This window comes from Abramis brama, assembly GCF_963993115.1.
Source record: "Abramis brama genome assembly, chromosome: 10".
NCBI lineage: Eukaryota > Metazoa > Chordata > Actinopteri > Cypriniformes > Leuciscidae > Abramis > Abramis brama.
In genome coordinates this window covers 14,155,088-14,299,266 of record NC_139972.1, presented here as the reverse complement: position 1 = coordinate 14,299,266, position 144,179 = coordinate 14,155,088, and the positions used below count along the sequence as shown (strand labels likewise).

General features: G+C 37.9%; 7 protein-coding genes, 3 long non-coding RNA genes and 1 pseudogene across 22 annotated transcripts; 5 read left to right on the top strand and 6 right to left on the bottom strand.

Annotated features, from left to right (window-relative positions):
* Nucleotides 1-83: 83 nt before the first annotated feature.
* On the bottom strand, nt 84-11,030 carry LOC311091561 (zinc finger FYVE domain-containing protein 1). The gene is made up of 11 exons (XM_084127528.1): nt 10,814-11,030; nt 8,365-8,869; nt 6,438-6,655; nt 5,202-5,308; nt 4,399-4,507; nt 3,816-3,913; nt 3,608-3,725; nt 3,356-3,526; nt 3,046-3,235; nt 1,850-1,948; nt 84-1,723 (listed from the first exon to the last, which is right to left on the bottom strand). Exons 1-11 carry the CDS (start codon nt 10,928-10,930, stop codon nt 1,491-1,493), a joined length of 1,965 nt encoding a protein of 654 aa, XP_083983654.1. The 5' UTR covers nt 10,931-11,030; the 3' UTR covers nt 84-1,490.
* Nucleotides 11,031-12,461: 1,431 nt separating this feature from the next.
* On the top strand, nt 12,462-67,216 carry dpf1 (double PHD fingers 1). Of its 3 annotated transcripts, none has more exons than XM_084127529.1 (12): nt 12,462-12,617; nt 29,833-29,862; nt 36,296-36,456; nt 36,558-36,665; nt 37,264-37,391; nt 39,788-39,877; nt 42,802-42,880; nt 43,647-43,778; nt 61,172-61,291; nt 61,375-61,487; nt 61,622-61,703; nt 62,990-67,216. In XM_084127529.1, exons 1-12 carry the CDS (start codon nt 12,508-12,510, stop codon nt 63,058-63,060), a joined length of 1,224 nt encoding a protein of 407 aa, XP_083983655.1. In that variant the 5' UTR covers nt 12,462-12,507; the 3' UTR covers nt 63,061-67,216. The 3 variants fall into 3 exon arrangements, with proteins under 3 accessions (XP_083983655.1, XP_083983656.1, XP_083983657.1); XM_084127530.1 differs by having other exon boundaries at nt 61,628-61,703; nt 62,990-63,209; XM_084127531.1 differs by lacking the exon at nt 12,462-12,617 and adding an exon at nt 13,786-13,899.
* LOC311091533 lies at nt 24,778-29,195 on the top strand. The gene is made up of 4 exons (XR_014608113.1): nt 24,778-25,250; nt 26,235-26,309; nt 26,410-26,559; nt 28,228-29,195. It is a non-coding gene; the product is annotated as an uncharacterized lncRNA (long non-coding RNA).
* A 6,763-nt stretch (nt 67,217-73,979) lies between the features above and the next one.
* Nucleotides 73,980-76,282, top strand: LOC311091152 (endonuclease domain-containing 1 protein). Its single transcript, XM_084126945.1, has 3 exons — nt 73,980-74,366; nt 75,159-75,315; nt 75,516-76,282. The coding sequence occupies exons 1-3, from the start codon at nt 74,034-74,036 to the stop codon at nt 75,905-75,907; spliced, it is 882 nt and encodes a 293-aa protein (XP_083983071.1). The 5' UTR covers nt 73,980-74,033; the 3' UTR covers nt 75,908-76,282.
* LOC311091146 (TRPM8 channel-associated factor homolog) lies at nt 75,936-82,302 on the bottom strand. Of its 2 annotated transcripts, none has more exons than XM_084126934.1 (8): nt 82,172-82,302; nt 79,298-80,037; nt 78,231-79,222; nt 78,045-78,139; nt 77,686-77,899; nt 77,352-77,591; nt 76,902-77,239; nt 75,936-76,521 (listed from the first exon to the last, which is right to left on the bottom strand). In XM_084126934.1, exons 2-8 carry the CDS (start codon nt 79,912-79,914, stop codon nt 76,279-76,281), a joined length of 2,739 nt encoding a protein of 912 aa, XP_083983060.1. In that variant the 5' UTR covers nt 79,915-80,037; nt 82,172-82,302; the 3' UTR covers nt 75,936-76,278. The 2 variants fall into 2 exon arrangements, with proteins under 2 accessions (XP_083983060.1, XP_083983061.1); XM_084126935.1 differs by lacking the exon at nt 82,172-82,302 and adding an exon at nt 80,296-80,979.
* Nucleotides 82,201-89,951, top strand: pnkp (polynucleotide kinase 3'-phosphatase). Its single transcript, XM_084126944.1, has 17 exons — nt 82,201-82,341; nt 82,443-82,489; nt 82,641-82,895; nt 83,593-83,856; nt 83,994-84,073; nt 84,152-84,209; nt 84,323-84,430; nt 85,474-85,545; nt 85,684-85,732; nt 86,381-86,451; nt 86,708-86,800; nt 87,490-87,586; nt 87,684-87,745; nt 87,918-88,027; nt 88,115-88,202; nt 88,691-88,758; nt 88,904-89,951. Exons 1-17 carry the CDS (start codon nt 82,215-82,217, stop codon nt 89,022-89,024), a joined length of 1,770 nt encoding a protein of 589 aa, XP_083983070.1. The 5' UTR covers nt 82,201-82,214; the 3' UTR covers nt 89,025-89,951.
* Nucleotides 84,056-97,666, bottom strand: LOC311091155 (calcium-activated chloride channel regulator family member 3-like). 3 transcript variants are annotated; one of them, XM_084126948.1, is made up of 4 exons: nt 97,279-97,517; nt 97,072-97,177; nt 96,967-96,986; nt 84,056-84,188 (listed from the first exon to the last, which is right to left on the bottom strand). In XM_084126948.1, the coding sequence occupies exons 1-4, from the start codon at nt 97,451-97,453 to the stop codon at nt 84,148-84,150; spliced, it is 342 nt and encodes a 113-aa protein (XP_083983074.1). In that variant the 5' UTR covers nt 97,454-97,517; the 3' UTR covers nt 84,056-84,147. The 3 variants fall into 3 exon arrangements, 1 of the variants encoding a protein (XP_083983074.1); XR_014608005.1 differs by lacking the exons at nt 84,056-84,188; nt 97,279-97,517 and adding an exon at nt 97,614-97,666 and having other exon boundaries at nt 96,894-96,986; XR_014608004.1 differs by lacking the exons at nt 84,056-84,188; nt 97,279-97,517 and adding an exon at nt 97,614-97,666 and having other exon boundaries at nt 96,894-97,177.
* A 4,505-nt stretch (nt 97,667-102,171) lies between these two features.
* On the bottom strand, nt 102,172-117,444 carry LOC311091147 (calcium-activated chloride channel regulator 1-like). Of its 5 annotated transcripts, none has more exons than XM_084126938.1 (15): nt 116,935-117,444; nt 108,503-108,681; nt 108,143-108,280; nt 107,895-108,045; nt 107,692-107,797; nt 107,449-107,605; nt 107,109-107,339; nt 106,756-106,980; nt 106,484-106,664; nt 104,487-104,593; nt 104,183-104,398; nt 103,839-104,103; nt 103,590-103,754; nt 103,270-103,497; nt 102,172-103,117 (listed from the first exon to the last, which is right to left on the bottom strand). In XM_084126938.1, exons 2-15 carry the CDS (start codon nt 108,650-108,652, stop codon nt 102,711-102,713), a joined length of 2,727 nt encoding a protein of 908 aa, XP_083983064.1. In that variant the 5' UTR covers nt 108,653-108,681; nt 116,935-117,444; the 3' UTR covers nt 102,172-102,710. The 5 variants fall into 5 exon arrangements, with proteins under 5 accessions (XP_083983064.1, XP_083983066.1, XP_083983065.1 ...); XM_084126940.1 differs by having other exon boundaries at nt 108,503-108,654; nt 116,935-117,158; XM_084126939.1 differs by lacking the exon at nt 116,935-117,444 and adding an exon at nt 109,226-109,364 and having other exon boundaries at nt 108,503-108,654.
* On the top strand, nt 117,353-123,994 carry LOC311091158. Its single transcript, XR_014608010.1, has 2 exons — nt 117,353-117,439; nt 123,538-123,994. It is a non-coding gene; the product is annotated as an uncharacterized lncRNA (long non-coding RNA).
* On the bottom strand, nt 119,425-123,009 carry LOC311091156. 3 transcript variants are annotated; one of them, XR_014608006.1, is made up of 5 exons: nt 121,340-123,009; nt 120,557-120,690; nt 120,312-120,374; nt 120,051-120,145; nt 119,425-119,682 (listed from the first exon to the last, which is right to left on the bottom strand). It is a non-coding gene; the product is annotated as an uncharacterized lncRNA (long non-coding RNA). The 3 variants fall into 3 exon arrangements; XR_014608007.1 differs by lacking the exon at nt 121,340-123,009 and adding an exon at nt 121,079-121,332; XR_014608008.1 differs by lacking the exon at nt 121,340-123,009 and having other exon boundaries at nt 120,557-121,325.
* Nucleotides 123,995-134,382: 10,388 nt separating the features above from the next.
* On the bottom strand, nt 134,383-139,154 carry LOC311091148 (TRPM8 channel-associated factor homolog; annotated as a pseudogene). Its single transcript, XR_014609629.1, has 8 exons — nt 138,532-139,154; nt 137,467-138,455; nt 137,281-137,375; nt 136,922-137,135; nt 136,246-136,485; nt 135,838-136,124; nt 135,255-135,291; nt 134,383-134,876 (listed from the first exon to the last, which is right to left on the bottom strand). The product of XR_014609629.1 is annotated as a TRPM8 channel-associated factor homolog (transcript).
* Between the last annotated feature and the right edge of the window lie 5,025 nt (nt 139,155-144,179).

The window sequence follows — 144,179 nt, the reverse complement described above, 5'->3', positions numbered from 1 at the left end:
TGACCTCGCATTTGTGCACTTACAGAGCTATAGCCTATTATTTTCCATAGATGTCTGTTATCTTGTGAATCAAGAAGGCAGGCGGTTTTCAAATAGCTTTAATGTTCTGAGTCGAAGCCTGAAAAACAGTACCGGCCAATCAAAACAAAGTTTGCAGGATTGTCAAATGCAGGTGGAGTTATATGCAATTACAACCATTGCTTTGGTTAAACTCCTTCATAGAAGACTACAATGTGCTAATCCAGATAAAAATACAGAGTAGAAGCAGAATCGTAAAACAAAAAAACATCATAATTAAAAAAAAATTCCACGGATTCTCTCAAATCAAATGAGAATAAAGTGCCTTATATAAGCCATTATGAGCTGTACATGTTAGGAAACCACTCAACATTCGGTTTAGTGTAAGTCTGCATTAAATGTCATTCACAGCCACATTGTGAAACCATCCTGTTATATGCCACTAGTACTGTTTATATGCAAGATAGTTGTTGAGATCCATTAGGCACTGCAAACGCTGCTGAATAATTCCACTTTCATTATATATGTACAGTTTGTATCTTCAGTATTAATTATATTGCTCTCAACTAAAGAAATTTGATAGTAAAAATGAGATAAAGTGCAGCTGTTATTTCAGAAAAATTAGTAAAGAACTATATTGATAAAAAATACAATGAGATATGAGCTCACAGGATTCATTGCATTGTCTTGACTGGAATGTGAATTCTAGGCTTACCTTATTCTAGGTCTACTCTTGCTCTGTTCCAGGAATAAAGTATAAAACTCTACCAATAAAAGGCTGCTATATCATATTCAAACGCTTCTTTATTAGTGTAAAACATCTCCTACGCATCTCAAATGATCATTTACTAAACATTAGATATGTTAATATTTACTGCTCTCGCCGTTTAGTCTGTTATCTTATCTTTGGGATAGAAATGATGAGATGTTAAACACAGAAATGCATAAATTTAGAAGGCGATTTGTTTTCAGTGCCAGCACTATAGAATCTATCAAAATCCATTAAAATTTATATTTTCTCTTCTTTATAATTTCTGCAGCAAATCAAAAAAAAAAAAAAAAAAAAATGCATTTCTTTATATTACATATGTGTGTGTGTGTGTGTGTGTCCAGGGTGATTTTCACTGCTGTATTTCAGTATAGAGAACTGTATTTTTTTTTTTTTTGTATTACAGTAATGAGCATTTGTGGATAAAATATGCTTCACTGTCATATCATGAACCTTGAAATTTCTACACATTATGTTCATTATGCAACATTTCTCAGTTAACTCTTTTAATTTGAACCCAGACATCATCACTCTCTATTTCTGGAGCTAATGCTTTACAGAGCCTGAGTGTTTGTCTATGCAGAACTGCAGTGAGTTTCACATTTCCCGCATCCATAAAGGCTTGAAAAACTGCCTACAACCTGGTTCTGAGCACCAAGAGATGCCGGCCGTATTAGAGTAGCGCTACAGAGGCACAGCAAGGTCACAGGGAATCCCTGCGGTCAGCGCAGCCGTCACACACTCGCACTGGGTGGTCCCAGCCACGAGACGGCACTGGCCTGGTCTTCCTGGAGCAGTTCCCGCACACTCCCTGCCCGCATGCCCTGCAGTGGTGCTTGGACATGCTGGGGATGAAGGGTTTAGCACAGCAGTGGCACTGGGTGATCTCATGATCTGGGATCCAGTAGTCTGGTCTCGCAACTCCCTTTACAAAACCTGTATTGAAGGACAAGATGTTCAAAAAAACGCCATTGGTCACCTCACACACACAGACACACAACAGTGCATAAGCAATTTCTCTAGTGTAAATTCAGACACTTAACATGTACTGGTCACACTCACAGAGAGGGTAGTCCACAGCGGTGGAGACCATGTCGAGAGTGGACTGAGCTACTTCCGTCACTCTGCGGGCAACTAGTATCCGGGGTTCCGTACTGGCCACTGTAAGGAGAGAATGTACTGTCAACATCCCACACTGAGGCCATTACAAACTGTTTTGGAAAATGCAACACTCAGTCAACTGAACTTAATAACCCTGGGAGAATATTCTTTTGACACGGCTAAGTATTCTCTGCAGACTGCACTAAATTAGACAAATAAGCACAGAATCAGTCGAGGTGAGGAGATACAAACTCAAACATGCATCATTTTGTACTAAATAAGAGTACCAAATTCCATACTTTAAATGGTTTATTCTGTGTGTACTGTGTAGAATAATACAGCTATTTTATGCCACTGATTTTGCTGGAGTCTTGGATAAATACACTACAATTAAAATTATAAAATTTAGGGCAAGAAATCAATACTTCTATTCAGCAAGGACACGTTAAATTGATCAAAAGTGACAGTAAAGACATTTATAATGTTACAAAAGATTTCTGTTTTGAATAAATGCTGTTCTTTTGAACTTTCTACTTATCTAAGACTCCTGAAAAAAATGTATCACTGTTTCCACAAATATATTAAGCAGTAAGAGCTGTTTTCAACATTGATGATAATAATAATAATAATAATAATAAGTGTTTCTTGAGCATCAAATCAGCATATTAGAATCATTTCTGAAGGATCATGTGACACTGAAAATCTAGCTTTGCATCACAGGAATAGATTACATTTTAAAATAGATAGGAATAGAAAACAGTTCTTGTAAATTTCTAATAATATTTCACAATATTACTGAAAAAAATTTGAGTGTAAACTTTTTAAGTGTCAGAAATACTTGCTGCACATATAACAGGCTTATAATAGGCTAACCATAGTGAATCAAGGTAAGACAAAAACACGTTTTGGGAGAAAGATTAATGATGTATTTTGTTCATTTTTAACACTGCTGTACTTTTAAGACTAGTCCCCTAGAGATGCTCCACTTATATCATTGAGGTTTCAGATTAATCTGTTTGCAAAAACTGTCCAATATGGATTAGATTTCTAAATTTGAAACAAAAAGATGATGGGATAACCATGATAAACCATTTCTGTTACAGAGGTGCTATGAGGGCGGTGGGAAGTGTGCTTTTAAGAGAGAACGATGCCCTCACCCTGTCCGGTGTTCTGAGGTCCTCCCTGCCGGTAACAGGGATCACACACTCGTACAGGGGTGCCGCCCCAGCCTCTCTCGGGAACTGGCATGCTGTGAGTGGAGCAGGCCTGACAGAAACCCTCCCCACATACCCGACAGTGGTGTTTCCTCTCCGCCTCCTCAAACGCTCTCTTACAAGCATGACATTCCTGAACAGACCAACAAGATGTTTAATTGTCTTTACATGATAAAACAATTGATGCGTTTGATATTTTATTTCACATGCTGTAATTCTTTTTCACATATTCCTATAGGGCATTTCAACTTACACTGATTTCAGTGTTGGGTTTCCAGTAGGGCGGAGCCACTTGGTCTGTGAGCCAGGCAGTGACAGCTTTGGTTGGGCCTGAGCTATATTCTGACACTGACTGGATTATGTAATTCATTCCATCCAAAACCCGCTGAGCTGCATTCTGATGGTCTGTCTGGAAGGCATCGGTCTACAAGCATAAAAACAACATTAACCACTGTGAGCATCAATGGAGTCAGCACATGGATGGGAACACAGAGAAACGACTCACCCCCTGCCAGACATGTTTGACCTCTGGCCGCACCACACCGCTCTCTGGATCCTGGTTGCCCATCCAGTACTGCCGACTCCGGTAGATGATGCCACAGCTGGCACACTCTAAAACATAGCTGTAGAACAAGACCAGGGATCAGAGGATGGATGAGGAGCAGCTGTGGAGGTTAGTTTCAGTAGAAAAAAACAGAAAACATCTCACTCACCCTGACCATGCATACTTGGCCAGACCAAGCCATTGGTTATCTGTAGAAGCAGCTGTTTTGGGTACGACAATCACTTCCTTTCCGCCCTCATAGCACCTCTGTAACAGAAATGGTTTATCATGGTTATCCCATCATCTTTTTGTTTTAAATTGAGAACTACACGCTAGAGAGTGAAAGACAGTGTACCTTTAATCAGTTTTAATTTCAATTTAATTTAGTGTGATTTTTTAAATGGGAAAAAAACCTTGCACTTTTGCATTGCCAAAGTGTTTGCAGCATAGCTGTGTGGTGCATACAATGAGACATTCCGCAAAATAAAGTAGTGCAAATGGAGAAAGTAATTCATTTTAATAAATAAAATTTCAATAGTACAACAAAACGAAAAACAAACAATCAATTAAATGATATAATAAAAAACATAACAAAAACATAAAAAATCTAAATAAAAGCAGAAAAATAAAAACAAAACAATAAAAAAGAAATTTAAATAAAAACAAACATGAAACAAATAAAAAAATTAACAAAAAAAAAAAAGCGAAAAAAAAAAAAAAAAAAAAAACTGCGATCTTAACCTCGAGGTTACCTTGCAGATGAGAACTTTATTGTTGTATTGGTGGGCATACTGACATAATCCATCAGCCACGTGTGGGACCGCGTCTTTCTGGTGGTTCATGCCGTTTTTACATCGAACGCTAAAGCCGTGGGATTTTGGAAAGGTTAGATATGATTTGCTAGCTATTAAGTGATCTTGAACACACACACACACGCTAAAACAATAACAATTGATGCAAGATCTAATTACATTCTAATTACAGTGCATTGACAACTTTTTGTGCTTTCAGTGCGAATCAATTCCATACATTAGTTTTGCTTGCTGAATACAGATCCTAGTTATTTCTAACTGTGAATCATCAAATTACAAAGTGGCTCAGTGTCGATGCAATGAAATTAGAGTCTTTTGTGTGACAATGCAGAAATGTCCTTGATTTACTATGCATCAAAGGGCCACACATTAAAGGGATAGTTCACCCAAAAATTTAAATTCTTTCCTCATTTACTCCCCCTCAAGTTTTTATAGTTTTATAGTTTTTAAGAATATGGGTAACCAAACAGCTAATGGGCCCCATTGACTTACACAGTATTTTTATTTTTTTTCAATCAATGGTGCCCATCAACTGTTTGGTTATCCATATTCTTCAAAATATCTTCTTTTGTATTCAGCAGAAGAAAGAAATTCAGGTTTGGAACAACTTGAGGGTGAGTAAAATGATGAAAGAATTTTCATTTTTGGGTGAACTCTCTCTTTAAACACAACCTGCAAAAAAAAAAAAAAAAAAAACATCCACTCAATCTATCGCTCGGAGTAAAAAAAATGTGTGGACTTACTTGCAGCTGAGACAGACTGATGGGCAAGTGAAATATTCATCAGGAAAGAAGGAGCATATGCTGAATTTGTCATCGGAGATCTCGCCACAGAACCTGTCGCTCAAGGCCTGAGAGAGAGCAGAGCAGTGAGGTTCAGTGAAGAGCAGTTTCAGAAACATGCTCAGTGGTCAAAGGTGAGCACATACAGTACATGCGTACCCTGAACCCAAAAAGTACTTTAGGACACTTACGCCACAATTACTGCAAGTACACTACCATTCAAAAGTTTGGAGTCAGCAAAATGTCTTCGAAAGAAGTCTCGTATTCTCCCCAAAGCTGCATTTATTTGATTAAAAATACAGCAATATTGTAAAATATTAATACAACTATTTTCCATTGTAATACATTTTAAATTTCTAATTTATTCCTGTGATGCAAAACTGAATTTTCAGCATCATTACTCCAGTCTTCAGTGTCACATGATCTTTCAGAAATCATTCTAATTTGCCGATTTGATGCTCAAGAAACATTTCTGATAATCAATGCTAAAAAACAATTGTTCTGCTTAATATTTTTGTCGAAACCTTATTATATTTTTTTCTAAGGATTCCTTAATGAATGGAAAGTTCAAAAGAACAGCATTTATTTAAATTTTTTTTTTTTTTACTGTCACTTTTGATCAATTTAACACATTATTGCTTTCAAGAAATTCTTACTAACCCCAAACTTTTGAACATGAGTGTGTGTTTACTTAAAGCGACAGAGTCAAACAGATCACTTTTATGGGGCATTTTTGGAACTTGTCCCTGGTCTGCTCACTTTCACTGTATGGAAAAGAGCATTGTGAACATTCTGCTAAACTTCTCTTTTTGTGTTCCATGGAAGAAATAAAGTCACAGAGGTTTGGAATGACAAGAGTGTGAATAAACAATGATGACATTTTCATTTTTGGGTGAACTATTCCTTTAAATGCATGAATTTATTTGCATTAGATACAAAATATATCATACCAAATATCAAAGCTTAAAGGGATAGCATACCCAAAAATGAAAATTCTGTCATCATTTACTCACCCTCAAGTTGTTCCAAACCTGTATGAATTTCTTTCTTCTGTTGAACACAAAAGAAGATATTTTGAAGAATGTTGGGTGAGTAAATGACGACAGAATTTTCATTTTTGGGTGGACTATCCCTTTAAGTGTCTAAATTCTTTTTGGGGTCACTTTACACACACATACACAAAGAAATGCGAGCTACCTGTAATGCACTGAACACAATGGCAGGCTGGCGTGGGGCTCGCTGGGATGTGTTCTTCACTTGGTGATTGACTATCTGCAGTAACTGTGAGTAGTCTGTAGGGGGAGTGATGGTTTGGGTGCCCACGTACTGAACGGAGCTGAAGGCGTCTGTGCTCATGCTCAAGTCATGGAAGCGCTTTTGCAGCAGCGTGTCTGCTTGCCCCAGGACAGAGACATCTGGATAAGAAAACAAACCCATATTTCTTTAGCCTGACATAGTTCATTGGATGACACTAACTCAATAGTTTCAAAATAAAAAGATGAAAGATGTTTTTCCAGGCATTTACAGCGTTTTTCATGTGGTTTATACAATATATTTCATGAACCATGATTTACAGCATACTGAAAGCATGGGGTTTACCCAAGGGCACAATTGTAATTGAGCAGTATTGTGATCTTTGTAACAGTCCACACCTGAGCCACCCTGCCTTGGGATTTCCCTGCAGTCAGTGTTAGATAACTAGTAGCTTAACCATTAAGTCATTTAAATAACCTTCCTTCCCAATTCTAACGCCCCAGTGTTTTTCTTTTCTTTTGGACAAATGACAACAACAACAAAAAAGGATTTTTATGAATATCTGTCTCCTTTGAAAATGTGGCCTAATGAAATATTTTTATGACGCAATACACACTAATATGCAGTAATCTTTTATAGAAGCAATAAGGCACCTGAAAATGCAACATTGAATTATATTTTATATAATATCGTTATCTCTTTGTATTCATGTTGATTTCATATGACTTTAAAAACATTTATACCATATTCAAGAAGTTAAAATGTAATGACTGTCTAACAATATGTAAAAAAGTAAAAACATTTTCCTTATACTTTGAATAAATGCGCACACATTATTTGTTTAAAGTTTTAAAATTTACTTAAATTTTTTTTTATTATTATTTTTAACTTGACACAGCAATGAAAGTCTGCAGGTTTTTTTTTCCTGTTATGTTGATGGCACCACATGACTTCATTATTTTCAAACTTTTGACTTTTTTCAAATATTAATAAGCAGTGAAATATTTTATAAAATAATTTAATTCTTTTACTTAGGCTTTTAGTCATTATGATATCAGGACAGTTCAAATGAATTTTAATTCATGGTAACATCATGGTATTATGATGGTCCCTTTTGAAAATTCTGTTGACTACAAGTAATTTTGCAACTAGCAGTCATTGGAGTATTGGTAGACTGTCTGCTTATTATATGATAACACTTTATTGTTATGCTTCTCCAACAGACATTCTACTGACTAGAGGTGACTTTGCAACTATATGTCAACTTATTCTAACTCTAACCAGTCTACCAATACTCTACTAACACTCTAATGAGAGTTAGCAGACATGTAGGTTCAACGTTACTTATAGTCAACAGAATGTGTTAAATGGACCATAAAAATAATGTGAAACCTAATTCATAAATTAAAAACATTTTCATCATGCATTTAAGCTTTATCTGTATGGCTTGCATTTTTGGAATGTATTTTTGATTAAAATAGGCTAATAGATAAAAATGAGCAAAAAAAAATAGCACTTTGTTATTGGCCCAGCATATTACAGACTATAAAGATTTAGCATTTGACTACAGAGACAATGAAACAAATTGAAATTCTCATCACTAAGCAGAGAGAAATAAAAGTGGGAGCGATGAAACAATTCGGCTTGACTGACAACTTGTGTTTTTCCAGTGGGACTCTCCACCAGCCTAAAATTCAGGATTTTTTCAAAGAGTTTTTGTTTAGGCCCCATGAGGGTGCGCAGACCCAATCTCTTTGCCCCAGGCTAGTCGTTCAACAGCCTTTGGCAACAACATGTATCAGAAAAATGCTGTATTCATACTTACAAATACAGGTCTTGTAAATGTGAAAGTGTGCTAGTTCTGACTTACCCTGGCCTAGCAGCTGAGTGCGAGAAGTCTCCTGGAAAACTATAACGGCAGGTCCCAGGCTGGAGAGAGGCACGTCCAGCCCGCAGCGGGTAGACAGAGCGCGGAGCTCAGGTGTAAAGTGCTTCAGGTAAGCGGCCGACGCGCTGCCGAGGAACTGAAACATGTCGTTGTGCAGCCTCTCGGCCCGTGTGCGGTAAATGACCACGTCTGATATGGCCAGAACCTTCAGCAGCAGACGCATCCGCCGGTTCTGCTGATTGGCGGCACCAAGCAGGCCCTCTGTATCCAGCACGATCAAGCTCAGGTTTGGATCGTAAGCCGCCCAAACGCCCACCGTGCATGAGGATGGAGAAGGAGACGTGGCAAATACCTCCTCGCCATCGAAAAGCACGTGATTGAGAGTGTGGGACTTGCCGTCGCCCGTGTTGCCAAAGATGGAAAGGACTTTAACTCCTTGAGCAGCACTGCAGCCCAACTTCTTCAAAAAATGGCCTTCGTTCTTCACCTGGGAGAGAGAAAGAGTATGAGAGACATCAAGATTAGAGCATCTATCTATCTATCTATACTCACCAGTTACTTTATTAGGTAGGCTACACTTGTTTAACGCAAAAATCTAGCCTAATCCGCCAATCACATGGCAGCAACTCAATGCATTAAGGCATGTAGATATGGTCAAGACGATCTGCTGAAGTTCAAACTGAGCATCAGCATGGGGAAGAAAGGTGATTTTGAACGTGGCATGGTTGTTGGTGCCAGACGGGCTGGTCTGAGTATTTCAGAAACTGCTGATCTACTGGGATTTTCACTCTCAGCCATCTCTAGGGATTACAGAGAATGGTCTGAAAAAGAGCAAATATCCGGTGAGTGGCAGTTCTGTGGCCGAAAATGTCTTGTTGATGCCAGAGGTCAGAGGAGAATGGCCAGATTCGGGCTGCAGTAACTCAAATATCCACTCGTTACAACCGAGTTCTGCAGAAGAGCATCTCTGAACATGTTGAACCTTGAAGAAGATGCACTACAGCAACAGAAGAACACACCAGGTTCCAATCCTGTCATGACATTCAGATGGTAAGGTCAGAATTTGGCATAAACAACATGAAAGCATGGATCCATCATGCCTTGCAGCAAAGGTTTAGTTTGGTGGTGTTGGTGTAATGGCGTGAGAGATATTTTCTTGGCACACTCATATGGCCTCCACATTCACCAGATCTCAATCCAATACAGCACCTTTGGGATGTGGTGGAATGGGAGATTCGCATCATGGATGTGCAGCTGACAAATCTTCAGCAACTGGGTGATGCTATCATGTCAATATGAACCAAAATCTCTGATCTCTTTTTACAGCACCTTGTTGAATCTATGGTACAAATAATTAAGGCAGTTCAGAAGGCAAAAGGGTTCCAGCCCGGTGCTAGCAAGGTCCACCTAATAAAGAGGCCGGTGAGTGTATATCGTGTCTGTCTATCTGTCTATTTATCAGCCAATCTATATATCTGTCAGTCTCTGTTTCTGTTTCTGTTTCTATCTATCTATCTATCTTAAAGGGACAGTTCACCCTACAATTGTCGTCATTAATGATAAATGAGTCATCCTGCCTTTTGTGTTCCATTGAAGAAAGAAAGTCAGATGTATTTGAAATAACAGAAGATTTGAAACAACAAAAGAATAAGAACATAATTAAGTTTCATTTTGAATCTCTATACAGTAACAATCTCACAGTGAAAGCAATTAACTACTTTCATGCTGGTCACTGGAAAGACTGTAAACTATCTGAAATGGCACTGTCACCTCTTAAGGGATAGCCAACAGATAACCGTAAATGATTATTATATTCTTATACCATGGTATTAACAATGTGCATCAAGAATATAATGGTTGATCATTATGATACATGTCTGAAAACATGATAAACCATGGTACCATATTTACACAAACAAACACACACACACACACACACACACACACACACACACACACACACACACACACACACACAAATGGTAACACCATGGTGATTTCATGTACCTTAACATAGCAGTATACAGCACTGAGATCATTCAATGTTTGTAAATCACATTAGCACACACTGTGTTGACAGATATATCATCTGCTGTGCCACATGTCCCTGCATTATTATGAATGTACGTGACAAAAATACATCAGAATTACACAAACCACAGATATAATCGATGATAATCGATGAGTAAGATTACATGTCAGTGAGATCCTTAAATGTTGACAAAAGACACCTCTTCCTTGTGATTCAGCAATATTGACAATTTGGGGTTAGTTTATCTGTGTATTATTTATATTACACGTATTATACTTAGTAACTATCATGCTCGTGAATTGACAAACACCTGTCAAAGTGTATAAAAACAACAAAGACACTACATGTGCTTTTTACCTAATAGCTTGATGGCTAACGCAGAAGCTAACAAAAACAAACCTGCAAGCTTTCGTTTTCGTCAACCAGGAGAAAACTCCGTCCATTTTCCTTCTCCTCGTCCGTCTTCACAGACTCGAGACTAACCTCATCCATATCTTTCAGTAGCATTTCAGACATAGTGAAAGAATTAAAACCATCCCAACTCCCCGGAAAGCTAGTTAGACTACAACTGTCCCAGCCAGGACTATTTACTTGGATATCTAGCTGACCTCAAGAGGGCGCTGTTGCTGTTCTGTGAAGCGCCTTCATTAAGTATTACTGAGCGCTTTCTGACACCCTCTAGTGGATATTCTGATGAACTGTCTTGTGGCGGTCTTTGTGTGCAGAAAACAGAAGTTCATCCTGTAATACAAACCTGGTCAATAAAAACAAGTCTCCATAAAATAAGCTCTAAAATGAGCTCATTATTCTATAATCATGGCATTTTTTTTTTGGTAAAATTATAGTGGTGCAAACAGAATATCACTGATGTTTAATTTTAGTTATAGGATTTCTTGCATCGCAGTATTATGATGAATTGAAGATTAGCTCAACTCTAAAACCTCCTTTAAAAATGCAAAAATTTGGTGCTCTGCAGAAATCCCTGATGAATCAACAGGACATTTTTTTGTTCAGACAGTCTTTCCATAGAGCTTGCTAAGGTTCATTAAATATTTGTTAGCAGGGATCTATAAATATCACATGTCACAGAATGCCTTCAAAGTGGCGCCATTGCAGTTAACTGGACTGAAGAGCCCTTTATAAGTCACTTCCATTTCCTTTAGAGGTCAGTCAGGCCTCTTGTCACAATATTTGTAAATTTGTATTTCATTAGTAAACCATATATAGGAGAACTCCTTAATGAGTAATAATGTTATTGTCTCTGTAGTTTACACACACACACACACACACACACACACACACACACACACACACACACACACACAATAACATTATTACTCATTAAGGAGTTATTCTCCTATATGGTTTACTAATGAAATACAAATTTACAAATATTGTACACTCATTGTACACTCATATATATATATAACAGTCAAAAATGCAACAGTCATGCAACCAGCATGCAAAATAATAAAAAGAATGTCTTAATAAAAATGCAAAAAAGTTTGTTTTGAGGGTTAGATTTAGGAGATGAAAAATATTATTAGCTCAGTATTTATAGCTACACAGAGGAAGTCAAATGAGTGATAGGAAAATAAATGTGTGTAGGCTACAAGATGTGGCCTATATTAGTGAGATGGATATGTAGCCTACAGCCTATTTATTAAACAAATCTATTTAATAAAGCTATGTGATATTGATCAGTGCCTACCTACATTTTCTGTGATTATTTATAGTAGCCTAATACATGCATTGTAAGAACGGACGATTCTTTTATGCTGTTCTTTCTGCCATCGCTATCTAAAAATATTCCCATTTCTCTACGAATCAAAAAAAGCTACCAACATGAGAGCAAAATACTGACAGACAGTCCAGCAATCCAACCTTGAATTTACAGTAGATGTTTTGGCTTACCCATACAAAATCAAGGCGGGACTAGTATACAGTTAACCGTAGTGCATTGTGCTATTTGTAGTACACGCGCCGCTGACTCTTGAAGACATCAGGGAACTAAAACTACATTTCCCATCACTGGCCATCAGTCAGTCGCGCTCCTATTGGCTAGCTGATCCAGCCGCAGCCCCAGAGAATGAATGAAATTGAAATTGCTGCTATATTACATGTACAATACCGGGGATCTGCAGTCTTACATTGTATCATTCTATATCAAAATGGCCACAGTGGTCCAAAATCCTCTGAAATCGTAAGTACGAATATTTATATTTTAATGCTTTTTTTTAATGCATGTCATGCAACAAACAGCGTTCGTTCAAATTCACAAATATGCAAACATCTTTAAAAAGTATAAAATGCCGGCGAGGTTTAAACTACGAATGCATGTTGAAATGCAATAAATCATAATGCATGCGACGACATTTTGTCATCTGGGCAAATATGGCATGTTATAAAGTGCAGAGTCTCGGGTGTCATTTCTGCATATGCACAGTGCTATGGAGGAATGTTGAGAATGTTGACCCGGCGTCCCTGGTCAGTAGCCTATTGATCACTAGGAACTTACAGTTGTTGGTATTGAGATCGGAGAGTTCCATGGCCATCGAGTCTCAAGATAAACGATGGCACTTGAACATTTTTGCTTTAGCTTTTGTATGGAAAGATGTCAAACAAAACGAACTGGTATGCTGTCTGTAGGCTGTAACAGCGCTGTCTATGTGCAAACTGGAAAATGTTGCAATTTATCACACTAAGCATGTTTCGGTGGTTTTACATTGTACGCGCTGATCACATTAGACTGTAGCTACAAAATCACATGCATCTTGAGTGTGAATTATTAGTGTTATTGTTTTTAAGCCGAATGCATGTTTATGCATGCTATTTTAGTGGCGTGTAACATTTGGTACCTCTTATGCGCCGTTGCATCAATGCACATTCTGTGAAGTTTCCATTAGATTCCTTTGTGCACACTGTCACATTTTTTCGGCGTGCGGCACGCAGACGCCACACGGGCTCAGTGCCAAAAATTGCTTTACATTCGTCTGCTAGAGACTGGGACCTTCGGAATGGGGAGACGTGTTTGTATTTGCCATGCAAATGTGACTGTAGCTTTCATATCTTGAAAAGGGGAAATTGCACTTGTGTCGGTTTTTTAACCCGGGAGGTTGCACCACGATTGCCTACCTTGACCCATTGCAAGCACAAAACGTCTTCACAACGTTGTTTTTGGTTGCAGTTTGCAACGTCACGTTAGTAACATGTTTATATTAGGCTACGTTTGAAAAAACAGCCTACCAAAATACAACCAGGCCACATTATAAAGCTTGTGGAATGTTAAGTCTACTTTTTAAAATGGCACAACGGGCACAGTTACCAAACATATGACTAAAGTAAAATATTAATATTTTTATGGATATCATTTCAACTTTGAATGATCGCACGAGACAGCATTTCCCACTCGCGCAAAAACCCGTTAACTGACTAGAGCGGCGCGCGCAGCATTCATAGTCAGACAGGATGCAAGGTTTTATGAGGTAAGACACTTTTGAGCTATAGCCTACCTTATGACAAATTATAACTCAAAATGGGTCAAAAATAACAAATGAGAGTAATATAAGTGAAATGACATTCGGGTGTTGGATACTATAGCGGTAGGCTACAATACACGAACAGCTTTGGCATATTTTGAATTTAGACAAATAATGTTGTAGAAAATACTTATCCAAACATGCCAAATTAAGTGGGACGGATATAGGCCTAAGTGTAGCAAATATACATGAATATAGTTGTTTTTAAAAATATGGAGAGATATAGGCCTACACACCTGTCACATGACCTTTCTAAAGGCACACGAATGACATTCGCGTAACTGCTAGACGGGCATTAAACGCCAATTTCCTGTCCATACTATACATTAACCAGTGTTGAGTGTAATTAATTGGCCTACTAAGCAATCTATTTACTGTAATTTAATTACTTGTCCCTTGAAAAAGTAAAGTAAGAGATTACTCTTAATATTTCTTTAATATAATTACAGTAAGGCCTACTTGTTCTAGTAGAACCTTATTGTAAAGTGAATCCAATACTTTTTAGATGAAGTAATTAGTAGCTACAGTAAATACACTGTTGAAGATGTAATTAGTAAGCTAGTAATTAATTACTTTTTTAGAGTAACTTACCCTGCACAGACTGTAACTTACCTTAATAGTTTTAATGAAGTGTAGCAATGGGTAGTCTTAAAAAAAAAGAAGTATATTTTGGACATGTATCATCATTCATAATATTCATTGAATTAGGCTACGTAGTTTATCATATAAATAGCCCACTATTTGTAACACTTTACAATAAGGTTCTATTTTGTTAACATTAGTTAAATCATACTAACAATGAAACATAGCCTATAGAACATAGTACTGAAGCATTTACTAGCTGGTAGGCTACTTGATGTTAATTTCAAAATTTACCAATGCATTATTAAAATCAAAAGTTGTTTCTGTTAACATTTAATAGACCTGAGCTAACATGAACTAAGCCTAACCCTAACAGTTAATAACAAAGATTAATAAATGCTGTAAGTATTGCTCATTGTTAGGTAATGCTTTAACTTATGGGAACTTATTGTACAGTGTTGCCAGTACATGAATATTGTAATCATTCAGTACTATGATTAACTTCAGTAGCACTATAATACTTTTCTGTAAAGGAATACAACGTCTGTGGATTTTGTAAATCCACAGTTTTGATTCAGTGACTTGTGAAAGTAACTCATACATGACAAATCCTGCAGTATCTTACCGGGTTTGATCACATTCCCTGAGCGGTGAACTTTGTTGTTGTGTGTGGACGAATGTTTTTCAGCGTGTACAAGGTCAGGTGTGCTTCTTGGCGCATTTGAAATATTTGCATGAGAAGCATGAATGAACAGAAACAGGGGCTGCAATCAGCGTCTGAATGACTGTGATATTACGCTCTTCAATATCCCTCTTCAAAGAAACCAGTTAAAGTGCAGTACTTCTGGAGCCATGAGGAGATATCAGTTGAGGAGCCAATCTAATTTACATTACTGGCTTTTATAAATCACTAATTTTTAAGAGATGGTGATTAAATTATGCCTGCCTTGATTGCTGATTATCTGCTAACTGGCATGCCTTCACCAAAATGATGACATTTCATTGGGAATCTTTGAATCATTGAATTAGTTTCCCACTGTTCTCGTTGTGCTTTTTTTTCCCAGTCTTTCTTCCTCTACTGGTCTTCAAATCTCTCTAGTAATTACTCAGGTTCACTTACTGTCTATATTTTCTCCTCTATCTTCCACTATCTCTCTCTGTCTCCTAAAGTGATGGTGCCCTGTCTCTCCCAGTCATTTCATGGGATGCGGAATGCGGACTTCTTGGATAGTTATTCCGCTTTGCCTCACTGATCTGAGAAAAATGAATTCTAGATAATTCTTCACACTGTCGCTTTTAAGCCGAAGACTGTCACCCCGTTGTAGATCCTTCCTCCCCATCCTTATACTCAGGCCCTTTTTAATGTTTGTTTGCATAAGCAGCCTCAATTCTATAAGGGCTTTTTTTTTTCTTCTGAGACTGGTGTGGGCTGTTCTCCTCATTTCACTCACTCACTTTTTTTTCTTCCGGAGAGACTCTCTTTGTCTTCAAGAGGAGAGAGAGAGACACAGATAGGTATTTTTAGCTCTATGACCTATTTCTCCAAAGCTACCTTACTCACTGTCAGTCATCACACTGTTGCTCAGGGATGTTATAATGTGCAGCTAGCATGTATAGTCTATATGTAGTGTGCTAGTGGTGTTGCAGTTGTTTAGAAGGTTAGAGAGGCACGGGTCTGCTCACTTTCACTCTTTTTTTTGGGAGGTGAGACACCTTGTGGGAAGATCATCAGATGTGGACCGAGGGAGGGTGCCGCTTGCTGATGATTCAGTCTTGTCAGTGTGAACATCTGAGTCAAGTAGTTTTGAGAATAGGAGCTTTGGCTGTGCAAAAATGTCTGGATATTTGTATAGTAGAAGTTTTTATTTTTATTTGTATTAAGTATTTTACCTCATGATACTGTATTGATTATATTCTTTTGAATTTTGAGTAGCTATATGACAAAACACTATTTTACATTTTGGTGAATTGGTGGTTAATTCATGTTAATTTTGTATGATCTCATTTGTATGTTTCCGTACAATTAGCTTACAAACCCACTTACGGTTAGGTTTGGGGTGGACATTCATTCTTTTCTTTTTTTAAATTATAGGCTATGTTTCCGTACCAATCGCATTATACAAATTCATATGATGTCGTCATCTTGTAAAATAGTTAAAGGCCCACTGAAGTATGATGCGTTAACGTAATTTCCACTGAAACAGGAAACTAAGGCGGGACATATTTAATGGCTCCTCCCCCTTTTCAAATAGCCAATAGCGTTTAGTTTACCTCACAGACTGCAAGTCGTACTTGACAGCACCATGGTTTCGAATCCGAGCACTGATGATACGTTAAATTCTAGAGAGCATTTGATTGGACAGAAGACGTGATGAGAAGATGAAGTCAGCGGTGATGTCATATAAATCCGTGATCCATTTTAGAGAAAGTGATAGACTGTAAGTTTTGAATGCTTATATCTCCTAAATGCAAATAACTTAATGCTTAACCTTAAGGTTAACACATTCATACTAAAAGCTAAAAAACGTTAATTTTTATTTCAGGGGGGCTTTAAGTTTTCTCCTCGTGTTGGTAAATGCTGTGTAAAATAATTTCTTTTCATTAAAGCAAGTTTGTGTAGTGTGTACATTGCATTTGCTATCATTGAATGGTGATCGGCCACCCTGCTCCACTAGACTAGACCCAGATATTAATATAATATCACTGATTCCCACCCCAGTTGCTTGCTAGGTTATTTTTGTTGGTTGCTTACAGGCTCAAGTCAGAAATGCACACCCTAGAGTCTCTATAATATTCTTGACATTAGATCTGGTTCGGGTCCTTTCATCAGTGTAAGTTTATGGGATTTTTTTTCATCCATTTTTTCATCTCCCAGGCGAAAATTGTAAGACCTATGACTTCAAAAAGTAATATCACACCTCTCCTCAACAAGCCACATGGTTTGAGCTATCTTTTTCTTACAAAAAGCATTGTTTGATTGAGAATGTCTTCAACTTCAGCCTGTTTTTTCGACGGGATGGATCTCACTGATATTCTGAGCTGGTGGTCTGCAGGGTTTACTGCATAACGCAATCAGAGGCTGGCCTGAGCTGAGATTGCCTATAGGGCAACGCTTTAAACAAATAATGATTGTGCCTACAGCCTCTAGCAGATTATAGTATTATAGTACTCTATATCCAAACGTAAAATGTCCCTCAGTCCCTCAAATATATAGCTTCTACATTGGGAGGTGGACATCTGCATCCATCAGGGTAGACAATAGACATTTTTGTTCACTCTTTGAATATAGAACTTGCATATTCTACATGGGCATATTCAGCCTCATGAGACTGTGTGTACTTTGTGATGTTGAGCACTATAGTGTGTGTGTGTGTGTGTGTGTGTGTGTGTGTGTGTCAGTATGAATCAGAACATGCATTTGAAGCAGAATAGCAGTGTATGGCATAGTCCATTGCTAAACGTGGGTCCATCAGATGAGATTTATAGCTGTTCTTCTTTCGCCGTTATTAGGTGGATAGATCCTCTCCCAAGATTTCAGATATTATTAAAGTGCAGAGGGTCGAAATATTCATCTCTCTACCGGACAAACTGTCCCACTAGCCATTTTCACTGGAGATCTATATGAATACTTATTTCAAGGAAACCATAGATGATCCAAGAGGGAAACATAAAGGCTTAAATACGATCTGCGGAAAGCATCACGCAAGAAGTGCAAGCTGGAAGGCAAGTTCTACAGTGTACGGAGCTCACAAATCAGTTGATGGGTCCCCAAATATGTATTTTATGCAGTGAAAATGTGATATAGTCTTATAATAAGCAATGGGATTCACCCTGCAGTACAAGTGCACCTGTAAGCCTCCCTGTCCATCCTGCAGTCTTTTCAAGCAGTGAAACATGTGGCAGGACATCAGGTCCATGTTATACCACAGGCAACGATTTATGTGAACACATAGCCTGTGCCAGCAAACACAGCAGGGCAATTCAATATAGTAGACAAATGCCTGTGAGGATATATGGTTCTCTTGTCTACAGCAGCGAAGGATCCTGGGTATTCCGTTTGAGCACGGGTGTTTGCTAGCATCACGGTCCACTGTGAACGCAGGTGTCTTTTAGCAGACAATCTCTGAAAATTCATTGAGCATCTTCAGCATTAACACTTTCGGCGAGTACGTTTCAAATAGCTCATTTGGTTCTGCATGCAAATGAGATATTTTGACACTTTTTAAAACTGAAACTCTTCTCTGAGGTGATACTGATGAATATGGAAGTAATTTCATGCTGCTTTGTGCGTCCATGGATTTGTGCTTGGTGAACTAGAATGAATTCTCCACTGATAGTGGTTGAGGGTAAATCCATTGACTTTGTTTAACACATTTTTCATAGACAAATTCATATGAGCTGGAATATTTAATAAACTTATAAATACTAACATTTTGCTGCATTTAGTGACATTTTAATGTGAAGCAAGCAACTGTGCTGTTCTGCATGCAAGCGCTCTATATGTCATGCAACCTGTTTTCAAATAAATGTAATTTTCGCTTCCTAATCATTTCTTCATCACATGGATAAATAATTAACTTGCTCTGATTTAAAGAATTGTCTTTGCCTACTGTGTATGAAGACAGAAAAGATTCAACGCACCCTTGAACACTACAGAGAAATGACGCTTAAAGTCGCGATGAAACAGAAGCAGCGACAGATGTTTTCTTTTGTATTGTGACGTATACCGGAGTATAACAGATTGTCAAAAAAAGGAAAGAAATGTAGGGTGGAGACTTGGTTCTATCCATCAGTTGTTGATTGGATTTTGAGATGAGGGCATTGCACTTAAAAATGAATGCCAGCTTAGAGTTGATTGTGGAGCGCCGGGGATTAAGTGGACAAAATTATTGGAGGACGAAATTATCTGGCATAAGTAAAAAAAAAAGAAAAAAAAAGAAGACTTTTTTAAACATTTTTATATATATATATATATATATATTTTTTACCAGAAAATCAACTAATGACATTTTAATTAAAAATTGCAAAGTAAAAAAAAAAAATTATTTATACAAAAATTATATTAATACATGAATAGTTCAAAATAAGATCTTGTAAATTAATTTCTGGTAAATTTTCATTTCATGTCAACTTTAATGGGATCAAAATACAGACATGAAAGCATGTATGTCACGTGACTGACACCACAGTTATTTGCGTTACAGCCCCTTTTCTCGACAAAAAAGTGTTTCCAAATGAGTTTTTCGATATATAATTATGCGCTAGCTAGAGTTAAACAATTTCTTTTATTGCTAATTAACATTTCCATCAGCTATCTTGTTAAACATGATGCACTAGTGACTAAACTTTTTTGTGCAAAATCAATCCTCACATGGAAACTTGTGACAGAACAGGGTCCAAATCTCACCAAATCAGACACATCAACTTCAGTTTACAATGACTCATTTCGTATTGCTCCGATACCGTTCTTTACTTCAGTGTTTAGTCGTAGTATACTGGCTGTCCACTGTCCGACATAATCAGCATGCATTTTAATTTAAGTCGATAAGACTCATAAATGTTTATGTAACATTTGGCCTCCTCTAATGCAGGGCTGAGTTTTGACTATGCTTCTGTAAATGTGCTGCAGTTCTTCCAGTCCTCAATAAGCTAGTCTTCAGCAGGCTGGAGGAAATGTTGCAGCACTTCTATAGAGGGAGAGAGGCAGATGAAGAAAGAAATGAGATAAATCATTTGACTGGGGTAGTGTAGTGAAAAAGAGGAGGGAGGGGTAGTGGGGCGGATGACGAAAAGGGAGAGGTGCTCGAGGAGGTTGCTATTGCAAAGTGTAATCTACAGTACTGATGGGGGATGGGCATGCCAATATCCTCTTTTAACAATCCTAAGCTCATGGAAATACTGTGGGCCACATCAACATATTAGTCAGCCTCCACCATCAGTGGCACCAGCCACAGAAATTCAGTCCCTCACACCCACATGTGATGCTAAGATCCACTTACAATGAAGCAGCATAGTATTTTGAAGTGCCCTGGACTGCTGGTATTACCATCTGATGTTGTGGTACTGCCGCTGCACTTTTTGGCAAGTAGAGTTTAGGCTTATGTAAAGATTATCTGGCACAGGTCATGAATAAGGCATGCTGTATGACATTTTCAAAAGCATTAAAGGGCCAAATCCCCCAATTTTTTTTTTTTTTTTTTTTTTTTTTTTGGCGGGAGAGCTATTAGATATCTTAGATAAATTATTATCTATATATCATGAACTAACTAGTTTCAATCATATCAAATTGCTCTTCTTTTGATTCTCTTTCTTTTAATATCAACTGTCTTGATCATCTTAACTAAATCCGACAATTAAAATTAAATAAAAAATGTTACAATTGTGACATTATTTTTTAATCGATATATGTATTATTTTTCTTGTTATGAGAAATGTTACACTCTTTAAAATGTAGACCCTTTCTCCAGTAATCGTATTACATTTACACAAATTGTAGAATTTTAATGTTTATTGCGAGAAGATATCTCAATAAACAGGTTTAGGTTCAACGACTCCTTTCACAGACTAACTGTTAAAAATAAATAAAAATAAATACTTTATATAACAACGTAAAATGCTTTAGAAGTTTAAGGCAATATGATGTATCCAATTCATGTAGGTGCAGCTACATTCTTCAAAATATTAAGAAACATAATATTAAGATTTAGTAATGAAAACTGTTTTTTCTGTGACCCTGGAGCATATATAATATTATTACCCAATATTTTTCAATCTATATGATTATTGCATATATGATATCTTTATTATACTGACAGTTACTGGTTACTAAATTACTAAATTAAAATTAGTGTTTTTTTCTTCTTTTTTTCTGAGCATGTGTGTGTGTTTGCATTCAATCACCTGGGAGTCTCTGTACAGTAGTTCAACTGGAGTTTGATATTTTACTGACACAGTGCAGCCTCTAGAGGGAGCTCTCTGTTACTTTTCAAAAGGACAACTGTTAATTGAGACTAATTGGCACTGTAGGGAGTTTTCTGGTAGTGTAGTGAGTATAATGAGGAGTACACCAGTAAGTTTCAAGACAAATTTGGACAACATCTCCCTCTGCCTCCTCGCTGGTTTAAATTAAATAGGCTGCAGAAGAAGAGCTAATTTTGGAGGATGTTCTATTTTTGAGGGTCATAGTTGAGCTTTGCACAGGAGTGACAGTGTGGATGCTCGAAGCGCTCCTCTCCAATCATTTATTTTTTTCCCCTTCTCTTTTGGTTTGGGGAAAAGGCACCATGCTCTTGAGGTTCTTGTTTTCCTTTGTTTAGCAAGTGTGTGTGTGTGTGTGTGTGTGTGTGTGTCAGCCTGGCTTTCTTTGTGTAAATTGTAAGTGGTTATTACATGCATGCACATTCACATTGTATCAAGCATGCGTTATCAATGCTGAACACATTTTATTGCAGGATTTGACATGTTGACAATTCCCTGCAAAGGCTTTAGCTGCAAAGAAAGGACTCTTTAAGTGGGCAGCAGCTACCAAAAATAGCTTTAAGAGAGTAGATTATAATTTGGAGGCTTTCTTTCATTAGCCTTTGCTTTGATATATGCTTCCAATATAGCAACACTGTGCAGCAAACTCAAATGTAATGAAAATTCAAGAGTAATTGCCTCAGATGTATCTGATTAGATCTGTGCTCCATTTGTCACTGATGCTGACAAATTGAAGTCCGGCCTGAAAGGTTTTGTCCAAATTCTCCTTCACAATAACATAGTCTCTCACTTCTATTAACTCTTTCCCCACCAGTTTTTTTTGGTGTGTGTGTTTAAGTTGCCAACCAGCGCCAGTGCGCAAGCATTTTTGATCATTTTCACAAAACTTTCATGGCCCCCGAATATATCGCATTTTTGTCAAAGACTACGTCTGGATTGGATTCAGATGATGATCAAAACATAGAGTAGATTGAGTCCATCAACAGCCCCAAAGCTTCACAGTCCTATAGCTCGTCCTGGGACAACATTTCATTCAGCAACATTAGGCAGTTTTGATTTATATGCTGTTTAATGTTTGATGGTCGCGCTATTTTACATGTGCATAAGCAATGCTTCTATTACTTGTTTCTGCTTCTTCTTCGCCTGTCCGGAAATTCAGTACTCTTTCAGAAGATGCGTAATAGCCCCCCCCCCCCCCCCCTTACCGTATAACAGTGAAAACGTGGATTGCCGGAAAATTCCATCAATGGCGAGGAAAGAGTTAATGAAATCCATAGCCGCTTATTCACAGTCGAACAATGGCCACCAATGATATGAAGAATTGTGATTAAATTACAGAAAGAACTGCAGGGAACAGTGTTGATCGAGCAAATTGGAATTCACAGAGTTCGGCCTACTTTCAGACTGTATTCCATATGGCAGGCTTTCGTTCGTCTTCCAGCGAGACACATTTCACAGCTTTCAAGGCCACTGCCACAGTATAATATAATGAGATTGTGTAAAAAAGCAAACAAACTGAGAGCGGCCATTTTCTACAGCTGTCAACTTATTACTGAAAGCCAGACTTGTTCCACTAGCACACACACACAGGAGTGAGGTGATGGAATGGAGAAGGGGGGCTTGACGGCTCTGTGCTCAGACTAGAAAGAGGCTGAGGGGGGAGGGAGCATTGGCTTGAACCTCAGGGGTGAGTTGCTTTGCATTTGTGTCTTTTTCACTACCCATTTCCTTCTAAGGCTTTCAAGTCTGTGCCTAAGTCTATATCACAGTAACTCACTTTTACTTTAAATTATTGGGAAAAAATTTGCATTCTATCTGTGTGGGTCAGGAAGGATTTGCCAGCATAAGTGTGACATGTCAAGAGTAGCCAAGTAGGACAAGGACTGCCACTTAAAAATAAATAGAAGGAAACAATTATCAATATCAACTCATTGATTATTATATTATATTATATTATATTATATTATATTATATTATATTATATTATATTATATTATATTATTAGTTTGTATATTTAGATTTCAATAATACATTTAGAGTTTTTATATAGTCCATAAAACTATTTAATTCATGAAAATAGTACATTTTTAAATCACTTTTGAAATTGACAAATAAATAAATGTTTAACTGTTTATTTAAATGTCAAAAGCTTATTGGCTGCTCTGTGTGAACTGTCCGATGACAACGTGACTAGCAAGGAAAGGAAAAGCAATAAATGCTTTATAGAGATGCGATTTAATTAAATGTTTCAATTAAAAATGATTTAACATTTTACTGTTAACATTTGTAGTATTTATTGTTACTACATGTTTGCTACATTTTAAAACATTAATTAAATAAATAGTTTAAATATGTCTATTTACAATTTTATTCAATTAGTACATTTATTTGTTTGTTTTTTTAAGTGGCATACTGATCCTTTATTCAAGTAGCTTAATAAACAAATTAAATAATGTCTTAAGAAAAATGATGTATTAATGTAAAAAATATTTTTTTTAAATTATGTTTTTTCTGAAGAGTAGGGGTTGTGTAAGGAATGAAAAAATATTATCATTCATCACCAGTATAAAAACAATAAAAGTCGATGAAAAAGGGTCTTTTTTGTGCAATAAATAAAGTATCTGCACATTTTGAACTCTAGTGTTATTCAAAAAATTGTACTTCCATGGTATATTAATAAATCATGATGTCATGGTATATTATTTATTACTGAATATTATATTATTTTTTTATTATATTGTGCACAAAATATATTGTATGAATCAGAAATGGGCACCAAACTAAAGTTGCCTGCTGTACTTTCTCATTGGTCAGTTAGATCAAAGTGAAATCATAACACTCAGCATCAACTATCTCAAGGCTAAAATCGAACACAGACACACACACACACACACACTGACCTTTCACTCCCTCTCAGCATAGTTTTACTCACAAAGAAGTGAAAGCGCTTCCTCATGGCACACTGGCATACACACTTTTCCCCGTGGATGCCATTCCTGGCCAGCTCTGCCCGCACACAAGCCAAACTCTGGTTGGTTTGCTTTAGGCTTTTGCTTCCTCTTATTGATTTTTCTGATATTAGCTAACCTCACCCATTTCTCCATTCTGTCAGTTTTCCTCCAAGATACCCAATGTTTTTGGAGCTCCCATACAGTGCGAATACAATGACTGCAAATAATGCATCTCTCAGTAATGTAGTTAAAAAGACAATAAGAAATGTTTTCTGTTTGCTGCTATTCCTGTAACTGCACTGTTAGCAATTGATGTAATTTTTACAATAAAATTTACAACAACATATTGTATTCATGTTTTTATTGTAAATACAAATGCATGATGGGAAATTTATGGACAGTCCTGTAATTTTGTTGTAACTACACTGTAGAAGCATTATTTTACAGCCACCGCATAGCATTGTGGGATTGCTGCGATTTGAATTTTGAAATTGCGCGGTACCGCGGCGGCCAACGGCACCAGAATCAAACACTTTTGGAAGGAACACATCTCAGGTATGAAACGTTAACATGCCATCTATTTTTATAAGTCTATGGATATATTAATACCGGTCATATGAGTGGTGATTGTTTCGTTTGGTATATTTCAGTGACATTAGCTTCTGTGACGTTCGCCCCGACTCGACTCGCTCACTCCCGGTAAAACAACACCATGAACTGACCGCGGTGAAGTGGCGTCTTCTTACTCAACCCATACGGAAAAAAGTTACCACATGCAGCTACAAGGTACGAGATATTCACAATTTTTCGCTTGGTATATTTCAGTAACATTAGCTAGAGTAATGTTAGATATAACGTTAGCTCAACTCGCCCCGCTCACTCCCGGGTAACGACGTTATAAACCTGAACTGACTGCGGTGAAGCGGCGTCTTCTTTAAGTTACTCAATCCATAAAGAAAATAGTAACGTTACCACATGCAGATACACGGCACTATTTTCAATGGAAAAACAAACATGGTGAGTAGAATCGAGTAGAGCTGAGCTTGTAACGTAGCCTAACGTTAATGGAAAACCACCACAATGACGATAGCTCAAATAACGTTAGCCCAGACTGTTAAGCATTAACGTTAGCCCGATCAGTTAGCTCAGGTTATTATTGCATTGATTACACGTGCTACTGGACAGGCTGTCGTAACATTATTAGGGCTTTGCTGTCTTGTAATCGGGGGTCTTGAAGCCGTGGTTTGCACACTAGCATACGTTAAACGAAGTTTGTAACGTTAGATTTTACGGCCACTGAATAAACACAAGCACATTTTAGTTGAAATATGGGCTTTAATTAAACGACAATGCTGGTATCTTTAATTATGTGAGTCAGCTATAACTGTGAGATAAGCTGAATATAGCATCTGGTATGCTCATATGTTATAACATTACTTTGTGCTTGGCAAACCAGGTTGGAAGAGCAGTCATGTAACTGTCTGTATCTAAAATAAACTGCGCGTGCGGAACTAAATCCAACCAGCATCGTCATAAAATATATTTTTTTCCGGAGCCTGGGTTCTGTTAAAAAGCTTTCAATGCTCTCTTTGTCTTCAGAAAAGGCAGCAAATTATCAGTAGTATTAAAATTAAGTTAACAATTTTGTTTGTCTCAAATTACATGTGGCTGCCTGGCAGACTATATGGACTAAAATAATAATAGATTTTTAATTTGGCATTTGTGTAATTGGTAATACATTTGGTAATGTTTACGTTTTTTATTCCCTAGCCTAGCCCTCTGCCACAGCTGCTGATATCCAGAGAGAGAGAGACCTATCCAGCACACCTTGCTTAATTGTGCAAGGTAAATTCTTCCCTTATTTTATAGAGTAGTTCACTTTTAAATGAAAATTACCCCATGATTTACTCACCTTTTATTATCATATTGTGTTAATGCATTTCAGGAGAGACACTAATCGCAACAAGTGTTCATAGAAGGAACAGTTGTGATGGGAACCAAAACAGTCTTTTGAATGGAGTGGCTGAAACCTTCGCTGCTTACTATGTGTTCAACATGCAGTATCCTAAAGACGCCTCAGGGACTTTATACAAAGGTATGTTTAAACTGTTTACACACTAATAAAGAAAATGAGGTAACACTTTACAGTATGGGTACATTAATTATCATGAATTCATGCGTAATTCATGCATGAATTTATACATTCATTCATGCATTAATATCTCATGAATCATCAGGAAATAACACAAGTTCAACGTTTTTCATTCATGACTTCATGAGTGAACAACACCTTAATAAAAAAATTAACTAAGATGAGTACATCATCATGAATTATGATTTATTACGCATGATCGTGATGCTTTTCTTTGTTCACATGCGACCATTAGCACATTGTTCATCAGTGTTTCTAAGGACCAGTCACCACTTTAGTTGAGGGGCCACACACATGAAGTCATTGATAGATGATGCTTAGTTAATGATGACTACTGTATTTGAATGTCAACAGAATCTGTGTGCTCTGAGCTGTGATTGGTCTATTTTGGGGTCTGTCCAACTACCACAAGCGTTTGCTTCGTCCACCTCCTTTTCAAACCATGCACTTGTATAATTTGTCTGCTATGTTGCCTGTTATGTTGATTGTGAGAAAATTAGAATGCAGGTTTGAAATAAACATCATCATCATCATCATCATCACCTGCAGGCTTTGAAGAAGACATGAACTGTTGACATTCAAATACAGTAGTCATCATTAACTAAGCATTATCTATCAATGACTTCATGTGTGTGGCCCCTCAACTAAAGTGGTGACTGGTCCTTAGAAACACTGATGAACAGTGGTATAACTGTGAACAAAGAAAACATCATGATCATGCGTAATAAATCATAATTCATGATGATTTACCCATCTTAGTTAATGTTTTAATTAAGGTGTTGTTCACTCATGAAGTCATGAATGAAAAACGTTGAACTCGTGTTAGTTCCTGATGATTCATGAGATATGAATGCATAATTCATGCATGAATTTATACATGAATTCATGATAATTCTTACTGTAAAGTGAATCCATCATTCTCATATGTAACGTCCCATGAATTATTACCTTATTACCAGTATTGTTAGGTTCTATGATATATTCTATGCAATGATGTCAATAGATAGGTTTCCATCCAATTAAAACATAACTTTTAAACGCATTCGTAAAAATTTGGCAAAAAAACCCTCTAATTGGAGAGCATTTCAATCAACTCTGTTATGCGAATTATAAATGGTCACGCACCTAGGAATCGTGAACAGCTGTGGGATCAAAACGTAAGGTTGACAGGGCAACTTGAAACACCTGATATAATTGCAAAAAATGCAAATTTGTCAATCCACATAGAAGTTTTTGTTCACATTAGAATATTTTATGTGAATTTTAACCGTTTCCAGTCAGGATTTCTTTTTCAAATGGTTAAAATGTGCATTAAAAAGTTGGATGGAGACCCAGCTATTGCTGTTAAGTGTCTGTTCTATAGTAGAGTTGGTTTTCCCCTGCAGGACATAATTTGTGTAAACAGAAGAGACTGACGGACAACAATTTAACATTACAACTTTCATTAATTCATTAAATTAAATTGTATGGTTAAAGTTGTTAATGTTAAATAAATACATCAAAGTCATTTTATTTTATGAGCAAGTAGGTTACTTATGTTTTTTATACAGTATTTGTCATTATTTAACAGATATGAAAACTTTAACTTTTTTCCTCTCTCTCGGTTTTCAGAGCTTTTTGTGGAATCCACTCCCAGACGGGCAGTAAAGCCGAGAAGAGACACAGGCTCAACGCACCTGTTTGCACCCTCCTAAGAAAACTGGACTTTGAGTTGATGGGATAGTAACATGAACAACTTCCCCTATGCAGTTCAAGTCTGGCTGGACACCTTTGTTCCATATCATCATGTTCCCCCTGATGATTGGCTGCCTGGATGTCTGGAAGTGAGCTTCTTCATTAAAGGGATACTCCACTTTTTTTGGAAATAGGCTCATTTTACAACTCCCCCAGAGTTAAACAGTTGAGTTTTACCGTTTTCGAATCCATTCAGCCGATCTCCGGGTCTTTAGAAGAATGTCATTAACCAGACAGTTTTTGGTCCCATTGACTTCCATAGTAGGAAAAAATATATACTATGGAAGTCAATGGGACCAAAAACTCTGACATTCTTCTAAAGACCCGGAGATCGGCTGAATGGATTCGAAAACGGTAAAACTCAACTGTTTAACTCTGGGGGAGTTGTAAAATGAGCCTATTTCCAAAAAAAGTGGAGTATCTCTTTAAAAGTAAAATTTTGTTTTATGTGTGATAAAGTGGATACTTTTGTAATATGTATTTTTGCACAGTTTGTTAATTAAAAAAAAAGAAAATATACCATTGTTGTGTTTTTAATTGGCCAATACGGAAAATGACAGCTTTTTACTTGTAATATTTATACTTGTAATGTTTTACAGTATATTGATTTGTCCTGTGAAATTACAGGAAATTCCTGGCTACTGAGTTGCCGTAAATATAACATTTTGCTGTAATATTTACAGTATTCTATCCTGTGAAATTACAGGAAATTCCTGGCAAATACCAGTAAATTTACATGATTATTGTAATTAATTACAGTAGGGATGTTGTATTAAGTATTACAATAACAGTCCTGTATACTGTTTACAGTAAATTTACGGCAACTATTAGCCAGGAATTTCCTGTAAAATTACAAGAACTGTCTAACAGTGTGCTTATCCTGTCAGCTTTAAAACTGCATGCCGCTGCTTCATGCTGCTCATGTGGCAAGTCAAAAAACATGTCAAGGTATCCGATCCTAGTTTCAGAGTCGGATATAAGCCAGGCCTGTTAATCAGCTGCTATGACTCTTTCTTTCTTTCTTTCTTTCTTTCTTTCTTTCTTTCTTTCTTTCTTTCTTTCTTTCTTTCTTTCTTTCTTTCTTTCTTTCTTTCTTTCTAAATCTCAGAGTTTTTTTGTCCATACAATGAAAGAAAATGGGATTCAGGGTTGTTTTGGCAAAAACAGGGGGGTGAACTATCCCTTTAAATTGTATTACATCATTATATTGGTCATATACAGTAGGTCATCCTGTTCTTTAAATATTGGCATTGGAAAAAACCTATATAGGTTGACCATGGTTAAGAGGCTTTGTCTGTATAGTTAATGGTATTGCATTTTGCAATTAATGCTTGGTCATTTTTCTGTTAATTTAACATAGTTCGAATGGAATTCCGTCTTATTTAATGATCTTTTATTGTACATAACTCCCATAGCCTGGAATTAGATATTTTCTGCATCTGCTCATGTCTGTTTCTGTCTTTTTTTTCTCCCTCTTCTTAGGCAATCAAGTGGAACCGTCATAAAAAACAGGTATGGTTGTTAAATCCAATACACTGATCTAATCTTCCTTCTCCTCACTGGTGCATAGTCATACGCAGAACACAGAGTGTTAAATTGCTGTCACATTTACTATTGCCTTGGTGAAATTTCGTTGCCATAGTCCGGTCATTTCAATAGGAATCCACACAATCTGGAATTTCAATTGAGGGCGGAAAAGGTCCCTAAGATTTCGCATTGGGTTCAAGTTGGTAGTGAATTTGCTGCATTGACCAACATAAAGCTGCTTGGTTTAAAAGTTGCTGTGCTTGAGCTGTGCTTCATTCATTCATTGCTACACTATTGACATTTTTTTTTTTGCCCATTACATTTTGCAGAAACTCTGCTAGTGTGGCCACACTTTAAACCACCAGCAGAAGTGGGCTCATTGAGACAACATCGATTGATTTGAGGAACCTATAAACACGTTGACAGTTTAAGTAACTGTGACTTACTTGCTCAACAAGACTAAGATTCTCTTCAAACGGTTGCTCCACAAAAGCTGTTTACCTGAAAGAGAAAATGACTATAGAAGAAGACATTTTATGCTAATCCATGCTATGGCGCCCCTTGTGGCAAAGTGGAGAATGCAGCACGTATTTGCATTTACATTAGCTTGTATATTTCTAAAATATTATTGCATAAATAAGAATTCCATCCCAAGATTTGGTTGTGGTCATGTTGTACTAATTTGTTGCATCATTTTAGTTAAATCGTGGCCATGTTCACTAATTCATTACCTAATTTTGATTTAGTTAAATAGTGGCCATAATGACTGATAGTTGGCCATGATTTAACTAAAACAATGAATCAAATTAGTACAACAAGGCCACGATTTATCTAAAATGAGGGAACAAAATAGGCCTAATAAATGTTGGGATGGAATTCTCGGGACAATGAAGGAACAAATTAGTACAATGTTAATAAGTTGTAAGTAAGAACAAATTTGTGGCCACAATATAATTTTATTTTTTCTCTTCTACATGTCATGTGCGGGGTTCCATATATTTCAGATATAATTGATTGCTTTTTCATTGTGCTCGTGGGATATGAAAACAAACTATGCCATACAGAGAAGCCACCCTATCCCACCGATTCAGGAAGTTCTTGAGGGAACTGCTGTTTTGCACCCAACTCCTTTCAACTGTTGGAGAGGCCCATAATGGAGTATTCTGTTTAAAGGTCCCATATTGTACACCTTTCTGAAGTTTTATTTTAGGTTTTGATGTCCTTGAATATATATTTGCGGTATAAGTACCAAAAACCATCTCAATATATTTTTACAGCTCCTTTCTCAGGAGCTCTGCCAAGAACAGGTCGATTTTGGCCTGTCTACTTAATATTCATGAGCCTCTCTTCTGATTGGCCTGTTGTTTTCTGAGTGACCCACCATTGGTGGGGGTGGTGATTGAAGGCGGTGACTGAGTAGTTCTGACTATGATCACATTTATACGGAAGTCACAACGGCTTGTGAAAAGGCACAGCTACTTTATGCAGGCTGTGTGCATTTGTCTGTGATTGACTGTTTTGAAACTTATATGGTAGTTCCATAGTCCCTAGATCCCATGAAAAAAGCCAGGAAATTTCTGTTTTGATAATATGGGACCTTTAAAACATTCAAACTCCAATCAGAAAGCCTTTCAGAAATTGTTCGAAAACAGTCTTGAATGCTCATTTAAAGGCAGGGTAGGTAGGAATGGTCTAAAAAACTTCTTTTTCAAATTTGTTTAAACTTTATGTACATATCAATACATAATTAAAATGTAAGTACTCTGAAAAAGAAAGTATAAAAATCGAGTGTCTGTAGACCTCTCAGGACTGTTTTAAAGACAGTTCATTATTTCCATTCACTCCACCCCCTCCCTTCTGGGCTCCTTCCAAAGCCACGCCCCCAAAACACATGAACGCGCGACTCCAACCGCTGAGCTGAAGACGCATTATTTACCTGAGAGAAGCAGAGAGGAAGGAGCACAGTGCATGTAGTGACATCATGTCAGAATCACATGTAATAAAAAAATCTAACGCTAATTGCTTATGAATATAAACAAATAAGATGTATTTTAGTACTCACTATCAAGCTAGCATATTGATATTGGTAAATTTAAAATATATATATTTTTTGATTCGTTAACGAGCTAGTTATATAAGCTAAAAACAGGTTGCATTGATACACTTTTTTACATTACCATCAGTTATATTGTGCTGAAGATGAATTTCGTGTAAGATTCATAACATATATGGTGTTCTGCATGTAGGGGTGGGAGATATTGACAAAAATGAATATCTCGATATTTTTTTCCAATATCTAGATATCGATATTCAGGCGATATTTTTGCCATCCTTCAAAGAAATGTGAGCAAACTGGCAAAAAAGGTCCAGTTGGTCTTTTGACTTGCTGCATTTGACCTATATTATTCTAGGCTATAGAAAAAAACAATAAAGGAGCTAACTAAACAGAATCTGTGGCAGCCCCTACTTTTTCCACTTACAAAAAAAAAAAAAAAAAAAAAAAAACTTAACTAGGCACTTCTTGCAACAGTGATTATTAAATCAAACAACAATATTGTTGATGATCAATTCAAAGTAAAAAAAAAATAACATTTTCAAAACAGTATAAATCCATTCATTTTTCCCCCAAAACGCTATAAATCCATCTTTTTTTTTTTCTTCTAAATTTATGGTTTGTCTTTTTAAAAAAGTTTTTGTCTTTTATTTTTCGTGTTTGCATTTATGAGGAAAAAACAATATTACTTGACAGTTCTCCATTATGGACGCGAGCGCTCTGAAAGCTGCACTAAGACTTTCAAACTTTAACAGAGACCTCAAAACAGAAAGCACAAAGCCTTTCTTTAAAACGAATTTCGTTTTGTATTAATTGTATCTTAATTTTAATATTTTTTTTTTTCATTAATTCATTAATATTTTCATTCCTGGATTAAATACATAAAGTAAATATAGGCTATCAATCACAACATAAGGTGCTTGAACTGGAGATTATATCATCGTGAACCGAACCGTAGCCTCGCCTCACAGGCCTAAAAAATGTGGAATATATTTACAGAAATCTGGTTCTAAACAAAACCATCCAAAACAAAATAAAACTATGTAGCCTAAATGTGCATTTCTCCGGTGCATGCGTTCACTAGCCTACTGCGAAGATCGCGAGTCAAATATCGTCAACTTCATCTTTGCAGCCGACACAGAAATTAATAAACAATTAAAATGTCTTATTGCAATATTTTACACATTCATAATCATTACTTTTGCTGGTTCTTTGAGGCAGCTTTTTAGGTTTATGGCGTTTTGGAAAAGAGCTCTTCACGTACGTACAAACACCGTTTCACCAAGGCACAGCAGCCCTTCAGCACATAAGAACAAAAAGAGAAAAAGCACGGACTTACTAATTACGAAACTTTGATGTGGTTGAACAGCTGAAACAGTCACAAATTCCTTTGCAACTCAAACCTTCTCAGTACGAGTTATGATGGAAGAGAACAGCATTACAGTTTTCAGCGCGTCCTCCTTTGATTGCTGTGTTGTGACTGGAAAAGTGCATGCAGGAGCACATGCGCAAAATGTAGGTTTGTAAAATGTCCTTTTGTAAAATAAAAATAATTTTAGGGCGAAGCAGAGGAGGTCGTGCAAGAGGCCGTGGCGTGCAACTAGGGTCCGAGGAAGTAGAGGCTGAGGACGGGGTGGTCGCTGGAAAGCCACGATGATATTGACACGCGTTTTATTTCTTTGTTTATCCAAAGACTTTTTGTTCATTGCCTTTTCTAGAACTGTCTTCTTTTTTTGCCTTGTTTGCCTTCACTAACTGCATGCCGGTAATGTGAATTTTGATTGCTCTTTGTCTGCCATTGTTTTGCTATTCCTAGGTTCCGTGCCTCTCGAATTCCTCAAATCAAACGTGCGCGCGCAAGAGGGCAGATCCCGTGGCAAAAGGGTGGTTGCCATGGTTGCGAGAGAGAGTGACAGTCGCCTAAGCCAATCCTTTGATTCGTCCCGAATCGAAATAATGAGCTGTGTTTAATACAGATTAAACGGTCTAGAGTCACTTGATTTTTATACTCTTTTTTTCAGAGTACTTACATTTTAATTATGTATTGATATATATAGAAAGTTTTAACAAATTTGGATCTTTTATTTTTATATAGTCCTACCTACCCTGCCTTTAATAAGATCTTACCCTGAAAAACTATTTCTCACATATCACAGAGGCTCCGAACTTTGTTTTTTACTCGCTCTCTGACCTTTAGATATTGCTGGTCCATTGTGTGAGATTGACCGCAGAATGAGTATCTGCTGTGTGTAGAGGTGTTTAAATGGAGAACCTCAGCACTTCACCACAGGACTTAATATTTCCTCTCAGGTGGACCTGAGCACATGACATTCGATGCACTGTAATTTACTGCCCCTGCACACTTAGTGACTTTTCAACCCACATGTTGAGGACCGATTCCAGCCCACGCTGAATGACCAAGATGTGGCCACCAAATCAAACATGGTCTAAATTAGATAGAAAATGTGTTTTGCTATGGCCGCCATTTTGTTTGGAGAAATGAGGGTTATTTATTTCAGTCTGACTGAGTTGTTAGTCTTGTGCCACAGGGCTCTTCATCATTCCCCCGCAAGGAGAAATGGATGAGTTCACCAATCACAATGGATTTACACTTACAGCATCAACATCACCTCAAGCCTCTGTCAATTTGTTATCAGGCTTGTTTTAGGGATGCAGTCATTGTTGCATGATGCAATTTTCCTCCATTTCTCACTCCTGTTTGCAGATCAGCGCTTTTGATTTCAATGAAACAAATGATGGCACATCAGCAGAAACCAGTCAGACTGTGTCCCAAAACTCCTGTCCTCACTAATACTTCCATAGGGTTAATTTTTACAATAGCTTATGACGTGGCAGGGAGTCAACTGTCATTTATTCAGCCGGTTTGCACAAAGAAAGAAAGAAGAAAAGGCAACCGCGAGAGAGAAGGGTTAAGAAGACTATTGTCAGGACTTTATAAGCACCCACAATTATTTCTGCACTTTTGATCTTTCCTTGTGTTAACAATGAGAGAGAAAACATTAGAGAATAACCTTCAATGCTGAATAAACTAGCAAAATCAAAGGAATATCTTGACTAAATTCGATGACACTTTGATTTATAACTTTGCCAATCATTATTACATCTCACTTTGAAATATCGGATTTTGATTGGTCATTTGGCATTCTGTGCTAGTTTTATAATTACTTCTAATTGTCCTTGAATTATGGTTAAAGCGTACTGCTGAATGTACTGACAAGCATTTATGGTAAACTAAAATATACTTCAAAGTTCAATGTCATTTCTGTTATAAAATTAACGTTATTACTGTAGAAAGTGCACTTTTTTTAAGTGTGTTAAGAAACATGCAAGTGTACTCTCTTTAAGTACACTTGAGTGGCCTTTTATTTTATTAATACTGTATTATTAGCAATTACAGTTTAAAAAAAATATTATATAATTTATTTATTTTTTTAAAGATTTGAAATAAACTACAAATGCACTATTTTTTCACAAGGGAGCCTCCCATCCACCCACACCAAAATTTAGGAAATCTCATTAAACTTGTTTTCATATATGCAAATTTGAATGTAAATTAACTACTTAGCTGTAACGCAATATATTACTGTTGCTACTGACTTATTCATGAGTTATTATAAAGTGTTTCCCTGATCTTAAAATTGTTTTACAAATACAGCAGTTTGCTAAGCAGGTTTCTCACTGCAGCGTCAGCAATAAAATCACTGCTGGTACTTTTGTCCTGACCAGTTTCAAGCATGCAGACATACTCTTGAGGACAGAACTGTTGACTGCGTGCTTTTCCTCCCCCCTACATGAACCATTAATGCTCACCACAGTTCTCATGGTGCAGTGTTTTTAAACAACCGTTCCTAACACCTGACCCTTTTATCCACGAGTGAGATTCTGTACAGATACTGCACTGCACATGTGATATGTTGCTAACAGAGCTGGAAATGAAATTAATATTTTCCAATAAAACACCAGCCAAGACATTTATTTGCCTCATGCATGTCGGTACAAAGAGTTCTCTGCATAGAAGGATGAAAATTTAAAGACCCCTTGAAGTTACTTGGACAAAAATCTGTTTAGCGCAACATGACTCATCAATATTTTTTACTCTAATTTCCCAGAAGAGAGAGACTGTAAATTTTGAATGCGTATGTGCTTAAATATGAATTTTCTCAATGTTTAAGTGTTCTCTATAGATGGCTTCAAAACTAACACACGTGGAAAGCTCAAATTTCGATTTCATGGGTCTTTAAATAATAAATATTGTTTTTTAATTAGTTGTTTGAGCAGTGAAATCAATCGTTCTTATATTCATGTGTTTGTTGTGACACATTTCCACTTTTTAATTGTTTCCAGCCTTGGTGAGGAGTTTTACCGCGAGGCCATTGAGCACTGCCGCAGTTATAATGCTCGACTTTGTGCTGAGCGCTCCATGCGCCTGCCCTTCCTCGACTCCCAAACAGGCGTTGCACAGAGTAACTGCTACATATGGATGGAGAAGACCCATCGTGGGCCAGGTGTGTGTCTATGTGTACAGTATATCGTACTACATAGGTGATTTTGAGGTTTTGGATGTTTAGGCCATGTTTCTATCCGCCTCTGGTTCTGTTTGACCCAGGTGTGGCTCCAGGGCAGCTCTATACCTATCCAGCACGTTGCTGGAGAAAGAAGAGACGGTTAAACATCTTAGAGGATCCACGTCTTGGACCCATCGAGTTTAAAATTGGTGAGAGCTGGTGTTGACGAGAAGGACACACATAAATCTTTTATCCATTTTTTAGGGGGCTTTTTGTATGTTGTACAATTGTATTTTCTGATTCAACACCCTAAAAACTTTTTTTTTTCAGTCAGTGAAAGAAAAACAGAAACTTAAGGTATCTACTTAGTCTGATTTTACAGAAAAAAGACACAACAACAACAACAAAAAACACACAAATGACCATTCTTCACAAGTTTGGGATTTAAAAGATTTCTCTTATTTAAATTAGTCTCTTATGCTCACCAAGGCTGAATTTATTTAATCAAAAATACAGGAAAAGCAGTAATATTGTGAAATATTATTACAATTTAAAATGATTGTTTTCTATTTTTATATATTTTAAAAGTAATTTATTCCTGTGATGCAAAGCTGAATTTTCAGCATGATTATTCCAGTCTTCAGTGTCACATGATCCTTCAGAAATCATTCCAATATGCTGATTTGATGCTCAAGAAACACTTCTTGTTTCAATTTTCAAAACAGCTGGGCTGCTTAATATGTTTATATGTTTTATGAGCTGAGTAGAAATGCCTTGGCGTAATAATTGTTTCTGGTGTGTGTTCAGACTATGAAACGGCACTAAAGAAGGAAGGGGGTGTTCCTGAGGGTCCTGTGCTGGAGTCACTCCTCAGTGGAGAACTGCTGGACAAGAAAGTTGAAACAAAGGAGGAGGAACCCATGAGTGAATGCCAGGTAAGAAAGATTCCTCCACTATGGAGTTGTTCCCCCTAGAAAGATTTTGTAGCCACACACTCAACAGTCAACTAGATAAGAGTTATTTTACACACTATAGCCTTGAAGTACACACTAAGACACTGTCCCTTTGTGTTGGGAACAAAACAACATATTTTGTTGATGGAACAACATTCGTGTCTGAACATTTAGTCCTAAACCTAACCCAACCCATAACTTATCCCTAAAATCAGAGGGAAATTATAGAATAACACTGATGTAGAAGCACCTAACCCTGATTTTAAGCCTAAACTTGAAATAAACTGTAAACTTGTCCCTCAAATTAATGTTGTTCCAGGATCAACAAAGATGTTGATCCAGGAACATGTTGTACTTGGTGAAATCACGTTCAACACGGTTTCTGTCTGCTCTCTTCTGCCGTCTTCCTCTCTTTCACTCTTTCTCTCCCCTTCTGATTTCTCTGTAGTACTTGTGTCTCTTTTTGGCAGTAACACAAATCCCTGCAGGGCTGACACACCCCCACTTCGTTTTTAACTACAAAGTGTGTATACTTGCGAGTGTATTTTTGTTATTGTGCGTGTGTCCGTGTATGTCAGTAAGTTTGACAAAGTCCAACAAATTCTATTGATTTTGTGGAGAGCGGATGCACATTTTCAACGTCTCTGAGTTTACTGGCACTTACTTTTGACCGTGTTGACGTGCGAATGCTCATAGATCCTAATGAACCAGCCTGCCAGTTGATTGAGCTGCCACTAGTGTCATCACCCTCACTGTTTTGCACACAACATGACATCTATCCCAGGGGTGGACAGTTAACCAATTAGCACTTCAATTAAGAGTCACTCTTTAGAGCGCTCCTTCCCCTGAGAGCGGACCTGTGATCCTGCTGCTTGTATCGCCTCAGGTCCCAGCAGGAGGCAAAAAGCTATGCGCCTGCCTGCTACCTCTGTTCACTTCCCACAGCCACATACTATGAGTACATTTACAGTTGTGCACTTTTAAGGCAATCAACGCAGTTAAGGCTCTGATATACTTCAAGCGAAATTGAAGAATGAACTGGTGTGACATCATTTCGAACTAAATCAGGCCAAATCAAAGTTTGTTTGGAGTTTGTTTCAGGATTTCAAAATGGTCCATGGTAATTATGTAATGGGTGTGGCTCTGAGACTCCGCCTTCTTTGACGTGGAAGTCTTCTCTGGTTCATTTATACTGTTCAGTCTGTCGAGGTCAGTCACGAGTAAAAACATGAACACACTGGAGAGCTGCGTTACTGTAGAAATTTAAGTTGTAATAGAAAGCAACACACACTGTTTTTTCATGTTTAATACTGTAAAGTTGCTTGCTTTAAAGCAATCTAGTGTATAAAGTCAAAGTGCTTTTAAAATAAATGTGACATGACTTGACTGATGTGCCTAATGTACAAACATATCCATGTTGCTATGATGCTTTCTTAACTTAACTGTTTTGTTGTGTTTATTTTACAATTGAGAGGAAAGCACTTAGTACACCATATTCATCTAAACACCACTCTTGCAGTTTGGGTGGCTGTGAGTGTATCAGAGCCTTTAAGGTGCACCACATTAGCAAAAATTTTGTCAAAATTTCCAGAGGTGTGTGCTATTACTTTTTTAAGTGATCAGACCTACGAATTCCACCTGACAGACAGGTGAAGAAAATTAGGGATGCACCAGTAGTCGCTGATATAAATAAGTAGATTTTTTTTCATGTTATAAACCCATACTTTATTAAATCTATATTTAGTCTAAATAAATAAATAAATAAAAACAAAAAAAATCAGTCATTTTGAATTGTGATGTACAGTATGAAAATGGATATGATATTCAGTTTGAGATTTGTTAAAGATTTAACAATTAAAGTGTTTAATGTTTTTTAGGGTCTCATTTAATATTGTTCACCAAATTTCCTTGTGTAAAATCCAGTTATTTCAATAGGAAACCAAGCGACTGGGAATTTGGTGTGAGGTTGAAAGATTTCTCAACTGGTTCAAAGGCGTTATGCATTCGCCGCATTGACCAACAACACAAAGCTGCTTGGTTTGAAACTGACTTCTGTTTGAGCTTCATACGTTACTTCACTATTGACAATAGACAATGGACTTTTTTTGCTTGCGAGATTTCACAGAAATGTTAAAATGTTAAAAATACTGTCAACTAGATAATTAATTTTTGTGTGTTTATTCAAGTGTCCGCTGGGTAAACCTGCGCAAATTGCTTAATGCCATTACAAGCTCATGTTTATTGTGAACCAATATAAAACGTTTTCAATATATATATTTTTTCCTTTTAGTCTGTTATTCTTTCCTGCACCAGATTTCCCAGTGTTGTTCATACAGTACAGCTGATTCATATGTGCTGGTCTTTCCTTGTGGTCACAGAAGCTGCTGGTGGGAGATTTTCCTCACGAGCTGGACATGGAAGAGATGGAGGAGGACGTTCCCAAACGCAAGAATCGCACCAAAGGACGGGTAAAACACATGCAGCTATAACATGTTCTGCTTGGACCTGCATTGACTACTTAATTAGTATGAATCATACTAATATTAGAGTGAATCATCAGGTTTTGCAGGCTGATTACTCACAATGCCCTAAGATTCAACTGCTTTTGCTTCTGCTTTAGAACTCATTATAAGAACTCATTTATTCCGAGCCAAATGTATATGGTATATTGTATTTTCATATACCTTTAGTAGTTTAGATGCTATTAGATGTATTTTCTAGAGTTTGATTAGGCGTACAGCCTCAAAGTGGACCTATTATGCCCCTTTTCACAAGATGTAATATACAGTAAGTCTCTGGTGTCCCCAGAACGTGTCTGGGAGCTTAAAATACCCCACAGATAATTTATTATAGCTTGTCAAATTTGCCCCTATTTGGCCGTGAGCAAAAACACGCCGTTTTTATGCCCCTTTAAATGGAAATGAGCTGCTGCTTCCGGCCCTGTTTCCAGAAGAGGGCGGAGCCTTTACAGCTTGTGCTTTGGATACTCCGGCAACAACAAAACTGGAGAATGTCACGCAGCCAAAATGTCAGAAATTGTCAGAAGCGATGTTCAGCCTTCCATACATGTTCGAAACAGAGTCGGACACTGATGGAGAGACTCAGAAAGAAGTTACAACTTTTATAATGCAACTGTACAATTCTGAATGGATAGTGGATACATTTCAGTAGTTGTTGTGGAGTTAAAGGGATAGTTCACTTTAAAATGAAAATTCTGTCATCATATACTCACCCTCATGTTGTTTCAAACCTCTATGAATTTCTTTCTTCTGCTGAACAGAAAGGAAGATATTTAGAAGAATGTCAGTAACCAGGCAGTTTTTGGGTCCCATTGACTTCCATAGTAGGAAAAAAATATATGTGTCAATGGGACCAAGAAACTGTCTGGTTTTGACAGCTGAAACATACTGGTTTTGATAATTGAAACAACATGAGGGTGAGTATATGTTGACAGAATTTTCATTTTAAAGTGAACTATCCCTTTAAGTTGATTCAACTAATCGACTAGCATGCACCATCATGTTAATCTAATAACAACTTTTGTGCAAATCCAGCGTTGAACTGACCCTAGTTTGTGAAGCAGTCCGGCATAAAATGATTTGCGCAAATATATAACACTTTAACGACTCACTTCGGCACATTTCCTTCATAAATGAAATTCAACCACGTGTGCTCAGTGGCTCGGATGCCGGGATTTTGCATAATAGGTCCCCTTTAAATGTAAACAACAAAAAATACTGAAAGCATTTTTGCCTTCTTTTAGAAGTTAAGCTACTTTGCTATCCTAACTATGTATTATTATTAATTTATTTGTTATTTACATTATACTTCTTGCATTTAATATTGTTTTGTTTCCTTCTGTCTGTGATCCTGTCAGAACAGAACTGTTATACATTGTTGGCTTGCAACTGACCAGTTGAGAACCACTCCTCTAGGTAGCAATTAAACCCACAACCCAAATTGAATGTTTAATATATCGCAGACCTGTAGGTTTGCAGTGAGCCCTGCAGGGTCTTTGTTTAATCTGGGATTCCTGTTTCTTCAAGGCTGCATTCTGAACAAAGCAGGCCATTGTAGTTCATCATCAGCCACTGATCCATTATGGCTGTTTAGTATCTCCAGGTTTGATCCCTGAGTACCTTTCATCATTGCGTTCCACTGGGTTTGCGTTGATTCAAAGCAGCTCCTTCCCAACAGCCATGAAAAACATCCTTTGTATACCACTTTAAAGACAACACCTGATGTCTGATAGAACTCTGAAAACACGGCTAAGTTCATCTGTAATTATAACCCCACATACATGAAAGACTTGAATAGTAAGAAGGTTCTCTGCAAGCTGCAGTAGCCTAGCCATGAAATAACCACAAACTGAAGAAGGAAAACTGTACAGATAGCTATTTTTTGTTGAGGAACAAGGTTCTTGAGTGAAATAAGAAAAAAAAAAAACTGGGCATTTGGTTTTAAATATGGTATATGCTGAATTTTACATGAAACTTGCATGAAAAATGTATACTTTTTTATGCAGAAATTGGTGTGGGACAAACTGATTAGACATATTGACTTCTCTGCCATCAAAACAACAATTGCCACATGGCACCATATAATATGGTAACCATATTATTTTTTCAGATAAATTTATTTGCATTAAAATGTAAATTTATTACATAATATTTGATATTACATAATGTAATATAGTATTCTGGGAAAAGAGGAACGTACCAGAGAACGTATTCCACCTTAGTCAAGAAAAGGAAAATTAATTGATTACATGTATAAATAAATTAAATACATATTTCTAAAGGTTGATTATTATTAACGTGTAATGTTTATGCATAAGATGTGTATGAAAACATTAATTCATACTGAAAAAAATGAAATGTTTTACTTAAAACTACAGTTACGTCAGTTTCTTAGAATTTCATTCTATTTGAATTCTACTTCTAAAATCAAATTTGAATGGCAATTGTTCATTCTGTTTGCTATGTTAATTCAAATTCAGCAAATTTAAATGTCGATGTATGGTGCGCGACCCTGGCAGAAATACATGCGACTTTCAGTATTGTAGTCTAGCAGAAATACATACGAGGTTGTCTCTGATTCACTCCCTGGATTCTGTCACCTTCTGCGCTGTTAATTGGGGCACACTTCTTCTAAGATCTCTCACACCCCACATAGTTAGCTGGCAGTGTGTAGAAGAGATGCTGTGATAATTGTGTGCTAGGTGTAATTAATGCTGTGTAAGAGGATTTGCTTAAAGCTTGATGAAGGAAGTGGGGGGTGCTCCGCGCCGCAAGGCAAAAATAACGATGGTTTTCTAGCTGCACCTGTGTAAAATAGACTGGTCGCCAACTGTAAATTCATTTGTGTGTGTTTACATGTAATTTTTGTCCAGGCATGTGGTGTTGGGGGGATGAGAAAGAGACAGGACCCAGCATCCCTAGAGGATCGAGACAAGCCATATGTGTGTGACAGTGAGTATCATGAACAAAACAACTGAACACAGAATATAACTCTATATTTATTACCAAACCCAGCATTGAGGAAGGAGTGGTAGAACTACAAGTATAGCACCATATGAACGTGTACAATGCATTTCCCCTGATAATGGGATTTTTAATGTCAAGTTTCATTGTGGCGACTTATCTTGCATGGTGTGACAATATTCTCTACTGTTATCTTAAACTGTATCTTTTCTCATGGGCAATAACGGTGGAAATGTTTATATACATGAATGAGGATAGATAAAATGTTTATTTAATAAAAAAATATATATATTTATAATAAACTAAATATAATACATTTTTAAGTTGAAGTTCATTTAATTGTAATTATTAAATTATAACAAATTAATAATAATATAAATAATACAATATTTATATAATAGCTTTTAGTGTACAAAAATAATACTTATTTAATTAAATTAAATTAAAATTAAATTATACAAGTAAACAATATAACAAATTAGTGATGATAATAATGCAATCTAATTATGTATATAATAGCTATTATTATAATAATATAGTTTGAATTAAATTACAATTGAATTTGTATTACTATAATGTATTATTAAAATGATTGACAGTAAATGATGATAACAACAACAATAAAAATTGTATATAAATATAATGATACTCATAATTCATACTTTTTGTTCATAACTACATTAACTAAACTCTTGTACACATTCTTACAGTTTTTTTTGTCTTTTTGTTTCCTTGTGTGTTCCTCTGTGTTCAGTTTGTGGGAAGCGCTACAAGAACCGTCCAGGTCTGAGTTACCATTACACTCACACACACCTGGCAGACGAGGAGGGTGAGGAAGACTCCGAGCGGCACACACTGCCCTTCCAGCGCAAGAACAACCACAAACGTGAGCCCAGCATCAGCCTCAGCCATGGATTACACACTCATACCACAACCCATAGAGTAAAACTATTCTAACACAGTTAACCCACTCTCATACCCCTTTTCCACTGACCCGGTGCTGGTGCTGGAGCCGCTGTTCAATCTGGCCCTGTTCCACGCATTCATTTCCAATGAATTAAAGGTGCTTCTGGCCTGGACGTAATTGACTCTGCTGGTCTTAAACCAGGCACCATTATCGCCAGGGACCAGGGGCGGGATACCACTTAAAGTTTCCAAAACAACAACTCATGACAGAACTAGATCGTTCATTATAACCAACAAAGCTAACTGGAAGTGCCCAATGCAGCAGCTGACATCCTGTTTTGTCCTTTTTTGTTCCTACTTTTGTTGTGCTGCAAAGCTACTCCAGCCACTTTATTTTCCCCATCTGTCTGAAATAAAAAGATTTTATTTACAAATATGTGTGAATTGATTGCTATGATTTTTATTCATTATATATTGAATATTATAATAATATTAATCGTTTTCTTCCTTCTTTGTTTTTAAAGCATTGTGGTGAATTAACATCGTTATTAAGTAATTTGTCATCAGCATCAAAGCCTGGATCCATTTGGCGTTCTATGGGTTTCCATAGAAACAAATATCTGGTTCTGAAGATGTTAACACACTAAAATCTTGTAATTATGGTAATTACGACACGACATGAACAAAGCAAAAGACTTCTAAACAAAGCTTGTGTTCATTCACACTGCACACAAATCCGATTTGGATTCAGTGTCCGCTTTGTCATTTCGCATATGCTGAAATTTGATCCATTTGTTGAGACGTTGTCAATATCCACATCTACTTCAGCTACCAATTAAATAATCAGTCAGAACAATGCCAAGAGACTTACTCATAGAACAATAAATAGTAACTGTCAATGTGGAAAAACAAGATGGAAAACTGGACATTTTGCATCTGCTCATGTTTTTTTTGTTACATCTCACCACGGTGCTGATGTCCCGAGGCATTTTTTACATATTCATGCATTTACGGTGTCCAAAACCTGCAATGGCCAATGACAAAAAGATTACAATGATTTGATTTGAGACATTTAAAAAAAAAATTGGATTGAGTTTGTAAAAATAAGATTAATGTGTTTTTTTTTCTGTTCAAACTAAATGAATTTGATTCTTATATGCAAATTATTTTTGTCTTTTTTGTCTTTGGAAATATTATGTATTAACATAGTTACTTCATCGTTCGTCTCTAAAGTCAGTGAAACGTGGTAAAATTCTGAGAGACGTCCCTGAGCACCAGCACCATTTTGGTGGAAAAGGGTATTAACCATCTCACACATGCATTATAATGAGTCACACTCATCAGTATTTGGTCGTTTTTCAGCAAAAAATGTCTAAACATCCTAAAAACAAGATACATTTTTTCAGGATTCTTTGATGAATAGAAAGGTTATTTGAAAGATATTTTTTTAACGATTGATTTAATGAGTCCTCACTGAATAAAAGTTTTAAATTCTTTCTTTCTTTCAAAAAGAAATACATAATTAGAGCACAAAGTAAAAAAAAAAAAAAACAGTTAGCCAATATATATTTGTTAAAAATTAGTCTTCCAGTTTTACTGCACATGTAACATTTATCTTGTTTTTATACATTTTTAGTTTTGAGATTTTCACTGGTAAACGCGACAAAAATACAGATTTGGAAAATGCTTTGTTTTGCAGTGCACAGTGAATCATGCTAAAGTCATGTGACTGTATCCGTATCGAGATCTTCCACCACTTGTTTATGGCTTTGTTGTGTTCAGTCTGTTGCCTTTTGCCTGACAAAGACAAGGTAACAGTGACCTCATTGCAGTGTCCTTGTGAAATCATGCCCATTTGCCTCCCAGAGTTATCTGGCTGAGTGTTTGGCTGAATTGGCCTGCCCATCGCTCTGTTTACCCCTCTCCGCCACTGGCTTTTTGGTTTGGAAAGCTGGTTATAAAGAAAAGTGCAGAAAATTAGGGCCGTGTTCAATTTTGCAGGATTTTTTAGACAGAGCACAAACGTGAGCGTCTGCAGGAAGGTACGTTCTCTCATTTCACACACACACACCCCGTATTCCCATACTCCACCATGAGCGATATTATTAATAAGAGAGGTTTTAATGAAACCTAGATTCATGCATTATTCATGCAATATTTAGACCAAAAGAGAAAGATGTAGATGTAAGCACGATAACTAGGGCCACCCAACTCAAGATGGTGAATTGGAGCCAGACCAAATCCGAAATTCTCATCCTCTGCCGTTATTTCGTTTTACGGCTGTGCTACCTCTCTCTGTTCTATCAGTTTGATGAATGACAGATTATTCAGCCAAGAGATGAGATTTCACCTCTCATTCTTGCTCTCTCGTTCTCCTTTCTAGTTTTTGCTTTCCCTTTCTCGCTTTCTCTTTTTTTTTTTGCACCACCCTTGTCTTTCTGCCTATGCTTTCTCCTCTGTCTTCTTTTGATTTAAGATTCATCTATCAGTGCTCTGTATTTTTCCCCCTCTTTATTTATTTCCACTGCAGAAGTGAGGCTGCTTGGCTGAGATGAGTGACTGCATTAAAATTCATGCCTGCTCATATTCTTTTTCATATAGTGTTGTGGTGCTGCTGGTCGGACGGAGGGGGTTTTGGGGGCTGTCCAGCAGGGCATGGGGGAGGGGTGCTGTCTGGTGTCAATGTGTATGGAAAAGGGTAGAGGGGTAGATGGTGGGTGGGGGGGGATCGCTGTTTGCATTTGAGGTCGACCCTCTAGATGTGCACCTGAAAATTGGATTTCGTGATTTGAGAGTTCTAGTTAAAATCCTCCCCCACACGCACACACATATACAAGCTCTCTGCTCCCACATAATGTTTGGCTGTTAAAAAAAGCCAGCATTTTAGAAGATTTAACCCTAATTTCTTACAATAAAATACTTTTTCTGAATTTTAAAGTGAAACCAGTGTAGACCACACCATCTGTCGTTTTCCAGTTATTGAAACATCCAGAAAACAAGATAGATTTGTATGATAGCGAATTTTTACATTAAAATGTTTCATCAGAGAACATGTCTTAAATTACATGTATTTTCCTTAACTCATTGACAAATCAGAGCTGACTGCGCTTTTCGGGAGGTGGGTTTTAAAGAAGCGGAAACTAAAAGGGTTCAGACAGCGGGTGAAAACAGGTGCTGCAACAATGTAAATTATAAGAAAAAGAAGGAGTTTTTGAACATTAAATGATGTAAACGTATTCTAGTAGAGCTCATCAACAAAATTATGAACCTGTAAATGAGCATAATAGTACCATTTTAAGCATACATCTAAATCATACATTAAAATTCAGTGATATTTACACTATCGTTTAAAAGTCTGGGGAAGGTGAGCTGCATTTAATTAATCAAAAATAAACAGTGATATTGTGAAATATTATTAAAATTTAAAGTAACTGTTTTGTATATTAATATAAACTTTTTAAATGTCATTTATTCCTTTGATGCAAAGTTGAATTTTCAGCATCATTACTCCAGTCTTCAGTGTCAAGTATTATCAATGTTGAAAAGATAGATAGGTTGATAGATAGATAGATAAATAGATTTAACCCTACTTTCTTACAATAAAATACTTTTTCAAATTTAAATCAGTGCAGACTACACTGTTTTTTTTGTCAGAACATAACAAAATACCTGAATTGCACTACATTGTGTGTGATAATAGTATAAATACAATTTGTTGCATTGTTTTACATGTAGAAAAGAAACCAAACATTATGATTAACTCTTAAGTATGTTCATAACTTGCCCTTGGGGATCTAAGTCTTATATTGTATGTGGCAAAACGGCATTCTAAATAATAGAAATAACATCACTTTAAATGTTTATAGTGTGTTTCATAAACTACTGACACTTTTATGTCCCAGGAGTATGTTTTTTTTTTTTTTTTTAAATGAGCTGATTTCAACATTCATTTTCATAAACAATTTTAATTTATTTAAAGGTACACTAAGTCAATACATCATCGATCCTTCTTCCCAAATGTGTTTTAACATTTAAATATGGTACGCCTATTATTAACTATGGTAAGCCTATTGTAAGTGTTTATATTTTAGACCTAGAGTGATGGTTTTCATGGAAAAATGCGTACATACGTCACTCGCCTGTGCATCTCGTCATATCCATAAATAAAGAAAAGTTGCTCTGCCGACTTTGACACGTATGGTGTGTGAGTGGCAGAGGTTAGTTGTCACAATGAGCGAGAAAGGTTGACATGGAGCAGCTTAATCTCAAATCTCCGGCGAATCACCAGTTTAAAACAAACACTGAACAGAGGAGAGTCTGCTGGCAAAGAGAGAACGTGACAAAGCTCGTAATAAAATAAGATCAACATTGACTTGGCATTTTGGAGATGGCGAGAACTGAGGGATTTGAAATGTAAATGTAAGGTGACGCACGCGTAGATGGCGTTTTTATTACTTTTTTGTTTTTATTATTGGGAAACCATATTCATTCGCACTGTCATGCAGAGCCTAAGCACAACCAAAACAATGTTCTTCTGCAAAATGCATGCAATTTTGTTTTTAACCACCAGAGGGCCAAAAGTTAAATAGCGCACCTTTAATCATTTAAAAAAAAAAATTTAACATTCGTTTTTCAACATTTATTTTGTATCAGTGTTATTTTAGTATTGTTTGTATAATGTTTTGTGTTTTTGTAACTTTTATAACTTTTTTTATTTTTAGTTCAGTTTTTATTTATTTACAGTTAGAAAGTGCTTTAACTTAAAGGGATAGTTCACCCAAAAATGAAAATGATTTACTCACCCTGATGATTTACTCACCCTGAAGCCATCCTAGGTGTATAAGACATTCTTCTTTCAGACGAATACAGTTGGAGTTATATTAAAAAATATCCTGGCTCTTCCAAGCTTTATAATGGGAGTGAATGGCTGGAGAAAATTTGAAGACCATTTTGGGCTATTTTATTCCAAAAAAAAAAAAAAAAAAGGATACTTCCACTGAATGTTTTTAGGCAGCAGCACAGTACATCATATAAGAGGTGGTAGAAATGTTCAGTAAAAAAAAGACACAATTCTCCTGGATATTGGCCATTGTTAGTAGACAAATAAACTAGTGTAGAGTGTACACTGAGATTCAGACTGAGGTTTATGGAGACAAGCGGTCAGCAGGAGGACAGTTGAAGGGGTAGTAGCAGTTTTTTGTTTGTTTGGTAGAGATGGTAGTGGGGGTTGTTTTTCATTGCATTGAAGGTCAGATTTGATCTTTCTTTCCGTCTGTTTGTTTGCGTTCTATGTTCAATCCTAAAATTTCTTTACCCTCTTCCTTTTCTCCTTGCTTTTATTTTTCTCCTCCACATGTGACACATGCACACACACCTGAGTAATCACATACTCTTTTTTTATGGACAATTGCAGTGATTATGGCTGGTAAGCAAACTGCTCTGAAAGCTCGGAATGACTCCCTTCTTCAGATGAATTCCCTCATGCTGTTTGTACGAGAGGAATCGTGATTGTGAGGCTGAATCACGGCACAAATAATAATGGCATATCAGCACACCTGGGAACGAGAGGAGGCTGAACTTATCATCATCAGCAGCACAACAACCAATTGCAATAAACTGATGGCAAAAATCATGGTTAAAATAAAGAAACAACGAATAGCATTATGCCCTAAAGAGACTTTAAACAATATTGAATGGCGTAACATAAATCCCATACAGGCTGTTTCACATATATTATCTTTATTATAACTAATGGGTATATTTTATAATTATTTGTGTTTCATATTGAAATCTGTATACTGTGGTGGTATAATACCCTCATTATAATTCTAGAATTCAGTATGTTTATTTGGCTATTGATTAACATCATGAAATAATCCACACAGATTAAGTGACATCAGCAGCAGAACATGTTACTACATTTTGAATAAAGACAACAAATCATTCCCGGTAATATATTTCACAATAAAAAATAGTTCACAATAAAACCAAAAACATGCATTCATTTTTTATTGATTTTGACCTTAAACATAAAAACACAATGTTTTAGCTATGCATTATACTCTTTAAAAATGAACAGGTATTGCAGCGTATTATAACTGTCTTTACAGTTGCTATACCTTGGTAATGCGTTATATAAAAAATGAATTAAGTAAAGTCTAATTTTATGCTAGACTCAGTAAAAGCTCAAGTATACTTCTTCGTAGGAGTTTACCTGTCTCCACTCTGCGCTCCGCTAGGCCCCGGTCGCTACCTGCCACAGTTGCACTCCTGTCTGCTCCGAAACAAAGCAGGAAGAGCAGTGGCCGTTGCCTAGTGATGGTGTTGCCATGGAGACTGGCCAGCCAGACTCTCTCTATAAAGAATAGGTTGTTATATGTTCATCGAGAGCGTGGAAGGGAGGGGAGGCAGTGGAGTTTGGAGTTTCTCTAGGTTTGAGGATGGAGGGGTAGGGAGGTTCATTAAATCAGCGAAAGAGAGAGACTTGCTGAATTCTCTATGATTTGGCATATATATTAGACCAGACAGTTGTGTTGTATTTTACTGCGTTCTGCCTCATTTGCTATTCTGTATTAAGAAGAGGGCCGAGGGCTGTTTGGCTAGACTGGGGCCTTTGAAAATGCATGAGAAAATGAAAATTTCTCTTTCTTTCTCTCATTGTTCTTTTCTTTTTCTTTTCTTCACTTTCTTTCTCACATGTACATGTAAACATCCTCATATATAAAAAGTTTAGTACCAATTTTTTTTTTTTACAATTTGTTTTAACAATTAATAAAATGTGTAGTATTTATATATATATATTGTTCTAAAATGAGGAGGCAAAGTCCTCATACTTATTTTTTTATTTTTTTATTAATCAAATGTAAATTCATGTCCCAGTTACACTTAATGTTGTCACATTTTCCTGGTTAAATAAACATTACATAAAAATAGAGAAACCAAATACAATTCTATTTTATATTCATTAACTATACAATGTAATTAATGTTCTTTTTATTAAAACCAAGTATAAATCTCGTCAATTTAATGTTTTTAAGCATTTGTACGTTTATTCCAAAATAACAACTAACTGTAGTAAAAATGTAAACAATTTATTTTATTTGTGAACTAATGTTCAGCTTTTCTTTCTAACAGTCAACTTATTTTCATCAGTCATCAAGCTTGGTAAACACTGGTCACAGACAAGCGGATTGCTCATTAAAAAAAAAACACATTCATCATGTTTTCAGGACATTTCACGTTTGATTTTGGTATGATATAAAGCGGTAATATCTAAGTGGAGTTATTTATTTATTTTTTAATTAGTCTTCCCATTAGTCTTCTGACAAAAACGAGGTGGGATTTATTGCATGAACCATTTATATTCAACCATAACCAATCATATGCCTCCTCACATGTGTCTTTCCCCCATTCATTCTCAGTTACCCCCCAACAAACTCACCTCACACTTTAGGGGGGTCTGTTAAAAGTCACAATTTGTAATACTTGCGTTGTTTTATTTTTGTAATATAGGTTATTTGCTCACCCAATTTTTTTGGAGGCACTGCCTCCCTTGCCTATAATTGTATTAAAGTGGAAAAAAAGACTTGCGCTCCGCGCTGCCGCATAAACTAAAGCGCTACAGCGATCTGTCAAGACCAATTAAGAGCGTCAAAACGCCATTTTGACTTTCATGCACATAATGCCAGAATTTGAAAACTGAGACTTTGTTTCTTATCAGAAATGAAGTGCCTCAGTGCCTCCCATTATTAAATGGGAGGCGCACTAATGTTTTGTGTATAGGGAAAAACCATGAACCTGGCAACCCTGGCTGAATGGATGATTCATAGGGTCAAATAGAGCTTGCTTTAACGTAGAGCTTGCTGTAACGAAGCAGTTACATTTAGTGAGAATACCGATTATTGGCCGATACATTGGTGAATCCCTAATATATATATATATAAATATAATACAATACATATTCTGTATTGTGCATTGGAAACTATTTGTATGCATGCTTTTACTTCTTGTAGCTGACCTAACCTTGCAAATGACGTGCATATACATATCAGTTGTTATTACACTGCAATGTCCTCAGTTCAAGCAGATGGGAGGCCCAGAGTCAAATTCTGCATATGCCCTCTGAAAAGAGCTTACTGCACCCCGACCTCTCATTTCTTTTCTTTACAAATATACACATATCTAAGGACATATACTATAAGGACAGAGAGTACAAAATCATTCAGTGTTAGAGTCTGGTATCATATGTATTGCATGAGGTTGTTCTGGATTCACAATCCCAGGGTTCTGCAGTAGAATTATTGATTTTCAAATGTTTGCAGTTTCCATTTCTTCAATGAAAGTTGGAGAGCAGAAAAGTCACACTGTGACTGTCTTGTGTAAAGAATCAGCATGCTGGTGCTTGTGTGTGTTTTGTGTTGATTTTATTTCATTTTGTGGTGGAGTGTAGTTTTGCTTTTGTAAACACATTCAACGAATGGAGTGATAATGGCATTAATTTTGGGATGCAGGATACTCTTTGTGTTACTGCTGCATCACACTGTTTGCTTTCATCACTAGAGCTCTATGTCTCCATGTATCTCACAGTCTTGGTTTGTGTGTAAGGGTGTGTGCATGTCAGACTGACTGCACCGCAACCATAGATCAGGTTTTATTATGCACCAAAAGCTGATCCTCCTCTCCCTTCACAGTGTCGTTCTGTTTGAGGTCTGTTATGCAACTCAGCCCACTGACTGGTCAAAGTACTGAGGCCTGTGCGATACAGCAATGCATTTTCATTCAATCTTATCTTTTTCTGTCTGTCTATCTATCTATCTATCTATCTATCTATCTATCTATCTATCTATCTATCTATCTGTCTGTCTGTCTGTCTGTCTGTCTGTCTGTCTGTCTATCTATCTATCTATCTGTCTGTCTGTCTGTCTGTCTGTCTGTCTGTCTGTCTGTCTCTCTGTCTTTCTGTCTATCTATCTTTTTCTGTCTGTCTGTCTTCAAATTTTTCAGTCTATCTATCTATCTATCTATCTATCTATCTATCTATCTATCTATCTATCTATCTATCTATCTATCTATCTATCTATCTATCTATCTATCTTTTTCTGTCTGTCTTCAAATTGTTCAATCTATCTATCTATCTATCTATCTATCTATCTATCTATCTATCTATCTATCTATCTATCTGTCTGTCTGTCTGTCTGTCTGTCTGTCTGTCTGTCTTTCTGTCTATCTATCTGTCTTTCTGTCTATCTATCTATCTATCTATCTATCTATCTATCTATCTATCTATCTATCTATCTATCTATCTATCTGTCTGTCTGTCTGTCTGTCTGTCTGTCTGTCTGTCTGTCTGTCTGTCTGTCTGTCTGTCTGTCTGTCTTTCTGTCTGTCTGTCTGTCTATCTATCTATCTATCTATCTATCTATCTATCTATCTATCTATCTATCTATCTGTCTGTCTGTCTGTCTGTCTGTCTGTCTGTCTCTCTGTCTTTCTGTCTATCTATCTTTTTCTGTCTGTCTGTCTTCAAATTTTTCAGTCTATCTATCTATCTATCTATCTATCTATCTATCTATCTATCTATCTATCTATCTATCTATCTATCTATCTATCTATCTATCTATCTATCTGTCTGTCTGTCTGTCTATCTTTTTCTGTCTGTCTTCAAATTGTTCAATCTATCTATCTATCTATCTATCTATCTATCTATCTATCTATCTATCTATCTATCTATCTATCTATCTATCTATCTATCTATCTATCTATCTATCTATCTATCTATCTATCTATCTATCTATCTATCTATCTATCTGTATGTCTGTCTGTCTGTCTGTCTGTCTGTCTGTCTGTCTGTCTATCTGTCTTTCTGTCTATCTATCTATCTGTCTGTCTGTCTGTCTGTCTATCTATCTATCTTTTTCTGTCTGTCTTCAAATTTTTCTATCTATCTATCTATCTATCTATCTATCTATCTATCTATCTATCTATCTATCTATCTATCTATCTATCTATCTATCTATCTATCTATCTATCTATCTGTCTGTCTGTCTGTCTGTCTGTCTGTCTGTCTGTTTGTCTATTTGTCTATCTATATATCTTTTTCTGTCTGTCTACATATTTTTCTGTCTGGTTTTATTCCTAACCCAAAAATACAAATGCTGTGTGTTTATTATGTGTGACTATACATGGACATTTGTGTGTGTGTCTGTGGTAGTTTGATGAAGGGGGTTATTAAAAGCAGGATTCCACCCCATTTGTCATGGTCAAGAAGTGGGGTGCAGCATGCGGGCAACCTCAAAAAAACAAAAAAGATTAGGCAAAGATGTACCAGTAATAAAGCCTAGCTCAGGAGGGGGTTGCATGTGGAATGTGTCATTTGTTTGTGCAAAATCCATCCACACTGCAGCAAAACTTAATGAGGTGCTTCTTACAGTATGTTCTATTTTAAAGCTTTGGCTTATGGAGACGCTATTGTGTGTGGTTTTCCGTAGTGTAAGGCACATATTCAAGGTATATTCTGTGTAAATAATCTATTTTCACATTATATATTTAAAATATTTAACATTTAAATGTATAATATGCAATTTTTTTTTTCAACTGAGGGACAAGTCAAAAACGGTGCAGGATGATGGTGCTGAAATGCTCTCCATTGGTGAACTAATAACGGCTTGACTTGCTAAATGTGCATCTCTCTTTCTTAAGCTTTTTTTTATTTTACAGACACACGTCAGAGCAGGCATGTGGAATTGTCTTTATGTGAGCGGTGCTGCTAAAATGCTTTTGCATGATTAGTTTGATGGCCTCATGAAGCCTGTTTGTTTTTTGGAGTGTTTGGCAACTGAGATCATAGAAAGGTTTGTGCCAACAGGTGCTTGCGAGTCCTTCCTGTGGTGCTGTTACTTGAGCTGCTTTCTCTCCCAGCCATTTGTGTCCTAATTAGAGATGTGTGATCTTGCTAAAATAGAATCGTGTCACTATAGGATCATTTGGAGAAGAATTGGGGTGTGGAGAGAGAGCGAGAAATGATAAGGGAGGGAGGTTTTTGAGGATTCCTATTCCTACTCTCTCTTTCGATTCCCATGGGGCTGCAGACACACTTGAAAGCTGTGAAGTGTGCTGTTCTGCCTGTATTCTCCTCGTAATTGGCCAAATGCTGCATTGGGAAAGATTTAGGTAGGCAGGAAGGCATGGCAAAGAAACTCCTGCGTCTGTCTCTGAAACTCTCTATGTTTTTCTTTTGGCTTGACTCGTCTCTCTGTTCTTCCCATCTTCCTTTTTTGTGTTAATATAGGGCTTTGTTCCAATACCTAGTGTGCTGCCTCACTGTCTGCTGCCTTAGACAGATGTCTTAGTAGCATCCTACTGTCATGGAAACTCGACTGATTTGGAAAACTCTTCATAGCCTCTCTGATACTTGAGTTTTGGTGTTAGCATGATACTAAGCTAAACTATAAATTGACTATTAATATCAATAGTTTATTATTAATATTGTTATTATTATAGAATTAAATCTAAGTGGCATATAGAATTACATTTATCACCTTAAAATGTTATCACCTAAATAGATAAATACCTATATATAAATATATATGCAGTATAAAAAATCTGTCTGTCTGTCTGTCTGTCTATCTTTTTCTGTCTGTCTTCAAATTGTTCAATCTATCTATCTATCTATCTATCTATCTATCTATCTATCTATCTATCTATCTATCTATCTATCTATCTATCTATCTATCTATCTATCTTTTTCTGTCTGTCTTCAAATTGTTCAATCTATCTATCTATCTATCTATCTATCTATCTATCTATCTATCTATCTATCTATCTATCTATCTATCTATCTATCTATCTATCTATCTATCTTTTTCTGTCTGTCTTCAAATTGTTCAATCTATCTATCTATCTATCTATATTATATTATATATAACACATATAATAATATCATAAAAATAACACACATGTTGGGTAAAATTAATTTTCAATGAACTGTAACATAACTCTGTAAACTAACTTGTAAACTGTAACTGAACTGTTAATATAGTATTACATCAATACTAAAATTTGATATGGAATGAATTTTATCACTTAAATTAATTATCTCTACATGACATTTACAATACTAAAAATCTAAATGTAGAGGTTTTAAGTATGAAATATTTTTACATTGATTTAAATTGGGAAATTATATAGTAAAATAATTTTATATAAATACACTGTATAATCATGTTCTGTATTATATTATATTATATTATATTATATTATATTATATTATATTATATTATATTATATTATATTATATTATATTATATTAAAATGTTCTTTGTGTTTGTCATTACAAACAAATGAATTTTGTCTAATGAAGTGAACTACTGCATATCCCCTTCTCTCATTCTGGGATTTCTTTTTCCACAATGGATTCATGTGAAATGAGGTAGGCCTATCTTAGAAGGCATCATAATTAAGTTGCCTTGTACCTTTTGGAACAGCTTTTGCGTGGGGGGCGCCTTATGATGCCTTTAACATGCAGCCTATGGAGGCAGCTCAATAGATTTAGGAATAGAGCATCTTTCTGCCTCTCTCTCTCTCTCTCTCTCTCTCTCTCTCTCTCTCTCTCTCTCTCTCTCTCTCTCTCTCTCTCTCTTTCTCCTCGCATCTTTTTTTTTTGTGTGTGTGTGCGTGTGTGTGTGTGTGTAGATATGTGTGTGTGCGCACATGTACGAGAAAGCAGGATTGATTGCCTGTGGCTGTCATCCGAACACTACACCTTAAACGCGACTGCAGGCTTTTAATCATTGATAGGCTTTTGCTTGAGTCAGGCAGACTACAGGGCAGACCCGCTCTCACATACAGCCATATTAGAAACTGCTGATTCACACTATGCTATTTCAAATCTAGTATTTAAGCCTTTATTTTATACATATATGCAATATGTGTGTGTTTTGTACATGATGTGAGACCGCAGGAAAGTGTGTTGAGATGGAGAATGTTAGTGCTTCTGCACATACATATGCATGCGCTCCACAGGGACTTGTGAGCACATCGTGTCCATGAGAGAATCACAAAAGACAGACGGACAAAAGAATTGATTTCTTTCACAACCTTTCATTTCTATTTCTATATAAGAACTGTTGGAAAACAGAATGTATTAGTCTGTATACTTGCATGTTTTCTATAACTTTTGATAGAAGAATCTCTGATGCTGTACTGTCAAGTTCATCCTTTTTATTTATCGATATTACATTTTGTAAAATGAATAAGTGCATTCTCCATTCTTAAACCCCAAAAAATGAATATTCAGTCATCTATTCACCCTCATGTCATATCCTACAGCCAATATTTGTGTAAGGCAGATTGTAGCGCTGCTTTCTGGAGTGCAGTTCACTCCTTCACCAGTTGACATGCTCTAATTATGCAGTGTGAATGAGAAGCTTTGAGTACACTACTTATTTTCGGTGAACTGTCCAGCTGTCTGTATAATTATCCTTATAACTTACATTCCGACCCTTTTGTTCTCTATTTACTAGCTTTTACTATTTTTACACACTGATCATTTAACAGAGTTGCATGGAAAGTGTGAACTGGTTGTTTGTTGTATGCTAGTCTCAGCTTCAGGCCAATGAACCATTGACTGACCATCTGGTCGCATACAAAAACACAATGCTTCAATCTGATTGGCTGTATAGACTCAATTTCTGGGAGTCAGGGTACACAGATTTCAGATCAGTTCACTGAGACAGCAGCTGTTGAAAAATATACTGTATTTTGTTTAAAGGATCATATTCATGAGACAGGTGCTTTTATAGCCATTTAGAAGAATTGGTTGCAAATACAAAAGTACAAGGAATGTTCCCAGGATATGTTTTTAATTGAATGTGTATTATTCATTTATGATATATTTTCATTGAACAATTAGTTTATAGAGATATAACAAATTATTATTATTATTATTATTATTATAAATAAAACAATTAATTAAATAAACAGTATCCACCTGTCCATATGTTTTAGAATTATTAATAATAATAATAATAATAATAATAATAATAATAATAATAATGATAATGATAATAATAGTAATTATTTATGTTATTATTATTATTATTATTATTATTATATTGGTCATAAATAAACAAAATAAACATTTGTCCATATGTTTTATAAATAATAATAATAATATTTGTCATAAATAAACAATTAAAATAAAGAGTATCCACTTATCCATATGTTTTAGAAATAATAATAATAATAATAGTAATAATAGTAATTATTATTATTATTACTGGGAGTTTAAAGAGGAAAAATGGTTTGGAGAATGTATGTATGTATGGATTATCATAATAATTTATTTATTTAGTATTTTTAATGTGATATGTATTATTTATTTAGGATATATTTTATTGAATAATTTGTTTATTGAGATATAAAAAAATATGATTGTCCATATATTTTAGAAATAATAATAATAATATTAATAATGATAATTATTATTATTATTTGGACAAATTTGTGGAATGCTTCCAATATTCTAATGCTTAAAGGTACATTTAAAGCAAGATTTTGCCATTTTTGTGGATGTCTCTAAAAAAAAAATTATATATATTTTTGTTGCATTCACATTCACAAATGCAAAAAAGATTTATTTGTAAAATTAGAAAATACAGATATTTTTTTATTTTATTGTATGTATTTGTTTGCATAACTGTGCATTGCCCTGTCCATTAGTGAGATGTATTGATACTATTTTAACTTCATAATAGTGAAATAGAGGCCTGCAGATGGTGTCAGTACCTCCAGACTTCTTTTTCACACTGTGCCGTGAACCGACCTGCACTAAAATGAGTTTCCCTGTAAGCACCACGGACAGCTCCGCAGCACACTGTGTGGAAGTGCAGTCCTGCCTCTAATGCCGCTGGTCTTCACTGCTGCAGCTGCACACAACACAATGCAGCCTCTCACAGACGACATGCTCTAGCGTGCGCCTAAATCTTGATTTACAAACCGCTTCAATGCAGTTCTTGCCGGGTTGTTTTTGTCTTCCCCGCTCAACTTTGCATGTGTAATGTGTGCTCTGTGGAGTTTGTTGCGACCGCTTTTTCAACTGCACGTTTTTAATACGTCCTCTGTCTCTTATCTTATCCTGGTCCATTCTCTCTTTCTCTCTCTCTCTTCTCTCTGGAGATTAGGGAATAAAACAGCACATATTCCCCCTGCTCGCTCATGCTCCCTCCCCCACTGATAGAATCTCTGGAGGATGGAGTGGATTAATGACCTCGCTGGAGAGGGCCAGATCTCTCCAAATCACCCCATAGAGCTGCACACACCACTCATCATCAGTGTGTGTGTGTGTGTGCGATTTACAGTAGCACATATGCTTATTTCCACTATATATGTGCTCAACCCATCACTAGTCGCACTGTGTTGCATTTAATTCAACCCACTGAAAGACGGACCTGTTCAGCCATGAATTCAAACTGATCTACACAGAGACATCCTTGTTTCCTTGTTAATTATATACACCAGTCTCCTGCTGTGTATTTGTTTCTCTCCGCAGCAGTTTCCTCTCTTCCTGTGACAATATTTAACAGACCTCCAGTTCTCCCAGCGGAGAGCGTGTCCCCCTCCCTCCGCTCAGACTGCAGGCTTCAGCAGGCCCGTATACCACTGTGAAAGGAAACATATGGACAGAAAACACACTAGAGACAGAAACAGAATATCATAGTGACTTGGGGTGGCAACAGCCTAAGCCCAAAGTATACATTGGTGGTCCGCGCGAGGTAATTTTCGTCATCAGACGGTTCCGTGGACATGTGCGCACACCGTCCGCGCTTACGCCACATACACTGTAAAAAAAAATTACAGCCCCAAGTCAAAAATTTCTAGTGACTGATCACATCTACATTTTTCAATTAGTCTGACGGATTATTTTTCAACAAGAATTGCACTTGGGCCAATGTAAAAATTTAGATGTGACCAGTCACTAGAAAATTTTGACTTGGAGAGGTTAGAAATTTTTTACAGTGTATGCGAGTGACTTGAGCACTTAGAGTCCACTAGTTAGTGCGCATGCACCAAACACATCTTGCACACCCACTGCCAAGGAGTAAACTTTTAAAGGCTCTTTAGAAACCACAAAGAACACCCTAGCAACCATGTAACAATGAGCTGCATAGCGACCATTCACAACATCTTAACATCCTAAATCCTACATCCAACGTGATTTTTCTTCAAAAACATTTAATATTGTGGCATTTTTTTCTTTCTTGTAACACTTTACAATAATGTTCAATTAGTCCTAACAATGAACAATATTTTACAGCATTTATTAACCTATTAACAGCAAAAGTTTAAAATAATTGTTTAAAATAATTGTGAAGTTAAAAAAAATATGTTTTTTGTTTTGTTTTTGAAGGAAGTCTCTTCTGCTCACCAAGGCTGTGTTTATTTGAAATACATTAAAACAGTAATATTCTGTTATATAAATGTAATATAACTGTTTTCCATCTGAATATATTTTAAAATGTAATTTATTCCTGTGATGACATCATTACTCCAGTCTTCAGTGTCACATGATCCTTCAGAAATTATTCTAATATGCAGATTTGCTGCTCAAGAAACAGTTGTGCTGCTTAATATTTTGTGGAAACCATGATAAATTCTTTCAGAATTCTTTGATAAATACAGAGTTCAAAAGAACAGCATTTTTTTTGTGTGTCTTTTTGTAATTTTGTCTTTACAGTCACTTTTGATCAATTTAACGAATGTTTTCTAAATAAAAGTATTATTATTATTAATTTTTTTTTAATCTTACTGATCCCAAATGTTTGAATGGTAGTGCAGGTTGATGTTAATGTATGCATTCTCTAATACAAAGTTCTGTCATGAAACTCTAGATATTGCACCAGACTAATAGGTCATTAACTCAATCTGCAATCACATCATTCTCTACATAATGCACATCTGATTGGTTCGTGCTGTATCAGCAGCCAATGAGCTTGCTGCTTTACTTTTAAATACTTGCTCATTGTCTGCGTAGCAGTTTCCAGCACGCTTTCAGAAACCCTCCACCTTCCCCAGCTCCACCTGTATAGATCTGCTACGGGTAATTCATGTATGCTATTGTACAGCAGCAGCAGCAGCATGTCGTGTATGTATTGACAGTAGTAAGTCTCGTACTTGCTCTGCAGCAGCAATAACCAACAGCAGCAGCGTAGCTTATCTATTCCGTCAAACCAAACATATCAACATTGTCATATCCATTACCATGCCAAACAAAATTCATTGTTAGTCCATAATACCTAATGCATGAATTAATAATAACGTATTTCATCATTTCTTTTGTTACGTTTAAATTTTTGCACTTTTCTCTTCTCTTTGCAGCCAAAAAAGCAGCTGATGGTTCTGTCATCCCAAACGGCTACTGTGACTTCTGTCTAGGAGGCTCCAAGAAAACGGGCTGTCCTGAAGATCTAATTTCCTGTGCGGACTGCGGCCGATCAGGTGCGACCTAACCCATGCAAGCTCAGCTCGGAAATGGGATTTATTAATTTCTCAACATATTACCTTCTTTTCGGTTGTTGCAGGTCATCCGTCGTGCCTGCAGTTCACCGTCAACATGACGGCGGCGGTGAGGACCTACCGCTGGCAGTGCATCGAGTGCAAATCATGCAGCCTGTGTGGGACATCAGAGAACGATGTAAGTCAGCTGAACGAAGCAACTTTCTTTTCCAGTGCAATCTTTGTTGTGTTTGAGAACTGTTTAGTCCAGGCCCCCAGCGCTAGTGTTTGGGGACATGTGCATACAAGGATCAACTTGCATTATTTTTACAGGATCAGCTTTTATTCTGTGATGATTGTGACAGAGGGTATCATATGTATTGTCTAAGCCCCCCTATGTCGGAGCCTCCGGAGGGTATGTACTATTTGTTTTACATTTAGGTGTTTTAAGTGGACTGCAAAAAAAAAAAAAAAAAATCTTATTCGTAATCAGTATTTTTGTATTATCGTTCAGTAAAAATCTAAAGATCCTTAAAGCAAGAGACATTTACTTCAGAAGCTAAATTATTATTGCATGAGATAATCATTTTTATTTATTTTATAAATATAAAGTATATATAATCTATAAGATATATTAAAGTATATATATTAAGCATACACATATATAATAAAAAATGTATATAAGTATTTTTATTTTTATTTTAATTAATAATAAATAATTTAATTTAACTTGCTAATGAAAAACTGCTACTTAAAAGTGCTATTTCAAACTTTTGCCAAATATTAATATTTAGTATATATTTTTGTCAGATTGTTTTTTTTGTTCCTAGTTTTAGGCACTTTACTCTTGCACATTTTGTTACACAAGTTTGTTGGGTGGAAAACTTGCATTTTCCACAAATGCTACTTTTCTGGAAATGGAAAAAACACTGTGCTTTTTAAATAATTAAACACTGTGTTGCCAAAGTTAATATTGTAGCTTTCAGACACTTGTGTCATTATATTATTAACATTTGACCAAAATCAAGGTCAAATGGAGTTACAAGGTTTTTAGCCAGGAATATTTTGAGAATTTTGGACATGTATGTGTTTTGTCCACCATTAGTGGACAAAGTGCAGCACATTACATTTCCATCAATTTACCAGTTATAAAGTTAACTGCTATGTGAGCGCTCAGTTTCTTCTGTCATTTGGCCAAAATCTCATGTTTTTAAAGATCAAGTGCTTCGCACAGGCTATTTAAACAGTATTAGCTATGAATTGAGAACAAATGCTAGACTAAGACACATTGCATTGCAAACAATCAGAGACGGTCCAAACTCTCATTGGCACTTCATTCACGATAGAGGCGGTGTGTAGTTATGAGGCTTTACCGACAGTTTGAGGATCCAGTGAAGTTACAAGGTTTAGTCACAAGCTTTTTAAAATACTTATCATTAGTTAAATATTTGCAAAACCCACAGACATCCGTAAAGGGTGACCAATGGTAATGATTTATGCAAAAAAATGAAATATGGAGATACAATGTTTCTGCCTGACAGTATCGATATACTCTCTGGAAAAACAAAAAGATGAAAAAATACTGTTAAACAATACATTTTTGTAGTGTTCAAGAACCGTTACTTAAAAGTGCTGTGTCTAACTTTGGCCAAATATTACATGCTTCAATTTAAAACAACATTTGTGTCTGTTCCTTTGCAGGGAGCTGGAGTTGCCATCTGTGTCTGCGCCAGCTAAAGGAAAAAGCGTCCGCCTACATCACACTAACCTAATCTCCGTGCCCTACTTCACCCTAGCAGTCTCATCCTACTCTATCCCATCATCACAGATCCAAAGAGACTCCCCCAACATCCACCAGAAGAGAACAACTTTCATCTGCCCATTGCCTGTATGGTGACAGCAAGGAAAACGTAGGGTGCGACTAACATTTTTGTATGTCATTTGGGACTCAAGCAGACCTTTCCTCGTCAGTCCCTCCAAAGAGTTCTTTCCTTCAAAGATCAGAGAGGTCTTCTTCTTGTCTGACTCCATCTTATGGTGGCTAGACAAGTAGTGCCAAACAGTTTGTCGCTGAGGAGACATTTTGCACGAATCTGAGAGGGGCATGTCAGTGGGAGGAGTCTCTGTGACACCATTAGATGACGCACCAACTGCAGATGGGACGAGTGCCACTTGATCTCACCACAGCTTTTGGTTTGTTTAGCTCTGGTGAGAGATGGTATCAATGTGCCATTGATTTTTTTTTTTTTTTTTTTTTGCGGTATATTCTTCAGGAGCAGACACCAGCACATAATGAGATCATGTTTAGTCATTAAATTTGGCCTTATTCTAGCTGTAATTAGACTTCTGTTGTAGAGATGAATGAATTCTTCAATAATTAATATCCCTTGAGGATACAACTTTTGGTTCTTGCAACATATTACAAAAAAAGGTGATATATCATGAACGTAGTCTGTGTTAAAAGGAATATTGCAGGTTCAATACAAGCACTTGTAGAATAAAGTTGATAACCACAAAACTTATTATTATTATTTTTTTTTTAAAGGGTTACAGTGAAGTAGTCAATTGCGGGATCCATGGGACCTAACCCAAAGAGACTTAAAAGTGATAGTTACTAAATGTGTTACAGAATGTTATTTGTTTTATTCATCTATTGCGCAAAAACCCCCCAACAATTTATAGATGCAGAGTTGGATATTCTCATATATTTTTCGATTGTATGCGACAATGAACAAATGAAACAGCGTAGAGCAAATTCCTTTTGCCTGCTGTGACAAACGCCAACATGCAACTTGCACAAGTCTGGCACCTGAGATCTGAAGCAGAGAATTGGTCGGAATAAAAAAGAAAAAAAGAAATGCCTATGACACTGGACTGAGACTGACAAATCTGGCTAGACCTCCTCCTGCAGGCTTTTGCCATGGGTGCATGAATAAACGTGAAAGTTGCCGGTGTGAGCAGGACAATTTTTTTTTTTTTTTTTTTTTTGCAGGAGCGGGATTGAAAAATCCATTCCTCACACTTACAGCAGAAATGAATGGGGCCAATCCGTAAACACTAAATTACTTATTATTTCAAAAGTATAGCCACAAGATGCAAAAATATATGAGTGTTAACATGATTTTAGTGTGAAAAAATGACTTACTGACCTTTTCTGTGTAAAATTGTCCAATTTAGTAACTTTGTTGCCATGACAATGTTAAGAAAAAAAACATAAAAAATATGTGAACAACACAAGTATTTACAGAAAGTTAATGTAAGTGCTTTTATACAATGATAAACTTCACATTTCTCTAAAATTGGCCCCATTCACTTCCACTCTAAGTGCTTCGACATTACTGCAATTTTTTTCTTTTTTTCTTTTAGAAAACAAGGGACAAGTAAAAATTATTTTTTTGTGGCAATCAACATTATACCACAAATGCTGCTGAACTTGTATTGAATCTGGAAAATTCTGGAATATCAAGTCTTTTGCCCAAGGGAAGTCGTAATGCTGCAAACAGTTTTCATGCATAGAAAGATCCCTTTATTAAGAAAGTCCGAGGTGCATGTCTTTCAACCAGAGTCAAACTTGCTCTGTTTGAAAAAAGAAAAGAAAGAAAAGTAGAGTTCAAAAATCAGCTGATTAATTCCGTACTTCCAACATGATCCCCACCTCCTCTTCCTATTCTCAACAAGCCAACATAAAATTCCCTCTCAGCCAGGGTGCGTTTATAAGAGTGTATATTTATCGAGCGACGTCTGTCCTTGTTTTAAAAACAGGGCGTTAAACGGTTGATTGTTGTCTTTTTTATGATGACTTGCTTGCATGTTGTAATAGTATCGTTTTTAAATAATTTAAGGACAAAAAATCGAAGAAAGCACACTTATTCTGCAATAATGTTTTTGTGTTTGTGACCCTCTCTGGGGAAGTTGCGTCGGTATGTATGTGCGCTTTTAAAACTCTCGTGGAACTTCGAAACTGTAAACGACAGAATGCGGAAATGGGGCGGAGTTTTTAAAAGGGGGAGGAGTTTGTGAAATTCTGACGTTTTCAGGTGCCACTGCAAACTCTCCATTTTGATTTCCTGGACAAACTGAAGACCAGCTTTGGAGACTCCTTTCCATCCCCCCAGTCTCTTTGGAGGGGCATTTTTCCTTTTTGTGACAAGAAAAATTGTGCGCCTCTTTTGTAGAATGAGCTCTTTACTATCTGTAAGTCTGCTTTGTGTTCTGAGACTTGCTACTGCAGCCTGCTTAAAAGAAGAAAAAATGTCAAGCTAAATCCAGAGGAGTGTTATGGGGACGGCAGCATGTGTGCGTGTGTGCGATTGTGCTGAGGTGACTGTTTTAAACCCAAAGTCCCCTCTTATCCGTGGCCTAACTGAAAAGACTGCCTGCCATTTTCTCCACACCGAGTCTTTGAGCTTTAAGTTGCGAGACGTTTGCTGTAAATAGATAAGTGCTCTGTCTTTCCAGAATCAGTCCATGTTATAGACTCAAGTGAAAATGTCTTATGTGCTGTAATTCATCGAAATGTGAAAACAGCCTTTTCTACGCTGTCAGTGAAATATTAATCCATGTTATTGGGTTATTTCTATTTTTGTATAATTTTCCAATTTATGGTTTTAATGAGCACTACACCACTGGTAACTCTGACTCCATATATGTAAATCTTTTCAATTCTTTTTAAAAGAGTTGTAGAAATGTTTAGTCTTCGGTAGAAATAGTCTTGATTTCACATTTTGATATATCAACGTCTTTGTTCAGCCAACCCCTTGTTGTTCTTTTTTTACTTATGACTATTTTGCACAGTCTGTGTGATTTTTTTTTTTTTTTTTTTTTGGACGAGGGCACTGTTAGAGCATTTTAATTAAAGCAATTACACCAGAGACAAAATTATAGACGCATTTTGCATGTTCTGATATTGATAACACACAATAATTACACATGGAATGTGTTGATTCTTTCCCTCTCAGTTCCTGAAGCCAAAACACTGTGGCTTTGTGTTGTTTTCAAAACATTGTTTGTTTGAGCGGCCTGGCATAGCAACACTGGCTCAACCAATAGCAAGCGTTTGGAGGTGGAGCTATCTGTCTGTGTGACCAATAGCAGATGGAAGGGCTGGTAGGAGTGTTTTGAAAACCTTTTTAAATTTTTTTCAGTAGTGAAATGACACAATTCACTTTTAACAGTATTAAGAGGGGGAAATATATTCTGATTTTGTCTGCCTTGGTGAGATTTTTGGTTAGAAACTAACCTTCATGTTCTGTAGTATTTTTCTAGAACTACAAACGATTGTCAAGCTGTTTTCATGTCCCCCAAAGTTTGAAAGAGGGGCCGTGATTGGTTTGTATGAAAATATTTTGTTAGTTCACAGGCCTTTATTGACGAGGGGCGGAGTCATAATGATGTGATTGTATTCTTAGTAATGTGAGAGTATGAGTGGCATTATGTGGGAGGATGGTACACAAGGCTTAACCAGATTGTTTAAATGGTGAGCAGCTACATTTCAACGCGGACCACTGTGTCCTCTGTCCTGCTTGGGTTGAGATCTGTGCTCTATTTGTCTTTAATCTGTCTCGCTGATTTCACAGGGTTTTCTCTACCTGTATATTGTTGTGCTGTGATCTTCGCTTGCAGTTTTTTTTTTTTTTTTATTCCCCCACAAACACCCACACACAAATACTCTTGTGCGAGAGGATGCGTGAGTGTTTTACTTTCTTGTAACTGTCCATAGAAAAATAAAACAGACGTATGGAGAAAAGAAGCGTGTTTTGACTCAGGACTGAGTTGTACATTTGTTTTTCATTGAACTTGAAATGGGTGCTCCTCATGGAACTGAGCATCTCTGATGACTGCTGCTCAGTGATCCACTTTAAAGAATGTCCTTTCTTTTATTTCTGTCCATTTTGACAAGCAGGAAATAAAAAAAAAATTGTACCATTATCCGATTTTGTCTTCTGTGATGTTTCCAGCGGAGCAGCGCTGAAATACAGAATTTAAAGGAATAATTCACCCAATAATGTACTCACCTTCAAGCCGTCCTAGGTGTTAATAAATGCCTTCTGAAGCGAAGCGATGGGTTTTTGTAAGAAAAATATCCATATTTAAAACTTTATAAACTATAATCACTGGCTTCCAGCAATGGCCGTACACGCGATCACATGAGAGTTACATGGTTTTCGTGAGAGGCGTCTATTTTCCCATAAGCTTACGCTACGCCTACGTCAAACGTCGGGTCAGAGGTCACTCTCCTGCTGGAACTCAACTCTCTCGTGAACGCACGTACGGCCGTTAAATATGGATATTTTTCTTACAAAAACCCATCGCTTCGCTTTAGAAGGAATTTATTAACCCACTGGAGTCATATGGATTACTTTTATGATGGATGGATGTGCTTTTTGGAGCTTCAAAAACTCAGACACCATTCAATGTTATTACAAAGCTGGGAAGAGCCAGGATATTATTTAATATAATTCAGATTGTGTACGGAAAATCATTTACACCTATGATGGCTTGAGGGTGAGTAAATTATGAGAGAATTTTCATTTTTGGGTGAACTATTCCTTTAAAGTAGGAATGAAACAGATGTTATGATAGTCTTTTGTTCCCAATTGTGACGTAAATATGAGTGAAACGGCTTTTGAACAAGAAAAAAATGTAGGGTGGGACTTGATTTTGGTTCGAGATGGTTTGGTGGTCTGCTATTGGTCGATCTCATGTGAGTGACAGGTTGTCCCGCCCTCATGCCAGTAAACACATCAAAGAAGAGAAGAGAAGAGAAGAGAAGAGAAGAGAAGAGAAGAGAAGAGAAGAGAAGAGAAGAGAAGAGAAGAGAAGAGAAGAGAAGAGAAATAATGTATGTGGAAAAATCATTTGTGACCCTGGACCACAAAACCAGTCACAAGGGTCAATTTTTTGAATATGAGATGTATACAACATCTGAAAGCTGAATAAATAAGCTTCACATTGATGTATGGTTTGTTAGGATAGAACATATTTGGCTGAGATGCAACTATTTGAAAATCTGGAATCTGAGGGTGCAAAAAAATCTAAACATTGAGAAAAGCGCCTTTAAAGTTGTTCATTTATGTTCACGATTGTGCTGCATTCACTCACAAAAATATTGTTTTTATATATTTATGGTAGGAAATTTACAAAATATCTTCATGGAACATGATCTTTACTTCATATCCTAATGATTTTTGGCATAAAAGACACATCGATAATTTTGACCCATACAATGTATTGTTGGCTATTGCCACAAATATACCGATACGACTTATGACTGGTTTTGTGGTCCAGGGTCACATTTATAATACAGTAAATCCTGCAATTGTCCATTTTGATTTCATGGTGACTTTAAATTCATAGAAACTGTGAAAATGGTAATGAAAAACGACATTATGACTGTCTTGGTGCAATATACCTTGACTAAAATTAAAAGTGGACAGGATGGAAAAAGTGTATGACACTTTTAATATTAACTAACATAATGGTCAATAGATGCTTCCTGCTCTGGTGCAAGGAAACCGACTGGCTGTAGCTGTTTGTGAGATAAAATAAGGCTTTTTTTCCTCTCTCCTACAGCTAGAACATTACATCTTAGTAAATGACATGCAATCTAGCACACATGCTGTACTGTAAAGCAGTGCTTTTAATTGGAAGAGTGAATTATAAAACAGATAAATAAAACCTTCTGCCAGCCTGTTTTGGAGAAACACAATTAACTAACCAGTAAACGGCCTATTTGTGACACACTATTTTTATTCCATTTTAATGATTTATTTTAGCACTGTATCTTGATCCGCATTTTAAAAAAGCATTTTCCTTTGGTTAACACAATCTGAATTCCAATACGTCTGTCCAAACCACAAAATTTAAACCCGTTTGCACCAAGATCAGAATTCTGGCCATAACATTCGGTTCTAAATAAAAAAAATGTCTGTGCGTTCCGCTGCATTATTCGTGCATATGTGTTTGAGTGTGTGTGTGTGTGTGTGTGTGTGTGTGTGCATGTGTGTGTGTTTGTGGGGGGGAGGAGTGGGGGTGATCGGAGACTCCAAGCCAATTACCACATCCACCAGACATCCTCAGACTGCCTGAGCCTTCCTTCCAATAAGAGTACGGCTGCAAAGAGCTGGGGCCTGAGGTGGTTGCCATGGCAACTCAGGGGCTGCTTGCATGGCGGATGATGCTGGGGTGATGGATTACAGTAATGGGATGGGGTGTGCAGGAAGGGAGGGGTGAGTGGAGAGAACTCATGCATAAATATATTGGAAATGTATGAATAAATCTGAAATGCATAGACTTAAAGGACACAGAGGAGGAGAGTGGAGGATGTTTGAATTTGGCCCGTTCAACATGGGTCTGAAAATCATAGATATGTGGCTTTATGAAGGAATATTGTCTAAAAGAGTTCCTTATTGAACTATTTTATAAAGATATTTGGGATGTTGAACTTAAAACAACTTATGAGACAGTAATATTTGAGATTTTACTGTTTAAACCATCTATATAAATAATAATAATATGTAACTCACACATTTCTACATGCCTTTACTGAATGCTGAAATGCTTATGTATATATACAGGCTTTAAACAGCCTTATTTTAATTCTACATAACTCTTTTTTTTTAGCTTTTTATATTTTCTGAAGGAATCTGAGGCCCAGGGTCCTGCTGTGCTCTAATGCCACATGAAATCTGTCACTAGTCTGCCATCTAGTGTTAGTCATAACATGTACAAAATGTATACTCTGACAAGCACTAACTAGCATTAACCAGAAATGAATAATGGTCTTTTTTCTAATCAAGGTACCCCCCCCCCCCCCCCCCCCCCCCCCCCCACACACACACCAAGAAAAAGGGGTCACATTATGAGAAGTGTCATTGTGTTTTTATAATATTGACTCAATCCTGAGTCATTTAACCTCAGTGTTGTTATTGCTATCCAAAAACTACCAAAAATCATTTTTGTTATATTAATAAAAAGCTCAAATAAAATAAAATGTAAAAATTAGTTGAATACCTTCTTTTATTTACCTAATTATATAAATATAATTAAAAGCTAAATAGCAAAAAGAAAAAAAAAGAAAAAACTTTAGCACTTCATTTTACAGTTCTGTTCCGCATGTACTTACTATGTACTATTATAATAATTACAAAATCTAGATACCAACCCTGATCCTACCACTAAACCTAACCTTAACCCCTTTAGTTACCTTATATTACCCTGTACTTTCTTAGGTAAGTACACTGTAAGTACACGTACTGTAAAATAGAGGGTCACAATTTATTTTAAGGTGTCATTACAGTGTAATTATATATTTAAGAGTAATATTAAGCAATTACATATACTTACTTTAGAGTTAGGGTAGGATTAGGATTTGGTTGAGGGTTAGTTGCATGTAATTATGCATAATTTACTGTTATTACTATGGTAAGTACATGTAACATATGTAACAAGGACACTGTAAAAAAAAAAAAAGTGTAATCAAAAAATAAAAAAACTATAAAAAATCTCAAAAGCACATTCAATTACAAAAACTTTAACTAAAAGTTAAATGAAGTTTTACTTAAAATAAAAGTTAATTCAAAATATTAATCCATACTTTAAATAATACTAAAATAATACTGTTTAACATGATCTGCCAACTTTATTTCTTAACCCTTATATCATTGATTATTACTAAATTTTATTCATATTTCTTGTTTAAGTCCAGGGGGATATTAGAGCTCAAGCCCCTCCATAACATTGCACATTTGTTTACCTTATCTCTTTAGATATATTTAAAAATAAACATGCTCAATATTAAAAATATATTATTTGTTCTTGATTTACCTTTGATGTGCAACAGAGAATGTGAACAGTGAGCACAAACTGGAGGGCAGCAGTTGTAAGGGCACATTTCGAGCCTTTCTCGGGTAACATCAAGGTCAGACACCAGTGCTGTTCCCACAGGGTCACTTTTGAGTCATGGGAAACCAAACACACTGACACACACAACCTTTGCTGAAAAACAAACAAACAAAAAACAAAACAAAAAACAAGAATAAATACATACATACATAATCTTTGAAACATAAATTAAGATATTTTAAATTACATTAGTCCAAATTTTCTGAAGGGACTTGATCGCTGTATATGATGAACAGATCGAATTTAGGCTTTTATTCACATATAAACATTGATCTGTGAAACAGAAGCTCAGCTGTAGGCCTACTTGCTCGATGTGTAAGAACAAACCTCACTGATTCATGTGGAAGCTCAAACGTGCTGCGTAACACGAGAATGAACCTCATTGGTTCTCGCGGAAGCTCAAACGTGCTGCGTAACACGAGAATGAACCTCATTGGTTCTCGCGGAAGCTCAAACGTGCTGCGTAACACGAGAATGAACCTCATTGGTTCTCGCGGAAGCTCAAACGTGCTGCGTAACACGAGAATGAACCTCATTGGTTCTTGCTGAAGCTCAAACGTGCTGCGTAACACGAGAATGAACCTCATTGGTTCTTGCTGAAGCTCAAACGTGCTGCGTAACACGAGAATTAACCTCATTGGTTCTTGAGGAAGCTCAAACGTGCTGCGTAACACGAGAATGAACCTCATTGGTTCTTGCTGAAGCTCAAACGTGCTGCGTAACACGAGTATGAACCTCATTGGTTCTTGCTGAAGCTCAAACGTGCTGCGTAACACGAGAATTAACCTCATTGGTTCTCGCGGAAGCTCAAACGTGCTGCTTAACATGAGAATGAACCTCATTGGTTCTTGCACGTCAAGTGAACATGCTTGAGCTTCTAATCACCACAGTCCATTGGACTAAACCGCTCAATTCATTTAGTTTTACAATCTCTTTATGAACTTTTTGAAGCGTCAAAGTGTAGTTGCGTGGACTGTCAATGGAGGGACAGAAACCTCTCGTATTTCACTAACATAAAGTTGGCTTGATGTTGGACGTTCACAAATTTAGGAACCATCTCTGAAGTTAGATACGGCATTGGTATACACGTTTCTAACTTCAATAGCATTTAAAGAGAATGACTTACAGTCACAAAACTAACTTTAAAGTGTAGGTGTCAGCTATAATACACATTGCACACCTTTTATATTTTTTATATTTTTTTAAATAATTGTCAAATAATGTGTAAAATGGCTATTTATTTCACTATCAAATGGGCTCAAACACAAAATAATTGAAAGCGTGCACAATAGCATTTGAGGAGAATGACTTACCCTATTCATACAGCAAACTGTAAAGTGTTCATGTAGGTGTCTGGTGTCAGCTATAATGCACATTGCACACCTTTTAGCTTTCTGATATTTATTAAAGTAAACGGTCAAATCATGACTGTAAGTCATTCTCTTTAAATGCTATTAAGCTTTCAATTATAGTAGGCTATATTTTGTGTATAAGTCTTTTGGTATAGTGAAATAAAAAAATAAAAAAATGTACACATGATTTGACAGTTTACTTTAATAAATATCAAAAATTTAAAGTGTGTATCACACCTGACACCTACAGGAATACTTTACAGTTGGTTTTATGACTGTAAGTCATCCTCTTATGCTATTTATAATTTAGAATCGTGTTTACCGATGTTGTGTAACTTAAGACACGGTCCCTAAAGGATGAACGAAACTATCACCGTTTTGTAAATGACAGAATGACATTTTTGAGTGAACTAACCATTTAATGTGCTCAGTTTAACCCTTTATTTAATTATGTTATCAACTAGGGTGATAAGCGGGGCACAACCTAACACAGGGCTAGTGGTAACACACATGGTTTGAAACTTTCCACACATGCCAGCATGATGAAACTTAGTGTATTTAGGCTACTAGTTGCCATATCAACACTATAGAGAAAGAATTGCGCCAAAATTAAATAAATCTTTGGAAGATATCACTGAAGATTTATTTAACCATAGCAAAAGTAAATTTCTTATTGAAGTTAATTTTTCATCTCTGTTTTATGTTTATTTAAAATTAGACAAATCTGATATTATTTTAATCTTATATGTTATTTAACAGTTGAAATAGTTATTTAATGTTGATCTAACCAGCAGAAGACAAACAGGTGGGGCACGTTGTAACACTGTGTTACAATAAACCCCTATTAGACCTAAGCTCTATTATGAATGCTTTTGAGGAACCATGAGAAAAAGGTGAATAAAGACTAAGTTCAGAAATTATTAATTATTATTATGTTCTGAACTATGCTGTATAGCTGTGTTTTGTGGTGTGTTTGTTGTCAAACTCAAAAATTAGTTTATTTTTAATTATTAAAATAATGCCATTATTTTATATGAAAAAGTTAATAATTGTATTTTATTGACAAAATATTTTAGTTTATCGTGCATATATATTTTTTGATTAGATCAGATAACATTTTAAGCTGTCATATGGTCATGTTACAATGTGTCCCTCACATGTTACAATGTGCCCCACCTATAGGGCATGTTGTCACATTTCACTTCCATTCTTTTGGGGTATATCAAGAAAAAAGTATACACTGTATTATTGAAACAAAATCACCTAATTGTACTAGACATGTGGGAAATGAATGTGGGAAAAACTAAATTCTCTGAACCCCAAGTGAATTTACACAAACTCAGAAAGTCAAAAAGTGTTAGGTTGTGCGCTGCTCTCCCCTACTCCAAATGTTGCTAAATTTGGATCTACTAATCTTTCTTATCTGTAATGCTAACAGTCACGGGGAGTGAAGAACAGAGAGGAGTTATAAAGGAGAGCTCTGTTATAAGATGTGTCAGCTTGTATTTAGCCTGCCCTGTTGCATTATGGAGGTTTCTTTCATTCTGTGTATCCTCACTGCTGTGTTCTTGGGTCCAGCAGATGGACATGTGGTGGCTAATTTCTGGGATTCACCTGATTGCATCAAGTTCTTCTACAAGGAAAAAGTTCCAGAGCTAGGAGCTTCCCGGACAAATGTTGTCCGTTTATGTCAGCGCTTTCTAAACACATATCACTTCACCACACTTTACGACACATACTACCGTATAGCTGTCTATTCTGCATACATCTTTCAGCCAAGTAATGGTGGAGGCAGAGAGAAACGCTGGTTTGTAGAGCCACAGGTGAGTAACATCTATTATTCTAGTGCCTTCAGAAAGTGCTGATTATTTTTGTGTTTGGTTCCTGCAGTTTGTTTCTAACATCAATAAAACAAGAAATTCAACTTATGAATACAAAATACTTATATTCCTATTTTCTATTTCTACACTGTAAAAAAATTATTAATAAGTGGACAACATGTTTTTCCATTGCAAATATAAGCAATTTTCAACTTTCTTTTCAACTAATTTTTTTTAAGTCATTTTAATGTAATTTAAGTTGAAATTACTTAAACATCCAAGTTGATTGTACCTGGGTTACTTTGTTTTTTATAAATGTCAGATCACATCTTTTTTTTTATTGTAAAAAAATACTACACTATAATGAAGTAATTACAATATTTGTTGTCCAAAATATATATATTTTTTTAAACAAGTTATTGTTTAAATTCTCTTTTACTCTTTAAATTTAGCTGAAAGTAATAAAATGCTGTTTAATGGCAGGTTTCACTGACGACTTATCTCATTATTGGGGCATGTTGTCACAAAAGATTGAGTTTAGTGAGCTGAGTGCTTTTCCTGTACACACTAATGGTAAAAATGTTCAATAGCATGTGCTTATACAGAAACTGATTTTAAAATATAATAAATGTAATTTAATAAAAATACTAAAATAATAAAGCAAAAGAAAATATTAAAATATAATAAAATATTACCCTGGGAGTTTTTTAGTTTAAAATTAATTATCAATAACTTTTATATATTTGTGTAATTTTGACGTTTCATTAACCCATCAAAACGATGATGTTTTACTAGTTGGTGAATCCCACATGGTCAAGTGAAATGGAAGATGGATATAAGCTGTCACAGCAGAACCCGGACATCTATCTGGGAGAGAAACAAGCTTTAAATGAAGACTACACAAACTCTGGATTTGACCGTGGTCACCTAAATCCCAACGGACATCATGCAGGTATAACCACTAATGAACATTTAATATTATTACATTTATTGCCAATCTTAAAAGTTACTCTTTGGTATACATAATATAATATATATTAAAAAACGCTTTTCCTGGACGAAAACATCCTAAAATCACCTAAAAAGTTGATGAATTTGTTTTCAATTTTTCCTTTCTTTTCTCTCTCTTTTATCGTACCTGCTTCCTGTTAGTTCCAAGTCGCAATGCCACCTTTACCCTGACCAATGTGGTGCCTCAAAACCCAACGCTGAACCAGAACGCTTGGAACAAACATGAGTCTAAACTGACCACCTTGTTTAATGCAAACTGTCATCAGGCTTATGTGCTGGTTGGTGCCATCCCTTCTTCTAACAACTGGATCATCAAAAACAATGTCAAACGGGTGAACATCCCAGAGTACATCTGGAACGCTTACTGCTGCGTCGATCAAAACGGACGCCCCATCCTAAGCGGTGCTGCGACTGCCCTCAACACAGAGCTGAATGTTGTTGTGGAACGCAGCCTAGATGAGATGGTCAACTTCCTTCAGCCATTTTCTGATGCACCAGTGAATGAGCTGTTCAGCGGCCAATGCAGAGCTTAGATTAACACTTTCAAATAAACTTTAGCAATAAGGCTTAATTCTGTATTTTCAAATCAGATCAACATTACGCACCATTCAGTATCTTTGAAAATAATATGTATGATTAATTCTCTTGCATAAGAAAGGAAAGTACACCAATACAAAATGCTTTGCCATGCTGACAGTTTTTTAATTGTAGTACATACATGTAGTTTTTGGTATTTATGTATATGTTGTGTTTTTAACATGCATGTTCAGGTTATATAACCTTAGCTCACTTACCCAATAGCTATTCAGAATATTTAAATTATGTATAAGTGTGTGCCTTATATTGATATTGATCATCTTGTATACTTAATCTAACCCCTCTTTATATTAAAACTGAGACGTTCTTATGCGTACTGGCTCATAGGATGGTCATTCCACTCAGGGAGATGAGAGATCTTCTCTTCTGTGCTGGGCTGGATGGGCCAACCCCACGCTTTGAGGAAGGGGGACAAATTCATGTTGACCACCTTGGAGAAGGTCTCAGCATACAGATTCATCTTGCCTGCATTGTCATTTGGCACTCCACTCATAGTATGGTAGGCAGTAAAAACTTTCTTAAAAGCATCCCAGCCAAATTTTTCCTGAAGCTTGAAAAAAAACAAAAAAAACAGAAAGATGATGGAAGACTGCACACAAAATGAGTATAAATACATATTTTTTATATTTATATAATTATATTTTTTATAATAATTACATAAATAATTACAATTACATTTTTATATTTATTTATTCCGCATAAGATTTTTTAATATATTTTTTTATTTTTTTATAAATTAACCTTAAAATAATGAATTATTACTTCTAGGGCTCACAAATATTCCATTATTGCTTTAATCTCTCTTTAAAAAATTACAATACTGGCAATAATGATGTAACCAAAAATGTACATTATCAAACAATGCTTTAAAACACATGCATTTAACTGATTAAACAAACTGTTAAAACTTTATACACAGTCTGTTCTTACCTGCATGTAAGTCTCGAGTGCCGTCCACATGCTCCAGCTATTTAAATCCTTTCCGCCACTGTGATACATCTTGGCACGAGCCTGACGGTTTTCTAGAGTGATGGCTGGATGAGCATTAGCTCTATTAAATCGCAGAACTTCCTCATGTACGTACAAGGACCACAGGTTGCAGGTGCACTCAGTGGTGTGTGGAGGGAACTCCCAAACTCCACGCTGCTGGTTATGACCCAACTCATGAATGGCTCCCCAAAGACCACTTTTATAGGCTTCCTTTACGTTTATTAGTGCTGGGGCAGAGTTGGTGTGCATCATGATGGGATATCCAGCATGCATGAAACCTGAGGGGGTGAAAGGGGGGACGTGTTACTGTCAGGATTGTGAGAATATAATAATGGCATGATTCTGTTGTAATAGTGATTTTTTTTTCATCCCAGCAATAGTACCACTGACCGTGAGAGATCTGAACATCTGCAACAAACCGCTCCTTGCGGGGCAACTTGGCAGGCCTTGCTGCCAGGTCAGTTATGCTTCTCATTATGGTATCCCAGAATGTAGCCACCTCATCAGGGCAGTCCAGATACCTTATAAATTCTGATTCTAATGTGATGATGATGTTCTCAAACTCAAGTTCTGCCCAGGGGGCAGGTGCCGAACGGATCCCGCTCACCCAGTCAGCTACACTAGTCTCTCCTGAGGGACAGAACAAGTTTTATCATGTACCCTTAAATGTTCTGAATAGAAACCTTACTGTGATGCTCACTGAATATTAATTCAGAATTCTTACCAGATTTGAAGTATGGAGCCTGTACTGAGACCTGCACGACAATTTCCACCCCATCCACTTTGCTCTGGGGAGGTGCTATTAGGTAGATGAGCCCTCCCCACAAATTCCAGACCTGGACCATTTCTGTGTCCAAAGGGAATCGCTCATGGACCACAGGAGCCCGTTTCAGGATGTTTGCTCCACCAATGTTATCTGTCTGGCAACCAAGCTGCACCTACATAGAGTATCTCCTCATGTTAATAACATGCTCTCCAAGCCCTATGTGTAATATGGTTGTATCTAGAATGACAAGTTTAACTATTACATACAGCACCATTCCTTGATTGGAAACATGTATATGAGTAGACTTTATTGATTACCTGCCAATTTTTCCCAACGATCTCTGGAGGTACTGAAATGTACGTCTTCATACCAGGAGAAAGATATAAGCCTGTGCTTATCCATTCTTCACAACCTGAAACAAGAAATTTTATAGTGCTTAAAATAGTCAAACTAAACAAGGAATAACATTTTTCCTCCTGCATTTGGCAAGAAATCTTTCGTACCCGCAGTGTTAGCACTGATCCGGACTCTTGCATTAGACACAGTGGGCAAGTTGGGTCTGTCCTTGATGATGTATGGAAGAAGGGCATCAGGATTAGGTGACACTTTGTATACCTCTGATCCAATGTGGAGCATCAGGTGGTCTTTAGCACATTCGACAGGACAATTACTGCACACCTGTGGAACACCTACCTCCTTCACTATGTCACTAAGAATTGCTACTACTGAGGTGTAGGCGGCACTGTCATGAGAACACATTTGAAGGTAACTGGCACAGTCACTGCCCAGCTGCTTCAAGCAGCCCTGTTCATGAGCAGTCAATTCTTTCCCCAGGTTTACATGTTCAGCAAACCGCTGCAGCATGCTACGAAAGTGGTACCCCTCTCTACAACTATGCTCTATATCTAGGGCCTTATATAACCCTCCACCCAAGGTATTGCCTAAGAGACACAATCCCATCTTGTTAAGAATATGATTTCCTGGGTATTCGGTCATCACATTGCAGCCACAGTGGGTCTGAGCCCAATACCAGGCATGACCCCCAATCAGAAGTCCTCCGCCTTCAGCAACAAATTCTTGGATCTCTGCACATTGGGCATCACTGTAGGAAGTGCAGACATAGACACTTAGATCTTCTCTGAAGCCAGTCAACTGGCAATCTAAACCTGATTTGCTCAGTACCCCATGGGCTGCTTTGAGGCTGGGTAGGATCCCAATAACACCCTTCCGACCCTCATCAAGCCACTTGATAGCATTGGTCATGAATGTGGACAGAGAGTCCCGGCCCAGGTAGCCTTCATGGGATACCAGAATTACTCGACCTTGTCCATAATAAGCACCAGCAATGAATGCTTTTCCATCAGGAGTGACCGCAATAGGGAATGCTAATGGTCCATGCACCATCACTTCAGATGCTATAGCCCCTCCTTGGGTGTCAAACTCGGACACACCTTGTAGCAGGAACTCTAGATCATCTTTGAAGTCTTTGCCTATTCTGAAAAAAGACAAGACAAATAGTGAATGGTTTTTTAAAGAATGAGTAAAAAGCTAAAATGTGTGCTGAACTTACGATACAGAAAGCCAACTAGAAGGGATGTTTCTTGGAACAGGAAAGTTGCCAACTTCTCCTGGGAGTTCAGAGAAATAAATTCCTGCAACACTGCACACCTTGTTTCCTGGAAAGTTCTTTAAAGTGTTTTCTTGTGGATGATCATGAGACCAACTCCATGCTTGGCCAGCAATGATCAAACCACCTCCAGCTTTGAGGAAAGCAACCAGATCCTTTGCACAGGTCTCGACACAGTAAGCATCTGTGATATATATAGCTAATTCATTACGGAAGTCTCCTAGCTCTGTCTTGATAGGGCAGTAGTTCAAGTTTTCAGCTACTGAACGTAAACTCCTTTGAATTCCTACAATGCCGGCATCACCAGTACATGGCATAAGCCACATTAAAGCATTCTCTATGAGGCCAGGAAAGCGTGTTAGGTATTCCTCATGTCCCAACACCACTATACGTCCCTGACCATAATGAGATGCAGCCATCAGCACCTGACCTCTTGGATTCATGGCAAGTGGAAAGGCATGTTCACCTATTAGTACAAGATCACTGGGCACTGCTTTTCCTTGGAAATCGAGCTCCTGCAGCCCAGACATGAGAGTGTAGTAGTCCTCTTCGCGTGCCATGGTGAATTAGTTCTGTTTTAGTAAGTCAATTCAAATCACACACAGTTTTAAAGGGTCTGAACACTGGGTCTGTTCAACCAGAGCTTGTGCATGCAGAAAAATTATACCGATTGGTTTTCAGTCCTACACAAAGACAGAAAATGAGAGAGAGAGAGAAGAAAAAAAAATCAAGTTTCATATATTTAGAAACAAATAGAAATGTAATTTTGTACATGTTTTTTTTAATTAATTACATTTAATATACAGTAGTATACACAAATAGTGTATAAACACTATAAACACTGAAATAAACACACAATTGAAACTTTACTTGTCATCCAATCCCAATTGTGACTACAGATGTAAAAATTGCAACTTGATATTAAATATGCACACACTCACCTTTATCTGTAGATACAAACAAGCTCAAATGACTTTCCTTCTTAGCTTTGTGTAGCCTAACTACTGTGGGAATGTTTCTGTGGCTATGACTATGGCTCACCAGGAGCACACCCTAGGAGCACGCCCATAAATACACCTTTTTCATTTTGTTTGTTTATCTAGAAACCACCATCAACCACTCCCTACAGCATTTGTAGTTTGTATCCTGTGTGAGACCTTTGTATCCGAGTAGCTTCGTACAGAGCTCCCAAAATGACGTGTGGGAAATAACAAGATATCATGGCCACTTATTCATTTGTTTCCTTATTGTTTTAGGTAAAGGCTGGAATACACTACACAACTTTTGTCCAGATTTTTGCCCAGATTTACAGTCAAGAGGAATCAACACTAGTTGTCCAAAGTCAAAGCCAGTCTGCAGATTTTGAGCAGTAATAATTGACAAATTTCAGCGTATGATGAGCACAGACTCTGATTTTTAGCTTCAGACTATGAAATATTCTCTGTTTTCTTCCATATGTCATGTGCGGGGTTCAATAGTTGTAAGACAAAAAGACTTGCCACTTTAAAATAAACTGTTGGTACTGCATTATGCAGAGTAAATAAACTATGTTTATCAAGCCATAATTATTAGCAGGATATCCTATCTCATGATAATACTTATGTAAACTGAAGATTTATCATCTAACAGGCGTAAACAAACTGAATAGACTCACTATTCTTTTGTCTGTGCACTTTGTACTGATTTTCAGGCACTACACAAACAAAGTTTTAAATCCCCCTTTCAACACAAATACTAGAAAAACAGACAGGCTACTTAATTGTTGCAATGCAATACGCTGCCAGCTTAAAGTCACCATAAAATCAAAACGGACAAGTCTTATTTTTTTTAATGAAATATAGCAGTATTTATTATAAATGTTTTATCTGTGCACATGATTTTTCTTCTTCTCTGATGACGTGTTTACTGGAGCGATGGCGCGGGACAACCTGTCACTCAACTGAGATCACACAGCAATAGCAAAACATACATCCAGCGATTTTATAAATTCCAGATGAAATATCTATCTATCTATCTATCTATCTATCTATCTATCTATCTATCTATCTATCTATCTATCTATCTATCTATCTATCTATCTATCTATCTATCTATCTATCTTCATTCCTTCATCATTAACTGCTTTTAAAAACGTACAAAAGGTGTACAGTTTGTTTTAGTGGGCTATACAATAAAATAGCCTACATGTGATAATGTAACTGAGAAAAATACTAAATTGGTTAATGACAGCGGTGGCCAACACCATGTCACCACACTGTTATAGTAATAACTTTAACTAACTGGTGTGGCAGAAACTATAGATGACTAACTGCGACTCCCAATGACATGGGAACCAAACTACGGGCGCCGTTGTTCCACATCGGAAATATTTACGAACCGGACCCGTGAAGGGTGTAACGTTACAACAAATTAATCGCAAGTAACGTTAAAGTTTTAGACAACAGGTAAGTGCTATTTGGATTTTGTCTTGTGTATTTAGTCAAATTTTGGTGGCCTGATTGAAATATAAGTTTGAGAAACTTTGCTGGTTCACACAGACTGCACAGGTTTTAAAGTTAGCTTGAGCCTATTTGAATCCCTCTGGCGTTAAAGTCCGACTAAGATAACGTTAATTGTTTTTACACATGAAACATTAAAAGACGTATTAAAACTAAGTTACGGCATGTAAGTTAGCTAATGAGTTACTTTTCAGTTATCTGGTTAAATATTCATAATTAGCTCGCTAAATAAATTCCAAATGTACAGAAGATCGGCCATTTAGCATAGGTCTAACGTTACATTTTGACTATTTGAATTTTAAATCATTGTATTTCTTACTGTAAAGTCTCTCCTCTTGCAGTCCAGCTGTTCTCGTCTGTGAATGGCGATGCAGTGCGCACTAGTGAGTGTGAATGGAGCTCGGGTGGAGCTGGCTGATGGTCGAGCTCTTATGTTTGGTCGAGGCCCTGAATCCAGAATTTCAGACAAGAAGTGCTCGAGGCATCAGGGTGGGTTTTCTCGTCACACCCAGCCTAGTTATACAAAGAGTTGAACGCGTCACGTTTGTGTCTGCTCATAAAGAATAACGTAGTGCTTCTCTTTTTGACAGTCAAACTTGTGGCCAACTATGCCAAACAGGAAGTTCTGGTTACGCAGGTAACAAAACACACCAAACAAACAAAACAAAACAAAAAAAACCAGCATGTTACAATTTACTAAGAGAATACATTTTATGAAACCAATTATTTTCTTATTACTTAAATCTAGGAAAGCATAAGCGAGTACAATCCATTCTGTGTTTCTACAGCTCGGTCCCAACCCATCTTCCCTAGACGGTCAGTCTTTGGGTCGTGGCGAGTCTGGATGTCTGACATCTGGTTGCACACTGTACTTGGTTGATCAGTCCCACCCGTTCACTGTGGAATTTGTTGGAAATTCAAACGAAAAGTCTTCCTCTCCTCAGAAGAATAGAAATGTAGCAGATGAAAGCAGAGATGAACAGAAAAGCTCAAATTATCCCAAAAGGAGCATCCAGGATTTCTTTTCTAAATCTTCAAAAAAGGTATCAAGATAATCCATGTTTTTAAAAAAATATTTGGAAAGAAAAATGGAAAGAAATTAACACTTTTATTCAACTAGAATGCATCAGATTGGTCAAAAGGGACAGTAAAGACATTTAAAATGTTACAAAAGATTTCTTTTTCAAATGAATGAAATTTCTTTTTGAAAAAGATTTTTTTTTGGACAGTCATCCTCCCAAATTGTTCTTGTAAACACAGTTCTACACATTTCTTCAACAACAGTATTTTTGCTGCATTTTAATAAGTTAAATATATTTTGATAATAATAGATAAACTTTATCTAACATAGTTTTACAGAAGCAAATATAAATGTTGGCACATGGCAATTCTGTATCACAATTGAATGGCTATAATGCATTTCCTCATTCTGAATTTACTGTTATATTTTCTGTGTGTTTTTGAAGAAACAGGCAAGAAACAGTGAGCTAGGACAAAAACAATATTGAAGAATACATTAATAAAGTTAAAAGGTTAGTTAATTCAAGTCTACAGGAGTGAATAAATTCATAAAAGAAACATTTATTTTATATTAGTGGGAAATTTACATTTTTCATTTCTGTGGTACAGGCATTTTCAAACACTTTCAACACATTTTTTTATTTATTATTATTATTAGAGTTATTTTATGTCATAAAATCAAATGAAATATCCCATAAAACCTTGGCTCTTGTTTCTCAGGCAACAAAACGACCTCGCAGCCCAGAGAAGGACGTTCCTCACATGAAACGAGGGCGTGACGATGAGGATGATGAAGATGAACAGACCTCATCTGAGAAAAAGCTTAAGCAGTTACAAGCATTTGCTGAGAGAGAGAGTGATAAAAACCTGGACTCACCAACTAACAAACCCAGCGCTCCGTCTTCCACTTGCTCTCAGAGTCACTGGCAACAAATCGGCAGCCTTATGCTGTTCACTGCAGCAGGGGTTCCAGAAAGCTCCAAAGTAAGACATGAACTTTCACATAGTGTTTGTTCAGCATGTAGTGTTTATTCAGCACACAGTGTTTATTCAGCACACAGTGTTTAACCATCAAAACCATTATGCTTCTATAATATTTCATGATGTTTTGTGTGATTCAGGTCGCAGGTTTTGACATTGACGGCTGCATTATCACTACAAAGTCTGGGAAAGTATTTCCCACAAGTCCAGATGACTGGAAGTGAGTCTGGTTGAAGAACTTGCTATACCCTGCAGCTGTTTGTTGTCTCTCACTTGATGATGTTTTACTCTTGCTTAGGATTCTTTTCCCAGAGATTCAGCCCAGACTGGCCAGTCTGTTGAAGAAAGGATACAAGGTGCTTCTTAATCCACTATCACTCACTTGTTGATGTTGTCAGTATAAGATAATAACGGAAGTTAGAGCATCAATAAATGTCCAGTTGGTTTTACTTTGCTTTGCTCTGTTTAGGTGGTATTTTTCACCAATCAGATGGGAATATCTCGAGGAAAACTCAGACCGGAGGTGTTCAAGTCCAAAGCTGAGGATATTCTACAGACACTTCAGTTGCCCATCCAGGTTAATGACACGCTCACCCTTCTACATACACTACTGTTCAGAAGTCTGGGGTCTGTTAGATTATTACCAGCAGCCATATCACCCTGTAGCCCAAGACTGGTTGCCCACTGAAGATAAGCAGGGCTGAGCCTGGTCAATACCTGGATGGGAGACCTCCTGTGAAAACTAGGTTGCTGTGTTAGTGTTAGTGAGGCCAGCAGGGGGCGCTCACCCTGTGGTCTGTGTGGGTCCTAATGCCCCAGTATAGTGATGGGGACACTATATTGTCAAAAAGCACCGTCCTTCGGATGAGAGGTTAAACCGAGGTCCTGACTCTCTGATAATTAAAAATCCCAGATTGTCCTTCGAAAAAGAGTAGGGGTTTAACCCTGGCATCCTGGCCAAATTTGCCCAGTGGCCTCTGTCCATCATCATGGCATCCCCATATATACTCATTGGCTTCATCACTCTGTCTCCTCTCCACCAATAAGCTGGTGTGCGGTGGGTGTTCTGGCGCAATATGGCTGCCATCGCATCATCCAGGTGGTGCTGCACAATGGTGGTGGTTGAGGAGATTCCCCCATTCTACGTAAAGCGCTTTGAGTATCCAGAAAAACGCCATAAATGTAACAAATTATTTTAGTGTTTATGAAAGAAATCTCATGCTCACCAAGGCTGCATTTATTTGATCAAAAATACAGTCAAAACAGTAATATTGTGAATGATTATTACCATTTAAAATAACCATTTTCAAAGCTGAATTTTCAGCATCATTACTCCAGTCTTCAGTGTCACATCTTCAGAAATCATTCTAATAGGCTGAGTTGCTGCTCAAGAAACTTGTTTTTACTTATTATTATCAATGTTGAAAAAGTTGTAGAAGTTTTGTGGAAACCGTGATACAGTTTTTTCAGGAATAAAAAAACAAAAAAACACCATTTATTTGGAATATAAATATTTTGTAACATTATAAATGTCTTTACAATTAGCAAGTTTGCGAAAATTGAGTGTAGTAGATGTATTTCTCTTAACTTATTTACGAATGTGAACACGTCTTTTTTCAGGTGTTTGTTTCCACAGCCCCTGGTATTTACAGAAAGCCTGTTATTGGAATGTGGGAACATCTGTGTGAGAAGGTGAATCACTATTGTGGTTATTTGTAGTTGTCTATTACAGGAATTGCATTTTAAAGTATCATTTGCTTTACATTACATACAAGCAGCAAGTTCAGTCCCAGTAGCCTGTGTATATTAAGACACTGTTGTGTTTTGCAGGCGAATGGTGGAGTGACAATAGATGTGTCACAGAGCTTCTATGTTGGAGGTGAGCTAAATCAAGTTCATACAAGTCTAAGACCCTGTTTACACCTGGTATTAAGATGCGTTTTGGTCGATCAGATCAGAAGTGGATGGCGCTAAATAGAGGTGTAAACGGGGTCTAAAACGTTTTGAGCTTGTCCACTTTCGACCACTTCCAGAGGTAGTCGAAAACGCATTCGACCGGATTGCTTTCATTGTGTAAACACTCATGTGGTCAAATGTGTTCAAACAGCCACAAAAGACCGCCTACTCTCCGTATACTGACCTAATGCGTAAACGCTATGGGAAGTGCACTAGCTAGACAGGATTTACATGTTGTCGGCTAAAGACCCAAGTTTGATTTGAAGACTTAAAACATACCAAGCCCAATGCCCTCTCACCATTCCTGATTTCTAACATGCACTCACCGTGTTCAGCGTGATCTTCCGTCTGTCAGAGCAGAAACATAAGCTGCTGCTCTCCGTATGTTTTTCGTTTTCAAACGTCCCGCTACCTTTCGGCACGCCAATTACACTGACTGCAGTCACACTTGAAATAAAGTGCAACCAAAAACATGTTTTAAATTTTTATTTTATGTATTTTATTTCCTGCACATAGTGCAAAATAACATCTCAGATTTACATGCTCAATAATGGTTTTCCCTCATTTACAGATGCAGCAGGACGTCCTGCTAACTGGGCCCCAGGGAAAAAGAAGAAAGACTTCTCCTGCAGTGACAGACTGGTAATGACGTTAACTGCAGTCTTCATTACTCATAAGCAGATTGAATTTGTTACTGTTACTGCATTTTATAATAAATTATATTAATGTAAATGTAAATCACGTGTAATAGCTTTTCTCTGGTTTGGCCACAAGAGGGCATGGTAGTGTTTTTCTTGCTCCATTTTAGAATAACAAAAAAGGGAAACTTTACAATTATATGGGCTTTTGACATAATACAGCTTTACAGGTTTGTATCCCTTATCTCTTGTGCCCTCAGTTTGCCCTCAACATTGGTCTTCAGTTTCACACCCCAGAGGAATACTTCTTGGGCTGGAAACCCGCTCAGTTCAGCTTGCCAGAGTTTGACCCTGTAAATGATTTTATTTCACTTGCAAGTTTTCCACAGTCTGTTGTGTTATTTATGTATTGTGTTATTTACATGTATGGTTATTTATGTTTTGTACCTTAGTTGGGTACTTCACACTGCCATTCAAAAGTTTTGGGTCAGTAAGATTTTTTTTTTTTAAGAAACAAGTACTTTAATTCAGTAAAGATGGATTAAATTGATCAAAATTGGCACTAAATACATTTATAATGTTGCAAAAAAATCTATATTTCAAATAAATGCTTTGTTTTTAATGCTTTGTTAATGTTTTCATTTATCAAAGAATCCTAAAAAAAAATGTCTTATGGTTTCCACAAAAATATTGAGCAGCACAACTGTTTTCAATGTTTCTTGAGCAGCAAATCAGCATATTAGAATGATTTCTGAAGAATCATGTGACACTAATGAGTAATGATGCTGAAAAGTCAGCTTTGCATCACAGGAATAAATTACATTTTAAAATGTAGTCAAATGGAAAACTAAATTACTTTAAATTGTAATAATATTTCACAATATTACTGTTTTAGTGTTATTTTTGATAAAATAAATGCAGCCTTGGTGAGCATAAGAGACTTCTTTTAAAAATCTTTAAAAATCTTACTGGCCCAAACTTTTTGGACATTACTGTACTAAATATCTGTAATAATGTTTTGTGTTTTTGTATCATTGTCCAGAGGAAATTAGACTCCAAATTGCGTCTTTACGATCCTCCTGATACATCCCTCACATCTACCAAACAGGAAGTCATCGTAGCAGTGGGATTCCCTGGATGTGAGCCTTTTTTCAGTGTTTGTTTTATCCTCTTACTCCTTACAGGTGACCAGTTTTTATGATATAACCCTTGTTTTTTGGGGGGTTGTTTTTGCAGCGGGCAAATCCACATTCTTCAAGACACACATCATTCCAAAGGGCTATGCATATGTGAACAGGGTGAGTTGTAACATTGCTAACACAACAGAGAACTGAGAACCTAGAGACAAGAAGTAGATCTCCAAGAGCAGGCTCGAGCAAATTTGGTTCAGAAGATTTTTAGGATTTAAAAGTGTATAATATCTTCTTTTAACTGCCACTGAATGCTGTGACATCTGCACATGAACTCTAGGACATGCTTGGCTCCTGGCAGCAGTGTGTGTCAGCCTGTGAACGCGCTCTAAAGGAAGGCCAGAGCGTAGCAGTGGATAACACTAACCCTGACCCTGAGTCGAGAAAAAGGTGCCTACCTCTGTTTCCAAAGCAGATGCTTAATATTTATCTTTGTCTTTTCAACTGAAATGGCACCATCAATGATTTTCTCCACAGATATGTAGATGTCAGTCAAAGCGCTGGAGTCCCCTGCAGGTGTTTCAACTTCTCAACCAGTCTGGAACAAGCAAAGCATAACAACAGGGTATCTGTCTTTACTGTAGTTTTTTACATTAAAGTTACCACGAAATCAAAATTAACAATACTTATTTATTATTGCAGTATTTACAGGTATTATAAATTATTTATCATTATTATTATTATTTTTTTTAATTAATGTGAAAATTCACTTCTCTTCTCTGATGATGTGATAACTGGTGCGAGGGCGGGACAACCTGTTACTCACATGAGATCAACCAATAGCAAACCACAACCATCTAATCAATTCCCCATGGACAAAATCAAGTCCTGCCCTACATTTATTTATTTATTTTCTCATTGGAGAAGCCCTTTCACTCAGATATATGCCACCATAGGGAAGAAAAGACTATCTCAACTTATGTTGCATGGTGACTTTAAATATAAATTTCTGTACATTTTTTTTTATACATTTTACTAACTGTAAACATGCAAAAAGTCCAGAAATGCAATGTCAGTCACTGATAGATGTTATCTTGTTTTTTTTTGCTGTAGTTTCGTGAGATGATTCCTTCTGCCACAAAGCATGTTCATGTCAATGACATGGTGTTTCACAGCTACAAGTGAGTGAACCGCAGCAAGCTGAGCTTATTCCACTACCAGATCATATTCTCAGGAAATCACACCTTTGAACGAGCTTCTTTACCTTTTATCTTTATTTACTAATTTATTACTGATTGGTTTCTGACTTTTTCTTGTTCTCTGTAGGAAAAAATTTGTGGCACCCAGTTTGTCTGAGGGCTTCTCTGAAATCCTGCAGATACATTTTGTGCCTAGTTTCAGTGACAAAAGATCAGAGTTCCTCTTCAGGCAGTTCTCTGAGGGCTGAGTCTGATGTTTGAGCGAAAAATGAAGAAAAAAACAAAAACAAAGGCTGAACAACCCAACTTATCAGAAGAAAAATTCATTGAAAATTCGGAACATGATTGATAATACAATGCTAATTTAAATATTGTGTTAAATTGTCGTCTTCTCTCATTTTTACACTTGTCTTTCACTGTCAGTGTCTTTAATTTGTTACTTTTTAAATGTTGTTTGGTAAATTTACCCATAGATGCTAAAATCAACCTGCTGTTATAAAGACACTTACTAATAAAAGTGTCTTGTAAAAAAAAAAAAAAAAAAATATTGAGGAAACAATTGCTTGTTTCAGTTTGATCAAAAACAATTAACTTGCTTCAATATTTTCCAGTGTTTGGGCATGATTTAAGTTTTTTGGGTTTTTCTTGTCTGTAAAACCAGACTTTATTTATAGCTGAGATTGTTTTCTAAATCTCAGAAAGCTTATATTCTAAATGTTGTGATTGTGCGCTATAAATCTCTGCAGTCCCAGCTTAAAGCTGGCCCACACAAAAAGACTTTTAAAATCTTATCAGATTTTCAAAATGTAAGAGACCACAAACATGCTGATAAAAAAACCCCATAGATTTAAAAGTTTTGTTCCTATAGTGTGAGAAAAGCCAAGATGTGATGACAGGCAAGCAAAAATCACAATAATAGGTTTAGAAGTAGTCGTGTTATGCTTCCGTGCTTTGTGATTGCCACAAAAAGTGTGGCAATAGATTAGGCCCTTATCAGTTTAACCCTCTTGCAACGTTTCTTAAACTTTGTTGAGTAATTATGGCTCAACAGCATCAGAAATGAGTTAGCATCAAGTTGAATGTAGTTTGAAAACGGACAGAAACTTCTTCACTGTAAGAATTTACTTTATATAATATAACTTTATATAATTTCAAATAAATGCTGTTCTTTAAAACCTCAGTATTCTTTAAAGAATCCTAGAAAAATGTTAAACACTACAACTGTTTTCAACATTGATAATAAGAAATGTTTCTTGAGCAGCAAATTAGCTTATTACAATGATTTCTGAAGGATTATGTGACTGAAAAAATATATATAGCAAAATAGAAAACGGTTATTGTTTTGTATAAATGCAGCCTTTGTGAGCATAAGAGACTTCTTTCAAAAACATATACATGTAAATAAAATATAGGCTATATATAAAATAAGAAGTTAAATCTATTCATATAACAATTTGAAACATATGGCATAAAAGTATAGTTATCTGTGATTTTAAATATTTTGGACATAAGGGGCTTCATTTATAAAACGTTGCGTAGAAACCATCCTACATTTGATCTTACGAAAATTTCTCAAATGTGCGAACGTGTGATTCAGAGATGGACCGTACACACAAAAAACGTCTCGGTTACTAACGTAACCTCGGTTCTCTCTTGATGAGGGAATGAGTGTTTTGCGTAAGCTAGCTTATGCTACGGGAAAATCCCCTTTCTCGAGAATACTGAAGCCAAAAATTATCCTTAATTTGTATTAATTTAAAACGCATTTGCTGCACAGAGCAGACCTAGGCGAGGCAGCTCGCGCGCCTATTGGTCGCTCTGTGCAAACTGCTGCAACCTATTGAGAGACTGCTCGTGACGTAAGCACCAATGAGCACGTAAGCGTAAGCATAAATGGGCGTGGCTTATGTCTATAGAAGCCCAGTCCAGATAGGATGATCTTTGGTTTTTCATAACTGAAGCGAAACCATAACGTAGCACAAGCACGGCAGGGTTACACAACACTCGTTCCCTCATCTAGAGAGAACCGAGGTTACGTTAGTAACCGAGACGTTCTCTTACGAGAGTACTCTCGTGTTGCGTAAGCTAGCTTACGCTACGGGAACCCAATGTAAAACGCAGTGCGTGCTAGGATCGTCCACAACATAGTCCCAAGGGCATGTGCCCGGGGCACACATGATAAGTGGGTAATATCAAGGCCAACGAGGATTGGGCCTAATGAAAATAACATAAGGTAGTATTTTTGCCTTATGAACGAATAGGTGCTTAACACAGTATAACAGTCAGGGTCGACAGCAGTCAGCCTGAGCTGTAGGATAAAATAGGTGCTTAACACAGTATATCAGTCAGGATGGACATCAGTCAGCCTGAGCTGAGAATGAAATAGGTGTTTTTAACACAGTATCACATTCAGGATGGACCTAAGTCAGCCTGAACTGTAGATTTTCACTTTGTACAAGAATGCAAAGCATAATACACAGTCTGGTCGGCGCTGAGTCGAGCAGAGCTGCAGATATTACATTTAGACTGATAACAGTCTAGCCTGTAGGGCAGGAACTTCTAGGTTGTAAAACCTTATAAATGTAGACGGAGAGGCCCAGCCTGCCGCCATACAAATATCTTGAAGTGAGACCCCACTGGACCAGGCCCACGAAGAGGCCATGCCTCTGGTGTAATGGGCTCTAACGCCCAAAGGGCAACGAAGGCCTTTAGACGTATAAGCCAATGCGATAGCATCGACTATCCACCTGGAAAGGCTCTGTTTCAAGGTAGCTAGCCCTTTAACGCAGCCACCGAAAGAAACAAAGAGCTGTTCTGACTGCCTGAAGGCCGCAGATCGTTCAACGTATATTCTCAGTGCCCTGACCGGGCAAAGGAGATTCACGTCATTCTCACTGTCAGATCCAGGGAGAGCTGACAGGGAAATAACTTGTGCTCTGAACGGAGTGGAAAGCACTTTGGGGACATAGCCGTGTCTTGGTTTGAGAATGACTTTGGAGTCGTTAGGCCCAAACTCAATGCACGCGGTGCTCACAGAGAGCGCATGCAGATCACCCACTCGCTTGACCGAAGCGAGAGCCACCAGGAAAACGGTCTTAAGCGAGAGATACCGTAGATCCACAGACGGTAGTGGTTCGAAGGGGTTACCTTTCATGGCCTCCAGGACCGTGGAAAGGTCCCATACAGGAACCAAAGGGGGTCGAGAAGGGTTTAACCTCCTTTAACCAAACTTGGTTCCTCCAAAGCGGCGCTACGAGGAGCACAGAGCATTTGTTCTCCCTGATTCGTTTGATTACCTGTGGTAACAACGCAATCGGGGGAAACGCATAGAGCGGGCGGCTGGGCCAGTTGTGGGCCAGCGCGTCCTTGTTCTTTGTAAAAAATACTTTGTAAAAAATATTGACGCGAAGAGGTCGATTTCCGCTCTGCCGAAGGTGTCCCATAGTAACTGGACTTCCTGAGGGTGAAGGGACCATTCCCCTGGGGAAACGTTGTCCCTGGACAGCATGTCTGGACCCACGTTCAGACAGCCTGGCACATGCGACGCTCTCAGCGAGCGCAGGTTGTGCTGAGACCACACGAGGAGGCGTTCTGCCAATGTGTGAAGGTTCCGTGATCTGAGACCGCCCTGGCGGTTTATGTAAGACACCACCGACATGTTGTCCGTGCGGACTAAGACATGGTGGCCCTTTAAGAGGGGAAGAAAATACCCCAAAGCGTTCTTGACCGCTTTCATCTCCAGACAGTTTATGTGTAAGCACTTCTCTTGGCCTGACCATAGGCCAAAAGTCAGCCTGCCCTAGTAGAGGGCGCCCCAACCTGAGTTGGAGCTATTTGTCGAGATTACTTTCAGTTTCAAGACCGCTCCCAAATCCACGCCTGACTGATACCAGTCGGTCGCCTTCCAGGGCTCCAGAGCTGTAACACAGTTCTGGGTTACCTTGAGGCGTGCATGCCCGACGTGGGACGCGCGTCTTCAGCTAGTGCTGGAGAGGGCGCATGTAAAGCAAGCCCAGCCGAAGCACTGCTGAGGCCGAGGCCATAAGGCCTAGCATCCTCTGAAAACTTTTGAGAGGAGTGATATTGCCGACCTTGAACGACGCCGCCAGGCGCTGTATTCGCAGAGCGCGCTGTGACGTAAGCCGCGCTGTCATTGACACTGAGTCTAAATCTGTTCCCAGAAAAAAGATTTTCTGGCTGGGAGACAGCGAACTCTTGGTCCAATTGACTTTGAGACCCAAGCCTTCTAGATGGCTGAGTAGTAAAGCCTTGTGCGTTATCAGTTCCGCCTCTGACTGCGCTAGAATTAGCCAGTCGTCCAAATAGTTCAGTACTCGCATCCCCCGTTGTCTCAGGGGGGCGAGTGCCACGTCCATGCACTTCGTAAATGTACGGGGTGCTAAAGACAGACCGAACGGAAGGACGGTGTACTGATAGGTCTGGCCCTCGTAGGCGAATCGCAAGAAAGGCCTGTGACGGGGCGTTATTTGAATCTGAAAATAAGCATCCTTCAGATCCACTGAAATAAACCAGTCCCTCAGGCGAATTTGCGCAAGGATTTGTCTGGTCGTGAGCATTCTGAACGATCTCTTCATAAGGGCTTTGTTAAAACGGCTGAGATCCAGGATGGGTCTGAGACCGCCATCCTTTTTGGGTACTAGGAAGTACCGGCTGTAGAAGCCCGACTCGCTCTGTGTCAGAGGGATGGTTTCTATGGCCCCTTTTTTCAGCAGTTTTGCTATCTTGGCGCGAAGTAGATGAGCTACTTCGCCTTTCACCGTAGTTTCGACCCTGGCTCGAAAGCGCGGGGGTCTGCGAGCGAACTCCAGCGAATAACCTCACTTTATAATGTTCAGCACTCATTCTGACACGCCCGGGATCATTTCCCATATTTTTGCATGTAAGGCTAGGGGAAGAATGGTATCTGGGCTCTGGTCGCTGTGTGACAGGGACCCAGAGACGCGATTGAGCTGATACACTGACACTGTGCTTACAGTGCTTATATGGGGCGGCGCGCTGAGAATAGCAGCCGGCTGATTCACACATAACACTCCTGTCACGGGGACTGGGCAGTGTTTCATTGAAGGGAGCCCTATATGTGTGTGACACAAGGCGTGCGGTGTTTGTTAGTAAGCGTGAGCGCTGAGAAGCGGGCACACTTCTTACACTTAAAACACATTTGGTGTTTATTAATGGGAGCTCTAAGTGAGTGTGTGTCATTGAGCGGCCAGTGTTTATGAGTAGGGGTGAGCACTGAACAGCGGGCACATTTCCTACGTATGAAACACACGCGGCCTGAGCCGATTTTATTGATGTGGGCCGTGAATGAGTGTGTGTCACTGAACGGGCCGTGCTTGTGTGTAGGGGTGAGCACTGGGAAGTGGGCACAATTCCTACATTTATAACACCTTCGGCGTGAGCCGGACAGACAGATAGAATGCTCTTTTTGAGATTTATCTGGGTCGCCGTAAAAGCGGCATTTGGGTACAGGCGAGCGGGTTGTATAACGGGCTCGTTGGCTTTAAAATACACTCCTCCAGTCACCTCTGTTGTGTGAACTGCGAGAGCAAAACGTGCTGTTTTCGATGGCGTTCCGGCCGCAGTGGGACTCAACCATCGTCGTCTTCTCATAGTGGTCAGGAAGACTTGGAGGGCTCAGGTTTCAGCGCAATCTTGGGCCTGGGTCCCCGGGGGGGAGGCGGCCTGTGGCGACTTGAAGAGCGCGAGCGCTGATGAGAGTCCCTGAGCTGGCGGTGGAGGCGGCGGGGGCGCTGTGTTCCGCCCAGGTGGCTGCTTTTTTGAGCAACCTGTCGCAGAACTGGAGCGCCTGGGGATGAAGTGTAGCATGGCCTGCGACGTCTTCTGCACCTCTGAGTAGCGCTCGGCAAAGCCTTTAACAACTGGGCCGAAGAGACCGGACGGAGACACGTGCGCGTCGAGGAAGGTAGCTCTGTCGGATTCCTTCATGTCGGACAGCGTTAGCCACAAGTGTCTCTCGGTGACGGTGAGAGACGCCATGTTCCTCCCAATGGCCTGTGCAGCGGACTTGGTGGCTCGTAGAGCTAAGTCTGCGGCGCTTCTGAGATCCGTGAAGCTTTCAGGATCTGGGCCCGCCTCGTCCATAGAAGGAAGAAGGTTGGCCTGATAAATTTGAAGCACAAGCCATGGAGTGAAGCGCTGAGGTGGCCTGACCGGCGGCGGCGTAGGCGCAACCGATGAGGGCCGAAGTAGTCCGGCAGGCTTTGGAGGGCAGCCTCCCTGGGAAAGCGCGTGGTCCGCGTGGTTTCGTCCCAAACGCACGGGATGTGGTGGTCCCCTTCGCTGAGAGGGGCTCGGCACGAGCCGCATTTGGAAACACGAGGCATTTGAAACAACGCCTAGGCTCTTTTAGGAAGATAAGCACGCAAGTGTCGCAATGGTGAACACACACGTGAGCGAGTATAGAAAAGGATATGAGCACCGGATGGCGCAGCAGGAACGGTGGCGAGAAGACGGCCGGCTTCCTAGTTCTGCGATGCAGATGGCTCGTCCCGCTGCAGTGCCTTTTCAACGGCGCAGGCTTCTTCCGGAGATCCAGCGATGTGTACACTTCGCTGAAGTGATGAAAAATCAAAGAGCATCCTATCTGGACTGGGCTTATATAGACATAAGCCACGCCCATTTTGGCAGGCCGTGACGATTGAGGGCTTACGTCACGAGCAGTCTATCGATAGGTTGCAGCAGTTGCCACAGAGCGACCAATAGGCGCGCGAGCTGCCTTGCCTAGGTCTGCTCTGTGCAGCAAATGCGTTTTAAATTAATACAAATTAAGGATAATTTTGGCTTAAGTATTCTCGAGAAAAGGGATTTTCCCGTAGCGTAAGCTAGTTTATGCAACACGAGAGTACTCTCGTAAGAGAACTGGAGGGTGAGTGTAACAGGCCAGTAAGAGCTGCGCGTGTAAACCTCACTCCCCCGGCTTCTAGAGGCGCTCTAGAGGGGAGTAGGACTGGTTACACTAAGTACATTTGCATGTTAAGACTGATTTTATAAATATGAATGTTGGCTTGGATTTTAGTGTACACGCACTCATAGTACACGTTTTATAGATGAGGCCCATGGTGCACACTGACTTCATCATGTTTCCTTTTCATAACTTGTGTTATACTACCATGAGGTTTATTGTGTCTAATGACTTAATGGCTGAAAATCTTTTGTCATTTTCCAGCAGTTGCATTTTTATTTAGACTATGATTTTCCTTGTACAGCATCATTGCCCCCTTATATAACTATATGACTGCATAGTTGCCATATAATTACCACAAAAAGAAAGCACGATAACAGTTGAATGATCACAATGAGATCTAATGACACGCCATGACTGAACCCAAAGGGCCCTTATGATTTTTCAAATGCCACAATCAGCCCATCCATAAAGCCATACAGGAAAATTCCTACAAAACCATAAAGCTCCTCAGACATGACAGTGTTAAGATGCTGTAAGGCATAATGATGTTTATATATAATGTACATTACATGTCTTATTAGCTCTCTCACAGGATCTCATAAAATATATTGCAGCTTTCAATGACATCAAACATGACTTGTCAAGTGGAAGTTGGTGAAACACTTCATGATTAAAAAAAGGTTAAAAAAGATAAATCCTTAACTGATATTTCAGACATACAGTAAATCATAATATGTTAATATGTACATACGTGCTAGTTAATAAATAGGAACACTATATATATATATATATATATATATAATATAATATATATATATAATATACAGTATATATACAGTATATATATATATATATATATATATATATATATATATATATATATATAGTGTTCCTATTCTCTACTGAGTAATATATAACTATTGTTGCTACATTTTTTATTTTGCAAGTTTGGGGCTTCATAATTGTGCTCGTTTTCACGACAAAATTAAATCACCTGAAACCAAATATTTAAAATAATTACTTCGTTCCATATGTTTGCATGCAACGCACTGCAGATGACCAAAGATAAATTTTGCATGTCTGGAAACATGTCAAATCTGTACTTACAGAATCCAGGTTTGGCATGAACATTATGGAGTTGTCTGTTTTTTTATATTTATTAGGAAAAAACTTGCACCTCTTAGTCGGTAGTAAAGTTTCTGGATCAGTGTGGCACGGTTGAAGTGATTCATCATAAAACTGACCTTCAATGTTGTTGCTACACCTAAAGATAAGCAGGAAATCAATGGTTGAAATAATTTCCGAGGAGATTTTAATAATACGCTTTCTTTTTGTTAAAGTTTTATGACCTTGTAGCTTCAATACGGCCATTTGAGTAGTAGAATGGCTTTGTTTCACTGTATTCATCAAACACGCCCCATCTCAGATGAGCCCATTCATGAACCAAGACCCTTCCTGCAAACAAACAAACAAACAAACAAACATTCTTGTTAATACAACAAACAGATTACTGCATTAATCTGGATAAATGTTGAAGGATAACAAATTACATTCACCTCTTGACCCATAAGACTTAATGAGTGTGTCATCTCTGAGAAAGTTTGGAATGAAATGAATGTACTGACCCTCAGCTCCACATTCAATAAACTGATGAGTATAGGGCTCATCACCATATGCTGGTTTAGCATTATCAGTTATTATTTTTGCCTGCATTTCACATAGAAATTGCATCAGCAGTATGTTAATGAAATGATCGAATTGATTAATATTTGGCACGAAATAAAAATGGCAGAATTTTCTGTGCCTTTTCATAGGACTCTGTTCTTGCTCTGGTAAACTCCTTACTCTTCCAGTGAGATGGAACTAGTATTGTAGCTTCTTTGAAATAGACCTTTTTATCCAATGCTTGATGAAGATGAAATGACCCTTCAATGACCATGCCCTGTCAGAAGGAAAAATGAGAAGAACTCAAAATGTGTGTACAGTATTTATAAAAAGTAATCATACGTTAATTTGTTCATTCAAATACTGTTAATGAAACTTGATTATATGTTTCTAAATTTTTCTTTAAAAACTGCAAAAAATATTATCTTTCACTAAAGGCTTACTAAAACCATGAATGCATTTTTTGTTAAATAGACAAAAAACTATATTCACCTTGATTTTATCAATGAACGTGTTATCCTGTGGTACTTTTGAACTGATCGCAATGGTAATGTCAACATTTCCATCTAGTTTGATTCCAGTGGAGGTGGATGACAGCAACGTCCATAATAAGACAAACACAGTTCTTGAGTCCATAGCTGTAGAGTTTAGATGAACAGCAACTCCCGAAAGCCCATTTTGAACAATTTCGTGTCATTGATGGCCAATGTGTACTTACGATGGGGAATTGTTTAATTTGGACTTCTCTGTGCATGCTCTTTGAGGTGGTGACCATAGACCTGCATTATATGACTGACAGACAAGAACGGTTTGACCTAAAAATATCAAAATTGAAACTACTGCGGAAACAAAGACACCTACATCTTGGATGCCCTTGAGGTAAGCTAAAACATACCAAAATTTAATTTCAAAGTGAACTATCCATTTAAGGGACCAGATATGATGAATGAAGACCAGGATTCAGAGATGCAATCAATTGAAGAATATTTTACAGAAGAAAAGTTTGCAGTTTTATCAGCAGAAGTTAGCTTCAATACTCGTAGGCCTAGTTCGTAGGCCGCTCTGCGTACACACACAATAGGGTAGCAGTTATACTCTAACACAGGTCACTAAACAACCATCACTTAAATAATTTAATGATTTTGATCATTTAAGGCATAGGTAACGTACAAAATGTTCACATACAAATCAGAAGCTTATTTCCATTGATTATCAGGATGACAACCAGGATCCCGGTTTAGGCACAAAGTGACCGAGGTCACGAATCTTAGGGCGCTTTCACACTAGCACTTTTGGTGCGCACCCTGGTTCGAATGACGTCAGATCTCGGTTTGTTTGGATGATGTGAATGCTGTCTTCCGAACTCGGGTGCGCACCAAGTGGCAACCTCCGTCTCTCTTTTGAAACCAACACGGAAGTGAATTAAATGGCAATTCATCAATTGGCCGCTTGAGGCTGGATGCAGAAGTGAGTCAAATCTGTATATCCCCCATGTTAAAATGCCCAACTTTACAGCAGAAAAAAACATGTTTACAGCCTGGTGCAAAAAGTGGCTTTGGTCTATACAGCTAATTTTGCCCTTCATGACAACTGTGAGGGGGGTGAATTTTTTTATAACTCATCCGTTTAAATTATATTAAGCCTTAAATTTCTGCATAATTAAGGGTGTCCACTTTTGAGTGACAGGTGGATTCCCACTGCTGTGGTTATAGTCATCATTAGCCATTTGTCTGCTGTCTGTTAGCCGTCACATTACCTTAGTTCATTGTCTGACTGTAAAAATAAATAAATTCGAGACCAAGATGGCGACGGTCGGCCGTCACTTTAGGCTTCAGAAACGGTCTTCAGAAACCTATGGGTGACGTCACTGACACTACGTCCATTTTTTTTTTTACAGTCTATGGTGCGCACTCGCGAATCGTACTCAAGTCCGCTTCAAAAGGGTGGTCTGGGGTACGGTTCATGTGAACTCTAGTACAGTTCACTGCTGATATGAACGCAATCGTACCATATCACGGAAGTGCCGCTATTGATGACGTATAATGTAATAACGTTAGCTCTTTCGTGCGTGTGTGTGTATTGATACTTTGCACGTGACGTCAGTTGTACTGGCTGGCGGGCAAGAACGTCATTCTCTAGCAACGAAAACCAGTAAACTAATCAAGGATCTTGCCAGGACGTTGCCAGTTTTAATATACAAAAGTTGGTGTTTTGAGGTGACACGACATGCCAGATAGTTGTTGTGCGATTGGATGCAGTAACCGTGTTTGTTGCCCGCCAGATATCACGTGACTGCAAAGTATCAATACACTTACCTTGACGAAAAGCGGGATTGACGCACTGCAAGCAGAGAGATGATTTCTGCTTGTCTCCGCAAAAATTGTCTTCAGCGGACAGCCCGCTGTCTTTGGAACGATTTTAGTAGGCTACTTTTGCGGCAGACAGGCCTCAAGGATTATGTCAACTTCTCAGGAAGCAAAGTAGTATTCTATAAACCCTAGAGAACTGTACATCCGCCAACAAACATGTCCAGAGTGAGAAAAAGGGTTCAGAAAATCACTCTGGGTCCCTCACATCCAAACCACCTTCTCTTGAACTTTTGCTGTCTGGCACTACATAGCAGCAAACACAAGAAAAGTTTCTTTCCCCAGGCAATCTGCCTCATGAACAGTAAAAGTTCTCCCCACTGTGCAATGACAACAATATGCAATATCACTTATATTTATTTGACAATACCCTACTTCTTATTCTCTCTCTCTCTCTCTCTCTCTCTCTCTCTCTCTCTCTCTCTCTCTCTATATATATATATATATGTGTGTGTGTGTGTGTGTGTGTACCTTATTCACATATATCTGCATTTTTTGATTTACTATCTCTGTACTGTTGTTGTCTCTGTGTACTGTCACAAAAAAATAAAAAAAATAATTCCTTGTGTGTGCAAACATGTTTGGCAATAAAGCTCTTTCTGATAATCTCAATAGATACTGCTTCATTGTGATATGGTGTTACAAGGTACGCAATAAAATATTGCATAATGTTTTTTATTGCCATTCAGTCATAAATTAAAATATTGCACCAACCCTCCAAAAAATGCTCTAGATTTTGAATGGACTCTTTTCACATTTCCAGGGTTCTCAGAACCGTAAGTCGTCACAGTGTGGTAAACTTCTCAAGCCCCTGCCCTAGTTCAAAATTATACAAAATTGCCCCTGTCAACAATTATCAACAATAATATTGTGGTCAATAAAACAAAAATCCATTTGAATTATAATTAATTGTCATGATCCTGTTTCTTTCTCACACACACACTCGCACGTTAGCGCTATTTCCTCATTTACGCACACACCTCCTCATTCATGCATACATTTCCTCATTTACGCACACACCTCCTCATTCATGCACACACCTCCTCATTCATGCACACACCTCCTCATTCATGCACACACCTCCTCATTTAATCATTATTCTTTCTCAGCTGTCTATCCTTTACCATTAGCCATCGCTCAATCCCTTCACCTGAATCCCCTTTTCCTCTGATTAGCGTTCCTATTTCTCTTCCCTTTTCTCTACCTGTCTTTGCCTGAGTATTGCATAATCTTTCTACTGCAGAACGTCGATTTAATCTCTGTCTCTGTCTCTGTCTCTGTCTCTGTCTCTGTCTCTGTCTCTGTCGTGTCGTGTCGTGTCGTGTCGTGTCGTGTCGTGTCGTGTCGTGTCGTGTCGTGTCATGTCATAGTCCTGTCAAGCCGGGAGCTGTTTGTGGAGCAGATTGCCTTTGAGAAAGATCTACTGAGTCGGAGATTCGCCGCTTGCCTCTACTCTCCCTCTGGAAACTTCAGCCTGCTCCTTTTCCAGTTACGGAGCTATCTTCTGTGTATCTCATTTCACCCGGGCTGACTGCAGTTTATGTTTTCAACAAGCCGAGACCTTATTTGAACATTTTACTACTGCTTGTAGTTCTAAGTTTCCCTTTGAGAACCTTCTCTGTTTATTGAACTCTCTGGCAAGCTTTGCTTCAATTAAAGTGACTATTTCTCCGCATTTGCTGTCTGATCCTCTTACCTTCATGACATTAATATGACAACATGTACAAAACAGTAACAAATCACTCAAAAGTAGGAAAAACCCTTTACATATCTGCCATCAGACAGTCTGAGATGTCATTAGGCTTGAATTCACATAGAAACATTAATCCACACAGACATCAGTTGTGATAAACAGAAGCTCAAGCATGTTTGCTTGACGTGCAAGAACCAGTGAGGTTCATTCTCGTGTTATACAGCACGTTTGAACTTCCTCAGGAACCAATGAGGCTTGAATCGAAGAATAATACATTAAGTTGAAAAGTCTGCATGTGTTGGTGAATGACAGTCTACCTTTAATGAATGATCCAGGTTGTATAATGTTATAGTCCAGTTTTGTAACTGGAGAAAATGTGAAATGGGGAAAAAAGTGAGCGAAAAGAGAGAGAAAATTATATCTGAAAACTTGATCTTGGAGCTGTTTACAGTGTTGCAGTCTAGCAGCCGGGAGCCACCATATTGGATCACGCACAGAGTCTGTTTTCAAAAGGAGGGGCTTCATAGAGAGAGGAACTAAACTTAGCCTTACTGACAGTCTGGGAAGAGAGGTGCTGCAAAAATGTCAAATAATGTGGAAAAATTAAGTGTTTTTTGAGCATTCAAGCATGACAACAGTCTAGTAGACCCCAAAAACAAGTTCACTTTGAAAAATAGCATAATAGGTCGCCATTTAAAATTCAAAGAATGAATTAACTAAATATGTGCTTTAAATCATCATGATGAAAGTTTAATACAAGCCTTTTACTGTACAGACATTTTTTTGTTCATTTGTATTTAAAGGTGCTCACATTTCAGAGTAAGATAAATCGATTGAGAATCAACTATAAATGGGAATTCTAAATGAGATAGCAATACATGTACTTGCAAAAATGTTAAGAAAGTTAGAAAGTCTGTTTGATAGAGATGATTATTGTAAGAAATGTTCTAAAGTTCGTCCCCTTGGAATTATAAGGTTCTATCTGACATTTTTGTCAAAATTTAGTTATTCACATATTCTTATTCTGTGACCACTTCTTTACATTATGTGATGTTGTTTTTTAAGTTGTGTACATTTTGGAACTTTTTATTTAGAAAATAAAAAGGTTCTTTCTACACAGTCGAATGGAATGCAAAAACTTTAAAGCTCAATATCTCAAAACTGCACAGAACGCAGATAGAACCTTATATTTCCAAGGGGACGAGTTGCTGGATGTACATAGTTATGTTAAATTTACACATAAGGATTGATTTGATTGTGTGCATCAGATTCGAAAGCGTTTTCTGCGTCTCACTGCCCATGTAGTGACAGCAACAACAAAGCATATGACCATAGTTACCACACACAAAGAAATGACAAGAACTGTCAAATTCATGCCTGGGTTTGATATTCCTTGGGGTTTTGGATCAGGTTGAGGTTTTGGATCAGGGAGGATCTTTGAAGCTTGAGCAATGTTGGAGATTTCAGATTTCGCATTTTCTTTGTCTTCAGACTGAACTGCAAAGAACATTGTGGTGCCATTTTGGATTGTGAAACTGAAATTGAATGAATGCTGTTCAACTGATCCAGCCTCGTGCGGTGAGACGGCAGTTGTGTTGAATGCATGACCATGGCTGAAGCTTTCTCGAAGCATTTGAAGGTCATAGCTCCACCTGATCTCATAGGATTTCACTTAAAGGAAAAGAAACATGCAACGAAGACAATCAAATTTACATTATTTCATGATCTAAATTTGAAACTACTATTTTATGTTGTCAGTGAAGATGTTAAAGAAATGAAAAACCTTGTATTTTAAATTCTGGTATAGTAATTTAGTACTTTACCTGTCCCTTGGTCGAGATCCTCACCAGGAGCCGTCCAGCTGAGAAGCACAGAGTTGTCCTGGATCTCAGCACTCAGATCTATGATTTTGTTAGGTGGGAAGTTTGGTGGGGTTGAGCCTGTTTGGTGCGTCACCTCAAAACTCTCTCCAGTGGCTGTTCTGGTAAAGCTTCCGACCTCAAGTGATTCCTCAGAAACTGGAGGCTTTGGAGGGTTCAGCTCTACCACACCTGAAATTAGGAACAACGTGAAAAAAATTAGTTGAGGAAAATTGATAAAAGTTTGAACAGTTTCCTTTAGGAGTCTCAATCTCGCGGTTTACCGTTTACCACATATCCAGGTACGTATGGGGCACCACCCCTTTTTTGGAAAGTAAATCTGGCTTGTCCATTTTGATTCTTCACTCTTACTTTCAAGCTGCTTCTCCCATTTTTCATCTGTATGAAAAATCTGGAATAGACGCCATCATCTTTGAAAGCATCAGCTCCTGTAAAACAATAAAGCACTTTTGGATAAAAAGTGTAAATCTGGGTTGAGTGCACACTTCAAACAAAAATGATGGGTAATTTACCTGCTCCATTGTCCAGGAGTTGTAATGTTTGTGCAGACCCAGATTCAGACTCCAGTGTAGCCCACACTTCAGCCTTTATTACAGGCTTGTAACTCTGACTGACCTCAGCAAACACTATCATGGGTTTAGTGCCGTCACTGAACTGCTGGTTCATGTGGGCTTTGACTATGATAGGGGGAACATCAGCACGCGCCGCTTGACTTGTTACTGTTATAGTCAGAGACTGAAGTGTTGGACTTTGGATGCTGTACTTCCAGTCCCCAGTCTACCAAACACACAATAGTATTATTAGATGAATAATTAATGAAAAAGTTTTAGGAAAGTTAATGAAATCTTTGTAATACCTGTGCAGTTCCTGGAACTTTTAAATTGACTGTTTTTGCTGATTCATCATGATGCATCTGTACCTGATTGTAGGTTGAGCCACTTGGTGACTGTATGGAAATGTGAGGTAAACTTTTTTCATAGATTATTGTAAAGGTGGTTTTGGTACCAATGGTCTGATCCACTGATACTGTCCCATTGAACCAGTCTGATGTTTTTATTCCCACACTGTCTATCTAAAGCGGTGATACAAATTAAATATTAGCATATTTATAATTATCTTAAAATCATTTTCCATGGGCAAAGTGCGATCACTTGTCAAACCTGAACTGGATCTTTTGTTTGATCTCCTGTTGGAATCGTTAGTGAAGAAAATCCATTCAGTAGCTGATTAGAGAGAATGTCATCACTGGCTGTGATAAATTTCCCCCCTAATTAGAACATAAGAAAAATGCACTGGATAAACAAGCATTCATAATATGAATAATATGATTTAGGCCTACCATATTATGTGACAGATCAATTTGTTACAAGTTACTAATTCTCAGAAAAGTAATATTAGTTCCGTTTTGTTCATTCTCACTATGTAAATTTGATTTGTTCTGTATCTCTCTATTAGTGTTACTCGATCTTAGTGCTGCATTTGACACCATTGACCACAACATTCTTTTAAATAGACTAGAAAACTATGTTGGCATTTGTGGAATTGCGCTAGCATGGTTTGCGCTAACTGTGCTGCCTTCTTCGGGGGTGCCAGCATTGCCCGAGTCTGATCCAGAACTGACTGCCATGCTTTCCTGGGCAGCCGTGAGCATTGGGCTTGTGTGGAACCCTCCGCCATGTCCCTAGCGCTCATGGCTTGATGATTGATTTTTTAGGCGGCGGTGCGTGCTGACACTCGTCAGCACCTGCCCCCAATTCCTTTCTTCCCGGAAGTGCATGAAGAGGTCATGAGATCATGGAAGTCTCGCGACTGCTCAGTGGCCTCTTGTCAGGTTCCTGAGGGGGACGAGGAGACCTCCTCCTCGCTCTCCTCTAATACCCTCTTGGGACCTCGCAGTGGTCTTATCTGCCCTGCAGAGAGCTCAATTTGAGCCATTGCGATCAGTCAAGCTTAAGTTCCTGTCTATGAAGACAGCTCTCCTGGTCACTTTGGCCTCCATCAAGAGGGTAGGGCATTTTTGGTTGACGAAGTGTGCCTAGAATTCGGCTGGCTAACTCGCATGTGATCTTGAGACCCCGGCCTGGATACGTGCCCAAGGTTCCAACCACCCCTTTCAGGGATCAGGTGGTGAACCTGTAAGCGCTGCCCTCGGAGGAGGCAGACCTAGCCTTGGCACTGCTCTGTCCAGTACGCGCCCTCCGTGCTTACGTAGACAGAACGCAGTGTTTCAGGACCTCAGACCAGCTCTTTGTCTGTTTTGGTGGGAAGCTGAAGAGAAAGGCAATGGACGCCATTGTCTTGGCTGACCAGATGCAGGGTCGACCATGCCCCCTAGTGTGAGGGGTCACTCCACCCGGAGTGTGGCTTCCTCCTGGGCTTTAGTGCATGGCGCCTCGCTAACAGAAATCTGTAGAGCTGCATGCTGGACGACACCCAACACTTTCGCGACATTTTATAATCTCTGGGTAGAGCCAGTGTCCTCTCATGTACTCGCTTCCACTAGCCAGTAAGTAGGACCTGCTCGTGTCATCGCTTGCTACGCCATTCCACTCCACGGACTGGATATGTGCGCTATTTCACTCAGATGAGTTTTCTTTAGACCCTGAGTTTCTCCTGCACTGTCGATGCCTGGTTTTGTAAGAACTCGAAGGTGACAGGCTTCTAAGCGACACCCCCATTTGTCAGTCACTGACGTAATGTCTCCGTTCCCTCCTCAGGGAACGAGGGTTACATACATAACCAAGACGCTCTGAGCTCATTTGTTATTCTACTAGCATCATATGTTTGTAGATTAGTCACTTGCTTTGATACTTTGTTAGTTCCCAAACTTTTTCATGTTAAGATCCACCTAGAAGTAGAGCTAACTGTAATGGATTTTCATTTTTGGATGCTGTGTAGATTGTGCAACATGCAGCCGCTGATCTACAAAACGCTTGTGGGTCTATATCAGAAATATGTAAGTTTTGCAAATTATCAAACTTGTTGATTGAAATTCAGAACTTATATTTTTCATATTTCTGACAGTGTTAACGCAACACAATTGTCACACTTGCGCGACCTGCAGTTTGAAAACAGCTGGTCTAAGTAGACATCGTGAATTTTTTAATTGTGACTTTTTCTGGAACATTGCACGTCATTATGCGACAATGCCACTTACCAGTTTTGTCAGCCATATCCCTCAGTGCTTTATCTGCTTTATCACCCAAAGCTATTGTGTGTATAATGGCGCCACTTTCAATTGTGGACGGAACACAACTATTAAGGTCGTCCGTCGCTTCACCATCTGTCAGAAAAATTATTTCATCCCCGATCACATTCCCATTGTCTTTTTTGAGTACCTTTAAGTTTTAAAGACAAATACAGAACATTAGTGTAAAACAAACTGTAGGCTTTATTTAACACATCATATATATATAATTAATATGGTACCTGTACGCCTTGATTGAGGCCTTTACACATGTACGTCCATCCATTTGCTACGTTTGGCAACATTTTGATGAGATTCTCTCGTGTGGACTCATTGTCAATAGTAGTCAAGGGGCTCAGAGCTGAAGCATCAGAACTAAAGGTCACAATTCCAACACTGGCTTGATCATCAATGATGTTCCGCAGGAAATATGTGGCAGCCTGCTGTAGTCGAAGGATTCTGGAGCCCTAGAAAATATGATACCAGTTTTTATGCTTTCTCAGGTTTCAAAATGATTAAGCTCATATCAGAGCATTGAAGGTTATAATAATGGAAGCATCTTTGTTTTCAAGTGAAATTAATGTTTTTTTCATACTTGCATGCTTCCTGAGACATCAAGGATGAGACAAACAACCCGATGCATTCGCTGCACAACTTTGAAAGATGGTGCTGGTGGAGAGAATTGCATTGGTTTCAGAGAACGAAACGCGTCTTTATCCACAGAATCCTCAAATATAACAGTCCATGTTGCTTTGTTGCCACATTTTTTATTTTGCAAGTTTGGGGCTTCATAATTGTGCTCGTTTTCACGACAAAATGAGATCACCTGAAATAATTTCGAATAATTACTTTGTTCCATATGTTTGCATGCAATGCACCGCAAATGACCAAAGATAAGTTTTGTATGTCTGGAAACATGTAAAATCTGTACTTACAGAATCCAGGCTTGGTATGAACATTATGGAGTTGTTTGTTTTTTGATATTTGTTAGGAAAAAACTTGCACCCCTTAGTCGGTAGTAAAGTTTCTGGATCAATGTGGCACGGTTGAAGTGATTCATCATAAAACTGACCTTCAATGTTGTTGCTACACCTAAAGATAAGCAGGAAATCAATGGTTGAAATAATTTCCAAGGAGATTTTAATAATACGCTTTTTTTTTTGTTAAAGTTTTATGACCTTGTAGCTTCAATACGGCCATTTGCGTAGTAGAATGGCTTTGTTTCACTGTATTCATCAAACATGCCCCATCTCAGATGAGCCCATTCATGAACCAAGACCCTTCCTGCAAACAAACAAACAAACAAACATTCTTGTTAATACAACAAACAGATTACTGCATTAATCTGGATGAATGTTGAAGGATAACAAATTACATTCACCTCTTGACCCATAAGACTTAATGAGTGTGTCGTCTCTGAGAAAGTTTGGGGTGAAATGAATGTACTGACCCTCAGCTCCACATTCACCATATTGATGAGTATAGGGCTCATCACCATATGCTGGTTTAGCATTATCAATTATTATTTTTGCCTGCATTTCACATAGAAATTGTGTCAGCAGTATGTTAATGAAATGATTGAATTGATTAATATTTGACACGTAATAAAAATGGCATAATTTTCTGTACCTTTTCATAGGACTCTGTTCTTGCTCTGGTAAACTCCTTACTCTTCCAGTGAGATGGAACTAGTATTGTAGCTTCTTTGAAATAGACCTTTTTATCCAATGCTTGATGAAGATGAAATGACCCTTCAATGACCATGTCCTGTCAGAAAGAAAAATGAGAAAAACTCAAAATGTGTGTACAGTATTTATAAAAAGTAATTATACGTTCATTCATTGTTTATTCAAATACTGTTAATGAAACTTGATTATATATTTCTTTCAAAATTTTCTTTAAAAACTGCAAAAAATATTATCTTTCACTAAAGGCACTAAAACCATGAATGGAGTTTTATGTTAAATAGACAAAAAACTATATATTCACCTTGATTTTATCAATGAGCGTGTTATCCTGTGGTATTTTTGAACTGATCGCAATGGTAATGTCAACATAACCATTTCCATCTAGTTTGATTCCAGTGGAGATGGACGACAGCAACATCCATAATGAGACAAACACCGTTCTTGAGTCCATAGCTGTAGAGTTTAGATGAACAGCAACTCCTGAAACCCCATTTTGAACAATTTCACATATGATCTTGATGCTGATCAGAGATAAGTGGGCGTGTAATACACACACACACCTTCTTCAAGGTTGGAGTTGGTCGAGCCCTAGCTCTGATCAGGAAACGTTCCCAAAACATACTGATAAGATGTACTTTCTCTTAGTAAGAGGTTCAGACAATATTTGTCATTATTCTCTATAGTGACTGAAGATGAAAAGGCTTTCATTGTCAGCTAACGTTAGATGTTTTGGGTGGGTGCTTCTCTCAAAAACAAGGAGAGAGCATGTTACAGTGAACAGACGTAATTCTACTTAAATTTCATAAGCTTCATTCAAATCATTTAATATTTGGAAGGATAAATATTGATTAATAACTTGATTACAAACCACTCAAAAGGATTGGCTGGATATTGAAGCAGCAGTGGATTCAAGAATCGACCCCTTCAAAATGGGCTCAAAAGAGTGCATAGAAAACAGGAAATAAGGTTTCCTGTTAAACAGGAAGCAGGTTAAAAGTGTGTGTGTATTAAGTAAAAACTCAACTTGTCAGGATGTGGTGCAGGCAGAAGGCGGCGAAGAGTAGTTATGTGACATTTGAACCGAGGCGTCGGAGCTTGTGTCAAGAAAAAGTGGCCATGCCAGATGAAGCCGCGATTCGAGGCTTGTGTTGTTAACGTGAAAATCACGTGACTAATGACAAACGAGGCCTCGGTTTGTGTGGATACGTCATCGGTTCGGTCTGAGTGTCGCTTCCGGATAAAAGGCGGTTCAAAACTCGCGCCACCTTGTGGGTGTTGTCAGAAGTAGTAGAAGCAGTTGTAGTAGTGTCAGAGAGTTAGATAACTATCATTGTCATTGTCGTTGTCGTTATTGTGTCATATATGTGTTAGGGCTGTATATTATTAAATTATCAGGTTAGAATAGTTATAGTATATTGTTATTATTAATTATAGTAGGCCTAGCTATATTATAGTCTTGTTATATTAATTAGATAAGATTATTTGGATTGCTCTGGATTTTTGGATCTGGATTGAACTGCTTTTTGATTTGGATTGGCCTTTTGGATTTGTTTGCTTTTTGTGACTCTTCCTTTTTCCTGGTAATGGAGCAAACAAGAAAGAGGGAATCCTCCCCTTTCTGGGCTCAACAGAAGCATCAGTATCCTCATTTATACCAGCTGGCACTGGCATTTTTATGTTCCCCTGCATCCTCTTGTGAAAGGATCTTTTCCAAGGCTGGAGAGATTTTGACCAAGAAGAGGAATCGTCTAAACCCCAACGCACTTGAAATAATTCTGTTTCTCAATAAAAATCTGTTGTAATCCTTCCTTCCAGACTATTCTGTTGGAGTTTACTTTATTACACTCCCTCCAACATAAGCACTGCACTCAACACAGTGTCACTGTTGTTGTTCATACTGTCACTATCCAAACAATTTATGAATAATTAATTAACTGTATGTGTGACTCTGCACAAGTAAATTCAGACAGAGAAAGATACATATTTTATATTATTCACAGTAATGGACAAATGTCTGCTCATGTCTTTTTATTATTGCAAATGAAAGGTTACAGACATCAACGGTGAGTACAAAATAAATAAATAAATATTTTATTTAGAAAGATATTTTTATAAAATATATATTTTTTTAATAAAAAATATATTTTTTTATACAATGGGGGGGGGGGGGGGGGACACTGGAATGAACTATTTTGCCTCCTGTCCTATAGTCTCATCACCGCAAAGAAGCTACTTCTCATGCATTGGAAAAATAAAGAAACACCCACCACAAAGATATGGCTTAGTGATCTTACTAACACTCTCTACTTAGAGAGAATAAAATATATTCTTATGGATAATCTCCCACACTTTGAAAAAGTGTGGTCACCTCTCATTCACTATCTCACACCTGGCAGTGGAAATTAATGTTTCCCTCTAACTATAATAAAGTAGTATTTAGATGGAAGGATAAGGCTGGGTAGGGTGGGAAGAGGGATTATTTAGTTTTTTTTTTTTTTTTTTTTTTCTGTACTCTGTATGTCTATCTGTTGATTCTGTTCTTCTTTTACCATTGTTGTATGTTCTAAAAACAAAAAGAGGACAGTATGTCCTAACTGCACACATTTCTATGTGGATATACATTATACTCTTGTGTATGATGTAGATAATATAACGATGTAAATATGTGCTCTAATAAAAATATTTGAAACAGAATGAACTATTTTGTCTGCTATTTCTTTGCACAGTAGCTAGGTGTCACTAGTGAGCAATGCTGAATGAAGCTTTGAGTAATGAACCTTTGGCTGAAGAGCCACAGAGCTCCAATTCAAACGTTTTACTACAATAATACTATTCTAACAAAGGCAGACAGGAACACAAACACTCTAAATATAAATAACAACAGACAATGAACAAGGCAAAACACAGGGCTTAAATACATGGGGAAACAGATCAGGGAAACGAGACACAGCTGACAAGACTAACGAGGTAACAGGTTAGACAGATGAACTAATAATGACACATGACATGATTACAGGTAGACAAGTCCAAACTAAACAGAACACAAGGGAGGGGACTCAGCAGGTGAAGGCATACAAGCTGAAGAGCCGATGCACCAGGGTGACACCGAGGTCCCGGCGGGACATGGCGAAGCTGGCGGCTCCGGCAACTGAAGCGCAGGTGGGGACCCCGAAGGCCGCGGCGGCGCCGGAGGGAGTGAGGAGCCCAACTGAGCCTGAGGGACGGAGTGATGAGGCGAAGCCGGAGGAGGGTAGTCCCAGGGCGAGGGCGGGTCGACAAGGGACCAGGGCGGAGCTGGAGGGATGAGAGAGCCCGGCAGAGCTGGTGGACTGAGGGTCCATGGTGGAGCTGAGGGCGGTTGGAGCCAAGGCTGCGTCGATGGCTCGACGGGCTGAGGCGGAGTCCAGATAGCGGAGGTGTGAGGTGGAGACCGGGGATCCTCTGACCCTGATGGAGCTGGTGACAGGCAGAGCCACGGCGACTCCACCTCCCCAAAGGTGGATAGAGTAGCCAAGGGGCTGACAGGCAGTGGTGGAAGGGTTAAGAGGTGGTAGATGGGAGGAAGTGGGAGAGGGAGGCTGGGTGGGAATTTGAAGACAGATTCACAGACAGAAGACTCAGGCTCGGCAGGACTGACGTGAAGCTCAGGCTCGGCGGGACTGACGTGAAGCTTGGCAGGACTGACGTGAAGCTCAGGCTCGGCAGGACTGACGTGAGGCTCAGGCTCGGCAGGACCGACGTGAACAGTCTCTGGCTCGGCGGGCGTGACGTGAACAGTCTCTGGCTCGGCGGGCGTGACGTGAAGATCCGGCTGGTCAGGCGTGATATGAAGATCCCCTGGCTCTGGCTGTGCTCCGGATAGGGGCACAATGCTCTCCAGACACTGGATGACAGTCTCCCTCCAGTCCAGTCCGGTGGTGTCTGGGAGGTCGATGTGCTGGTTGAATGTGACCCCGATCCAGAACAAGGTGCTCAGGCCATCGAGGGTGCTTGTAACAGCAATACACAAAAAGTTCTTAAAGGACAATTCTGGTGAAAAATGAAACTAGGGGTAATTAACACATGGTTACCGAGTCAATCGTTCTCTGGGATGCGTTTTCATGATAATCGAATGTAAAGAGTTTTATCTCTAAAAACAGATTAGCTTATAACGCTAGTATATGGGGCATAGAATAAGTAAAAGTAAATCGCTAGTTAATACCACTAACAAGGCTTAAAATAGCCTCACACTAACACGGTAGCATAATGAGGGTACCTACATGCAAACCGAAGCATTGAGAACTTTGTAAGTGTACAGACAGTTTAATAAGAAGATACTTTATAAAGACAGTACATTACGCATATACAGGCAGGAGCCATCTTGGAAAACAGTCTCGACTAGTCGAGTCACGAACGCACTCGAAAATCTGTCCGGGAAGCAGTAAGCCATCCGGGAACTTCTTGCCTACTCTTTTATGAATACTGATGTTTCGAACACACTTTTTCTTTCACGTACTGTGAAATAGGTTATTTTTCCTAGTTGCTTTTACACTCAAAGTTAAGGCACTTGATGCAATGATCGGCTCGGAATCCTTTTTGTAAATCCACATTGAATTTTGCCACGTTCATCGCGGGTATTTAATTAAAAAAAATGCAATCATAAGTGTCTTAACTGTGAGTGTAAATGCAATTAAGAAAAATAGCATTTAAATGAGCTTTCTGACCCCCCATAGACAGCTAAGCAACTACCACTTTGACGCTTTAAAAAGTTCCTAAAGTGATCGTAAAACTAATCCATATGAATTGAGTGATTTAGTCTAAATTTTGTGCTTCCTTTATGAACAGGTTGAATTTAGGCTTTTATTCAAATATAAATATTCATCAATTCACACATCAGATACGGTAAACGGAAGCTCTAGCATGTTCGCTTGAATGCAAAAACAAATGAGGTTCATTCTCATGTGTTGCGCAGCACGTTTGAGAAAGAGGTTTATTCTCACGTGTCAATGTTCGGTTGAGCTTCTGAAATCTGTTCATCATATAAAGTGATCATGTCTCTTCAGAAAATTTGAACTACGGTAAACTGCTCGATTCAAATGGATTGGTCTTACGATCTGTTTATGAACTTTTTGAAGCATCAAAGTTTTAGTTGCATGGACAGGGGGGGAATGGGGGGACAGAAAGCTCTTAGATTTCATTAAAAAGATCTTCATTTGTGTTCCAAAGATGAACGAAAGTCTTACAGGTTTGGAACAACATGAGAGTGAATAATTAATGACAGAGTTTTCAATTTTGGGTGAATTATACCTTTAAATATCTCTAATCATTTTTGTAATATGTTTAAATTATATGTTAAAACAAGTATAGGAAATGGCTAATTTAATTTTTTTTTTTTTTAACATTTATTTAACCAGGGAAATAGTCACATTGAGATAAATATCTCATTTACAAGTGAGCCCTGGCCAAGGTAGCAGCACACAATATACATAACTACATAAAACAAATTACACAACACACACATATACAGCAATAAAACAAGATTAAACGTTAAGAGCAAGTGCAGACAGATTTGAATGTTTGGTTGAGATATAACTTGAACTCATTAATTGAAATAAGTACATCAAGTTTCAATGATCTTTGGATCTCATTCCAGGCAGCTGATGCGCTATAAATAAAAGCAGTTTTTCCAAACTCTGTCTTCATTAAAGGAACATTTAAAAGAATATATCTACTTGAACGTAGATTATACCCTTGGCTATTAAAAGTTATTAAACTATTCATATATTGAGGAAGCTGGCCGACTAATGCCTTGTACACAAGTATGAGCCAGTGCTTGTACCTTCTTATGTGAAGTGAAGGCCAACCTACGATTTCATACAGTGCACAATGATGAGTGTGATATTTTGTGCAAGTTATAAATCTTAGAGCAGAGTGATAAACAGAGTCTAATGATTGTAAGAGAGCTTTAGTGGTATTTCTGTAAAAAACATCTCCATAATCTAAGATAGGTAAGAAGGTAGATTCCACCAACTTCCTCTTGGATGACTGTGAAAAACATGCACTATTCCGAAAATAAAACCCCAGCTGTAACCTTAACTTAGACAGTAGTTGTTTAACATGTAACTTGAATGATAAATCCTCTTCCAACACAAACCCTAGATATTTGTAAGAGGAGACCAGTTCTATAGAGTTACCTTGCAGAGTGTAAAGAGGTGGTGAAGAAGAATCAGACTTGTGTTTCCTAGAAAAGACCATGCATTTTGTTTTCTTATCATTCAGGACTAATTTTAAAGAAAATAGGTTACGTTGAACTAATTCAAATGCTTTCTGCAACTTTAAAATACAATTGTCAATAGAAGATGCAAAACAATAAATAATGGTATCGTCGGCATATAAATGAATACTTGCGTCCGATAGATTATCACCAAGATTGTTAATATATAATGTAAACAACAGGGGACCCAAAATGGACCCCTGTGGCACACCAGATTCGATGGTGAGCTTATCAGAAAGAGACCCCTTAATTTGCACTCTTTGACACCTATTCTTTAAATAGTTCCTAATCCAACCTAATGCGGTTTCAGAAAGACCGATACAATGTAAACGCGACAAAAGAATACCATGATTGACCGTATCGAAAGCTTTAGTCAAATCAATAAACATTGCAGCACATGATCTTCCAGTATCTAGGGCGCAGGTAATGTCATTTAAAACTTTCATAGTAGCAGTTACTGTACTATGATTTTTTTCTGAAACCGGACTGAAACCTAGATAAAATACTATTGTTAATTAAGAATTCCTTTAGCTGTTCGGTAACAATAGATTCTAAAATTTTAGCCACAGCTGATAGCTTCGAAATCGGTCTATAATTATTTAAAATGGTTGGATCCCCGCTTTTCAACAGGGGTACAACCAAAGCAGATTTCCAAACATCAGGAACAATATTCTGTTCCAATGATAAATTAAAAATATAAGCTAATGGGCCAGCAATGATCTCAGCAGCTACTTTCAAAAAATATGGCTCAATTTCATCAGGCCCTGCAGACTTCTTGATGTCTAAATTTTTTAAACCTTTTAAAACCTCACTTCTTGAAATTGGAGAAAAATTAAAAGTCGGACTATCTTTTCTCAGAAGAGATGGATTTGGTATAACGCTCACAGGAATTTCTTTAAAAATAGAACTTGAAGAAATAAAGTGCTTATTAAAAATATTTACCATATCCGTCTTATTATTAATGAGACTATCTTTTACTAAAATTTGGTCAGGAAAATCATTAGATAACGTGGAGGGAGAAAGTGATTTGATGGTTTTCCAAAATTTTATAGGATTATTTAGATTTTGTGAGGTTTCTTTTAGATAGTATTCAGATTTAGATCTGCGTACAAGAGCTGTGCATTTGTTTCTCAATACTCTAAATGCTACCCAGTCTCTTTCTGTATCTGAATTCCTCGCAATGGCCCAAGCCAAATTTCTTTCATGAAGGAGTTCAGATAATTCATTTGAAAACCATGGATTATCGCGGCCTTTTACTCTAAAAATCCTAACAGGTGCATGTCTATTCACAATCTTCAAGAATAAAGTGTGAAAATACTGCCATGCAATGGACACATCAGGTAATAAAAACAGTCTGTCCCAGTCAGATGTAAACAACTCATGCAAAAACTCCTGAATATCAAACAATTTAAAGTTCCTTTTTATAATAATTCTAGGTTTTACTTTGGGAATTTTACAATTTCTTATAACCGCTATAGTGCAATGATCACTGACATCATCAGGGAAAACCCCTGAATAAGTGTATTTATGGGGTTTATTTGTTAGTATAAGATCTATTAAAGTGGACTTGCTTGAGTTCTTATGATTTGGCCGTGTTGGTGATTCAATGAGTTGAGTGAAATTCACAGAATCACAATATGCTTTGAACTGATCTGAATTTGAGGTCAGCCAGTTCCAATTCAAATCACCCAATAATACAAGATCTTTAGAAAGTAGGTCAGTTAGGACAGCTGACAGTGAGGTGAGAGCATCACTGATAGCTGCTGGTGGTCTATAACAACCTACTATACATAGATGACAATCCTTTCCATATTCCAGGTCGATAGCCAATAAGTCAAACTGTTTAGGGAAAGAGACTGATTTAAGAACAGTTGCATGATAGTTTGATTTAATGTACATTGCAACTCCACCCCCTTTACTTTTACGATCAGCTCGAAACACATTATACCCTAATGCAATATCATGGCTTGAGATTGATTTTTTAAGCCACGTCTCAGAGATAACCAAAACATCTGCTTTAGTCGTTTTGGCCCATATTTGTACTTGATCTAATTTTGGCAACAGGCTACGAACATAGATAGAGAGATCTTAGGGATGAGAGTAAAGATGAGTGAGTTCTTTGTCCTTGTGTCCATTAACGCGAAATTACTAACAGCCCGGAATATAAAAATAATGTCCGTACATTTGGATGGAAGAAGCATATGGAGACGCGACAAATGAATCGCTTTTTCTTCCGTTTTTGTTGGTGTGTCCCATAGTCCAAGCATGAAGATTACCGTGCAAAAAAGCAACACCTTCATATTACCAACGTATAAAGTCAAAATAGTTCAGACTAAATCCGAGACAAATTAAGCTCGCTCGGACAGCTCCACGACCCCGACAAAAGGGCAAAGAGCAGAACGATATTGTGGAAGATATGAGTCTTGTTTACGGGCAATCAGCAGCTGGAGAGTTTAGATAAGGCAAGAAACATCACCGACCTTGACTGCTATAATCCCCACCGCCAAGATGATCTATGGATCCGGGGGTTCTTCAAGTAGATGCCGTACGTGCCTTTCCGTGCTGTTGTTTGACGCCGATGCTTTCCAAAGCAACAACGTGGTGATGAGATGTCAAGCCGGAATTGTGCAACAGGTAAGCACGCTTCACCCAGCGCAAAACCGGACAGCCAACTGTCCGATTCGCCGTCGTTTAACGCAAACGCTCCCCAAAGCGAAAGCGAAAGCGAGGTGGATGACGACCCGGGGTAGACGTTAACAGGTAAGCACGCTTCACCCAACATAAAGCAGATTGTAGGTAGCTCAAAGTCCGTTACAACAAATCTGACTTAATCCAGACTCAATTCAAGAAAGAGCCCAAATTTTAAACGCCTTCTTGGAATAAAACTCTCAACATCTAAACAAATCAAAAGAAGACTGTAGATCAGCAGATCAGCAGATCAGACAAGACAAACACAGTGCTGCCATCTTGGATTGGTGCATTCAAGTAACGATTATATTATTATATTATATATTATATATTATATTATATAGGCTAAGTAAGTAATAATTATATTATTGAATTTGAATTGTCACTTTGCCCCAAACATTGCACATATATGGGAAATATCAATTTAAATAAGAAATACATTGCCATTTTATATATTACATATTTTTGCATATTAAATTTCAAAATGTCTTTTGATACCTGTATGCTACCATAATAGAGATCGTAAAATAATTTGAATCGAGCAGTTTAGTCCAAGTTTTTCTGTAGAGATACGATCGTTTTATATGATGAACAGATTTAATTTAGGCTTTTATTCACATATAAATATTCATCAATTCACACATCAGTTGCGGTAAACGGAAGCTCAAGCATGTTTGCTTGACGTGCGAAAACTCATGATGTTCATTCTCGTGTGTTTTGCAGCACGTTTGAGCTTCCGCAAGAAACATTGAGGTTTGTTCTCGCTTGTCAAAGCAAGTGCGGTTGAGCTTCTGTTTGTTCAATGTTTAAATGTGAATAAAATCCTAAATTTAATCTGTTTATTATATAAAGCGGTAGTCTCCTCAGACATTTTTTACTGAACTTCTCAATTCAAATGGATTAGTTTAACATTTTACTTTTCTGGGTAATTTATATGAAGCTTTAAGTGAATCATTTAAAACTACTTTTCTTTTCTTTTTGTGGAAAATGTAAAAATGCAGAAAGTTTTTTTTCTTTTTTGTGAAACTTGTTTTCTTATCCCTTAAAGGTATAGTTCAGCAAAAAAAATAAATTCTGTCATTAATTATACACCCTCATGTCATTCCGAACCTGTAAGACCATCGTTAATCTTCGGAACACAAATGAAGATATTTTTGATGAACTCCAAGAGCTTTCTGTTCCTCCATTGGTAGCCTATGCAAATAATACATTCAAGCCCCAGAAAGGTAAAGACACCATTAATGTAATCCAAGTGACTCCAGTGGTTTAATCTCAATTTTATGAAGCGATGTAAGCTTTGTTTGCCAAAAAAAAAAAAAAGTACCTCTATATTTACAAAATAATATTATCTAAAGCACATTCATGGAACAACATCCGGTCTTGAGTCAACACAATTCACATGCGTCGTAGTGCTCCCCCTACTGGATTGCAAGTATTTTCGTAAATAAAGTGGTAAATTGTGTTTTTTGCTACAACAATGCACCTGCATCGCTTCATAAAATTGGTTAAAACACTGGAGTCACATGGATTACTTAAATTATGTCTTTCCTATCGTTCTGGGCCTTGCATGTGTTAGTTGCATTGCTCCCAATGGAAGGACAGAACCCAGCTGGCATTTTAACGTAGAGTCAGCGTTGAATCAACGTCAGGTGTCAGTGTTGGATAACCGTTGGATTTTGTTTAGATTTTGCAAATCTAATCAACGTTGAAATAGCAACGTCATTCCAACGTCAATCTAATCAACGTTGAAATAGCAACGTCATTCCAACGTCAATCTAATCAACGTTGAAATAGCAACGTCATTCCAACGTCAATCTAATCAACGTTGAAATAGAAACGTCATTCCAACGTCAATCTAATCAACGTTGAAATAGCAACGTCATTCCAACGTCAATCTAATCAACGTTGAAATAGAAACGTCATTCCAACGTCAATCTAATCAACGTTGAAATAGCAACGTCATTCCAACGTCAATCTAATCAACGTTGAAATAGCAACGTCATTCCAACGTCAATCTAATCAACGTTGAAATAGCAACGTCATTCCAACGTCAATCTAATCAACGTTGAAATAGCAATGTCATTCCAACGTCACGTTTCTCAACATAGGTGAATTTGCCAACGTTGAATCAATATTGATTTTAGTTTAGATTTTGCAAATCTAATCAACGTTGAAATAGCAATGTCATTACAACGTCAATCTAATCAACGTTGAACAGTCAGCTAGGAAGAAGCCAATTGGTCAAAGCAAGACCAGGAAGAAGATTAATAAAGACATTTCACTGACGTAAGAAACATGCTTTATTGCATGGCTGCAAGTGTGCCAACATTTCACACAACATCATTTTACACGTGTCGAACTTTAACCTTTAGAAAAACGGCCCAAACATTGGGCAACATTGAACACGGCTGGTTAAATCTTCCCTTCTTGTTACTTCTTTCTGCCACCGCCACCTATCCTCTCTGGTGCATATTTCAAGTATTTGGCCATGTATTCGTCTACTTTTGTTGTAGTTGTATCAAATGAGCTCAAGACAGCGTCTGATGAGGGGGGGGGAAACAGATCAGTATTAGCAAACGTTAACCTCTCAAATTAAAATATTTTGCAAATATCAACTTTTGTGGAATTGCCAATGTTTCAAGTATATAAATTAGTATTGATCAATGTGCAAGGTCATTGATAATCATGTGCTTGGGCAAGCAACAAAAGGCAGTTGGTAGTAACCAGTGCTGCCGGTAGAGAAGTTAGTCTAGAGCCCAGAATGGAGTACTGTATATAATATTTGACCATGCTCTGTAGAGTCCTCCAACTAAAATGATTTCTTCATTTCTTATGAATTATTATTCTGCTTACTATATTCAATTATTTAAAACACTGTTACAAAACTACTATGTTAAAGCAAACTCACCACAGATTATCTTGTAGAGACGGGTCTTCATGAAGGCAACCTTCCCACTTCTTCCTCTGAGGCTCATTATGGCCATCATTTTATTTGTCATAGTTCTGCCATGGTTAAACAGATTTATATTAGAATATTATATTGCAATCAAGTTCATTATGAAAATGTAGCAGAGAGTGAGTAAGTGGGTGTGTGGGGGGAGTGCATGACAGTATATGACAGGGAACATCACTGTAAACTAATGCAAAAAAGGAACATAAAGTTACTTACGCAGCCATTGACTTCTTCACATGGTCTGCAGCATCAACGCCTCCCAACATCTTCAGTTGTTTACTCGGAAAAGAACAAGAAACAAGAAATTAAAATTATAACCAGAAAATGTGGTCAGAGTCAGACCTCCACAAAGCAGGCACATGATGAGGACGAGGAGTTTGTAGTGGTCACCAAAGTGAACAAGCCAATTGTCATAATGAAACTTTGCCAGCACTTTACAAGATTAATTATTTAAAACTTACCAGTTCTACTCCCTCATTCTTGTCCTCCAAGTGATTCTCTAAAGCTTCAAGCTCTTCTTCAGTGTTTGCCGGCTTCACTTCATAACTTGTTCCAGCAGAGCTCTTGTCCCGCTGTCTTCCCGTATAGTATTTTCCTATAAAATATCCCGAAAAATGAAAATTTCAACATTCATCTTTCTGTTGCTATCCCTCTGCTGACAGCAAAAATTCGTACTACAAAACTGCAGCATTAACTATGCGAGTTGTGAAGCTAGGTCTAACGTGACTTTGCTTACAGATTGGCATGAAATCGTGCTCTCACAACAACCACGCTGTTATCTTAAAAAGGCCAATATCACGCTAAGGTTGACTTCAAGTAAGCAAAACGATGCTTTGAAAACATCTGTTTCGCTGAAAGGGCAAGGGGGTAGAAACAGGACAACAGTGCAGAGACTGACAGGTCCGATGGAAGGGCTAACATTAATGTTATGAGAGTAAGGTATTAAAATACGGGATATTTTACAGGAAAATTTGTCCACATACTGGTCCCTGGTTTCCCCATTTAACGTATCCCGGTAAATTCCACATCCTTTTCGGGATTCTAGCATCTTTTTTCTTTCTTTTCTTCTCCCTACTCTGTTTCTCCTCGTTCGACTTGCTGTATGTTTACATTCGCGAGGCCATCAACATGGCCGCCACGCCAAGTATGACGTCACGACGCCCATATGTGACAGAGTCAGGCACACACAACATTTATTTAGGAATTTTCTAGTTATAAAATGTGACTTCAAAAACTTTGCTTACCGTTTGAGATGTTACCACCAAATTCATTCCGAACCCGTGCAGGTCAGAATCTGCCTGACGATGACAACACAGACCCACTTCGCGCATGAGCAATCGGGTGTTGTCTGGAACCGTCAGAGCCAATAGAATCACAGTTGTGTGATGGACAACCGCCGTCCTCCAATCAAGCTCTTGTGTTGAACGATATTCCAAAATGATCAATCAGACTGGAGTTGCTCTCAAAGTACGCCAGGAGATGTAGAAAGCGTCTCAATTCTCTTTTGGCTGATGTGTATTTATTTTTATTTTTTATTCCTTATGAAAACATGAATTGTATCTAAATGATGTATTACAAGATCAATTTCTTTTTTCGGCAAATTGTAACAAATGTGTTATGCAATAAAAAAAAAGAAAAATAAAAGATGTAACGTTAGAAAGCGCTTTTATCACGACTCAACAAACGTTTAATTCAGAGTTGATCTTTCAACGTTGTATCATTATTCATGTATCAACACTTTTTCAACAGTTAATTGATCAGCATTGTTTGGATGTTGGAACAACGTTATTTTTCTATTGATATATTTCAACAAAATGTTTAAAAGTCATGGTTGTAAAAAAAATAATGTTGATTTGAAGTACAACTAAAAAAAAAAATTTTATTTCTATGTTGAATCCGTAGTGAGTTAACAACACCACTTCAACCATTTAGTGTTCAACGTTGTTTTGACGTTGAATTAATGTTACTTAACAAACGTTTAATTCAGAGTTGATCTTTCAACGTTGTATCATTATTCATGCATCAACACTTTTTCAACAGTTAATTGATCAGCATTGTTTGGATGTTGGAACAACGTTATTTTTCTATTGATATATTTCAACAAAATGTTTAAAAGTCATGGTTGTAAAAAAATAATGTTGATTTGACGTACAACTAAAAAATTTATTTTTATTTCTATGTTGAATCCGTAGTGAGTTAACAACACCACTTCAACCATTTAGTGTTCAACGTTGTTTTGACGTTGAATTAATGTTACTTAACAAATGTTTAATTCAGAGTTGATCTTTCAACGTTGTATCATTATTCATGTATCAACACTTTTTCAACAGTTAATTGATCAGCATTGTTTGGATGTTGGAACAACGTTATTTTTCTATTGATATATTTCAACAAAATGTTTAAAAGTCATGGTTGTAAAAAAATAATGTTGATTTGACGTACAACTAAAAAAATTATTTTTATTTCTATGTTGAATCCGTAGTGAGTTAACAACACCACTTCAACCATTTAGTGTTCAACGTTGTTTTGACGTTGAATTAATGTTACTTAACAAACGTTTAATTCAGAGTTGATCTTTCAACGTTGTATCATTATTCATGCATCAACACTTTTTCAACAGTTAATTGATCAGCATTGTTTGGATGTTGGAACAACGTTATTTTTCTACTGATATATTTCAACAAAATGTTTAAAAGTCATGGTTGTAAAAATAATGTTGATTTGACGTACAACTCAAATTTTATTTATATTTCTATGTTGAATCCACAGTGAGTTAACAACACCATTTCAACCATTTGGTGTTCAACATTGTTTTGACGTTGAATTAATGTTTTTCCATAAACTGACATTATTTCAACCACATTTAAACGTTTAAGGTCAGTCGAATGCCAGCTGGGAAAGCTCTCAGAATTTCATTAAAAATATCTTCATTTGAGTTCCAAAGATGAACTTATAGGTGTGAAATGACATGAGGGTGAGTAATTAACAAAATAATTTTCATTTTTGGGCGAACTAACCCTTTAAGTAAAATTGTCAAATGTGTTGAGGTTGGCTAAGCTGAAATCCGTTATAGAAGCATATTACATTGCCAAACGAGATGTTGCAGGATTTGTAGTTCACCCAAAAAATGAAACAGTCAATGGGGCCCCATTGACTTCCATAGTATGAAAAAAATGTAAAATTTAAAAAAATTCTATGGAAGTTAATGGGGCCCCATCAACTGTTTCATTTTCAATCCTCAAAATATCTTCTTTTTTGTTCAAGTAAAGAAAGAAACTCAAACAGATTTGGAACAACTTGAGGGCGAGTAAATGACAGAATTTTAAGTTCTAGGTGAACTATCCCTTTAAGTCTAGAGGTCAAATTTGAGCTTGTCATTGGGAGTATAAATTTAATAAATTTACGTCTGTCTTTTCTAATATTGATTCTTCATTATGTTCAGGAAGAACCGGCTACATCTCAACCCACTGTGCAGATCTTGGGAACTTCTTGACTGGACGTGTCTTCAGTGAGAGGAGAATCTTCAGCAGTGTAAAAATGGAGGGATCTGAAATTGCCGAGCAGTTCGGGTGGAGGATGGTGTTTTAAAAAAAAGTTAAATAAATGCAAGGGTATTGTGTGAAAAGTGAAAAAAAAACAAAAAACAAGTCTAGCTTTGTTGTAGATGAGAAAATATATTTTATGTACTGTAACATTTTAGTGTAATTGCATTTTTAATTCTTTCAAATCTTTTTAAAGAAGGGATATTCTGTTAATTTTGCTAAGTCTTTATTGTATTGTGAAGTCTTTGATGTATTTACACAAAGAAATACTTTACTGTAAGTTGGAACAAAAGTATTCAAACGTTCATATGTATTTGATATGTATTTACAGAAATGATTAAATTGATGCCTTTGGGATTCAGTTGTTGAATGTGCATGTTATTCTATAGAAAAATAGCCTTTAATAGTTCTTGTAGGAACAAATTTGACACAGTTAAGGTACAAAGGGGTTTGTCACTGGGGTGGTACCTTAAAGGATCAAATTTGTATCTTTGATAAAGGTACAATATTGTACCAACAAGTTTTAAAAAAACAAAAGGTACATTTTGGTTGCCCATGGTACAAATCATGTCCTTTAAGGTACAAACTGGAATGGAACAAATTTGTTCCTCTATATTAAGGTACAATTTTGTACCAGTAAAAGGTACCGCCCCAGTGACAAGGGTTTGTACCTTCTTTGGTACAAAATTGTACCTTTTTTTCTGAGAGTGTATCAAACCTTGTCGTGTAGTGGTGACATATCCCAGACCTAATCGCAATGTAACTTGAAATTGAGTACGTTTTTCCGTTAGCGTTCCTAACCGATGCATAAAATGATCGCAGCATCTGATTCAGGTTTTCTTCCCCGTAACTATCAAAGTCTGCTGACATATTCTTTTGGACTAACCAGTCTTTAAACACTGCCAGAGCCCATGCCGTACTCCGCTTAGAGTTTACTTCGTGCCTGTCTTCTTCAATTTTGTCGATTTCTCTGTCATCCAGCTCTTTGTGTCTTTTACCCTCTCTTGCATCTTTTGCGTTGTTTTTTGGTTCTCTTTTCCGTTTCTTTACTGGGGACAAAACAGCCAGTAACCACGATTCAAAAGTTTTGTTCTCTCCATAAATAATGAAATTAATATTAAAATCTTCCATGTTCTGACTTTTTTGCCACAGCTTTTTTCGCCCTTTCAGGGCTTTGGCCCTAATAATAATAAATAATCCTAAGGATAACAATAGGGCCTTTGCCCTTTCAGGGCTTGGGCCCTAAGGACGACATTATTATTTCAGCTTTTGACTAGTAGTACATAATTTTGTTCTACAATCTGCCATCACAGCTTATGCTACACAATTCCAGTGGGGTGCACCAGAATTATTCTTACTGACCCCGGAAATTACACTCTTAATCTCCCTGTTTCATTTTCTATCTCTTTTAAGGCCTGTGCTCCTAACAGGTTAAAAACTGCACTGCAGTCCCTTCAATTATCATTTGTTTGTTTCTATTAAAGACAACCATTCCCTGTATAGCCTCTACTTTAGACCATAACATTTATATTTCTACTTTTTCCAATTTGTAATCTATTATTTCTTGTTCTTACTCCATTAATTCTTCCCTCACTCTGTCTCTTGGAAGAGCTCCTCTTAGTATTTTCAAAATTAATTATTTCTCCCTTATATTTCTTGATTTTTTCCTCTTCTGCCTGTTCTCCTGATATTTTGTCTAATTTAGTATTGTATTGTTATTGTTCCTACTTTTGGTATTTTTGAAAATATACCCTCAACTTCTTTGTTTTTACAGTGTATATATACAGTGCTATTTTTAAATCTTACAACTTTTACTTTCTTTGCTCACAGTATTTCTGCTGAGGCTATTGTTTCATTAAATTCTTCTATTCTCAATGGTCTCTGCATGGAAGCAAAAGTGCTAATAGATAAGTTCTCTCTCTCTCGAACTTATGCATTAACTCATATATCACTATTCTCCACTACAAGTACACGGGATTACTCGTTTTAACTTGAATAATCAACCCTTTCTGGGTCATTTCAATAATTTGTCTTAGAATTATTCTTAGTCTAATCAAGTTTTATATCGAGTCCTTTCTCCTTTTTAATCCTACACAACGTTTCTTGTATTTTGAGCAATTGGTCACTGATCCTGGCCAGAAATCAATGATCAATCCCCCCTACCACATTGGGCGCCATGTTTTATGGTGCGTAATAAAACACCTTTTACCTTATTTTAATTATTCTCAGGTTAGGTAAAGTAAGTCCAATCTGTCCTAAATAATAAGCATTTGAATTTCCATACTTACAATATTTAGAACACATAAGACTTCTCTGTGGTCAGTTCACCTCAATCTTTTGTTAAACAGAGACTTATGGCAGGCGAGCTTCTTAATTTCAATTATATATATTTTTATTTTTGCGTCTGACTGGACATGTCATTCCAGCTCTTTTTAAAGTCCATCAACTTTTTGACATCTTCAGATATCCCCTCCTGAAAACTCCATAGGACTTGGTCATTAAAGCCTGTCGCCTCTTCGTCCTCCTTCTTCGGACCTCTTCTTGTTGCAGTCTGTGTCTCGTCAACAACACATAGACGGTAATGATTGCATTCTTCTTCTTTCTTTAGCAAAGCTATTTCTAATACATTTTCAATTTATATCTACTCTGCCATTTGCTTAATAAATGCTTACAACATTCAGTGTGGTATGTTTTTCTTTATAAACCATTTTATCAATAAATGATTTTTAACTTTTGCAGTGTTTTTCTTTATAACAACACTTTCATTATATAAGGTTACCATTATGGTTGACTCCAATACAAAGTGCTTCATACACAAAAAGACATATTTATAATGGAAAAATGTGCATATTCCATAACATTATATATATATATATATATATATATATATATATATATATATATATATATATATATATATATAGGCTATATATATATATATATATATATATATGTGTGTGTGTGTGTGTGTGTGTGTGTGTGTGTGTGTGTGTGTTTACCTTATTCACATACATCTGCATTTTTTGATTTACTATCTCTGTACTGTTGTTGTCTCTGTGTACTGGAAGCTTCCTCTGTGACCAAAAAAAGAAAAGAATTCCTTGTGTGTGCAAACGTGTGGCAATAAAGGTCTTTCCAGTAATCTCAATAGATACTGCTTCATTGTGATCTTGTTACAAGGGACACAATACAATATTGTATAATTTATTTTCTTGCCATTCAGTCATAAATTAAAACATTGCACCAACCCTCCAAAAAATGCTCTAGATTTTCACATTTCCAGGGTTCTCAGAACCGCAAGTCGTCATAGGTAAACTTCTCAAGCCCCTGCCCTAGTTCAAAATTATACAAAATTGCCTGTCAACAATTATCAACAATAATATTGTGGTCAATAAAACAAAATCCATTTGAATTATAATTAAAATGACAACATGTACAAAACAGTCAACAACAAATCACTCAAAAGTAGGAAAAACCCTTATCTTTACATATCTGCCGCCAGACAGTCTGAGACGTCATTAGGCTTTAATTCACATAGAAACATTAATCCACGCAGACATCAGTTGTGGTAAACAGAAGCTCAAGCATGTTTGCTTGACGTGCAAGAACCAGTGAGGTTCATTCTCGTGTTATACAGCACATTTGAACTTCCACAGGAACCAATGAGGTTTGTTTGAATGGAAGAATAATACATTAAGTTGAAAAGTCTGCGTGTGTTGGTGGATGATAGTCTACCTTTAATGAATGATCCAGGTTGTATAATGTTATAGTCCAGTTTTGTAACGGGAGAAAATGTGAAATGGGGAAAAAATGAGCGAAAAGAGAGAGAAAATGATATCTGAAAACTTGCTCTTGGAGCTGTTTACAGTGTTGCAGTCTAGCAGCCGGGAGCCACCATATTGGATCACGCACAGAGTCTGTTTTCAAAAGGAGGGGCTTCATAGAGAGAGGAACTAAACTGAGCCTTACTGACAGTCTGGGAAGAGAGGTGCTGCAAAAATGTCAAATAATGTGGAAAAATTAAGTGTTTTTTGAGCATTCAAGCATGACAACAGTCTAGTAGAGCCCAAAAACAAGTTCACTTTGAAAAATAGCATAATAGGTCGCCATTTAAAATTCAAAGAATGAATTAACTAAAAATGTGTTTTAAATCATCATGATGGAAGTTTAATATAAGCCTTTTACTGTACAGAAATGTTTTTGTTCATTTGTATTTAAAGGTGCTCACATTTCAGAGTAAGATAAATCGATTGAGAATCAACTATAAATGGGAATTCTAAATGAGATAGCAATACATGTACTTGCAAAAATATTCAGGAAGTTAGAAAGTCTGTTTGATAGAGATGATTATTTTAAGAAATGTTCTAAAGTTGCTGGATGTACATAGTAACAGTGAGGAAAATAAGTATTTGAACACTCTGCTATTTTGCAAGTTCTCCCACTTGGAAATCATGGAGGGGTCTGAAATTGTCATTGTGCATGTCCACTGTGAGAGACATAATCTAAAAAAAAAAAAAAAAAATCCAGAAATCACAATACAGGTGCTGGTCATATAATTAGAATATCATCAAAAAGTTGATTTATTTCAGTAATTCCGTTAAAAAAGTGAAACTTGTATATTATATAGACTCATTACATGCAAGGTGAGATATCTCAAGCCTTTATTTGTTATAATTTTGATGATTATGGCTTACAGCTTGTGAAAACCACAAAATCAAAATCTCAGAAAATTAGAATATTACATGAAATCACACAGTAATTACACAGTAATCCCATGGTCATTGAACCAGGTTTTGGTTATTTTGGCAGTGTGGGCAGGTGCAAATCCTGCTGGAAAATGAAGGAAGCATGAAGTGCTCTGAAAATGTCCTGGTAGACGGCTGCGTTGACTCTGGATTTAATAAAGCACAGTGGACCAAAGTCCTCTTTTCTGATGAGAGCAAATTTTGCATCTCATTTGGAAACCAAAGTCCCAGAGTTTGGAGGAAGAATGGAGAGGCACACAATCCAAGATGCTTGAAGTCCAGTGTGAAGTTTCCACAGTCTGTGTTGGTTTGGGGAGCCATGTCATCGGCTGGTGTTGGTCCACTGTGCTGTCCACTCAACGCAGCCGTCTACCAGGACATTTTCAGAGCACTTCATGCTTCCTTCAGCAGACAAGCTTTATGGAGATGCTGACTTCATTTTCCAGCAGGATTTGCACCTGCCCACACTGCCAAAATAACCAAAACCTGGTTCAATGACCATGGGATTACTGTGTAATTACTGTGTGATTTCATGTAATATTCTAATTTTCTGAGATTTTGATTTTGTGGTTTTCACAAGCTGTAAGCCATAATCATCAAAATTATAACAAATAAAGGCTTGAAATATCTCACTTTGCATGTAATGAGTCTATATAATATACAAGTTTCACTTTTTGAATGGAATAACTGAAATAAATCAACTTTTTGATGATATTCTAATTATATGACCAGCACCTGTATATGATTTTTTAACTATTTATTTGTATGATACAGCTGCAAATAAGTATTTGAACACCTGTCTATCAGCTAGAATTCTGACCCTCAAAGACCTGTTAGTCTGCCTTTAAAATGTCCACCTCCACTCCATTTATTATCCTAAATTAGATGCACCTGTTTGAGGTCGTTAGCTGCATAAAGACACCTGTCCACCCCATACAATCAGTAAGAATCCAACTACTAACATGGCCAAGACCAAAGAGCTGTCCAAAGACACTAGAGACAAAATTGTACAACTCCACAAGGCTGGAAAGGGCTACGGGGAAATTGCCAAGCAGCTTGGTGAAAAAAGGTCCACTGTTGGAGCAATCATTAGAAAATGGAAGAAGCTAAACATGACTGTCAATCTCCCTCGGACTGGGGATCCATGCAAGATCTCACCTCGTGGGGTCTCAATGATCCTAAGAAAGGTAAGAAATCACACGGGAGGAGCTGGTCAATGACCTGAAAATTACTGTTGGTAATACACTAAGACGTCATGGTTTGAAATCATGCATGGCACAGAAGGTTCCCCTGCTTAAACCAGCACATGTCAAGGCCTGTCTTAAGTTTGCCAATGACCATTTGGATGATCCAGAGGAGTCATGGGAGAAAGTCATGTGGTCAGATGAGACCAAAATAGAACTTTTTGGTCATAATTCCACTAAACGTGTTTGGAGGAAGAAGAATGATGAGTACCATCCCAAGAACACCATCCCTACTGTGAAGCATGGGGGTGTTAGCATCATGCTTTGGGGGTGTTTTTCTGCACATGGGACAGGGCGACTGCACTGTATTAAGGAGAGGATGACCGGGGCCATGTATTGCGAGATTTTGGGGAACAACCTCCTTCCCTCAGTTAGAGCATTGAAGATGGGTCGAGGCTGGGTCTTCCAACATGACAATGACCCGAAGCACACAGCCAGGATAACCAAGGAGTGGCTCTGTAAGAAGCATATCAAGGTTCTGGCGTGTCTCCAGACCTAAACCCAATAGAGAATTTTTGGAGGGAGCTCAAACTCCGTGTTTCTCAGCGACAGCCCAGAAACCTGACTGATCTAGAGAAGATCTGTGTGGAGGAGTGGGCCAAAATCCCTCCTGCAGTGTGTGCAAACCTGGTGAAGAACTACAGGAAACGTTTGACCTCTGTAATTGCAAACAAAGGCTACTGTACCAAATATTAACATTGATTTTCTCAGGTGTTCAAATACTTATTTGCAGCTGTATCATACAAATAAATAGTTAAAAAATCATACATTGTGATTTCTGGATTTTTTTTTTTAGATTATGTCTCTCACAGTGGACATGCACCTACGATGACAATTTCAGACCCCTCCATGATTTCTAAGTGGGAGAACTTGCAAAATAGCAGGGTGTTCAAATACTTATTTTCCTCACTGTATGTTAAATTTACACATAAGGATTGATTTGATTGTGTGCATCAGATTCGAAGGCGTTTTCTGCGTCTTACTGCCCATGTAGTGACAGCAACAACAAAGCATATGAACATAGTTACCACACGCAAAGAAATGACAAGAACTGTCAAATTCATGCCTGGGTTTGATATTCCTTGGGGTTTTGGATTAGGGAAGATCTTTGAAGCTTGAGCAATGTTGGAGATTTCAGATTTCGCATTTTCTTTGTCTTCAGACTGAACTGCAAAGAACATTGTGGTGCCATTTTGGATTGTGAAACTGAAATTGAATGAATGCTCTTTAACTGATCTAGGCTCGTGCGGTGAGACGGCAGTTGTGTTGAATGCATGACCATGTCACGATCAATAACCAGAAAGCAAGGATGCAAGTAATCTCTTTTATTGAATGTAGTAGCAGTAGAACAATGATCGCAGGAAGGCAGGCAACGCAGGGACTAGATGGTCAGATACAGGTGCTGAAGTGATGAGGTGACGAAACAGTGAAGAATCCAGATGAAAACGAGAACCAGTTGAACAAGGAACAGGAAACGAGGACACGAACTGAAACTCCGACTGGACTGGATACACAAACACTGGAGACATCAAACAACGATCTGACAAAGAGAGGAGAGTGCGATGAGAATTTATATGTGAGTAAATAGGCTGCAGCTGGTGCGGGAAATGAGATCAGCTGGCGCGCTGATCAGCTGAAACGAGCGGTAACGCCCACTCACACACACCCACACACACAGAACAACAAATACACGAGACACGAAGAAAACAGTGAATTCATGAACCGTGACAGACCATTGCTGAAGCTTTCTCAAAGCATTTGAAGGTCATAGCTCCACCTGATCTCATAGGATTTCGCTCAAAGGAAAAGAAACATGCAACGAAGACAATAAAATTTACATTATTTCATGATCTAAATTTGAAACTACTATTTTATGTTGTCAGTGAAGATGTTAAAGAAATGAAAAACCTTGTATTTTAAATTCTGGTATAGTAATTGTGTGCTTTACCTGTCCCTTGGTCGAGGTCCTCACCAGGAGCCGTCCAGCTGAGAAGCACAGAGTCCTCCTGGATCTCAGCACTCAGATCTATGATTTTGTTAGGTGGGAAGTTTGGTGGAGTTGAGCCTGTAAACGTCAAGTCAAGTCAAGTCATCTTCATTTATATAACGCTTTTAACAATGTAGATTGTTTCAAAGCAGCTTTACAGAGATAAACGTATAATTTATGGTAACAGAGATTGTTTTGGCTTTATAGCGGTTCTTTAGTAAAGTTATTTTCCAGCTAAGGTTAGTTATGATTGATTCGCTTCCGTCGCAACAATCATTTGTTATTAAATTAGGGGCCGCTAAGACGACACAATTCTCTCTACATAGACTTTAAACGCGAACCTGTGAGAAACGCTGATGGCGTTCACATGCGCATTAAGAATTGGTTCTATAGTTATGTGCGTTTGAATATATGTACGCAGGTTTGTAATTCCCTACAAACCAAGCCTAAACAAAGTACTGGTGTTTCCTTATAATTTTTTTTATTATAATATAATAATATAATAATTTATTATTATAATTTAATGTTAAAAAAACGTCACCTCAAAACTCTCTCCAGTGGCTGTTCTGGTAAAACTTCCAACCTCAAGTGATTCCTCCGAAACTGGAGGCTTTGGAGGGTTCAGCTCTACCACACCTGAAATTAGAGGAACAACATGAAAAAACACTTCAGCCTTTATTACAGGCTTGTAACTCTGACTGACCTCAGCAAACACTGTCATAGGTTTAGTGCCGTCACTTGACTGCTGGTTCATGTGGGCTTTGACTATGATAGGGGAAACATAAGCACGCGCTGCTAGACTTTTTACTGTTATAGTCAGAGACTGAAGTAACTCCGAGTTACGTCAATGACTGATGAATGGGGGTTTCGCTTAGAAGCCTATCACCTTCGAGTTCTTACAAAATGAGCCAATGGCAAAACAATGCCATGGGTCTGCGGAATTTGCATAGCGCAACTCCACCCCACCGTGTGGGTATAAAAGGAGCAGCGCGGCAATCTCGCATTATGTTTTTGCTTCGGAGCCGAGTGTTTCTTCAGCGGTGTTGGTATGACGGCGTGTTCCATCAAGATCTTTTTCCTGCTGTTGGTCTGTGCTGTCATCTGCCAACAGTGTGTGTTTTCTCCCTGGGCGCTTCAACACTGCTGTTGAGTTTTATCCGCTCTAAAAGAGCTGCACGCATGTCTTTTTAAAGATTTCTCATCCGTGTATTTCTGGGTACGGTAGACAGATTAATTCTGCTGATGGGCGCGAACGCTGCTTAGCATGTTTGGGCTTAAATCACACTCAGGCAGCATTCGTGGATGTGTCAGTAGAACATCACGCTTCAGAGATAGTACCTATCCCCAAGCCATACGTTATCTAAACATGGTCTGAAGCTAGAACATTGAATGCTTGAATGACACACTTAATGTGCAATATGTGTTGTTTATGGTTGTGTATTGTTATTGGGGGGTATATGTGAGGTATATGTGTGGAAGTGTTGTTGTGTCAGTGTATTGTTGTTAATTAAGTTGTATTTGTGAGCATTCCAAGACAAATTCCTATCAACTGTAATGTTGAAATGGCTAAATAAATAAAATCTTGAATCTTGAATGTTCTCATTGCAGGAACATGACCATCTCAATGTTGCGCTCGAGATTCAATGACCTCCGTAGAGGTAGAGTCCCCTCTACCACACCCCAATCTATTCCCTCCACGAGAGGGGATACTTTGGCTGGTGGCCAGGGTGATTTGAGACCGATGGTGTGGAACAACCTGACGAATTCTCCTTGGGCTACACCCCCCTCTTGCACATTGCAACCCGTGAGGTTTCCGAATGAGGTCGCTGGCCAGACTTCTTGCGGGCCCAGCATTTCATTCGGCGCCCCGGCAGATGACGTTATGTCTATCGCTGCATCACAAGGTGGGCTTGAGTCATCTGGAGATGAAGACGCAGCTGTGCTGCCTCCTTCGGGGGTGCCAGCATTGCCCGAGTCTGATCCAGAACTGACTGCCACGCTTTCCCGGGCAGCTGCGAGCATCGGGCTTGTGTGGAACCCTCCGCCATGTCCCTAGCGCTCACGGCTTGGCGATTGGTTTTCGGGGGCGGCGCGTGCTGACACTCGTCAGCACCCGCCCCCAATTCCTTTCTTCCCGGAAGTGCATGAAGAGGTCATGAGATCGTGGAAGTCTTGCGACTGCTCAGTGGTCTTTTCTGCCTTTTCTGCCCTCGATGAGGCCGCGGCCAAAGGGTGTGCTGGGGTCCCCCCGGTGGAGCGTTCTGTGGCAATGCAACTGTGTCCCCAGAGCACATCCACCTGGCATGGAGACCCTAAGTACTCCTCCAAAGCCTGTAGGTTTTCGTCTACTCTGGTGGAAAAGAACTATAGAGCTGCGGGGCAGGTTGCCTCCTCACTGCATGCTATGGCCGTCCTCCAGGTCTACCAGGCCAGGGTGTACTGTCCTCAACACAGAGCTGAATGTTGTTGTGGAATGCAGCCTAGATGAGATGGTCAACTTCCTTCAGCCATTCTCTGATGCACCAGTGAATGAGCTGTTCAGAGGCCAATGCAGAGCTTAGCACTTTATAAACTTTAGCAATAAGGCTTAATTCTGTATTTTCAAATCACATCAACATTACACACCATTCATTATCTTTTAAAATAATATGTATGATTAATTTGCTTACATAAGAAAGGAAAGTACACCAATTCAAAATGCCATGCCATACTGACAGTATTTTAATTGTAGTACATACATGTAGTTTTTGGTATTTATGTATATGTTGTGTTTTTAACATGCATGTTCAGGATATAAAACCTTAGCCCACTTGCCCAATAGCCATTCAGAATATTTAAATTATATGTATAAGTTTGTGCCTTATATTGATATGAATCAATTGCTCATCTACACATTTCACTACACACAATTCATTCAAATGAGAGACATGAATACAGTAATGTCCATGAAACTCCAGATAAGCATATATCATCTTGTATACTTAATCTAACCCCTCAATTATATTAAAACTGAGACGTTCTTATGCGTACTGACTCATAGGATGGTCATTCCACTCAGGGAGATGAGAGATCTTCTCTTCTGTGCTGGGCTGGATGGGCCAACCCCACGCTTTGAAGAAGGGGGACAAGTTCATGTTGACCACCTTGGAGAAGGTCTCAGCATACAGATTCATCTTGCCTGCATTGTCATTTGGCACTCCATTCATAGTATGGTAGGCAGTAAAAACTTTCTTAAAAGCATCCCAGCCAAATTTTTCCTGAAGCTTAAAAAAAAAAGAAAAAAAAAGAAAAAAGAAAGATGATGGAAGATTACACACAAAAATGGGTATAAATATATATGGTTTATATTTATATAATTATATTTTTTATAATAATTACATAAACAATTAGAATTACTTTTTTTATTTATTTATTCCGCATAAGATTTTATTGTTTTGTTTTTAAAAATTAACCTTAAAATAATGAATTATTACTTCTAGGGCTCACAAATAATCCATTATTGCTTTAATCTCTCTTTAAAAAATTACAATACTGGCAATGATGATATAACCAAAAATGTACATTATCAAACAATGTTTTAAAACACATGCATTTAACTGATTAAACAAACTGTTAAAACATTATACACAGTCTGTTCTTACCTGCATGTAAGTCTCGAGTGCCGTCCACATTCTCCAGCTTTTTAAAGGGGTGGTAAAACACCTTTTTTCGAAGGCTTGATTGTGTTTGTGGGGTTCACTGTAACATGTGTTCATGCTTCGTTTTTAAAAATTCGCATTATTTTTCACATATTTAACCATTATTCTACACTGCTCTGTCCCTCCTTGTAAAAACGGTCGGATGATTTCCTGGTTCTATGAAGCCCCGCCCTCAAAAATACGCAATGGGCTCAGATTGGTTAGCTGGCCCAGTGTGTTGTGATTCGCTACTACCACAACAACTCTTTTCCAAAGCAACATAAAATGGCCTCGCCCCCTTTATGTATTGTGTTCCCAGAGGAGGGGTTTATGTAAATATTGGGCTTAGTGATGTCAGCAAGCCCACAGGAATGTCGTGTAGTCCCTATCAGCCGTTTCTGTAGTTCTTAGAAATTGATTTCTTTGAAAGCAAATATCTCCCTTTGCTTTAAACTTTGAACGTTGTAACTTTGCAGATGTTGTTTATGCTCAAACAGCAACATTACACACTAACTAAAGTTAGAAAAGTGAAATCGTGTTTTACCACCCCTTTAAATCCTTTCCGCCACTGTGATACATCTTGGCACGAGCCTGACGCTTTTCTAGAGTGATGGCTGGATGAGCATTAGCTCTATTAAATCGCAGAACTTCCTCATGTACGTACAAGGACCACAGGTTGCAGGTGTGGAGGGAACTCCCAAACTCCACGCTGCTGGTTATGACCCAACTCATGAATGGCTCCCGAAAGACCACTTTTATAGGCTTCCTTTACGTTTATTAGTGCTGGGGCAGAGTTGGTTTGCATCATGATGGGATATCCAGCATGCATGAAACCTGAAGGGGTGAAATGGGGGACGTGTTATCATCAGAATTGTGAGAATATAATAGGTAATAATGGCATGATTCTGTTGTAATAGTGATGTTTTTTTTTCATCCCAGCAATAGTACCACTGACCGTGAGAGATCTGAACATCTGCAACAAACCGCTCCTTGCGGGGCAACTTGGCAGGCCTTGCTGCCAGGTCAGTTATGCTTCTCATTATGGTATCCCAGAGTGTAACCACCTCATCAGGGCAGTCCAGATTACTTATAAATTTTGATTCTAATGTGATGATGATGTTCTCAAACTCAAGTTCTGCCCAGGGGGCAGGTGCCGAACGGATCCCGCTCACCCAGTCAGCTACACTAGTCTCTCCTGAGGGACAGAACAAGTTTTATCATGTACCTTTAAAGGTGATCTAAGTGATATTGGGTGACGTCACTTCTTGTTGACGTTCGAAGTATTGTCAAACAAAACAGAGGCTAGCTAGACACTCCCTCCTCCTCATCCGCGCACTAACCCCCCAAATCCCTCTTGTCGGTTATTGGCTGGAACAGTTTGTTATGTTTCGTGGTGCGGGTTAGCCCAGTTTGTTTTTCTTGCCGTTTGTGGAGCCTGGGCTGTCTACAGAGACCGCGTTTTTTTGCAGTGTGTTCAGGGGACAGGCAGCTAGCGGATAGTGAGGAGATGTTTGCTGTATGTGACAAAAAATGTTTTGGCTTAAAAAATGTGTGACATCGCTTGTACCTTTAAACATTCTGAATAGAAACCTCACTGTGATTCTCACTGAATATTAATTCAGAATTCTTACCAGATTTGAAGTATGGAGCCTGTACTGAGACCTGCATGACAATTTCCACCCCATCCACTTTGCTCTGGGGAGGTGCTATTAGGTAGATGAGCCCTCCCCACAAATTCCAGACCTGGACCATTTCTGTGTCCAAAGGGAATCGCTCATGGACCACAGGAGCCCGTTTCAGGATGTTTGCTCCACCAATGTTATCTGTCTGGCAACCAAGCTGCACCTACATAGAGTATCTCATCATGTTAATAACATGCTATCCAAGCCCTATGTGTAATATGGTTGTATCTAGAATGACAAGTTTAACTATTACATACAGCACCATTCCTTGATTGGAAACATGTATAAGAGTAGACTTTATTGATTACCTGCCAATTTTTCCCAACGATCTCTGGAGGTACTGATATGTACGTCTTCATACCATGAGAAAGATATACGCCTGTGCTTATCCATTCTTCACAACCTGAAACAAGTAATTTTATAGTGCTTAAAATAGTCAAACTAAACAAGGAATAACATTTTTCCTCCTTCATTTGGCAAGAAAACTTTCATACCCGCAGTGTTAGCACTGATCCGAACTCTTGCATTAGACACAGTGGGCAAGTTGGGTCTGTCCTTGATGATGTATGGAAGTAGGGCATCAGGATTAGGTGACACTTTGTATACCTCAGATCCAATTTGGAGCATCAGGTGGTCTTTAGCACATTCGACAGGACAATTACTGCACACCTGTGGAACACCTACCTCCTTCACTATGTCACTAAGAATTGAAACTGAGGTGTAGGCGGCACTGTCATGAGAACACATACAAAAGTAACTGGCACAGTCCCTGCCCAACTGCTTCAAGCAGCCCTGTTCATGAGCAGTCAATTCTTTCCCCAGGCTTACATGTTCAGCAAACCGCTGCAGCATTCTACGAAAGTGGTACCCCTCTCTACAACTATGCTCTATATCTAGGGCCTTATATAACCCTCCACCCAAGGTATTGCCTAAGAGACACAATCCCATCTTGTTAAGAATATGATTTCCTGGGTATTTGGTCATCACATTGCAGCCACAGTGGGTCTGAGCCCAATACCAGGCATGACCCCCAATCAGAAGTCCTCCACCTTCAGCAACAAATTCTTGGATCTCTGCACATTGGGCATCACTGTAGGAAGTGCAGACGTAGATGCTTAGATCTTCTCTGAAGCCGGTCAACTGGCAATCTAAACCTGATTTGCTCAATACCCCATGGGCTGCTTTGAGGCTGGGTAGGATCCCAATAACACCCTTCCGACCCTCATAAAGCCACTTGATAGCATTGATCATGAATGTGGACAGAGAGTCCCGGCCCAGGTAGCCTTCATGGGATACCAGAATTACTCGACCTTGTCCATAATAAGCACCAGCAATGAATGCTTTTCCATCGGGAGTGACTGCAATGGGGAATGCTAATGGTCCGTGCACCATCACTTCAGATGCTATAGCCCCTCCTTGGGTGTCAAACTCAGACACACCTTGTAGCAGGAACTCTAGATCATCTTTGAAGTCTTTGCCTATTCTGAAAAAAAGACAAGACAAATAGTGAATGGTTTTTTAAAGAATGGGTAAAAAGCAAAAATGTGTGCTGAACTTACGATACAGAAAGCCAACTAGTAGGGATGTTTCTTGGAACAGGAAAGTTGCCAACTTCTCCTGGGAGTTCAGAGAAATAAATTCCTGCAACACTGCACACCTTGTTTCCTGGAAAGTTCTTTAAAGTGTTTTCTTGTAGATGGTCATAAGACCAACTCCATGCTTGGCCAGCAATGATCACACCACCTCCAGCTTTGAGGAAAGCAACCAGATCCTTTGCACAGGTCTCAACACTGTAAGCATCTGTGATATATATAGCTAATTCATTACGGAAGTCTCCTAGCTCTGTCTTGATAGGGCAATAGTTCAAGTTTTCAACTACTGAACGTAAACTTCTTTGAATTCCTACAATGCCGGCATCACCAGTACATAACATAAGCCACATTAAAGCATTCTCGACGAGGCCAGGAAAGCGTGTTAGGTATTCCTCATGTCCCAACACCACTATACGTCCCTGACCGTAAAGAGATGCAGCCATCAACACCTGACCTCTTGGATTCATGGCAAGTGGAAAGGCATGTTCACCTATTAGTACAAGATCACTGGGCACTGCTTTTCCTTGGAAATCAAGCTCCTGCAGCCCATACATGAGACTGTAGTAGTCCTTTTCGCGTGCCATGGTGAATTAGTTCTGTTTTAGTAAGTCACTAAAAAAAAACACACACAGTTTTAAAGGGTCTGAACACTGGGTTTGTTCAACCAGAGTGCATGCAGAAAAATGATACCGATTGGTTTTCAGTCCTACACAAAGACAGAAAATGAAGTCAAGTTTCATATATTTAAAAACAAATAGAAATGTAATTTATAATGTATATTATTACATTTAAAGGGGTGGTAAAACACGATTTCACTTTTCTAACTTTAGTTAGTGTGTAATGTTGCTGTTTGAGCATAAACAACATCTGCAAAGTTACAACTTTCAAAGTTTAAAGCAAAGGGAGATATTTGCTTTTAAAGAAATCAATTTCTAAGAACTACAAAAAACGGCCAGTAGGGACTACACGACATTCCTGCAGGCTTGCTGACATCACTAAGCCCAATATTTACATAAACCCCTCCTCCGATGAAGGATTCGCACAACGGCTAGTCCTGAAAGATGGAGCAGTTCCAACTTTAAAAACAGAAACTGTTTACGGGCCACAACCTGTAAGTATGATTTATTTTTCGTCGTTGTGTTTTCCTGTAATAGTTTGTATTGTTAATTGTACGTTGTAGCAAGGAAGTAAACGAAGGACAACGCTGTTTGGCTCCACAAACCAGTTTGTTAAATGCTAACGTTAATTCATACTTATCCGACAAACACATACAAACTTCTGTTTAATATCACCAGCGCAGCGAACTTGGAATGTTCGTGGTTGTTGTCGTTTATGTGATCAGTGTAAATTATTCTTTGATTATAGCTTTTATGTATTGTTTATCTACAGGCATGCTAAACATGGTTTTGTGTTTGATTTGGCTACTGTTGTAAAGCCAATGTTTAGTGTTCGTATTGGATTAATAGTTCAGGCGACAGATATTTAGCTACAATCGTTCTAAATATACAAAAGTAACAGTGTCATTGCGATCTGCAATCTTAAAAAACATACCTTTCTGAAACATCCTTTAACAGCCGTTCTTGAACAGGTTCTGCTCGATCCTCTCCACTAACATTCTCTGGGTCTGATTCGGGCTCAAACTGGTATGGCAATATTGACGCCGTTGTTTACTGAAGCACAAACTACCGGTAAAGATAAGGGGGCGTGACGTTTCCGAACAACGTGCACTTGGCGGTTAGCAAATCACAACACACTGGGCCAGCTAACCAATCTGAGCCCATTGCGTATTTTGAAGGGGGGGGCTTCATAGAACCTGGAAATCATCCGACCGTTTTTACAAGGAGAGACAGAGCAGTGTAGAATAATGGTTAAATATGTGAAAAATAATGCGAATTTTTAAAAACGAAGCATGAACACATGTTACAGTACACCCCACAAACACAATCAAGCCTTCGAAAAAAGGTGTTTTACCACCCCTTTAATATACAGTAGTATACACAAATCTGAAATAAACACACAATTGAAAGTTTACTTCCCATCCAATCCCAATTGTGACTACAGATGTAAAAATTGCAACTTTATCTGTAGATACAAGCAAGCTCAAATGACTTTCCTTCTTAGCTTTGTGTAGAGTGTAGAGTGTAACTACTCTGGGAATGTTTTTGTGGATAAGAGTATGGCTCACCAATAAGGAGCACGCCCATAAATACACTTTTTAAATTTTTGTTTGTTTATCTAGAAACCACTGAAGAATAACAAATTTATTAAATGTTTAATTTAGATTTCAATATAAACTGAGAAATTTTAGCAGCGGTTATGATGATTATATCAAGAGATTCCTGCCAGTCCTGTTCTCTAAAATAAGTCAATGGCTGAGACTCTCACCCTCATCCTTTGTCTTTATGCATTTCCTGACCATTAAGCTCAATGTACAGCTGTGCTTTTGTCTCTGTGATCATGTGAAGGTATGGGTGGTACTGTCAGGCTGATTGGATCATTTGAAGGATAGTGTTATGCTGATTAAGGCCTGTTTCTCTTGAGCAAGCCAGATAACCTGCCAAACTGGTTTTCACTTGATTGAATCAAATCATCCTCTGCATTGTTTGAATTTGTCTCCACCTTCAAAAGTCCCTCCTCCTAAAATGCCTATAAGACATCATGAAAAGTTATGTTACTTTAGATTGTTGGACTGCAGCCACGCTCAATAAAGAAGAACTTCTGCTTGAACAATATCCCAACATCTCCTGGTTTTTGCTTCGATGAAGGAATAAAAAGTTCCCAACACCACCATCAACCACTCCCTACAGCATTTGTAGTTTTTTTTTATCCTGTGTGAGACGAGTAGCTTCGTACAGAGCTCCCCAAATGACATGTGGGAGAAAAAACGAGATATCATGGCCACAAATTAATAATAAACTTATTCATTTGTTTCCTTGTTTTAGGTAAAGGCTGGAATACACTACACAACTTTTGTCCAGATTTTTGCCCAGATTTACAGTCAAGAGGAATCAAAACTAGTTGTCGAAAGTCAAAGCCAGTCTGCAGATTTTGAGCATTTACTTTTACATCAATGCATTTGGCAGATGCTTTTATGCAAAGCGACTTACATTGCATGTGCAATGTAAGTGCCAACGCTCTATTGTTTGAGCTACAGGAAAGCCAATAATTGACAAATTTCACAGAAAATCAATAAGCGTATGATGGGCACAGACTCTGATTTTTAGCTTCAGACTATGAAATATTCTATGTTTATGTATGCATATGTCATGTGCGGGGTTCCATGGTTGTAAGAAAAAAAACACTTGCCACTTTAAAATAAACTGTTGGTACTGCATTATGCAGAGTAAATAAACTGTGTTTATCAAGCCATAATTATTAGCAGGATATCATATCTCATGATAATACTTATGTAAAATGAAGATTTATCATCTAACAGGCGTAAACAAACTGAATAGACTCATACTATTCTTTTGTATTGTATTGTATTGATTTTCACAGGGCTCTCAAGTTTTAAAGACAGGCAAGAGTGACATGATTTTAAAAGTGACCTATAACACCGACTATGCAATACACTTTAATTTATTTAGTGCTAATAAATTTATTAAGCCTATTTGGAGAGAGAGATGTTTATAATGTGACAATATGTCAGTCATCGTGTGATAACGAAAATATGACTAGGCCTAGACTACTTGTTCTGAGCAGGTTTTGTCAGTGAACAGGCTGTAAAACTGTTGGCTAAGTTACAGACACTCATGAAAAACTGATGCTGATTATCTGGGAAACATTCTCTAACAGCAGTCAAGTTGTCACTGTTTGTGTCAAAAAAGTTGTAAATTTGTTGTAACATTAAAACAGGAGATCTTGACTTACTCTGTGCTCAAAGTGATGCTCGGAGCTCGGAGTGGTTTCCTCTGTGGGTGAACGAAAAACTTTCGGGAGATGTTGTAGCAGAATCACTTTTTTCATTGGTTGTTGCGTTAAATCTTACCCAGATACAACAGTGCTATTTTCTGATTGGCTATTGTGTAGCCCCTTTCTTTTTTTTGATTGGATGATAAGTGGCATGCTCGACTAAGGCCCTGTCCCAAATGCTCTTTCGATCTTGTGGACTTAGGCCGGCGACACACTGGCTGCGTGGCGTGAGCGGGGTGTTTTCTATGTTTTATTTTTATTTTTATTTTATTTTATTTTATTAAATGCGTAGAAGAAAACAACAACAAAACAAAAAACATTAACAACAACCATCGTCATTGTCATAACACAACAACAATACTCCAGAGTCCCTCAGTCCAGACTAAGTTCCTTTAGTCTTTCAATCCAGATTAAGTGCCAAGTCCTTAAACACAGCCTTAAGCCATAGCTTTTAAGTTTTTAGAGAACTCAATAGACTCAAAATACATTTTTATTTCAAGTTTAAATCTTAAAAAAAAAGAGGATTGCGTTTAGAAAATTTACATTTGTGAATGTGAAATTAAGCTAACAGAAAAATAAGGTTTATAAAATAAATATCACTTTTCTTTTTGCATTCATGAAAACCAAAAATTAAATGTAAATTCAAAGTTAGGATTCACATAACATTTGATATACAAATGTCACACCAAAATGTCACTGTGAAAGAGCAGTTCCAAAATAAATGTAGAGTAGTTTCAGGTTTCTCTGAACTAGGGATGGCGAAAACGTCTCGGTTACGTATGGTAACCCTCGTTCCCTGAGTCCAGGGAACTCCAACGCCTCGTCGGGGGAGTTCCCCTGACGAATTGGGATCACGCTAGGGAGACCAATTGCCTTCGAGTGAATTAAAACGAGCCAATGAACATTGGCATGCAACATTTGCATTCCGCAGCCCGCCTACTAGTGCGGGTATAAAGGCGGAAGCAAGCGCATACACAAATGCTTTTCGCTGAGGAGCCGGACGGTGTCCAGTCCTCCGTGAAGGTACAGCAGCATGGCGACGGGACGAGGCGTTGGAGTTCCCTGGACTCAGGGAACGAGGGTTACCATACGTAACCGAGACGTTCCCTTTCGTCATCAGGGAACTCTGACGAATTGGGATCCCTACCAAAACGCCATGGTGCTGGCCCCTTCCAGCGCCCAGCTAAGCTACAGCCCTGCAGCAGTTTCCAGAAATTTTGCGGGAGCTAGCTAGGGAATCACACTGCTGTTCCGCAAGACCCAATCAGTGGATATTGGATAACACTGGGAAAGCGTGCCCGTCCCCAAGGAAAATAATAATGGGGGGGAACGCTGCGGAAGCTGAGGCAGCCTAGAGGAAGGCCCTCAAATACACACGTACTAACCACGTAGGGTAGTGAAACATATGGCAGTCCTTGAAGGTAGTCCCAGTCCGGAGGAGTGAGGAGCGTACTCAACAGGGACGACAGAACGAGTCTGTCAAGGGGAAGACACGGCTGAACTGCACGTGGCAATCACGGGTCGCCGCAGGGACCACTGGAAAAGGCACCCAGTCTACTAGCAACTCCTTACTGAAGGTAGCAGACCTGGTTCTGGCAGTCCGCAATGCCTGGCACCGGAGGGGGTGATGGAGGAACTCACGAGGTTAACGTTTGCTGGGTAACCAACGGAGCAAAAAGACGCACGTATCCGCTCACGGAATG

Coding starts and splice junctions, on each gene's coding strand:
- LOC311091561 (XM_084127528.1), bottom strand. CDS start 10,930: ATGTCTGAAATGCTACTGAAAGATATGGATGAGGTTAGTCTCGAGTCT. Junction 8,870..10,813: donor ACGAAAACGAAAGCTTGCAG/GTTTGTTTTTGT, acceptor TCTCTCTCCCAG/GTGAAGAACGAAGGCCATTT. Junction 1,949..3,045: donor ACCTCAGAACACCGGACAGG/GTGAGGGCATCG, acceptor CTCTCCTTACAG/TGGCCAGTACGGAACCCCGG.
- dpf1 (XM_084127529.1), top strand. CDS start 12,508: ATGAAATTGAAATTGCTGCTATATTACATGTACAATACCGGGGATCTG. Junction 12,618..29,832: donor GTCCAAAATCCTCTGAAATC/GTAAGTACGAAT, acceptor CCCTCTTCTTAG/GCAATCAAGTGGAACCGTCA. Junction 43,779..61,171: donor GCGCAAGAACAACCACAAAC/GTGAGCCCAGCA, acceptor TTCTCTTTGCAG/CCAAAAAAGCAGCTGATGGT.
- LOC311091152 (XM_084126945.1), top strand. CDS start 74,034: ATGTGTCAGCTTGTATTTAGCCTGCCCTGTTGCATTATGGAGGTTTCT. Junction 74,367..75,158: donor GCTGGTTTGTAGAGCCACAG/GTGAGTAACATC, acceptor ATGTTTTACTAG/TTGGTGAATCCCACATGGTC. Junction 75,316..75,515: donor TCCCAACGGACATCATGCAG/GTATAACCACTA, acceptor GCTTCCTGTTAG/TTCCAAGTCGCAATGCCACC.
- LOC311091146 (XM_084126934.1), bottom strand. CDS start 79,914: ATGGCACGCGAAGAGGACTACTACACTCTCATGTCTGGGCTGCAGGAG. Junction 77,592..77,685: donor GGCTCCATACTTCAAATCTG/GTAAGAATTCTG, acceptor TCTGTCCCTCAG/GAGAGACTAGTGTAGCTGAC. Junction 77,240..77,351: donor AGATGTTCAGATCTCTCACG/GTCAGTGGTACT, acceptor TCACCCCCTCAG/GTTTCATGCATGCTGGATAT.
- pnkp (XM_084126944.1), top strand. CDS start 82,215: ATGGCGATGCAGTGCGCACTAGTGAGTGTGAATGGAGCTCGGGTGGAG. Junction 82,490..82,640: donor AGGAAGTTCTGGTTACGCAG/GTAACAAAACAC, acceptor GTGTTTCTACAG/CTCGGTCCCAACCCATCTTC. Junction 84,431..85,473: donor CACTTCAGTTGCCCATCCAG/GTTAATGACACG, acceptor GTCTTTTTTCAG/GTGTTTGTTTCCACAGCCCC.
- LOC311091155 (XM_084126948.1), bottom strand. CDS start 97,453: ATGCAATTTCTATGTGAAATGCAGGCAAAAATAATAACTGATAATGCT. Junction 97,178..97,278: donor TAAGTCTTATGGGTCAAGAG/GTGAATGTAATT, acceptor GTTTGTTTGCAG/GAAGGGTCTTGGTTCATGAA. Junction 96,987..97,071: donor GGCCGTATTGAAGCTACAAG/GTCATAAAACTT, acceptor GCTTATCTTTAG/GTGTAGCAACAACATTGAAG.
- LOC311091147 (XM_084126938.1), bottom strand. CDS start 108,652: ATGGACTCAAGAACGGTGTTTGTCTCATTATGGATGTTGCTGTCGTCC. Junction 108,281..108,502: donor CGCTCATTGATAAAATCAAG/GTGAATATATAG, acceptor TCTTTCTGACAG/GACATGGTCATTGAAGGGTC. Junction 104,399..104,486: donor AAACAAAAGATCCAGTTCAG/GTTTGACAAGTG, acceptor TCACCGCTTTAG/ATAGACAGTGTGGGAATAAA.